Source organism: Sus scrofa, chromosome X (genome assembly GCF_054392235.1).
Source record: "Sus scrofa isolate SSC_HxYL_T2T_F1_AM1 chromosome X, Sscrofa_HxYL_maternal_Yorkshire_Landrace_v2.0, whole genome shotgun sequence".
NCBI classification, from domain to species: domain Eukaryota; kingdom Metazoa; phylum Chordata; class Mammalia; order Artiodactyla; family Suidae; genus Sus; species Sus scrofa.
Genome location: NC_139401.1, coordinates 46,798,146 through 46,935,075, shown reverse-complemented (window position 1 = coordinate 46,935,075; position 136,930 = coordinate 46,798,146). Strand labels below are relative to the sequence as shown.

At 52.8% G+C, this 136,930-nt stretch overlaps 7 protein-coding genes and 2 long non-coding RNA genes across 31 annotated transcripts in view; 4 read left to right on the top strand and 5 right to left on the bottom strand.

Moving 5' to 3' along the window:
* The window catches only part of CCDC22 (coiled-coil domain containing 22), an 18,528-nt gene extending 650 nt beyond the window's left edge, over positions 1-17,878 (bottom strand). Inside the window, exons 1-16 of one of the 2 annotated variants that reach the window (XM_003135083.6) lie at positions 17,726-17,878; positions 16,519-16,696; positions 8,479-8,611; positions 6,894-7,000; positions 6,668-6,734; positions 6,377-6,555; positions 3,732-3,926; positions 3,040-3,102; positions 2,826-2,945; positions 1,911-2,030; positions 1,674-1,790; positions 1,447-1,548; positions 1,263-1,370; positions 898-993; positions 619-678; positions 463-537 (exon numbers count right to left, since the gene is read on the bottom strand). In XM_003135083.6, coding sequence (XP_003135131.2) covers positions 463-537; positions 619-678; positions 898-993; positions 1,263-1,370; positions 1,447-1,548; positions 1,674-1,790; positions 1,911-2,030; positions 2,826-2,945; positions 3,040-3,102; positions 3,732-3,926; positions 6,377-6,555; positions 6,668-6,734; positions 6,894-7,000; positions 8,479-8,611; positions 16,519-16,696; positions 17,726-17,775 — 1,770 coding nt within the window. In that variant the 5' untranslated portion in view covers positions 17,776-17,878. Of the gene's footprint in view, positions 1-462; positions 538-618; positions 679-897; positions 994-1,262; positions 1,371-1,446; positions 1,549-1,673; positions 1,791-1,910; positions 2,031-2,825; positions 2,946-3,039; positions 3,103-3,731; positions 5,095-6,214; positions 6,556-6,667; positions 6,735-6,893; positions 7,001-8,478; positions 8,612-16,518; positions 16,697-17,725 lie in introns of those variants that run through there. The other variant, XR_014835380.1, reaches the window with a different exon arrangement.
* A 1,349-nt stretch (positions 17,879-19,227) lies between these two features.
* CACNA1F (calcium voltage-gated channel subunit alpha1 F) lies at positions 19,228-54,355 on the top strand. The gene is made up of 48 exons (XM_085006968.1): positions 19,228-19,252; positions 21,094-21,343; positions 21,720-21,825; positions 22,069-22,208; positions 22,447-22,589; positions 22,701-22,853; positions 23,766-23,962; positions 24,082-24,185; positions 25,434-25,591; positions 26,183-26,275; positions 26,382-26,475; positions 26,636-26,662; positions 26,827-26,987; positions 28,429-28,654; positions 29,616-29,823; positions 29,906-30,026; positions 30,143-30,224; positions 32,596-32,638; positions 33,098-33,149; positions 34,350-34,509; positions 34,679-34,808; positions 35,673-35,732; positions 35,891-35,997; positions 36,081-36,168; positions 36,624-36,731; positions 36,831-36,883; positions 38,607-38,753; positions 39,689-39,890; positions 39,983-40,141; positions 40,964-41,074; positions 41,306-41,389; positions 42,195-42,215; positions 42,415-42,543; positions 42,896-42,961; positions 43,226-43,317; positions 44,935-45,094; positions 45,326-45,453; positions 45,679-45,775; positions 45,963-46,065; positions 46,330-46,431; positions 46,621-46,751; positions 46,995-47,129; positions 47,899-48,068; positions 49,702-49,827; positions 49,928-50,055; positions 50,444-50,556; positions 51,159-51,356; positions 51,626-54,355. The coding sequence occupies exons 1-48, from the start codon at positions 19,228-19,230 to the stop codon at positions 51,854-51,856; spliced, it is 5,922 nt and encodes a 1,973-aa protein (XP_084863094.1). The 3' UTR covers positions 51,857-54,355.
* A 410-nt stretch (positions 54,356-54,765) lies between these two features.
* On the bottom strand, positions 54,766-71,546 carry LOC146394583 (uncharacterized). Of its 6 annotated transcripts, XR_014835375.1 has the most exons (5): positions 71,392-71,546; positions 64,049-64,288; positions 59,813-59,924; positions 55,624-59,354; positions 54,766-54,835 (listed from the first exon to the last, which is right to left on the bottom strand). It is a non-coding gene; the product is annotated as an uncharacterized LOC146394583 (long non-coding RNA). The 6 variants fall into 6 exon arrangements; XR_014835374.1 differs by having other exon boundaries at positions 54,766-59,354; XR_014835377.1 differs by having other exon boundaries at positions 54,766-59,354; positions 71,422-71,546.
* On the top strand, positions 56,448-71,022 carry SYP (synaptophysin). Of its 2 annotated transcripts, none has more exons than XM_003135078.6 (7): positions 56,448-56,568; positions 57,737-57,802; positions 58,950-59,074; positions 63,813-64,008; positions 64,722-64,913; positions 66,117-66,447; positions 69,352-71,022. In XM_003135078.6, exons 1-6 carry the CDS (start codon positions 56,533-56,535, stop codon positions 66,441-66,443), a joined length of 942 nt encoding a protein of 313 aa, XP_003135126.2. In that variant the 5' UTR covers positions 56,448-56,532; the 3' UTR covers positions 66,444-66,447; positions 69,352-71,022. The 2 variants fall into 2 exon arrangements, with proteins under 2 accessions (XP_003135126.2, XP_084864025.1); XM_085007899.1 differs by having other exon boundaries at positions 56,541-56,650.
* A 1,298-nt stretch (positions 71,547-72,844) lies between the features above and the next one.
* Positions 72,845-84,941, top strand: PRICKLE3 (prickle planar cell polarity protein 3). The gene is made up of 9 exons (XM_003135080.5): positions 72,845-72,981; positions 74,324-74,409; positions 75,474-75,657; positions 79,043-79,156; positions 80,046-80,183; positions 81,483-81,686; positions 81,786-81,972; positions 83,161-83,460; positions 84,075-84,941. Exons 1-9 carry the CDS (start codon positions 72,940-72,942, stop codon positions 84,686-84,688), a joined length of 1,869 nt encoding a protein of 622 aa, XP_003135128.1. The 5' UTR covers positions 72,845-72,939; the 3' UTR covers positions 84,689-84,941.
* On the bottom strand, positions 84,894-87,839 carry PLP2 (proteolipid protein 2). Its single transcript, NM_001244435.1, has 5 exons — positions 87,578-87,839; positions 86,336-86,488; positions 86,146-86,241; positions 85,518-85,608; positions 84,894-85,293 (listed from the first exon to the last, which is right to left on the bottom strand). The coding sequence occupies exons 1-5, from the start codon at positions 87,671-87,673 to the stop codon at positions 85,271-85,273; spliced, it is 459 nt and encodes a 152-aa protein (NP_001231364.1). The 5' UTR covers positions 87,674-87,839; the 3' UTR covers positions 84,894-85,270.
* A 3,738-nt stretch (positions 87,840-91,577) lies between these two features.
* MAGIX (MAGI family member, X-linked) lies at positions 91,578-96,489 on the bottom strand. Of its 11 annotated transcripts, none has more exons than XM_013986138.3 (6): positions 96,265-96,489; positions 95,159-95,262; positions 94,124-94,206; positions 93,811-94,047; positions 93,533-93,704; positions 91,578-92,107 (listed from the first exon to the last, which is right to left on the bottom strand). In XM_013986138.3, the coding sequence occupies exons 1-6, from the start codon at positions 96,393-96,395 to the stop codon at positions 91,800-91,802; spliced, it is 1,035 nt and encodes a 344-aa protein (XP_013841592.1). In that variant the 5' UTR covers positions 96,396-96,489; the 3' UTR covers positions 91,578-91,799. The 11 variants fall into 11 exon arrangements, with proteins under 11 accessions (XP_013841592.1, XP_084864018.1, XP_084864020.1 ...); XM_085007892.1 differs by having other exon boundaries at positions 95,116-95,262; positions 96,185-96,350; XM_085007894.1 differs by having other exon boundaries at positions 96,185-96,350.
* Positions 96,490-101,652: 5,163 nt separating this feature from the next.
* On the bottom strand, positions 101,653-112,324 carry LOC146394582 (uncharacterized). Of its 3 annotated transcripts, none has more exons than XR_014835371.1 (3): positions 111,007-112,324; positions 109,861-110,049; positions 101,653-102,232 (listed from the first exon to the last, which is right to left on the bottom strand). It is a non-coding gene; the product is annotated as an uncharacterized LOC146394582 (long non-coding RNA). The 3 variants fall into 3 exon arrangements; XR_014835372.1 differs by having other exon boundaries at positions 111,018-112,324; XR_014835373.1 differs by having other exon boundaries at positions 111,052-112,324.
* A 4,524-nt stretch (positions 112,325-116,848) lies between these two features.
* Positions 116,849-125,954, top strand: GPKOW (G-patch domain and KOW motifs). Of its 4 annotated transcripts, none has more exons than XM_021080011.2 (11): positions 116,849-117,023; positions 117,797-117,951; positions 118,051-118,181; positions 120,062-120,171; positions 121,701-121,914; positions 122,810-122,942; positions 123,680-123,806; positions 124,021-124,144; positions 124,238-124,307; positions 125,410-125,495; positions 125,589-125,954. In XM_021080011.2, exons 1-11 carry the CDS (start codon positions 116,863-116,865, stop codon positions 125,721-125,723), a joined length of 1,446 nt encoding a protein of 481 aa, XP_020935670.1. In that variant the 5' UTR covers positions 116,849-116,862; the 3' UTR covers positions 125,724-125,954. The 4 variants fall into 4 exon arrangements, with proteins under 4 accessions (XP_020935670.1, XP_084864015.1, XP_084864017.1 ...); XM_085007889.1 differs by having other exon boundaries at positions 123,680-123,827; XM_085007891.1 differs by lacking the exon at positions 118,051-118,181.
* Positions 125,955-136,930: the final 10,976 nt, after the last annotated feature.

Sequence of the window (136,930 nt, the reverse complement as noted above, 5' to 3'; positions counted from 1 at the left end):
CCAGGCTAGGGGTTGAATCGGAGCTGTAGCCGCCGGCCTATGCCACAGCCACAGCCACGCAGGATCCGAGCCGTATCTGCGACCTACACCACAGCTCACGGCAACGCCGGCTCCTTAACCTACCGAACAAGGCCAGGGATCGAACCCGCAACCTCATGGTTCCTAGTCGGATTCATTAACCGCTGAGCCATGACAGGAACTCCCACCCACCACCTTCTTAAACTGGAGCCTCTGCCCATGGCCCTGGGAGGCAAGCAGGAGGACCCTCGGGGCGGAAGGGGAGGGATCAGAGGAGGCCGCTGGGCTGTCATCGGTCACACATGCAGCTACTAACAGGCAGGGCTGAGACTCCAGCTGCAGGCTGTGCCTGGTTCCACAGCCTCTCGGTATAAACCAAGGAGCTGTCCCCTGGCCCGCCTTGGTGAGCCCCACCCCCGTCCCGCACCACGCCCCCAGCCTCACCTGCTCCTCAAGGTCCCGAACCTCCCGCATGATGGTGCCCGTGTCCTCGATGGTCTGGATGAGCTGGCTGCAGTTCTGGGGACGGCAGGAACAGAAGGCTTGCACCTCAACTCGGCCCCTCCCCGAGCCAGCCCCCAGGCACGCGTCTCCCCTCACCTCATGCAAAGCAGCTAGATACTTGTAGGCCTTCCGAACAGCGTCGTCCTTTTTAGCATCCTGATCAGAGAGAGAGAGGACCTCAAAGGTGTCAGGGGGCTACTCCCGCCCCGCCCCAACCCTCTGCCTCCCTCCAGGCCCCCACAAGGCCACCCTCTCCCACTTGGCCGATTGCATACTCCACAGGGCAAAGCCAGGCCCCAGCCATCAGTGGTACCTATGAGGCTTACACAGGGCCCAGCCCCCCGCCCCCAGCCCCCAGCCCAGCCTGCCTCGCACCTTGAACACGAGCTCATCGGTCACTGCAAACGTCCGGTCCAGCTTCCCTGACAGGGAGTTGATTTCCTTCTGAAGCTCCTTCGTGTCAGACAAGATCTGGCAAAGAACGGGGTAGCCGTGAGCTGGTGTCTGGGGCGGGGGTGGGGGCGGGGGCCGGCGGGCAGCCGGCTGAGGGCATCCCTGATGGAGCTATCACATCCAGACAGGGTTCGGAGTGGCTGGAGGGGACAGGGTGGGGCTGTTCTGTGTCTGGCAGCTCTGCCTTTCGCAGGGTGTGAGGCCCCTGTGTGGCCCAGCGACACACATCCGCCACTTGGGGGCACGGCTGCCCATGGGACCCACCCTGCACAGCCACGATGGCGCACCTTCGTGATCTCTTCCTTCTGTTTGCGGATGTTGCCCACGATCTCCAAGATGCGCTGGGTGTAGGCCGGCCGGGACACGTCTCTGGGCAGGGTCACGAGCTCTGACATCTAGGCAGAGACACACAAGCGCGCCCCTAGGACCCACCTCTCCCCCCGTGCCGCCCCCACCGTGCAAGGACCTTACCAGCTGCTTGTAGACCTCCTCCTTCCGGCGGGCCTCTTCAGCAGCTGCCCGAACACTCTGGTGCAGCTCCTGGATCTCTGCCAGCCGTCGAGAAGATTCCAGCTGCCCAGGGCCCCGTGGGTAGAGGGCAGTGAGGCAGAGCACTGGAGGGGCCCCTCGGGAGGGCCCGAACCTGCCCCCACCCAGAGCCCTGGAGAGTCCACCCCCACCCTCACCCTGCTACCTACCTCTCTGCAGTCCTGGAGCTTTCGGAGGTGGCGGTACTCGGCAAGGAGCGGGACCCGGTGCTTTTCCCACTGACCCGCCAAGTGGATGACCCGCTGGGCACTGCTCTCTACCACGAGCTGGGGTGGGAGTGGTGTGGGGTGGAGTGGAGTGGGGGGGGGGAAATGGCAGCTACGTGTCACACAGGCTGGGCCCATCCAACCCCCAGCCTCCCAGCCCCACCTCAGCGCCGGCCCCACCTGCAGCTTGGCGAGGTTGGCAGCCCCGTCGGGCAGCAGCTCCACCGCCCGGCTCTTCAGGCGCAGGGCCTGCTCACGCTCCGCTGTGCTGAGCTCGCTCTGCCGACACTCGGTCTCCACCTGGCACCCCAGGACCACCCCCCCACACGCACACTCCCAGTCAGTGGGGGAGCCCTGCCACACGGCACAGCCCCCCAGCCCCCACTGGGCCTGGAAAGCTGTGGCCTAGCCCAAGCCCTCACATAGCTCTTTAGCCTCTACTGGGCCCTCGAACCCCACCAGATAGCGACAGAGACCTATCAGCAGTGACAGGCAGACACAGGCCCCTCTGACCCCTCCACTTCCACAATGACAGCACCCCCCACACACACACACAAGAGCCCTGATGAGCCACACAGGCCTCTGCCCATGCAGACCCATCATGTCCCCACTGACACCCACAAGGCACCTATAACCCCTATATACACACCCCCCTTTTTGTCTTTTTGCCTTTTCTAGGGCCGCTCCCGCGGCATATGAAGGTTCCCAGGCTAGGGGTTGAATCAGAGCTGTAGCCACCGGCCTACGCCACAGCCACAGCAATGCGGGATCCGAGCCACACCTGCAACCTACACCACAGCTCATGGCAATGCCAGATCCTTCACCCGCTGAGCAAGGCCAAGGATCGAACCCGCAGCCTCATGGTTCCTAGTCGGATTCATTAACCACTGAGCCACGATGGGAACTCCTACACCCCCACCCCTTTCGCTCCCACTGGTTCTCCTGAACCTTCAGGAGCCCCACAGGTCGCCAGTGTCTCCCGTGAACTCTTCTGACACCTGCAGACCTCTCCAGAGTACTTCTCAGTCCCCTCAAGTCCCTCTAAGCCCGCCCTGTGACCCCTGACTCTGGCGGGCAGCCCCTGACCAACCCCACCTGCACCAGGCTGATGCCCAGCGTCTTCATGTTGGCTTCAACCTCTTCGATGTTGCGGTTCACACCCTCTAGCTGCTCCCGAAGAGACTCCAGCTCCTGCTCCTGAGCTGCCCACGTGTCCTGGGAGGCACAGGCCCATTGGGGTGATGGTGTCAGGCCCCATCGACAGCCCACGGCCCCGGACACCCCCGCCCGCCAGCACTGCTTGGCCCACCTGTTCAGGCCGCCGGGAGGTGGTCGGCACATCTGACACCTGGGCTGCCTGGGCCTCGGGCTCCTGGGGCGTGAGAAAGGGGCATCCTGGCTGTTGGGGTAGGCCCTGCTCCCAGAGCCCAGCTTCGGCACCCCCCACACCCCACGCAAGCACCCTCGTAGCCCTGTACCCAGGTCCGATACTATGGTGCCCCCGACGATGGAGAGCATGTGAGTGCGTGACAATCGAGGCGCTCCCCGTGAGCTCGGATTGGAGTGTTTGCTCATAAAGAAACCCCCCTGATCCTGACACAGCTCCTGCCTGCCGGCCCATGCGAAGGACGCGACGAGGGCCCCTCTGGGTGACCATCCAAGGAGAGGAAATACGTCCAGAGCAAAGTGCCTGGGGAAAGCTGGGGTTTGCACAAAGAGCACCCCTACACCCTTACATGGTTCCAGCCGCTCTACCCTTTCTCCACGGAAGTTCCCAGGAAGCCAGAGGACCCCTGCCACCACCGCCCCACCCTGGCCAGGTACCCGCTCCTAGTGGGGAGAGGGCATGCCTGGTGGGAACATGCATGGGACCCAGTGTGGATAAAGTGTGTCTGTACATAGAGCAAGGACCCTATGTGGATAAAGGGCGGGTGTCTGTACATAAAGCAACCCCGCCTTGGCCCCCATCAGCGTGCCCCGGGCCCACTTGGGCCCACCCACCAGATGGAAGGTGAACTTCTCTGAGTGTGTGAAGCGGGAGCCCTTGGGAGTCCCAGTCCTGGTCCCAGCACCCCAGGCCTGCAGCAGCTCTCCCAGGTCGCGGGCTTGTGGGGGAGGCCCTAGTCGGCCCCAGGTCTGGCGCAGATGCTCGGCCAGGTGCTTCTGCAGCCGCTGCCGGTGAGCCCGTGTATCCTCCTGGAAACAGTGGAAGGGTGTGGAGGCCTGCTGGGCACCCAAGGCCCTGCCTCACCAGGGAGCCACCGGACGGGGTGCTACCGACAAGTCACGCCCACTCCCAATGGGCCCCCCCAGGGGGCCCGTGCCCGCACTCCTGGCCCACGGGCCTGGGAGCTCCCTGAGGACAGGGTCTGCTCTTCTTCGGCCCCACTCCTCTCCATCCACTTGCTCCCCGCACCGGAGGAGGCTGTGAGAAGGAAGAGAAGTACGCTGGCAGCCCCCCAAATGAGAGACTGACACGGAAAGGCTATGTGGGGACAGAGCAGAGACCAAGTCAGAGGTGCTGGGCAGATAAGGGGGCAGAGGCAGAGGGGAACTGAGAGAGAGTGTCATGAGAACAGAGGCAGCTTTGACACAAATGGTGGAATCTGATCACGAGCTCAGTGTTGGATGCAATTCAGAGGTCACTGCTAATTTTGTTAGGTGATGGACTTCGCTTCATGGCTCAGAGGTTAATGAACCCGACTAGAATCCATGAGGAGGCGAATTTGATCCCAGGCCTTGCTCAGTGGGTGAAGGATCCGGTGTTGCCGTGAGCTGTGGTGTAGGTCACAGATGTGGCTTGGATCTGGTGCTGCTATGGCTGTGGCGTAGGCTGGCAGCCGTGGCTCCAATGTGGCCTGGAGACTGGGAACTTCCATATGCCTCAGGTGCGGCCCTATCAAAAAAGCATGAAAAAAAAAAAAAAAGGAATGCCCTTATGCATGAAGAAGTGTATGCTTAAGTATTTAAAGGTAAAAGGACAGGATGTCTGGGATTTGCTTTAAAATCATACAGAAAAAAAAAATCAAGAGAAGACATGAAGAAAAATGGGCAAAATGCTTATAGTTGAAGGTAGATGACAGGGACTGATGATAGTCTCTCTACTTCCGTGTTTGAAATTCCTTTCAGTTTGGAATTCTCTTGTGGCACAGCGGGATGGGGATCCGGCTTTGTCACTGCTGTGGCGCGGGTTCGATCCCTGGCCCAGGAACTCCTGCATGCCATGGGCGAGGTGGCCCAAAAAAAAAGAAGAAAGAAAGAAAAAGGAAAAGAAAGAAACTCCTGTCAGTTTAGGAGCTCCCGTCGTGGCGCAGCAGAAACAAATCCGACTAGGAACCATGAGGTTGCGGGTTCGATCCCTGGCCTCGCTCCGTGGGTTAAGGATCCGGCGTTGCCGTGAGCTGTGGTGTAGGTCATAGACGCAGCTCAGATCCTGCGTTGCTGTGGCTGTGGTGTAGGCTGGCCGCTGTAGCTCCGATTAGACCCCTAGCCTGGGAACCTCCATATGCCGTGGGTGAGCCCTTTAAAAAAAGGAAACTCCTATAAGTTTAAAAATGAGAGAAAAAGATAAAGACAGGACAAATGACACTGGGGGACTCAGAAGGAGTCAGTTTCAGAGGTGGACAGAGGGGAGAGGGAGGTAGATACAGAGGTAAGACAGAGGCAGAGACAGAAATGAGGAAAATAGTACAGAAATGAGGAAAGGAGGCGTTCCCGCTTTGGTGCAACGGGATCAGTGGCGGCATCAGTGGTGGCATCGTGGGAGCACTGGGATGTGGGTTCAGTCCCCAGCCCGGCACAGTGGGTTAAGGATCCGGCGTTGCCGCAGCTGCAGCTTGGCCAAAAAAAAAAAAAAAAGGAAAAAGGAAAAAGAAAAGAAATGAGAGGCGCGAGGAGAGAGAGAAAGACAGGCAGCAAAATCACAGGAAGAGAAAGACAATTGACTAGAAGAGACAGAGCAGAGATCTAGAGGCTGTGATGGCAGAGACAGAGAAAGAGGGAGTCAATCAGGGGCAGGAAAAAGACAGTAGAAACGGGGAGAAAGGGAGCAGATCCTGTTGGTTCTGGCGGCCCATGCACATCCTTTGGTGGAACTTCACCCTGAGAAAAGAGCAGTATCACCCTCCGTGTCTCAGGGCAGGAAGCCGAGGCTCCGAGGGGCCATACTGACTTGTGCGTGGACCATGGTCTTTTTTTTTTTTTTTTTTTGCTTTTTAGAGCCACACCCTGGGCATACGGAGGTTCCCAGGTTAGGGGTCGAATCAGAGCTGTAGCTGCCAGCCTACACCACAGCCACAGGAACAAAGGATCTGAGCCACGTCTGTGACCTACACCACAGCTCACAGTGACGCCAGATCTTTAACCCACGGAGCGAGGCCAGGGATCGAACCTGCGTCCTCATGGATGCTAGTCAGGTCCGCTAACTGCTGAGCCGCGACGGGGACTCCAGTCACGGTCTTTCTGACTCCAGTGTTCTTTCAGGCCGGGAGCAGGGAAGTTGCACACAGGGAGGAGAGGATGGAAGAGAGGGACAAAGTGGGGGTGGGGGTGGAACGAGAGGGGCAGGGGACGAACGAACAGGACAGGAAATGGGAGCTGTGGTGAGCCAGGGCCTCATCAGCAGGGGGCCAAGTACTGGGGGGTACCTGGGCGGGGAGGCGGGATGCCCGGTGGACCCAGTCCTCGTCCCCGGGGCGGTCCCGGCCCGTTTGCTGGCAGAGCTGGACAGCATGGTGTTCGAGGAGGGAGGCTGCCCTCGCGGCAGGCTGGGGCACCTGGGTGGGAGCTGGGAGCAGCAGAGGACTCGCCTGGAACTCCTGAGGTTCTGGAGGCAGCAACAGAGTCAAGCCAGCCCTCCTGTCTCACTATGTAGTCAGGGCCACCTCCACCCCTTCCCTCCCCTGCCCCCCAGCCCCTCTCCACAGCCTCACACTCACCTGCCCTGGAGCTCAAATCAGGCATGGCCAGCCTGCTGGCATGGAAAGGCTTCTGAGGGGCTGAGCCCTGGTAGGAGAGCAGAATCAGAGCCTCGAGGATGAATTGTGATGGGGTGGGGGTAGAGAGCACCAGTGGGAAGGGGCCAAAAACCTGACGCCCACATGAGGACAAGGCAGGCAAGGTGGGGGACTAGCAATATCGACGTGAGTTGGGGAGGGGTCCCACCTGGAGGTGCTGAAGCTTAGGAGTGCGAAGGAGGGGTGGGACCCAGGGCAGGGCCAGCTGGTCCCGGATTTGGCTCCCGATGGCCCGGAGGAGGATAGCTGAGTCACCTGAGGGAGTGGGGAGGGAGGGTCAATCAGATGACAATGCCACAACTCCAAAAATGCACACCTTGGAGTTCCCGTCGTGGCTCAGTAGTTAACGAATTCAACTAGGAACCATGAGGTTGCGGGTTCGATCCCTGGCCTTGCTCCATGGGTTAAGGATCCGGCGTTGCCATGAGCTGTGGTGTAGGTTGCAGACGCGGCTCGGATCCCACGTTGCTGTGGCTCTGGCGTAGGCCGGCGGCTACAGCTCCGATTCGACCCCTAGCCTGGGAACCTCCATATGCCGCAGGAGCGGCCCAAGAAATGGCAAAAAAGACCAAAAAAAAAAAATGCACACCCTAGGGGCAGCCTGACTTCCTGCCCCATCATTCTCGCATTTAGTCATTCAACAAACGTTTACTGAGCACCTACTCTGTACCAGTCCCCATTCCAGACCCTCGGGCGACCTCAGCAAACAGATGGATAAATAGCCTCCTGCCCTCACGGGGCAGCAGGGCGGTAGAGAAAAGCAGGACCAAGGTCATAAGGACAATGGAAAAAACCTGTCCAGTGGTGATCAGCAAAGGAGGATAAGGACCCTTGAGAGGAACATAAAATTTGAAACAAGGCAGTCCTGGAGTTCCCATTATGGCGCAGTGGTTAACGAATCCAACCAGGAACCATGAGGTTGCGGGTTCGATCCCTGGCCTTGCTCAGTGGGTTAAGGATCCGGCATTGCAGTGAGCTGTGGTGTAGATTGCAGACGAGGCTCGGATCCCATGTTGCTGTGGCTCTGGCGTAGGCCAGCGGCAACAGCTCCAATTAGACCCCTAGCCTGGGATCCTCCATATGCCACAGGAAGTGGCCCTAGAAAAGGCAAAAAAAAAAAAAAAAAAAAAAAAAAAAACCCAAAAAACAAAAAACAAGACAATCCTGGGAAGGTGTCCCTGAGGTGACATGTGAACAGGCACCTCCAAGAGCTCAGAGAGGGAACCATGAATCTATCTGGGGGCAGCATCAGCGAGAAGAGGCAAAGGCCCTGAGGCTGGGTGGCCTGGCTGGCTGAGGAGCATCAAGGAGGCCCGTGTGGGAGTTCCCACTGTGGCGCAATGAGATCAGCCGCGTCTCTGGAGCGCTGGAACACAGGTTCGATCCCCGGTCGGCATGGTGGGGGCACAGGTGGGTTAAGGAGCCGGTGTTGCCATAGCTGCGGCGTAGGTCCCGACTGTGGCTCAGATCTGATCCCTGGCCCAGGAACTCCAGATGCCACAGGGCAGCCAAAAAAAAAAGGAGGCTGGTGTGGGTTAGAATGGGGGTGGGCAGGGCAGGAGGAAGTGAGGCACCTCCTTACCTGGGTCAGCTCAAGCCCCGGTCCCCTTCCCCTCTGCCTTGCATCCTCTCTCCCAGGCCTCCCTCCTAGCTCTCACAGTCCACCCCCACCAGCTAACCTTTTCACCCCTTTCACCCCTCTCAGCCCCCACCACACCCCAGGCACCCCATACCTGCAGGCTGGTCTGCATCCTCAGAGGCATCAGTGGGCAGACGCTCAGCCAAGAAGAGAAGCAGGTCCCGGAGGTCAGGCTCACTGGGGTAGAGGAAGTTCTGATAGCCAAGCTCCAAGGGATAGCCCAGGTCCTGGGGGTTGGGGAGGGCGACCCCAATCAGTCTGGCAGGCAGGAGCCTCCTGCCCTGGGAGCCCAGGCCCTAGACCACAAATGTTCCCACTCGCTCCCCAACCACCACCCTCTGAACTTCCCCTTGGCTCCCTAAGCCCTCCAGAGGGTTAAGATGAAAGCTCTGGCCTTTCTAAAGGTGACTCAAAATCCAGAGGCCGTAAAAGAAAAGATGGGTATTTCTTTTTTTTCTTTTTTCTTTCTTTTTTTTTTTTTTTTTTTTGGCTTTTTAGGGCCGCATCCATGGCACGTGGAAGTTCCCAGGCTAGAGGTCGAATCAGAGCTGCAGCTGGCCGCCTACGCCACAGCCACAAGGGATGCGAGCAGTGTCTGTGACCTATGCCACAGCTCATGGCAACGCAACACCAGATCCTTAACCCACTGAGCAGGGCCAGGGATCTAACCCGCACCTTCATGGACATGAGGTGGGTTCATTACCGCAAAGCCACAGTGGGAACTCCAAGATGGGGATTTCTGAATATATGAAAAAAGATTTTTAAAGAAAAAAAATGCAATGAGCAAAGTTAAAAAGAATAATCACAAGCTGGGAAAAAAAGTATTTGTCATAAGCAAAGAGCAAATCTACCTAGTTTATAAAGAGTGCCTAGGGACTTCTCTTGTGGTGCAGTGGGTTAAGGATCCGCCATTGTCCGAGGGTTCGATCCCTGGCCGAGGAATTTACACATGTTGTGGGCATGGCCAAAAAAAAGAGTGCCTAAAACTACACAGGCAAAAAGAGCAGCAGTGTAACAGAAAAGGAGGCAGAAGATAGGAACAGACAGTTCCCAGAAAAAGAATGCAAAACGGGCTTAAACATATGTGAATATGTCCAACCTGGCTTACAAGAGAGACTGGCATTGAAAGCACAATTGAGAGACCCCCACGGGAGCCTCCCGGATCTGATCCCGGACAACGTGATGTTTCGTTCTGAGGTCCACTCAGGGAGGGAGATAAGATCGCTGAGGCAGAGTTCCTGTCCCAGACCTGAATCCAGCCATGAGAGAACAATCAGACCAATTCAGACTGCAGGGCTGTTCCAGGAAACAACAGGCTGCACTGCTTCAAAAACATGTGTCCTCGTGAAAAGAAACAAAGAAGCAAAAACTAAAGAGGACTGTTCGATACAGAAGATTAGAGATGTAACAGTGAAATAAAATGCATGAGCCTTGATTGGACGCTATAGCTGAAAAAAACCCCAGCTATAATGGATATTTCTGTAAGAATGGAGGAAATTTGACTGCTCCAGATCCTGGATACTATTACTCTAGCAATATTCAATTTCATGCATGTGATCCCAGTATGGGGTACTGTGGATATTCTGGCCAGTGTCGTTTTACTTAGGAGAAGTGCGCTGAAAGTTTTCTGAACTGAGTGTCATGATGTCTGCCACTTTCAAATGGTTCAGCAAAAATGTGTGTGTGTGTGTGTGTGTGTGTGTGTGTGTGTGTGTGTGTGTGTATCTATACATAGACAGAAAAGAATGGAGCAAAATGTTAACAACATAGAAAGCTAGGAGAAGGGTGTTATTGTTCTATTTTCATGTCTTCTTACATTTGAAAGGTTTTCTAAGGACAAAGCTAAGAAAACTATACGGACATCTTCTGACAATACCCTCCGGGCACCAGGTTGTGGAGGAAAACAGGCACCCTCTCATCCACTGCTGTTAGGAATGTAAAACTTAATCCCATGGATGGCGACGTCGCAAAATCTAACAAAATGACATAGGCATGTACACTTCCACCTACCGAGCCTACTTCTAGGAGTTTACCAGGAAGATATGCCTGCACCAATTCAAGAATATATATGCATTATTTTCAGTACGGCATTACTTGCAAAATATTGGAAACTCCCTAAATGTCCAAGTATAGGACAGTGGTTGAATATCAACTACAATGAACTATTCTGCAGCTGCAAAAAGGAAAAAATGATTAAGATCTTTATTGTCTGATAGGAAATGATTTCCAGGATATGTTGAAAGGGGGGGAAGAGGGAAGGAACTACGTATATGCTTTTTTATTTTTTCAGGGCTGCACCTGCAGCACATGGAGGTTCCCAGGCTTGGGGTCAAATCGGAGCTGTAGATTTTGGCCTATGTCACAGCCACAGCAACGCAGGATCCGAGCTGTGTCTGCAGCCTACACCACAGCTCATGGTAACACCGGATCCTTAACCCACTGAGTGAGGCCAGGGATCAAACCCGTGTCCTCATGGATGCTTGCCGGGTTTATTTCCGCTGTGCCAAAATGGGAACTCCCTATATGCTCTCTTCTGTGTAAGAAAGTGGGAAAATAAGGGGAGTTCCCGTCGTGGCGCAGTGGTTAACGAATCCGACTAGGAACCATGAGGTTGCAGGTTCGGTCCCTGCCCTTGCTCAGTGGGTTAACGATCCGGCGTTGCCGGGAGCTGTGGTGTAGGTTGCAGACGTGGCTTGGATCCCACGTTGCTGTGGCTCTGGCGTAGGCCGGTGGCTATAGCTCCGATTGGACCCCTAGCCTGGAAACCTCCATATGCCGAGGGAGCGGCCCAAGAAATAGCAAAAAGACAAAAAAAAAAAAAAAAGTGGGAAAATAAGATTATGTATTTATATTTGCTTATATCTTCATTTCTTAAAAACTGAATACACAAGAAACTAATCTAAGTGATCCCCTTGCAGCAGAAGGGTAAGGAGGTAAATGGTTTGGAGTGCAAGTGAGAATTCTCAAGGTATCGTGTTACTTCTGTCACACCTTGGCGATTTCTTTCACCCTTTCAGTAGTTAACCATCTTTTACCTAGTTAAAAATTCTTGTCTTTTTTTTTTTTTTCAGGGCCACACCTGCGGCATATGGAGATTCCCAGACTAGGGGTTGAATTGGAGCTACAGCTGCTGGCCTATGCCACAGCCACAGCAACACGAGATCCGAGCCGTGTGGGCGACCTACAGCACAGCTCACGGCAACGCCAGATCCTTAACCCACTGAGCAAGGCCAGGGATCGAACCCACAACCTCATGGTCACTAGTCGGGTTTGTTAACCATTGAGCCATGATGGGAACTTCTACCTAGTTAAAAATTCTTTATATTAAAATGTCCCTATTCAGGAGTTCCTGCTGTCGAGCAACGAGATCTGCAGCATCTCTGGAGCACTGGGATTCAGGTTCGATCCCCGGCTTGGCACAGTGGGTTAAGGATCCAGCATTGCTGCAGCTGCAGCATAGGCTGCAACTGTGGCTTGAATCTGATCCCCAGCCCAGAAACTCCAGATGCTGTGGGGCAGCCAAAAAAAGAAAAAAGAAAGAAGAAAAAAAAGGAAAATTTCCCTATTCAAATTATTGCTGGGTTTTTTGTCTCCAGACTGGACCCTGACTGATAAAAATGACCTATGCAAACCAGTAAACAACATTTTTCCGAGAGACTACAGGCTTTGGAGTCAAAAAAATCGGTATCAAAATCCAGACTGCGAGTTCCTGTCGTGGCTCAGCGGTTAACGAATCTGACTTGAGGAACCATGAGGTTGCAGGTTCAATCCCTGGACTCACTCAGTGGGTTAAGGATCCGGTGTTGCCGTGAGCTGTGGCGTAGGTCGAAGATGCGGCTCAGACCCCACGTTGCTGTGGTTCTGGCATAGGCCAGCGGCTACAGCTCTGATTAGACCCCTAGCCTGGGAACCCCCATATGCCACAGGTGTGGCCCTAGAAAAGACAAAAAAAAAAGAAAAAAAAGAAATCCAGCCTGCTACTTAACTGTTATTTAATCACCCAGAAGCTGCCCAGAAGCTCAGCTTCCTAGCTAGGAGGTGGGGCTGATAGTATTTTCCCTGTGTGGATGCTTTAAGGGATAAAAGGGCCCATTAAGGTTCTGGTCTGGAGCTGCATGGATTCTGAAAGTAGACTTCCTGGATTCAAATCACTTATATATGGAATTTTAAAAAAGGATACAAATGAACTTATTTGCAGAACAGAAACAGACAGATGGGGGGCCATGGGGAGGGAGGGGTGGACTGAGGGTTTTTTTGTTTGTTTGTTTTGTTTTGTTTTGTCTTTTTGCTATCTCTTGGGCCGCTCCCGCGGCATATGGAGGTTCCCAGGCTAGGGGTCCAATCGGAGCTGTAGCCACCGGCCTACGCCAGAGCCACAGCAACGCAGGATCTGAGCTGCGTCTGCAACCTACACCACAGCTCCCGGCAACGCCGGATCGTTAACCCACGGAGCAAGGGCAGGGACCGAACCTGCAACCTCATGGTTCCTAGTCGGATTCGTTAACCACTGCGCCACGACGGGAACTCCCTGGACTGAGGTTTTTTGATGGAAATGTTCTAAAATTAGGTTGTGATGATGGTTGCACAATTATAAATATAATAAAATTCATTGAATTATTTTTTTTAAATCAAGCATTAAAAAAAAAAATCTGGAGTTTCTGTTGTAGCTCAGTGGGTAAAGAACCTGACTACTATCCATGAGGATCTGGGTTTGATCCCCGGCCCCACTTAGTGGGTTAAGAATGTGGCTTTGCCTCAAGTTGTGATGCAGGTCGCAGATGCGGCTCAGATCCCGTGTGGGCTGTGGCTGTGGCTGTGGCTGTGGGTGGCATCTACAAATCAGATTGGACCCCTAGCCTGGGAAGCTCCATATGCCACAGGTGTGGCCCTAAAAAAAAAAAAAAAAAAAAAATTTCAGGAGTTCTTGTTATGGTGCAGCGGAAACGAATCCGACTAGGAACCATGAGGCTGCAGGTTGGATCTCTGGCCTCGCTCAGCAGGTTAAGGATCCTGTGTTGCCGTGAGCTGTGGTGTAGGTCACAGATTCGGCTTGGATCTGGTGTTGCTGTGGCTGTGGTGGAGGCTGGTGGCTACAGCTCCGATTAGACCCCTAGCCTGGGAACCTCCATATTCCACGGATGCGGCCCTAAAAAGACAAAAAAAAAAAAAAAAAAAAAGACCAAAAAAATCCAATTTTTGCTCTTTACCTACTACTGTGGGCCCTCAAGCAAATCACTTAACCTCTCTGCCCTTCATTTTCCTCATCTGAGAAAAAGGATAACAACAGCGCCTACTTCAGAAAGTTGTCATGAGAATTCAGCGAGCTAATGCCCTGTTACCACAATGCCCAGCACGGAGCACGCCCTCAGAAAACATCATTAGACACACATCTGCGTGTTTGATCATGACGTAAGATTTGTTTATTTCAGAGTGTCATAAGTCACAAAAGTGTGAAAACCACTGGCTTTTAAACTACTTTGCTATGGGTTTTTTCCGACACCTGCAATCAGAGTTGTGACTGATACAGAAACTCATTCCAGGAGTGGCATGTGTGAAATGACAGACGTCAAAATACGGAGGTGGCTGAGTCGCAAAAAATGGTGCCGCCAGGAGTAGGGCCCATGTAGAGGCAGACACCAGAAGGCGGCAGTGCTGAGCTGAGGTGGGGTACAAGGGCAGCACCCAGCTGGGTTAAGGGAGACCTCTTCGGAGTTTCCGTTGTGGCTCAGCAGAAATGAATCTGACTAGGAACCCTGAGGTTGCAGGTTCGATCCCTGGCCTCACTCAGTGGGTTAAGTATCTGGCATTGCAGTGAGGTCACAGACATAGCTCGGATCCAGTGTTGCTGTGGCTGTGGTGTAGGACAGCAGCTGTAGCTCCGATTGGACCCCTAGCCTGGGAACCCTCCATATGCTACTGAGAGACCTGTTCTACCTGCTTAGAACAAACCAAGGCTCTGGGACCAGAAAGTCCTTTTTTTTTTTTTTTTTTTTTTGTCTTTTTTAGGGCCGCACCCGCAGCATATGGAAGTTCTCAGGCTAGGGGTCTAATAAGAGCTATAGCTGCCGGCGTACACCACAGCCACAATAACGCAGGATCTGAGACACATCTGTGAACTACACCACAGCTCACAACAACGCCGGATCCTTAATGCACTGAGTGAGGCCAGGGATGGAACCCGCATCCTCATGGATACTAGTCGGGTTTGTTAACCACTGAGCCACAACGGGAACTCCCAGAAAGTCTTACTCACTGAGAAAGCCATACTCTCTGCCCTTGGCTAAAGTTTGTGTGAGCAAAAGTAGGTCACCACCCAATCCACTGGGCAACAGCACTGAGAGAAAGAGGAACTGAGAACTGGGGGAAGCCTGACCCCTCGGCCCCCCACTGAATACCTCCCACTGTGCACCCTCCTTGCCAAACAGAGGACTCCCCTGCATAAAGTGTCATCCTTGAGAAGACAGCCTCGGGCCAGGGGACAGACTGTCTGCCTCGAGGGCTACCAAGAGCCCCGGACAGAAGAACCTGAGAACTCCTGAGAGCTAGGTGAACCTGGATGGGTGAGGCAGAGTCTGAGGCCTATTTCTAAGAGATAGAAACTGGACAAGCAAGCTACACATTCAAGAAACCTGCCCCCTGGGGATAAGCAGAAGGGTTCACTGCAGTTTCTCTCTTGTCCCTCTACCACCATGTATTGAATATGTTGGCCATGCTGACATCCATTACGTAGCCAGAGGTTGCAGGAATGTAAGCAATGGTAAGCAATGTAAGCAATTAATCCAATGATATTAATACCATTTGCACAAAGCTTATTATATCCAGTTTTCCACGTATGAACTATTTTTTTTTTTTTTTGGCCACACCATGGCATGTGGAAGTTCTGGGGCCAGGGATCAATCCCACACCACAGCAGCAACCCGAGCTACAGCAGTGACAATGCTGGATCCTTAACATGCTGAGCCACCAGGAAACTCCCTATGAACTCATTTTGGGTTTTTTTGTTTTTTGTTTTTGGTTTGGTTTTGTTTTTTTGGTGTTTTTTTTTTGTCTTTTTGCCTTTTCTAGGTCCGCTCCTGCAGCATATGGAGGTTCCCAGGCCAGGGGTCGAATCAGAGCTATAGCCGCCGGCCTACACCACAGCCACAGCAACGCTGGATCCAAGCCGTGTCTGTGACCTACACCACAGCTCACGGCAACACTGGATCCTTAACCCACTGAGCAAGGCCAGGGATCGAACCCGAAACCTCACAGTTCCCAGTCGGGTTCGTTAACCACTGAGCCACGACGGGAACTCCGAACTCATTTTGAATCCTCATAGCAACCCTATGTGGTAGATACAACCCATTTTCCACGTGAGAAAACTGAGGCCCAAAGAGGTTAAGAGACTAGCCTAAAGTCCCAGAGCTAGTGAGCCAGGAGCAATGACATTTACCCAGAGCCTTTGGATACAGTAACTGGACACAAGTCTGTACTGGGGAGGTGTAAGTGCTTCACCAGAAGGCACTTATCTATGACAGAGACAATATAGGAATTATCCCCATGAGAGGCAGGCTGAGTGTGGCTGCCACAGGGCAGAGTGAAGTTTTAGTGCAGAGACACTGCTTTTTAGTTAACCAGCGTATTTTCCCTTGTGTAACCCTCCTTCCCCCGACTCCATGTGATCCTGAAGGAGCAGCCAATCCCAGTGCCCTATAGGGATGACCATGTGATCCAGGTTGGCCAATCAGAGCACAGATGGTTAATTTCAGCCTGAGCATGTGAGCCAAACAGGGCCTTTTCAGGAACTGGGAAATGGAATATTGTATGGGGAAAAGTTCTTGGTGCTAAACTCAAGACACAGGAGCCAGAGGCAGCCCGGGCACAAACTGGATCAACTCATTTAGTGCTCATAACAACCCTACTTTTATCATCTCAGTGTCACAGATGAGGAGGCTGAGGCCCACAAGGGTTAGGGTCTTACAGTTAGCCAGGGTCTGAACTACTCAAGCAGTTTTACCAGTCAGCAGTCTTAACCACTAATGAACATTAAGCCACAAGGGAAGCTGGCAGAGAGGAAAGGCAAGAGTTTCAAAGGAGCTTGGTGACTCTGAAGGAGGAAGGAAGAGGCTGTGTGTATTGAAAGGAAGGCACTCACCATGCAGGCCTGAGCCAAGCTCATGGCCAGACGGAACCGGGCAGACATGGCAAGAGGCAGCAGGGGGCTGAGGCCGGAGCCCACAGCAGGGTTGATTACACGCAGGCAGCGGACCACAGCTTCTACAACCAGCTCAGTGGTGAAGGCTCGCAGGGTCTGCACATCTGGAGGAACTGCCCTGAAGAAGAAGGGGGCAGGCTCAATGAGGGGGAGCAGCCAGGAAACAGGGATGAGGCTGGAAGCCCTAGTTACTGGGATGTGGGTGGGGAGGACGGCCACAGTTCAGACAGGTCATGGGTGCTGCTGGCTGACTTCCATTGGGCAAACTAAGACCTGGCGGAATCCTCAGGTCCTAAGACCTTGGTGTAGAATGGTGGATGGAAGGGATCTGAGTTCAAAAGAAAATCTCAACTTTCCCTATGCCTAAAAGCCCCAAAATTCTGGAGTCCAGGAAGGGCTAGGAGCCCAGGTGGAATGGTCTCTGGTTTTCTGCAGCCCCAGAGATCATGTTTCCTGCAGGTCAGTGGTCCCTAGATATTGAGCTGCTAGGGTTTTGAGACTAGATGCTGGGAGGCTGGGGTTTTCAGGAGTTCCAAATGTCAGAGTCCCTGGATCGCAAGAACACCTAGTTCAAGCAATCCAGAAATTAGGCTCCTAGATGTTGGAGTCCTTATGTGTTGGGGTAACCAAGCATTAAGACCACCAGATTTCAGAGTCCTGGGAATTTAAAAGCCCCAGGTATTGGGAAATAGGGTTCGAAGGTTCCTAAGCAGCCAGTGCCAGGGGTTTTTGGAGTCCCTGAGTGCCAGGGTCCCAAAGGTTTTAAGTTCCCTGGTTATCAGGTTACAGGTATCTTAGAATCTCCAGGTAACAGGGTCCCAGGGTATTGACGTCAAATCCACAGGTCTCAGAACCCCAGGTCTTAAGGTTCCAAGGTTTTAAAGTGTCTAGGTCCTGGAGTTTGGGGTTTCCCAAGTGTCAGGGTCAAAGGGTTTGGGAGGCCGTGTGTGTGTGTGTGTGTGTGTGTGTGTGCGCGCGCGCGCGCGCGCGCGTTTGTGTGTGTAAAGAGAAGGGAGGATCCTAGGGTTCTGGAAGTTGGAGCCCTGAATGTCAAGGTCCGGGGTTTTAATGTTCCCGGGTGACTGGGTCCGGAGTTTTGGAGTCCCGGATGCGGGCATTCCGGGGTGGGCGGGGGCTGTGTCCTTACGTGCCGGCCTGGCGCAGGGAATGGATGAGGATTCGGTCCGCCTCCTCCATGGTGGAGCCGTGTTCGAGTCCGAGGCTGGGTCCAGGGCCGGGTCCGAGCAGGATAGGCGCAGCTGTGGAAAGCCCGCTCCGAGCTCGCAGTTCAAGGAGTGTCACGGGCTGCGCGGGGACAGCCGGGAAATGTAGTTCCGAGAGAGAGAGTTCGGCGCAAGCCGGATGCCTGTCGCCTCGGTGTGAATGGGCGCGCGCAGGCTTGAGACGCGCAATGGCTGCTGGGAGTTGTAGGGTTTGTTGGGGTTTTTTTTTGGTTGTTTTTTTGTTTTTTGTTTTTTTACCCGCAGCGCAGTGCGCTCTTCCAAGTGAGCAACGGACTCTACCGCGCGCGCGCGCGCGTGTGCGAGAAGAGGGAAGGGGCGGGACAGAGGGTGGTTTCTCGACTCATTCATTTCAGGCGTCATTCAACTCCCAGATTGCAAAAAGAAACAAGTCAGGGGCAGGGGCTTTCGCACAAAGCGACTAGGATTTGAGTCTCAGCTCTGCAACTTGCTAAATGTGCCACTGTGAGCAGGTTACATAACTTCCCTGTGTCTTAGTTTCCTCGCCTGTAAAATGGAACTATTAATAGTACCTGCTTCCTAGGATTAAAACAATTAATTCGTCTAAAGCACTGTTGTACTATGTGCCTGATACATAAGACAATAAAAAGTATTATGTGAGTTACAGTTACTAGTATTCACGCATTCAATAAATGCTTTATTTTAATGTTATACACATGTGTACACTCCAAAAAATAATTACATAGTAAACATCCACGTAACCACCGTTCATTAAAAAGACCACCCACGGAGTTCCCACTGTGGCTCAGCAATAAGGAACACGACTAGTATCCATGAGGATGCTGGTTTGATCCCTGGCCTTGCTCAGTGGGTTAAGGATCCAGCGTTGCCGTGAGCTATGGTGTAGGTTGCAGACGCAGCTTGGATCCTTCGTTGCTGTGGCATAGGCCAGCAGCTACAGTTCAGATTTGACCCCTAGCATGGGAACCTCCCTATGCTGCGGGTGCCGCCCTAAAAAGCAAAACAAAAACAAAAAACAATATCGACTATTTCAATTATGTATTAGTAAATTTAAAGTATCTCCCCATTTATTTAGTTCCCCTTTAATCACTTGATAATATTTGATCATTTTTTTCTCATGGAGATTTTCCACATGTTACATTAGGTCTATTCGTACATACTTCAAATTCCAGATACTGCTGGGAAATGATTATCATTTTTTTTATTTTAGTTTCTGACACTGGTACTGGAATATATATTGTAAAAAAAAAAATTTAAATCGGTGCCTTTTCTATCGCCAGGATCTGGACCACAAGTGTCGCATCTTCATTCCTGCTCACCCTCCCATGGGACCCTGTTATGGCCCCGCCCTGTGACCTTAATCCCTCCAAAGCTGGGGGAAGAGAGGGGGGCCGTGTGCAGATGGCTCTTCAACCTTGAAAGGAGGATGTCGGCATCTGAAGGCGGGAAAGGTGAGAGCAGCCTTCCACCCCTGCAGACCCTTGGAACCAGCCTGGGCTCTGCTCCATCCTCAGCCCCTCTGACCCACCCACTACCCAGAAGGACACCCCACCCCTGGAGAGCCTTTAGGGGAACAGAACTACATCACCCTGTTCCCATCCCAGCCAGCCCCAAAGACAGCCTTAGATCCCAACTGAAATCCAACTCCAATCCTGGCCCTGATCCCCTGTCCCAGTGCCCACCCCAATTTCAACACCAGTGCCAACCCCTAAGCTTAATCCTAACACAGACTTTACCTACTAGAGGACAACCCCTGGTAGACTCCAAACCCCCACATGGATTCAGACCTTACCATGAGCTCTAAAGTAACTGAAACTCAACCCCAACCCCTGGATATCAAAGTGGGTCTCTGACTTTCCGGAAAGACTGCAGACCCATTTTTAAGGACCAGAGAGAGAGAATACACACTTAATGGTAGTAGTTAGTAAGTCACGAAGGCTTAGAGTCAGAGGCTGCCTGGGTTGGACTCCCAATTCAGCTGCTTCATCAAATCACTTAACCTCTCTTTCTGCATCAATTTCCTACCAGCAAAATGGGAATAATTCCATGTCTCAGACATTCTTTAAATGCTGAGCTCATTTAATTCTCACAACAACCCTGTAGGCACTCTTTTTGTCATCTCATTATACAGATAAGGAAATTGAAGCTCAGAGAGGTTACATAATTTGCTCAAGGCCACACACAGCTACCAAGAAGAGCCAGGATTTAAACTCAGACAGCTTTGTTTCCTCCAAAGCTGGGCATCTTTTTTTTTTTTTTTTTTTTCGGTCTTTTTAGGGTCGTACCCACAGCATATGGAGGTTCCCAGGCTAGGGGTCAAATGGGAGCTGCAGCTGCCAGTCTACACCACACTTCACAGCAAAGCCAGATCCTTAACCCACTGAATGGATCGAACCTGTGTCCTCATGTTTACTAGTCAGATTCATTTCCGATGTGCCACAACAGGAACTCCCAAAGCTGGGTGTCTCAACCAGGCCAACCCACTGCCTCTCAGAGCCTGAAACAAGTCCATGGGAATTGGGAAGGGCTTTATCAGAAGACCCCAATGGACAACTCAGATCCCACTCAAACTCAATTTAAACCCTAATCTTTGATCCCAATTCTTCTTTTTGTTTGTTTTGTTTTTGTCTTTTTGCCTTTTCCAGGGCCACTCCCGCGGCACATGGAGGTTCCCAGGCTAGGGGTCTAATCAGAGCTGTAGCCACCGGCCTATGCCAGAGCCACAGCAACGCAGGATCTGAGCCGCGTCTGCGACCTACACCACAGCTCCCGGCAACGCCGGATCCTTAACCCACTGAGCGAGGCCAGGGATCGAACCCACAACCTCATGGTTCCTAGTCGGATTTGTTAACCACTGTGCAACGATGGGAACTCCTTGATCCCAATTCTAATCCCAACTCATTCAAATATCCAGTCCTAACCCTAAATCCTATCTCCGGCACAGTGCACTCCCACCTGTAATTAAACCCCACCCCAAATCTACCACTCAAATGTAACCCTAAATTTGCTTCCAGCTGTAAATTTAATCCTACCCCATGCCAGCTTAAGCTCTACCCCCCCACATCTAACACCAAACCCTACTTCAATTAGAAACAAAATCTTGCCCTCGCTCTCCTATAAATTCTAACTCTACACTCAATCCATTCCAATACCAACTCTTCTTCCCCAATCCTTAACTCAAGTACCCTCAGCTCTCCCTAATTTTACATTCTCCTCTCTCCTTCCCTCAGACAGAGGATCAGGATCAGGTTTGTCCCCCACTGCCCACCTCCGACTTGGTTTTTTCACACAGATACCACCCCAGAGCCCAGTCCAGCCAATGGGACAGGCCCTGGGCCCGAATGGGGGCTATGCCCTGGGCCCCCGGCAACAGGTGGTGAAATTGGTGGAGCATCCGGCCCGGGGACCCCTAAGCGAAGAACTCAGCACAGTAAGCACAAGACAGTGGCAGTAGCCAGTGCCCAGCGGTCACCCCGGGCACTCTTCTGCCTCACCCTGGCTAACCCCCTGAGGCGCTCCTGCATCAGCATCGTGGAATGGAAGCATCCTGGAAGGCTAGGGGCAGGGCTCATGGGTGAAGGTCGCCCAGGGTACCAAGAGGCAAGGATTGTGCCAGGGCTGAAATGGAAGAGGGCTGAGGTCACCGGGGATCAAGGGTCAAGAAATGGATCAAGAGGAAGTTGAGAACAGTGGTGGTCACGATGGGGGTCGGGGTGGGGGTGGACTAAATCTCAGCAAGAGTTGAGGATGGCTAAGCTTTCCAGGGGGGTCAGAGTCAAGGCCTTGGCCAGGACAAGGGCTGGGAATGTCAGGGTTGGGCACCTTAAGGTCAAGGGTCAGCATTGAGTGGGGAGGGCCCCAAGGGAATGTGGGGTTCTGAGGCCACTCTGCCTGGGTCCTTGACTGTGCCCACCTGAGACCCTTCGACATCCTCATCCTGCTGACCATCTTTGCCAACTGCGTGGCCCTGGGGGTCTATATCCCCTTCCCAGAGGACGACTCCAACACTGCCAACCACAACCTGGTGAGACATGTAGGGGGGCACGCGGGGGGCGGGGCGGGGGGGAGAGACCTCTTGCCCTCAGCTAGATACAGACCCACGAGAGAGGCCCCTCAAGCCTTCCAGGCAGGCTCTGCCCCTCTCTTAACCCAGAAGACCCTCTCCTGCCCAGCCCCGCTCCGCTACCGTCCCCTTCCCCTACCCACGTCAAACCTCGCTCCCTGGTAATTTCCCCATCTCCCGCCCCGCCCCCGGCTCCGCCCCCAGGAGCAGGTAGAGTACGTGTTCTTGGTGATTTTCACGGTGGAGACCGTGCTCAAGATCGTGGCCTACGGGCTGGTGCTCCACCCCAGCGCCTACATCCGCAACGGCTGGAACCTGCTCGACTTCATCATCGTCGTGGTGGGGTGCGCATCTGCGGGGGGCACCCCCACCCCAGGCCCGCGCGATTCGGGGCTCAGGGAAGCGCCTGCTTCAGACTGCCCCCCCTTGCCAGGCAGCCAGAATCAGGAATGGGAACATATTTTAAGCCAGTTGCCCTTCCAGTTACAGGAACTTGTACTTGTCCAAGAGGGGAAGGGGGTGGGGGGCGGGGGGGGTCCCAAGGCCTGACCGCCGCCTCTTTGTCCCTTGCTGCCCCATCAGGCTGTTCAGCGTGCTGCTGGAGCAGGGGTCCGGACGCCCGGGGGATGCCCCGCATACCGGAGGGAAGCCGGGGGGCTTCGATGTGAAGGCGTTGCGGGCGTTTCGGGTGCTGCGGCCACTGAGGCTGGTGTCTGGGGTCCCGAGTGAGTGGCACGCCGCCCCCTCCCCGTCCCGGGCTCGGAGGTGATGGACAGGATCCGGAGCGTAGCTGGGCTGGTCCCTCCCCTACTTTGCTCACTCCTCACTCCCCACAGGCCTGCACATAGTGCTCAATTCTATCATGAAGGCGCTGGTGCCCCTGCTGCACATCGCACTTCTCGTGCTCTTCGTCATTATCATTTATGCCATCATTGGACTCGAGCTGTTCCTCGGACGCATGCATAAGACGTGCTACTTCCTGGGATCTGGTCAGCAAGCCCACCCGTTCTGGGACAGGCCACGCCCCCTCCACTGACACCTAAGCCCCACCCTCTTCTCCCGGAAACACTCTCCAATGCACAAGACTCCGCCCCCAGGGTCAGGCTCTTCCCCCGACAAACAAGCCCCTCCCCCCTCTTCAAGACTCCGCCCTCCAATCCCAGACCACAACCCCCTCCCCTAACGAATAGCTCCGCCCTATCTCAAGATTCCATCCCCTGGTCAAGGCCCTGTCCCACACCTAAGGCGCCATCTTTCAGGACTGGTCCCATATAGTCAGGCCTTTTTCATCCAGACCCCAACCCAAGCCTTGCCTCCAACGCTTTTTTTTTTTTTTTTTTTGTCTTTTTGCCTTTTCAGGGCCACTCCCGTGGCACATGGAGGTTCCCAGGCCAGGGGTCGAATTGGAGCTATAGCCACTGGCCTACACCAGAGCCACAGCAACGTGGGATCCGAGCCGAGTCTGCGACCTACACCACAGCTCACGGCAATGCCAGATCCCTAACCCACTGAGCAAGGCCAGGGATCGAACCTGCAACCTCATGATTCCTAGTCGGATTCGTTAACCACTGAGCCACGACGGGAACTCCATACCCCCAACCCTTTTTTTTTAAGAGACCCTCTCAAATTCACAAAGCTCCTCTCCCAGGCTCACGCTTCATGGTTATTCCCAAGATTCTGCCCTGAGATTTACAATCCCACACCCCAGATCCCTGTGGTTGAGACTCACAGCTTCCCAGGTGGTTCAGAATCTTGACCCAGCAGAGTCAAGGGCTAAGGGTTGTCTTTGATTTAGAAGAATCAAGAACCCTGAGCCCAGCTTCCCAGGTGGGTGGGCCTCCAAGGCGGCAACGACCATGGGTGGGCGTGCTTGGCGTTCCACAGTTCTAGTCTTCCTACAGACGTAGAGGCGGAGGAGGACCCCTCGCCCTGTGCATCGTCGGGATCAGGGCGAGCCTGCACGCTGAACCAGACCGAGTGCCGTGGACGCTGGGCAGGGCCCAACGGAGGCATCACCAACTTCGACAACTTCTTCTTCGCCATGCTGACGGTCTTCCAGTGCATCACCATGGAAGGCTGGACCGACGTGCTCTACTGGGTGAGGTGGACAGCGGGCATGCAGTCCTTTCCTCCTGCACCTGCCTTTCCTCCGCTCGCTCAGGAAGGAGTATCTGCAGTACCCTGAAGGATACATGCCCCCCACCTCTCTCTCCCTAGATGCAGGATGCCATGGGGTATGAGCTGCCCTGGGTATATTTCGTGAGTCTCGTCATCTTTGGATCCTTTTTCGTCCTCAACCTTGTGCTTGGCGTCCTGAGTGGGTGAGGAACCTGGACACCTACCCTGCCTTCCTGCCCCTCGGCCCCTATATTTTGTTCCTGGCAAACTGCTAGGCATCCTTCAAAACCCGTCTAAAATACCCCTTCATTCATCCAATCAACACTGAGCATCTGCTATGTATGAGGCACGGGGTGTTTTGTTTTGTTTTGAGGGATGCACCCTAGGCACATGGAGGTTTCCAGGCTATGGGTCCAGTCGGAGGTGTAGCCGCCGGCCTACACCACAGCCACAGCAAGGTGGGATCCAAGCCACATCCACGACAGCTCATGGCAACACTGGATCCTTAAGCCACTGAGTGAGGCCAGGGATTGAACCTGCATCCTCATGGATGCTAGTGAGATTTGTTTCCGCTGAGCCACAACGGGGATTCCGTGAGACACTGTTTTAGAAGTGGAGCGCGAGACACAAATTTCTGCTTTTGTGGAGTTCCTGCTGTGGTGCAGTGGGTTAAGAATCTGACTGCAGCAGCTTAGGCTGCTGCAGAGGTACGGGTTTTATTCCCTAGCCCAGCACAATGGGTTAAAGGATCTAGCATTGCCACAGCTGTTGCTGGGGCTTGGATTCAATCCCTAGCCTGGGAACTTCTATTGGCAAAGAAAAAAAAAGAAGAGGAAACTCTGCCTTCCTGGATGTTACATTCCGGTGGGGAGAGAAAGACAATAGCAAGATATACAATAAATGTGTGTGTGTGTGTGTGTGTGTGTGTGTGTGTGTGTGTACCTACAAGTATGGTACACACACATACCTGTAGTACCTTACATGGAATGTGTGCTATGGAAAGAAAGAAAGAGGGGAAGTTCCCATTGTGGCTCACTGGTTAACAAACCCAGCTAGCATCCACGAGGATGAGGGTTCGATCCCTGCCCTGGCTCTTTGGCTTAAGCATCCAGCTTTGTGTGATCTGTGGTGTAGGTCGCAGGTGCGACTTGGATCTGGCGTTGCTGTGGCTGTGGTGTAGGCCAGAGGCTACAGCTCCAATTGGACCGGCTAGCCTGGGAACTTCCATATGCCTCAGGAGCGGCCCTAAAAAGACAAAAGAACAAACAAAACAAAACAAAACAAAACAAAAGAATAATGTTCCAAGCAAAGGGAGCAGCAGCCATGGAGAAGGCTCCAGAGCTAGAACGTGCTTAGCATATTCAAAGAACAGCAAGGGGGTGAGTGTGGCTGGGATGGTGAAGGCAAGGGGCCAGGATGCTTCCCCCACCTAACCCTCTATCCTTCCTCAGGGAGTTCTCCAAGGAGCGAGAGAAGGCAAAAGCACGAGGGGACTTCCAGAAGCTTCGGGAGAAGCAGCAGCTGGAGGAGGACCTGCGGGGCTACCTGGACTGGATCACACAGGCGGAGGAGCTGGATGTGGACGATCCCTCAGCTGATGGCAACTTTGGTTCTGTGGCTGAAGAGGGCCGGGCCGGCCACCGTAGGCAATCCCAACCTGGCCCATTCCCTGCTCCATGCAAGCCTCAGATGTGGGCTGCCCTCCTGAGATCCAGCCCCATCCTGCAGCAAGCTCTAGGCCCAGCCTCCAGTTATGGCCTGGGACACACAACCCAGACCAGGATACCCTTCCCAGACTGTACCCGGAAAAACTCTAAATAACAACCCCCGCCCCGGAGTTCCCATGGTGGCTCAGCAGTAATGAACCTGAATAGTACCATGAGGACACAGGTTCGGTCCCTGGCCTCGCTCAGTGGGTTCAGGCTCCAGCATTGCTGTGAGCTGTGGTGTAGGTCGCCGATGCGGCTCGGATCCCGCATTGCTGTGGCTGTGGTGTAGGCCGGCAGCTACAGCTCCGATTGGAGCCCTCGCCTGGGAACTTCCATTTACTGCAGGCGCAGCCCTAAAAAGCAAGACCAAAAGAAAAACCCAAATAACCCCTCCCCCCCCGACACACACCCCCCGCCCCCCCCCCACACACACGCAGGGCTCTAACTTTACCCCAAGCTGTGCTCCACAACCACCCTCCCTGTCCCCACAGGGCCCCAACTGGCAGAGCTGATCAGTAGGAGACGAGGACGGCTGCGTTGGTTCAGTCACTCCACCCGCTCCACACACTCCACCAGCAGCCACGGTGGGGGTCCAGCCCAGTTGAGGAGGGGGTGGGATGCAGAGGAGAACACCAAAGGCAGAAGCCTGGGGTCTTCATGCGCTGACCTCTCTTCCCGCCCTGCCCACAGCCAGCCTCCCAGCCAGTGACACTGGTTCGATGGCAGAGACCCCAGGGGATGAAGAAGAGGAAGAGGGGCCTCTGGCCAGCTGTACACGCTGCCTGTGAGGGGCCCCCAGCCCTTGACTCCTGACCCAGCCCAGAAGCCAGTCCAGACCCTGATCCCAGTCCTTCCTTTAGCCTCAAACCTTGACCTCAGCCCTGACCTCCAACCCCAGCCGCTGAGTGCCCCTCAGCCCCACCTCCCATGCCCCTCTTTTCCAGGAACAAGATCATGAAAACCAGGGTCTGGTGAGTTGGGGAATGTGTGTGATTCCTGGAGCCCATGACGTCATGAGCCCCCCACCTCCAACCCCCACCCCCATGACCACCGAGCTCCCCCACCTGAGCCCCGCCCCCGACCCAGGGCAGGCTTAGATAGGGGATCTCAGCCAGGGGGCTCCTCATCCCCGCAGTCGCCGCCTCCGCAGAGCCAACCGGGGCCTTCGGGCAAGCTGCCGGCGAGCTGTCAAGTCCACGGCCTGCTACTGGGCCGTGCTGCTGCTGGTCTTCCTCAACACGCTGACTATCGCCTCGGAGCACCACGGGCAGCCTGTATGGCTCACCCAGATCCAGGGTGCGTGCGCCCCCCCAGGCCCTAATTCTTTCCACTGCAGATGCTCCAATCCAGGATCTCTCAGGTGCCCCCCCCGCCCCGCCCCCCAGACCCCGCCCTCCCACCCGGGTAAATGCAGAAACCTGAGCCGGTCCCATCCTACCTTGTAGCTTACACTTAACACAGCTCTTGCCCCGTGTGCCTCAAGCTGTGTTCCGCCCTTTACATGTACTCACGTTCCCATCACTGCAGCTTTATGTGAATGAAGTCCAAAGGCTTAATTAGTGCCTGAGCACCAAGATGCTGAAGAGTTAAGTACCTAATCCCAGGGCTCAGTGAGTGGCAAACCCAAGCAGTCTGGCTCCAGAGTCCAGGCTCTTTTGTTTCTGTGTGTGTGTTTCTTTTTTCTTTTTTTAAGGGCCACACCCACGGGCATATGGAAGTTCCCAGGCGAGGGGTCCAATCGGAGCTACAGCTGCCAGCCTATACCACAGCCACAGCCACGCAAGATCTGAGCCTCATCTGAGACCTACACGGCAGCATCAGATCCTTGACCCACTAAGGGAGGCCAGGGATTGAACCCACATCCTCATGGATCCTAGTTGGGTTTGTTGCCGCTGAGCCACAACAGGAACTCCCCAGAGTCCAGGCTCTTAGCACCACACTGTCTGGACAAGTTAAAACCCTCTGTGCCTCAATTTCCCCATCTACAAAATGGGAGTAATAATGTTATGCACGTCACGGGGTGGTTGGGAGGATTAAATGAGTTAAGGTCAAAAATGCTTACAGCATTGCCCAGCCCACATAAAGCTAATACTTTATACATGTTACTGTTATTCATTTTAATCTTGACCCCCAGCCTGAATACTGAACACACTTCTAACCCTACCCTCAAACCAGCCCCGTTCCCAACTAAACCATGGGCTCTAACCCTCCCCTTGGAGTTTTTCTATATTCATAGAGGCTGGCCGAGGTCCGTCCTAGCTCTGCCTCTTGCCCCAGCTCGAAGCCTCTCAAAACCTCTCCCACTCGGACTTATCAACTCACCCGATCCCAGAGTTTCTGTCGTGGCTCAGCGGTAACAAATCCTAACGAATCTGACTAGTATCCATGAGATTGCGGGTTCGATCCCTGGCCTTGCTCCATGGGTTAAGGATCCGGCATTGCTGTGAGCTGTGGTGTAGGTTGCAGATGCGGCTCAGATCTGGCGTTGCTGTGGCTGTGGTGTAGGCCGGTGGCTGCATCTCCAATTCAACCCCTAGCCTGGGAATTTCCATATGCCGCAGGTGCGGCCCTAAAAAGCTCAAACAAACAAACCCTCACCTGATCCCTAATCCTAAACACATCACCAGCCTGTGCCTGACCCAATACTAGCTACTCCAGATCATCCCATGGCCCCAAGCTCCCTCGTGTCACCACAGAAACTGGCTAGCCCAGTCACCCCCTGCCCCTCTCTCTGCAGAGTATGCCAACAAAGTGTTGCTCTGTCTATTCACTGTGGAGATGCTTCTCAAGCTCTATGGTCTGGGGCCCTCTGTCTATGTCTCCTCCTTCTTCAACCGCTTTGACTGCTTCGTGGTCTGTGGGGGCATCCTGGAGACCACCCTGGTGGAGGTGGGCGCCATGCAGCCCCTGGGCATCTCAGTGCTCCGATGTGTGCGTCTCCTCAGGATCTTCAAGGTCACCAGGTGTGTGTGTGTGTGTGTGTGTGTGTGTGTGTGTGTGTGATGGGGGAGAGGACTGGAGCCCCAAACACAGTCCCAGCAGCACCGCCCAAGCTCCAATGACGACTGTATCTGTATCACCATTCATTAATCAAATATCCATCGAGTGCCTACTGCATACAAGGCGCCCTTCTAAGCCCTAGGGTAACACCAGGAATCGAAGCAGACACACGTTCCTGCCTTTGTGCAAGTTAAAGTCCATTGGGGAGGGTGTCTACTCCACTTCCATCCCCTCCCTCCACCTCGGGTTCAGCCAGAACATTACTCCCAGTCCCATCTCCAAACTCAGCTCCACACTCATCTCCACCCCAAACCCCATCCCCCACCCCACCCGTAACCCCATCTCTAACGGCAAGCGCTTCTCATCCACAAGCCCAATTACACCCCTGACACCCACGGCCAAGCCCAGGCCTACCTCCAACCTCATTCCTAACTCCCAGCCCCAGCCCCATCACTAACCACAACGCGCACATCCCAAACCCATCACCATCAGCCTATCTCCAACGGCAAACTCGTCCCCAGTCCCTGTCTAGATCTCATCCCAATCCATCCTCTCCTCTATCTCCACCTTCAATCACAACTTTATCCCCGACTCAGTCATCTACACCTCCAAATATTCCCCGACCCTAGCCCCAGCTCCAATCCCTAACTCCAACCCCAGACCCAGGTCCCATCTGAAATCCAATTTTGGTTTCACCCATTTCCATACACCCTCCATACTAACCTCATCTCCCATGCACCTCTAACGCCAACCATAGTCCCAAACACAACCTCCCCCTTACTTCTTATTCTCACCTCGCCCCAGTGCTAACGTCCAAGTTCATCCCAACCCAACTCGCCCCAGTGCATCCCAAGCTGGAGTCCCGTCCTGGCTCCTGACTCACCATTGGACATGTCGACCCCTACCCTTCCATCTCTGCTGCAGGCACTGGGCATCTCTGAGCAATTTAGTGGCGTCCCTGCTCAATTCAATGAAATCCATTGCATCCTTGCTACTTCTCCTCTTCCTCTTTATCATCATCTTCTCCCTGCTTGGCATGCAGCTGTTTGGGGGCAAGTTCAACTTCGACCAGACCCACACCAAGAGAAGTACCTTTGACACCTTCCCCCAAGCCCTCCTCACTGTCTTTCAGGTGGGACCTGGCGATCATGGGACGGGTGGGGGTGGGGGTGCCCACGATTGCAGGGAGCTTCACGGTGACCTCCCACCCCCAGATCCTGACGGGTGAGGACTGGAATGTGGTCATGTATGATGGTATCATGGCCTATGGTGGCCCCTTCTTCCCTGGGATGCTGGTGTGTGTGTATTTCATCATCCTCTTCATCTGCGGCAACTGTATCCTTAGAGCCTTGGGAGGCTGGATCGTGGCAGGATTGAGGGAGGAGAAGGAGGACCAGGGAACTCCACAGGTAGGCTGTTTCTCCATCCTTTGTAGCCTGAGCTCACCACAGACATCCTGTTGAATGTGTTTCTTGCCATCGCTGTGGACAACCTTGCCAGCGGAGATGCAGGCACTGACAAGGACAAGGGCAGGTGAGATCTGGCTCTGCCTCCAGGACTCTCCCTGGGATCCCTGTCTGAGACCCCCCACACACACATCCCACATCCCCAGAGATGCCTTGGTCACCCTGGCAACCCACATCTGCAGATCCAACTCGCCCGTCCTCATTCATGTGACATGCATTTATTTATTTGTTTATTTGTCTTTTTGCCTTTTCTAGGGCCGCTCTTGTGGCATATGCAGGTTCCCAGGCTAGGGGTCAAATCAGAGCTGTAGCCACCAGCCTAAACCAGAGCCATAGCAACACGGGATCGGAGCCACATCTGCGACCTACACCACAGCTCACGGCAACACCAGATCCTTCACCCACTGAGCAAGGCCAGGGACCAAACCCACAACCTCATGGTTCCTAGTCGGATTCGTTAACCACTGCGCCACGACGGGAACTCTGTGACATGCATTTATTGAGCACCTATTTTTTACCAGGCCCTGCTCTAGATGCTGAGGAGACAGCAGGGGTCAAGGTAGAGAGAGTCCTTGACTTCGGGGAGCTGACATTCTAGTTGACGAAGGCAAGCAAAACACAAACAAATGAATACATAATAACATAATTTAATTAAATATGTTAATAATATGTAATGAAGGAAAAGAAAGCAGGATCAGAGACTAGAGAGAAATAAAGATTGCTGTTTTGGTTAGGTGATCAAGGAAGGCCTCTAAGAGGAGGTAACAGTTGAATAGAGAGACTTGATTGAAGTGGGAAAATGAGCCATGCAAATATCTGGAGAAAGGGTGTTCAAGGCAAGAAGACAGCAAGTGCAAAGGTCCTGAGGTGATAATACTCTTGGCACATTAAAAAAAAAAAAAACCTCCATGGGAGTTCCCATCATGGCTCAGTGGTAATGAACCTGACTAATATCCATGAGGATGCGGGTTCAATCCCTGGCCTCGCTCAGTGGGTTAAGGATCCAACGTGGCTGTGAGCTTTGGTGTAGGTTGCAGATGCGGCTCAGATCTAGCATGGCTGTGGCTGTGGTGGAGGCCTGTGGCTACAGCTCCAATTTGACCCCTAGCCTGGGAATCTCCATATGCCGCAGGTGCGGCCCTTAAAAGCAAAAAAAAAAAAAAAAAAAAAAAAAAAAAAACCACCAGCCAGATAACACAGATGCCATGGAGTGGCATGAGCAAGGAGAGTGGTAGGAGGTTAATATCAAATGGGGGAAATAGGGAAGCCAGGTCAAGGGCATCCTGGGCCATGGTGAGGACTTTGGGTTTTGCTCTGAGTGAGGGGGAGCCATGGGAGGGGTGTGAGCAGAGGAGGAATGTGCCAGACTTTGGATTTGTTTGTTTGTTTTGTCTCTTCAGGACCACACCCCCAGCATATGGAGGTTCCCAGGCTAGGGGCCCAAACAGAGCTGTAGCCGCTGGCCTATGCCAGAGCCAGAGCAATGTGGGGTCTGAGCTGCGTCTGCAGCCTACACCACAGCTCGGGGCAATGCCAGATCCTTAACCCACTGAGAGAGGCCAGGGTTCAAATCTGCATCCTCATGGATGCTAGTCGGGATCATTAACTTAAAGTTGAGCCACAAAGGGAACTCCCAGACTTAGGATTTAACAGGATTCCTCCTGCTGCTGCTGTAAGACTAGACTATGGGGATAAGGGAGGAAGCAAAGACGTCCTATGGGATCTAAGGAAGGTCTGTTCTGGAGTTCCCGTCGTGGCTCAGTGGTTAACGAACCCAACTAGGAACCATGGGGTTGCGGGTTCCATCCCTGGCCTTGCTCAGTGGGTGAAGGATCCGGCGTTGCCGTGAGCTGTGGTGTAGGTGGCAGACTCAGCTCAGATCCCACGTTGCTGTGGCTCTGGTGTAGGCCAGTGGTTACAGCTCCAATGAGACCCCTGGCCTGGGAACCTCCATGCGCGGGAGTGGACCTAGACAAGGCAAAAAGAGACCAAAAATAAAGTTTTAAAAATAAAATAAGGAGTTCCCGTCGTGGCGCAGTGGTTAACGAATCCGACTAGGAACCATGAGGTTGCGGGTTCGATCCCTGCCCTTGCTCAGTGGGTTAACGATCCGGCGTTGCCGTGAGCTGTGGTGTAGGTTGCAGACACGGCTCGGATCCCGCGTTGCTGTGGCTCTGGCGTAGGCCGGTGGCGACAGCTCCGATTCGACCCCTAGCCTGGGAACCTCCATATGCCGCGGGAGCGGCCCAAGAAATAGCAACAATAACAACAACAACAACAAAAAGACAAAAGACAAAAAAAAATAAAAATAAAAATAAAATAAAATAAGAAAGGTCTGTTCTGACTGCAGTGACACCACCCCCCCCCGCAATGCTCAGCCTCACCTATCTGCTTTGATGCTGAACAGTCACTACCCACCCCCCAATCTCCCCGCACAGGGAGAAGAGCACAGAGGAAACTCCAAAGGAGAATGGAGCATTGGTGAGTTAGGAGCCTGGGCGCCGTCTCCACCTCCCAATCCCTGTCGATGTGTGTGTGTCTTTTTTTTTTTTTTTTTTTTTGCCATTCTCTTGGGCCGCTCCTGCGGCATATGGAGGTTCCAAGGCCAGGGGTCTCATTGGAGCTGTAGCCACTGGCCTACACCAGAGCCACAGCAACGTGGGATCCGAGCCACATCTGCCACCTACACCACAGCTCACGGCAACGCCGGATCCTTCACCCACAGAGCAAGGCCAGGGATGGAACCCACAACCTCATGGTTCCTAGTCGGATTCGTTAACCACTGAGCCACAACAGGAACTCCATTGATGTGTGTGTGTCTTTAACCCCCATCCTCGAACTATTCATTCCTTCTTCATTGCGACCCTTCCATGCCTCTCCCATGTCCATCCCCTGGCGTCTCCTGAATGACTTCATTGACTGCCCTCTTCCTGTCCCCAGGTGCCTGGTGGGGAGAATGAGGAAGAGGAAGGTGCAAAGAATGAGGGAGCAGGCAAGTGGGCAGGGCCAGACAGAGGAAGTGTGGGACCTTGGGGACATCACCTAGGCAGAGCTCTTGACCCCTGAGACCCTCCAGTCTGGGGAGCAGCCTTCTCGGAGATCATCTTGAAAATAATGGGCTTGGTGTGTGGCCAGCAACATTTGTGACACTGAAATTAAAGAAGAGAAACAGATGTTGTGTTTTACTGCAGAGCTTCTCAGAGCCTTTAATTATAAAACAGTGTGTCAGGAATTCCAGTCATGGAGCAGCAGAAATGAATTCGACTAGGAACTATGAGGTTGCAGGTTTGATCCCTGGCCTCGCTCAGGGGGTTAAGGATCCAGCATTGCCATGAGCTGTGGTGTAGGTGGCAGATGCGGCTTGGATCTGGCGTTGCTGTGGCTGTGGTGTAGGCTGGTAGCTGTAGCTCCGAGTCGACCCCTGGCCTGGGAACCTCCATGTGCCGCAGGAATGGCCCTAAAAAGCAAAAAAATAAAAATAAAATAAATAAATAAAATAAATAAAATAGTGCATCAGAGTTCCCACTGTGGCCCAGGGAGCTAAGGATCCAGCATTGCTGCAGCTGTGGCCTAGGTCGCAGCTGCAGCTTGGATTTGATCCCTGGCCAGGGAACGTCCATATGCTGTGGGTGTGGCCAAAAAAAGAAAAAATAATAGATAAAATAATAAAATAGTGTATCTATGACTGTGAGGACGGCGGTGGTCATGCAACACACATTGATTGAGTCCCTACTGTGGCCCAGGCCCTGTTCTAGTGCTGAGGACACAACAGTGAGCAAAAGAGACTAAACTCTTCTCTGAGGAGCTGACATTCTAGAGGGAGATGAGAATTTACCATTTGACAAGCCCTGTTCTAGGGGCTTTATATGCATTTTCTTTTTTTTTTCCCCTTTGGTTTTTTTGCCATTATCTTGGGCTGCTCCCGTGGCCGATGTAGATTCCCAGGCTAGGGGTCTAATCGGAGCTGTTGCCGCCGTCCTATGCCACAGCCACAGCAACACGGGATCGGAGCCGCGTCTGTGACCTACACCACAGTTCCCGGCAACGCCGGATCCTTCACCCACTGAGCGAGTCCAGGAATCGAACCCGCCACCTCATGGTTCCTAGTCGGATTCATTAACCACTGAGCCACGACGGGAACTCCTATGCATTTTCTCAGTTACTTCTCCCTCTTTGGATCTACGGCTGCCAGGCATGGAGGAAGAGGAAGAAGAGGAGGAGGAGGAGGAGGAAGAGGAAGAGGAGGAAGGGGGTGCAGGACATGTGGAACTCCTGCAGGAAGTTGTACCCAAGGAGAAGGTGGTACCCATCCCTGAGGGCAGCGCCTTCTTCTGCCTCAGCCAAACCAACCCGTGAGTGCTGGGAATATGGGGGGGGGGGCGCATGAGGTGCTGGGGTCGGCGGGGAGATCCAGGGTGGGGGGCATGGCCTGATGCCACAGGGCCCATGATGTATCCTTGGGCTCCCTGGGTCCACTCTGTGGCCCCGAGTTCTGACCATGGCCCATTGTCCACTCCCCAGGCTGAGGAAGGCCTGCCACACCCTCATCCACCATCACGTCTTCACCAATCTCATCCTGGTGTTCATCATCCTCAGCAGTGTGTCCCTGGCCGCTGAGGACCCCATCCGAGCCCACTCTTTCCGCAACCATGTGAGTTTTGGGCTAGGGGCTTGGGGGACACTCCCAGGGGTGTCCGACTGGGCACAGGCTGGGCCAGGGTGGATGCAGGGAGAAGACCCCTAGTCGGGCAGAGAGAGAGAGGCGCGATAAGGGCAGCTGCTGCAGCGCAAGCCTTTACTGTGTGTGCAACACGCTTGGGGAGGTGGTCAGTATCTGGCCGAGGAGGAAGCTGTCTGTGCTCAGAGGTTGAACAGAGGAAGGATACCCATGTAGCTGGGTAAAGGCAGAGGAGCCCAAATCTCAAGCTTTGTCTTCCTTTCTTCTTCTTCTTCTTCTTCTTCTTCCTCCCCCCATCCCCTCCCCCTCCTCCCCCCTCCCTCTCCCCCTCCTCCCGTCCCCATTCTTCTTCTTCTTTTTCTTGTTCTTCTGCTTCTGCTCCAGCTCCTGCTCCTTCTTATTTTTTGCTTTCTTAAGGCTGCACCTGTGGCACATGGAAGTTTCCAGGCTAGGGGTCGAATCAGAGCTACAGCTGCCGGCCTACGCCACAGTTCCTAGCAACATGTGATCTGAGCCGCATCTGTGACCTACGCTGCGCTCACGGCAACACCAGATCCTTAACCCTCTGAGCAGGGCCAGGGATCGAACCCTCATCCTCATGGATACTAGTTGAGTTCGTAACCTGCTGAGCCACAGTGGGAACTCCTCAGGCTTTGTCCTTCTGATGGCCAAGGCTTTTTTGCCTTGTAGAGAAATCTTTGATGGTGATGAGAGAGAGAGAAAGAGAGACAGGGAGGGGAGGAGGGGGGGAAGAGAGGCGCAGCAAAACTTAGTGAGCCGTACCCACACCTAGGATCCCCCTCAGCCATGACTCGATGGCTCTTTCTCTTTCCCCAGATTCTGGGGTACTTCGATTATGCCTTCACCTCCATTTTCACTGTGGAGATTCTACTGAAGGTGACTAGTGGGCACCCCCCTCATCATACTCCCAGTTGTCCCAACCTACTCCCCACCCCGCTGCAGCCCACCTCTCCTGTATCCACCGCCAACTCCCCTCTCTATCCCTGGCTCTGGGATCTATCTCACCCGATGTCCTTCTCCCACCCCACCCCCAGATGACAGTGTTCGGGGCTTTCCTGCACCGTGGCTCCTTCTGCCGTAGCTGGTTCAATCTGTTGGATCTGCTAGTGGTCAGCGTGTCCCTCATCTCCTTTGGCATCCAGTGAGTGAGGCCCTGCCCACCCCATTCCTCCCAGAGCCAAAGCCAGGCCCCGGGCCATGGCCTGAGGACTGCCCCCTCCCCAGCTCCAGCGCCATCTCGGTGGTGAAGATTCTGCGAGTACTCCGAGTACTGCGGCCCCTCCGAGCCATCAACAGAGCCAAAGGACTCAAGGTAACCCCGCTCCACCCAAATCCTCAGGACCCAGACCCCGCCCCGCCCCGGGGGCCCGGATCCCAGATCAGATCGGCCACGTGCGGTGACGCATGACCGCAGAGCTTAGATCCAATATATAACCACATGGCCCCTGACCACTGGCCACGTGGCCTGATCCCGTGTTCCTTACAAGTGACCACACATTCTTTAGCAAAGGCCACACACTTGTGGGATCCACGTCACATGTGGCCACAGACCCCTGCCTGGCAAACACTTATTTCTGGTTGGTGCCCACACCCCTGCCCCATGACCACGTGTCCCTGACCACACATAGTCCCTCAGCCAAGACCACATATTCCCAATCCAAGTCCCTGAGCGCTCTCCCTGCCCAGAGTCCCTGCCCCGAGTCCCTGCCCCGGGGCCGCCATGGCCTGCGGGCGGTATCCAGGAGCCGTATGTGTGGGTGCCTGCAGCACGTGGTGCAGTGTGTGTTCGTAGCCATCAGGACCATCGGGAATATCATGATCGTGACCACACTCCTGCAATTCATGTTCGCCTGCATTGGCGTGCAGCTCTTCAAGGTAGGAGGAAACCCTGGCGGGAGGCCCAGGCATGAGTCAAGGCCGGGGTGGGGGCAGGGGGATGAACAGCGTGCTGCTTGACAAATATCCTTCCTGCAGGGGAAATTCTACAGTTGCACCGATGAGGCCAAACACACACCCCAAGAATGCAAGTGAGTGCCCGAAACCCCGCCCTCCACGGAGCCCAGGACCTCTCCCAAAAGTCCCAAGAGGCCCCTAGATGTCACCCAGGCCTCCAAAACCCCCTAGAGCTTTCGCCCAAGAACTGTAGAACCCCCTAGATTTTATCAAGCCCCGCCCCCCAAGACGCCAGAATTTCTCAAGTTCCCAAAATACACCCCCAGAACTCTCCCAAGAACTGCAAAGAACCTCAAATCTCATCAGTCCCTAATAGGTCCCCTGATACCTCCCCAAACCCCCTCTCTACACTCCAGACTCCCCAGAAATTCCCATCCCACCCACTAAGTCCCCAGCTTCCATCTTGAGATGCCTGTAGAGGGTAATAGTTAACTGAAATCAGATGTTCCTGGTTGAAATTCATCTCTCGAGACCAGAGATGTTTCACCTTGCTGAACCCCACTTTCCTCAGTTGATAAGTGGGTGGTGGAGTTCCTGTCACGGCACAGCGGAAACAATCCGACTAGGAACCACGAGGTTGCGGGTTCGATCCCTGGCCTCATTCAGTGGGTTAAGGATCTGACATTGCTGTGGCTGTGGTGTAGGCCAACAGCTGTAGCTCTGATTTGATCCCTAGCCTGGGAACTTCCACATACCTTGGGTGCGGCCCTAAAAAGACAAAAAGAAAAAAGGGGGTAAAAAGAGTGTGGACCTTGCAAAGTTGTTGGGAGGAGTAAATGAGTTACTACACGGAGCACATACTACAATGTAAAATTACTACCTATAAAGCCTAGCTCAGTGCCTGGCATATGCTTGGTGCTGGTAAATGTTGGCTTTTATTAGCATTACTTTTTCGGAAATGCCCATTGTGGCTCAGCAGTATGGAACCCAACTAGTATCGAAGAGGACACTGGTTTGGTCTCTGACCTCACTCAGTGGGTTAAGGATCCAGCGTTGCCGTGAGCCTTGCTATAGGTCACAGATCGGCTCGGATCTGGCATTGCTGTGGCTGTGGTATAGACCAGCAGCTATAGCTCTGATTCAACCCCTAGCCTGGGAACCTCCATGTGCCGAGGGTGTGGCCCAGAAAAACCAAATAATAGATAAATAAATAAATAAATAAATAAAGGCATTACGTTTTCCTGGAGGGCAATGATGATGCGGATGCTGATGCTAGCTAACATATATGGTACCAACAATGTGCCAGACACCATTCTCAATGACCGATAAAGTTGATCCTTATAGGAGTTCCCATCGTGGCTCAGCAGTTAACGAACCTGACTAGCACCATGAGGATGCGGGTTCAATCCCTGGCCTCACTCAGTGGGTTGAGGATCCGACTTTGCCGTGAGCTGTGGTGTAGGTAACAGACACGGCTCAAATCCCAAGTTTCTGTGGCTGTGGCCTTAGCCCAGAGGTTGCAGCTCCGATTGGACCCCTAGCCTGGGAACCTCCATATGCTGTGGGTGCGGCCCTAAAAAGACAAAAAGACAGAAAAAAATTCATCCCTATAACAAGGCAGGAAATGCATTCTGTCATTATCCTTATTTCATAAATGGAAAAAAAAAAAACCCTGAAGCACAAAGATTAAATGCCCAAGGTCACCCGGCCAGTAAATGGAAGGGCAGGATTGGAACCCAGGCTCTCTAGCTCCATCACGATGCCCTCCACCACTATGCCCATACCGGAGACAACCAGTCCCCTTTCCTCAGCTCCCCACCCCTCCTCACCCACCCCGCATGTCTGCAACATCCACAGGGGCTCCTTCCTGGTGTACCCCGATGGAGATGTGTCACGGCCCCTGGTCCGGGAGCGGCTCTGGGTCAACAGCGATTTCAACTTTGACAATGTCCTTTCAGCCATGATGGCCCTGTTCACGGTCTCCACCTTCGAAGGCTGGCCTGCGTGAGGGCAAGGGCCCCGGGGATGGGCAGGGGACTGGGCAGGAGTCGCTAGAGGATTGGTTTGGGTTATCCTGAGGATGGGTGGAAGGGTATCTTGGGATGTGACCAAGGTCTCTGGAGACTGGATAGGGGTCTCTGGGGACGGGTGGGTGTATCAGAGGACTAGGTGGGGATCTCTCCCAGAAGTTGGCTGGGGGTGCTTTGGTGACCTGGGTTGGGGAGCCTCCAAGAATTGGGTCGAGGTCTCTGAGGTAATAGATGGAAGTCTAGGAGTTCCCGTCGTGGCTCAGTGGTTAAGGAATCCGACTAGGAACCATGAGGTGGCGGGTTGGATCCCTGGCCTCGCTCAGTGGGTCAAGGATCCGGAGTTGCCGTGAGCTGTGGTGTAGGTCGCAAAAGCGGCTCGAATCTGGCATTTCTGTGGCTCTGGTGTAGGCTGGTGGCTACAGCTCTGATTTGACCCCTAGCCTGGGAACCTCCATATGCCACGGGTGTGGCCCTAAAAAGACAAAAAGACCAAAAAAAAAAAAAATAGATGGACGTCTAGGAGGACTGGGTGGAGGTCTCAGAGGAGATGGAGCTGGAGATTCAGGGATTTGCAGACGGCTGCCCACATCTTTGAGAGTACCAGCTGAAGACATTTGGGAGTGATGGAGCAAGGAATTCAAGTTGATGGGATGGGAGAGTTAGAGATCTCAGGGGACTTCCAGGGAGCTGCCTGGGAATTTCAGGATGGCTGGAGGAGAACAGAGGGTCTCTGGGAATGTAAGGGATTTGGAGGTCTTTGAGGGCCTGATGGGGATCTCTTGAGGTAGGTGTGGAGGTCTCAGGTGGATTTGGGGATCTTTGGGGAAAATTCTGGGGGTGTCTAAGATCTCTGGGGGCAGGTGTGAGAGGTCTGGAATACCCCCTCGCTTGCCCCCACTGGCTCCTCAGGCTGCTCTACAAGGCCATTGATGCACATGCAGAGGACAAGGGCCCCATCTACAACTACCACGTGGAGATCTCAGTGTTCTTCATTGTCTATATCATCATCATTGCCTTCTTCATGATGAACATCTTTGTGGGCTTCGTCATCATCACCTTCCGTGCCCAGGGCGAGCAGGAATACCAAGACTGTGAGCTAGACAAGAACCAGGTGACCCCTGAGCCCCGAAGCTCCAACCCCCACCCACCCACCCTCTTGCCTGGGGACCCCACCACTCACGCTTGCCTCGTACCCATATGCAGCGCCAATGCGTAGAGTATGCCCTCAAGGCCCAGCCACTCCGCCGCTACATCCCCAAGAACCCACATCAGTATCGCGTGTGGGCCTCTGTGAACTCTGCTGCCTTCGAGTATCTCATGTTCCTGCTCATCCTGCTCAACACGGTTGCTCTAGCCATGCAGGTCTGAACACCCCACCCTGACCCCTTTCGTACACCTGACCCTATTTTGTCCACACACCTCCTTGGGACCCATCAGGAATTCTTTAGGCTGCAAGTAACTAAACCACAACTGACATAGACGTAAGCGTTAAAGGCATCTGCCATATTTCTTTAAATCTAAGGCCAATAATCATAAGTTGCCTCCTGATTTCAGAGATGGAAGAATATGAAAAAAATCAGCAGGGGGCAGTCGTAAATTGCCACTGACTGTGAGATGCACCTCAATTTCAGAGATTCTAAAATGTGAAAATATGTGCATCCTGGAGTCAATGACATATGATAGTTACCTCATATAACAAGCAGTACAGAGGTAGGTTATTTGCTCATTGCTCATCAGGGATCTTGGATCTGTCTTTCTGCTCCACTATTCTTAGCAAGTTGGCTTCATTCGCATGATTGTTGCTTCATGGTCACAAAGTGGCTGCCACAGCTCCAGGCATCAAAACCACATTCAAGGCAGGAAAAAAGGAGGGAAGGCTACACCAAGGGACTTTCTTTGTTTGAGCCTTTTATTGGAAACCAAAAATATTTTTCACAGAAGCTGCCCAAGGAGCAGCAGACTTATGTTTCTGCCTCATTGGTCAGTACTAGCTGCAAGGAAAATTAGGAACTCAAGAACTGGGCTTTTAAATATCCATAATGGGAGACAGAGAGTGTGAGAGGTTGGGCCAACTCATAATGCTATCACATGCTCAGACTCACCTCAGTCCAAGCTAGAGAATCTTTGGTGGGGAGGGGTCGCCTCAGCTTCAGGACATTCCCCACACCTGAGTTTCTCCCCCAGCACTATGAGCAGACTGCTCCCTTCAACTATGCCATGGACATCCTCAACATGGTCTTCACTGGCCTCTTCACTGTTGAGATGGTGCTCAAAATCATCGCCTTCAAACCCAAGGTACCTCTCCAGCCTGGGACCTATTCCTTAGGGTGGAGCTCATTGCAGAGTTTGGGGGCGGGAACAGCAACCAGGAAATCATGGGAGAGGAGAGGGACCTTCAGGATGCAGCCCTATCCTGTGGTCTGAGCCAGGCCCTGCCTCCCCAGTGGTCCCCACCCCAACTCCTGGACCCATAGCCTAGCTTGCTAGCTCTGAGAAGACAGGGCACTCCTTTCCTCCCATTTACAGCATTACTTTACTGATGCCTGGAACACATTTGATGCTCTTATCGTGGTGGGCAGCGTAGTGGACATTGCTGTTACTGAAGTCAACGTAAGAACTGGCCTCTTCACTAACCCACTCTCCCTCTAACCACCTTCCCCCACCTCAGCCCCAGGGATTTCTTTCACACATGTAGGTGGTTCCCACTCACATCCACCCCACTCCTGGAGACTCAGAGCTCCTTCCTCTAACTCTATCCCTTCTGAGTCTCTGTTGGGTTCAGCCAAAGCCCCCTTCTACCAGTTCCCCCTCATTCATTTGCAAGGTATCCTCTGGCTCCACCATCTCCTAAAATGACTCTCCTATTATTTCTTATCATTTCCTTCATTGCCTCTTCATCCTCCTCCATGGGCCCCATCATCTATACCAACTGCTCCTTTGGCTCCATCACCTCTTCTGACTCCTTCATTGGCTTTGGTTCCTCCACCGACACCATCGTCTCCAACCCTGGGTCTTCATCAACACTGACTGCACCGTTGACTCCATCATCTCCTTCATTGGGTACTACATGTTCTCAATGGACAATGCTGCTGGTTCCATATCTCCATCAATGGCTTCTCCATTTGGTCCTCCATCGGTTCTCTCATCTTCACGAAACCACTGGCTCCATCATTTCCTCCACTGACTCCAATATCTCTCCTCCATCATCTCCTGTGCCCTCTCCTCTCCCTATGACTCTCATTACCAACATTTGCCTCATCTATCCTGATCCATACCCTTCCTCATCATCCCTTGGATGATAACTCTACCATTCACTGTCCCCCTCCATCTGCTCCATCGTTCCTCCCCTTGTTCATTTGGGCCTGTGATCTCATCAACTCTTCCATCACTTCTGTTTTGGCAATATCCCCCTCAGAACGGTGGCCACCTTGGCGAGGTAGCCCCCTCACCTTACAACAGGGACTCTCTGCTTCTTTCCTCCCCTACCCCCCTTTCCTTTCTTCCTTAGAAATGCTCCCTGACCACCCTGGGGCCTGGGTTCTGAGGGATTTGGGGGCAGTGGGGGGGGGTACAAAGCATGAGACAGGGAAGTGGCTGGGAGCAAATGTGGACTGAGCATACCCACCCAACCCCAGAGTTCTGAGGATAGTTCCCGCATTTCCATCACCTTCTTTCGCCTCTTCCGAGTCATGCGGCTGGTCAAGCTTCTCAGTAAGGGGGAAGGGATTCGCACGTTACTCTGGACATTCATCAAGTCCTTTCAGGTAAACCCCCCTCTACTCCTTTGTCCACCCCTCACCCCCACCTCATACCTCTTAGTGTCTCCTTCTACCACCCCCAGAACTACATCTTCCAGCATGCCATACCCATCCACATCTTATCATTTCCAGTTTTCTCTCGTTTCTGGGCTTTCAATTCCCAACATGTCTTGGCCTTGTTGACCTTACTCTATTGTATATAATACTATGCCCACGTTTGGGAGAACTTGGCAAGTCATGGGCACTTTGGGAATGGACCACAGCTCTTCACCGGCCCAGGCTTGAGAGAGCAGTGCATTCTGGGGCTGACAGTTCTCTGCCTGGACCTGAATATCTATCCTCCTCTCCACCCCCATAGGCCTTGCCCTATGTGGCTCTTCTCATCGCAATGATATTCTTCATTTATGCAGTCATTGGGATGCAGGCAAGTAGGGACCCTAGGGAGCATCCCTCAGGCCCTCCTCTGCTGAATGGGGTTAGGTAGGAAATGCACCCAAAGTAGAGGTGGAAAGACAGACACTCAGACAAGCTGGATGACCCTGAGTCAGTCCATACGTCTGTGAAATGGGGTCAGCCATGCCTACCTGTCAGTGTTGTGAGGCTCCTCTGGGTGATAGATGTTATGAAATGGGGAGGAACCTGGAGAGGCACAGGTTCACCCCTCTGACACAGCTCCATGTGCCCACAGATGTTCGGCAAAGTGGCTCTTCAGGATGGCACACAAATCAACCGAAACAACAATTTCCAGACCTTTCCACAGGCTGTTCTGCTTTTGTTCAGGTGACCTATGTCCTTCTCCCCTGCTACTTCGATCCCCAGCATGCTCTTGGGTGCCCACACATCCTCTCTGTGTTCCACAGTGCCTGAGCTGAGGAAATAATAGGGCAGCGTGGGGCTCTAGGGAGTTCCCACCATGGCTCAGTGGGTTACTAACCTGACAAGTATCCATGGGGCTGGTGACATTATGGGGGCTGGTGAGGGTGACGAGATGACCTGCTTCTTGCCAGGGGCTTCACCCAGCAAAGATAGCATTTCAATATTTTAAAAGCTGGTATATAGAGCTCCTGTCCTGGCTTAGTGGTTAAGAACCCGACTAGTATCCATGAGGGTGTGGGTTTGATCCCTGGCCTTGCTCAGTGGGTTAAGGATCCAGCATTGCCGTGAGCTGTGGTGTAGGCTGGCAGCTGCAGCTCCGATTCGACTCCTAGCCTGGGAACTTCCAAATGCCATGGGTTTGGCCCTAAAAAAAAAAAAAAAGCATGCAGTGCCATATTGCCTGAGACATTTTCTGGCTGTGTTCTTTCAGAATATTCTATCCTTGGAGTTCCCATCATGGCTCAGTGGTTAACAAATCCGACTAGGAATCATGAGGTGGCGGGTTCGATCCCTGACCTGGCTCAGTGGGTTAAGGATCCGGCATTGCCGTGAGCTGTGGTGTAGGTCGCAGACGCGGCTCAGATCCCGAATGGCTGTGGCTGTGGTGTAGGCCGGTGGCTACAGCTCCGATTGGACTCCTAGCCTGGGAACCTCCATATGCCGTGGGTAGAGCCCTGGAAAAAGACCCCAAAAAAAGAGAAAAAGACAAAAGAATATTCTATCTTCAGCCATCCTTTTTCTGGCTGCAAGATGTATCCCTTTCATAGGGCTCAACATCCCATCTATAAAACTCAAACATTACTATCATCAACACGGTCATACCAGCTTTTTTTTTTTTTTTTTTGTCTTTTGTCTTTTGTCTTTTTAGGCCCACACCCGTGGCATATGGAGGCTCCCAGGCTAGGGGTCCAATCAGAGCTATAGCCACTGGCCTATGCCACAGCCACAGCCACGTGGGATCCAGGTCACGTCCATGACCTACACCACAGCTCACGGCAATGCCAGATCCTTAACCCACTGAGCGAGGCCAGGGATCGAACACACATCCTCATGGATGCTAGTTGCGTTTGTTAACCACTGAGCCACGACAGAAATTCCACATGCCAGCTTTTAAAATATTGAAATGTGGAGTTCTTATCATGGCTTAGTGGTTAACAAATCTGACCAGGACCCATGAGGTTTCGGGTTCAATTCCTGGCCTCTCTCAGTGGGTTAAGGATCCGGCATTGCCATGATCTGTGGTATAGGTCGTAGACGCAGCTCAGATCCCGTGTGGCTGTGGCTGTGGTGTAGGCCAGCGGCTACAGCTCCGATTAGACCCCTAGCCTGGGAACCTCCATGTGCTGCAGGTGCGGCCCTAGAAAAAGACAAAAAAAAAAAAAAAATCTTGAAATGCTATCTTTGCCAGGTGTAGCCCCTGGCAAGAAGCAGGTCATCTCCTCACCCTCCCAGCCCCCATAATGTCCTTTGTCATGACTTTATAGCCTCCACTCCACGATGGCACCCCTGTATGACCCCTAGGTGTGCTACTGGTGAGGCATGGCAGGAGATAATGCTTGCCAGCCTTCCTGGGAGCCGGTGTGACCCCGAATCTGACTATGGCCCTGGTGAGGAGTTTAGCTGTGGTAGCAATTTTGCCATCGCCTATTTTATCAGCTTCTTCATGCTCTGTGCCTTCCTGGTAAGGACCATTTCCCCGCAACCACCCCCACTGCCCTGGGGGCTGGCCCTTTGGGGTCTGGGGATGAGGGCAGGGCCCCAGATCTTCAGAGTGGTTGACAGGGCTGGCCTGATGACCAGATCAAACCAGGGACTTGGGACTCGGTGCCCATATAAGCTTCCTTCGTCCTCCTACCAACCCCCACACCCTGCTGTGCCCTTCGCCTAACCTCCCCTACTTGCTGGCCCACAGATCATAAACCTCTTTGTGGCTGTGATTATGGACAACTTTGATTATCTGACCAGAGACTGGTCCATCCTGGGCCCCCATCACCTTGATGAATTCAAGAGGATCTGGTCTGAATATGACCCTGGGGCCAAGTACGCCCTCTAACCCCATCCCTGGGATTCCAGAGGATCGTGCATTGCCTCACATGGTCCTCTAACCCCAGAACCTGACCCGTGCCTCTCGTTACCCAGTCAGTAGATGCCCTTCCCTGGCAGGCTCTGGGGGTGTTGGAGGGGGAAGGGAGGGATGATCTGGTAGGGCCTTGAGAAAGGACTCGAGGGGGTACCTCCAACCCAGTCCACCCCCACCTTCCCCAGAGGCCGCATCAAACACCTGGATGTGGTTGCCCTGCTGAGACGCATCCAACCCCCACTGGGATTCGGGAAGCTATGCCCACACCGAGTGGCCTGCAAGGTCTGTGCACCTGCCCACCACCGCCTCTGAAAGGACGTGGGCAGGAACCAGCGGGGGTGGGCAGGAACCTTGCCTTGGGTGGGGAGGGGTGTTTGGTGGCAATCCTCAAAGGTTTCTGCCCTTGGGCATTCGTGCCTGCATCCCCAGCCTTTGCCCAAAGTGGGTCTTCTGTCCCCGATGTGCGCAGAGACTCGTGGCGATGAACATGCCTCTCAACTCAGATGGGACAGTTACATTCAACGCCACACTCTTTGCCCTGGTTCGGACATCCCTGAAGATCAAGACCGAAGGTGTGCGGGGGAGGAGGGGGAGGGGCCGGAGTGGGACGTCCCTGGGGAAAATGCCAGGAGCAAATCAACTAAGGGATGGGTCCCACTCCTGGCTCTGGACCCCAACCTAGGTGACTTTGTCTTCTCCAGGCTTGTTTTCCCATCGGTCCAGTGGGGCCGGTGTGTGGCTGCGGTAGAAGCTTGGTAAGCCCCCTCCGACAGTGAGGGCGTGACCGTGAAGGGCTCTTCCCATTGGCTCATGCCTTACATCCTCTCCCAATGCAGGGAACCTGGAGCAAGCCAATCAGGAGCTGCGGATTGTCATCAAAAAGATCTGGAAGCGGATGAAGCAAAAGCTGCTCGATGAGGTCATCCCGCCGGCTGACGGTGAGCTAGCCCCACCCCAGGTCCTTAAGCCCGCCTCTGAATGTCGATGATTGCTCACCATTGCCAAACCAGCACGAGCTGGAGAGGGAGGGGAGCGGGGAGGCGGAGTCCGTGCCGAGGGTTGGGTGGGGGAGAGGGGGGGAAGCCAAGGACTCCTGAGTGACCTTGCCTCCTCTCCCTTGCCCCCAGAGGAGGAGGTTACCGTGGGCAAATTCTACGCCACATTCCTGATCCAGGACTATTTCCGCAAATTCCGGCGGAGGAAAGAAAAGGGGCTGCTAGGCACGGAGGCCCCCCCAAGCACGTCCTCTGCCCTTCAGGTCCTGGGAGCAGGGCCTGGGATGGGTGGGGGGTATGTGGGAGCGCTGTGGCTGAGGCTGACTGCCTGCTCGAGCTCATGGAGCCCATGTCACAGATGAGGAAACTGAGGCCGCAGGACCCACCAGAGGGTCAGGGGTGGCTGTGGGGCGCCTTCCACCACCCCACACTCCTACTCAGGGCCAGAAAAGTTTTAGACCCTGAGATGCCCGCTCCCCCGTTTTTCCACCCCCGCCTCCCCACAGGCTGGTCTGAGGAGCCTGCAAGACCTGGGTCCTGAGATCCGGCAGGCCCTCACTTGTGACACAGATGAGGAGGAGGGGGAAGAGGGACGGGAAGGAGAGGAGGAGGAAGAGGAGAAGGACCCAGAAACGTACAAAGTAAGGACAATAAGCTTTCACTCGCCCAGGAACTCTTTTTTTTTTTTTTTTTTTTTTTTTTGTATTTTTGCCTTTTCTAGGGCCACTCCCATGGCATATGGAGGTTCCCAGGCTAAGGGTCTAATCCGAGCTGTAGCCGCCAGCCTACACCACAGCCACAGCACCGCCAGATCTGAGCTGTGTCTGCAACCTACACCACAGCTCAAGGCAACGCCGGATCCTTAACCCGCTGAGCAAGGCTAGGGAGCGAACCCACAACCTCATGGTTCCTAGTTGGATTCGTTAACCACTGAGCTATGACGGGAACTCCTCCCCAAGGAACTTTTGATTGTAAAATAGCCCCCCTCAACTCCCAAGCGACTTCCATACTGCCCCTGCAAGTGGGTTTTTGGTTGGTTGGTGGCTTTTTAAGGCCACACTCGTAGCATATGGAAGTTCCCAGGCTAGAGGTCCAATCCGTGCTACAGCTGCTGGGATTCGAGCCGCGTCTGCGACATACACCACAGCTCATGGCAACGCCAGATCCTTAACCCACTGAGTGAGGCTAGGGATCCAACCTGCGTTCTCATGGATCCCTGTTGGGCTTGTTACTGCTGAGCACAACAGGAACTCCAACAAACAAGTGTTTGTTGGGCACCTCCCCCCCCCCCCCCCCCGTTGGAGGGTAAGGCCCAGAGTCAGCCCCTGGGGAGCTCACTGGAGACACACCATTTGACCAAGTGACTTAGATATAACCTGGATGCAAAGCTCAGCCCTGTGATTTCCACAGGCCTCCGTGGGCTCCCAGCCCCCATCCCGCCGGAGCTCTGTGATTTCTGTGTCTCTGCCTGCCGGGGACAAACCTCCAGATTCACTCTCCCTTGGACCCAGTGATGATGATGGGGGGGCTCTCAACTCCAGACAGCCCAGTGTGCCCCAGGCTGGGTCCCATGCCCACAGGTATGGCCGATGGTCTGGGGGAAAACAGGGATGCGGGTACTTCAGGGGGCGGTTGGGGGAGCATAAGAGGGCCTTCAAAATTTGGGAAGGATGGAGGGGGTTCAAGGGCTCGGGTGGGAACAGAGAATAATAAGAGATTGATATGAGAAAGGCAGTGCAAAGCTTAATGCAAAAAAAAAGCACATGAGGATGGAGTTGTGGCACAGCGGAAACGAATCCGACTAGGAACCTTGAGGTTGCGGGTTCGACCCCTGGCCTCGCTCAGTGAATTAAGGATCCGGCATTGCTGTGAGCTGTGGTGTAGGTTGCAGATGCAGCTGGATCTGGTGTTGCTATGGCTGTGGCTGTGGCTGGCAGCTGTAGCTCCGATTCGACCCCTAGCCTGGGAACCTCCATATGCTACTGGTGCGGCCCTAAAAGGCGAAAAAGAAAAAGAAAGCACATGATGGAGTTCCCAGGTGGCCTAGCGGTTAAAGACCCAGCGTTGTCACTGCTGTAGCTCAGATTACAGCTGTGACTCAGATTTGATCCCTGGCCCAGGAACTAACACAGGCTGCAGGTGCGGCAAACACACACACACACACAATGTGGAGGTAAATGGGGGGGGGTAAGTTCATTTTTTTTTTGTCTTTTGTCTTTTTAGGGCTGAACCCCCAGCATATGGAGGTTCCCAGGCTAGGGATCGAATCAGAGCTGTAGCCACCAACCTACATCACAGCCACAGCAATGCAGGATCAGAGCCGCATCTGCAACCTACACCACAGCTCACGGCAACACCGAATCCTTAACCCACTGAGCGAGGCCAGGGATCAAACCTGCCACCTCATGGTTCCTAGTTGGATTCATTAACCACTGAGCCACGACAGGAACTCCAAGTTCATTTTTAAAAAATTTTTAATATTTTAATTTTTTTGGCCACGCCTGCAGCATGTGGAAGTTCCTGGGCCAGAGGACGAACCCTTGCCACAACAGTGACCTGAGCCCCTACAGTGACAATGCCAGATCCTTAACCTTTGCACCCCAAGGGAACTCCGGGGGGGGTTAAGTTCAAATCCCAGCTCTGCCATTTTCTAGGTGACCTCGGGCTGGTCACTTAGTTTCCATGGTCCTCAATTTCCTCACCAGTGAAAGGGTGATGGGAAGATGAAATGAAGTCACACCTAGCTTTTACAGCCAACCCCCTCACCACCACCACCCAACACACTCTCAGTTTCTGTGTCTCCTCAACAGGCCAACTTTGATTTTTTTTAAAACTTTGGGTGCTTCCAATGAGACAAACACATATTAAGAGAAAGCCCATGTAGGAGTTCCCTTGTGGCGAAGGGGGTTAAGGACCCAGCATTGACACTGGCAGCGGCTCCAGCCACTGCCATGGTGCAGGTTCCACCCCTGACCCGGGAACTTCCACAAGCTGCAGGTGTGGCCAAAAACTAATAATAATAAAGCCCATGTCTGCTTTAGAATGATAACAGGTTATTTTTGTTATCTGAATTTTCCCAATTAAAAAAAAAAAAAACACTTAAAGCCCAGTGTTTCTGTTGAAGGTGGAGCATGGGATGAGAGGTAACCGGGGGTGCAGGGCCATATACTGGGGGGGGGATCTGGTCTACCTAACTTGCCCCACTTTCCCCAGGAGAAGCTCTGGGGTTCTCATTTTCACCATTCCGGAAGAGGAAAGTTCTCAGCCCAAAGGAAGCAAAGGGCAGGAGAAACAGGATGAACAAGAGGAAGTCCCCAGCCAGCACTCTGGCCACGACACGTAGGATGAGCCCATGAACCATGTGCGGGAGGGGAGGACTGATGGCATCCCACTGTGCATGCCCAGGTCTGAGCTCACCCCAGCCCTCCCTTCCGAACAGCCTCTCGTACCTAGATGAGCAGGCAGGGACTCCCCCACGCCCCATCCTTGTGCCACCTCACAGACCCCAGAGATACATGGATGGGCACCAAGCACCACGACGTCGTCTATTACCCCCAACACCGGCAGGTAAGAGTGGGCATGGGGAGTTCCCCTTCGTGGCTCAGTGGTTAACGAGTCTGACTAGGAACCATGAGGTTGCGGATACAATCCCTGGCCTTGCTCAGTGGGTTAAGGATCTGGCGTTGCCGTGAGCTGTGGTGTAGATTGCAGATGCGGCTTGGATCCCGCGTTGCTGTGACTGTGGTGTAGGCCAGCCGCTGTAGCTCTGATTTGACTCCTAGCCTGGGGACCTCCATATGCTGCGAGTGCAGCCCTAGAAATGGCAAAAAGACAAAAAAAAAAAAAGAGTGGGCATGGGTCCTGGGGACCCCCCCACCCCACCCCGCAACCAAGGGCCATCAGGGCAGAGGGCTTGGGAGGCACTGACATTTGTCTTTGTCCCCGGTGCCCCAAGGTCGAAAGCCTTCCTTCACCATCCAGTGTCTGCGGCGACAGGGCAGCTGTGAGGATTTACCCATCCCGGGCACCTATTATCGTGGGCGCAACTCGGGGCCCAGCAGGGCACAGGTGAGGTGGGAAAGGGGGGCTGAGGCCTGGAGGGGCGAGGGCAGCTTAGGCTGAATTTATCAAATACACTACAAGTCTGGCTTTTCTGAAAAAGGGGCACATAGGCATTCACACAATCATCACTGGACCTGTGACGTGGGTACTGTTATTAGCCCCAGTTGACAGATGAGGAAACTGAGACCCAGAGAGGCTTACCCAAGATCACGCAGCTAGTAAGTGGCAGAGATGAGATTTAAACGCAGGCCTTCTCAGAGTTCCCGCTATGGCCACGTCTTAGGAGCGCTGGGACACAAGGTCAATCCCTGGCCCAGCACAGTGGGTTAAGGATCTGATGTTGCCACAGCGGTGGCTCAGGTCTCACCTTTGGCTCAGATCTGATCCCTGGCCTGGGAGCTCCATATGCTGCGGGGCAGCCAAAAAAGAAAAAATAAATAAACCCAGATCTTCTCTGCTCTGAAATAAACTCAAGTCTGATTTATACCCATTGGACTTAATTATAGGTGTGTTTGGGGGAGGGGTAAGAGGGAGACAGGGGAGTGAGTCCTGGATCCTCATACCTGACCCTTTCAATCACTATGTCCCTGATGTTTATTTTGGTCCAGGGCTCCTGGGCCACCCCTCCTCAGCGGGGCCGGCTTCTATATGCCCCACTGTTATTGGTGGAGGAGGGTGCAGCCGGAGAAGGATACCTCGGCAAATCCAGTGGTCCACTTCGCACTTTCACCTGTCTGCCCGTGCCTGGAACCCACCCGGACCCCGGCCATGGCAAAAGGGGCAGCGCTGACAGCCTGGTGGAGGCCGTAAGTCCAGAGAGGGAGGGGGCAGGAGGGATGGGAGAGAAAGCGGGGAGAGGGGAGCTTGGGAAGGCAGGGAAAGGGGTCTCCAGTCTGTGCTGCACGCATAGCCATCACTTTGCTCGGCGACTTCTGCTCAGCATGATGTGTGCTTCCACTGACCTCCCTGCATGTCCTCATGGGTTCATCATTCATCCACACGGACCCCTGTTCACATGCTGCAGCAACTCCATGCTGGGCCCTCTGTCAACATTGACCTCCTCTGTGCCCCCCAGGTGCTCATCTCCGAGGGACTGGGCCTCTTTGCCCGCGACCCACGTTTCGTGGCTCTGGCCAAGCAGGAGATTGCAGATGCATGTCGCCTGACACTGGACGAGATGGACAGTGCTGCCAGTGACCTGCTGGCACAGGGGACCAGCTCCCTTTATAGTGATGAGGAGTCCATCCTCTCCCGCTTTGATGAGGAGGACCTGGGAGACGAGATGGCCTGTGTCCATGCCCTCTGAATTCCCACCTCTCCCCTACTGCTCAGTAAACCTCCAACCCTCCTTCCTTGGAAGGAGACAGGCATGGACCACACCCCTGGAGACAGGCATGGACCACCCAGCAGCCCCGATCCATCCACCCATCCATCCATCCATCCATCCCCTGTTTCAGCCCTGAGCCACTGCCCACACATGGGTATTTCCAGAAACCAGGACAGCCAGGCCTGATTATTCAGCGTCAGGGAAGGAGGGAGGAGGAGGAGGAGGAGGAAGAGACAGCAGCCAAAAAAAAGCTGGAGACAGAGTGGAGGTGGTGGGGGAAGGGAGGGTACTGGACAGAGATGAAAGACCGTGGAGAGAGAGGATGCGTGGGGGCTTGGATAGGGGCTTGGGGGAAAGGCAGAGATTCCACTTAGGGGTCAGGCAGATCAGACTGAGGCAGGGCAGATGGCTGGAAGGGAAAGGACAAGGAAACCTCCAGGAGAATCTTGCCAGTAGAAAGGCCTGGAGGTTAGAATTAGTCTGGCATGTGATGTGTCTTAAGCAGAGAGGTCCTCTGACAGCTTCAGGAATGTCAGGGAGGCTACGAAGGGATCACCCTGTCTCCTACCTCCCTGCTTCTGCCTGACAAAAAGGAAATCTGAATCTGTGGGTAGACGACATGGGTGACAGCAAAGGGCAAGGCTCTTAGCCTGTAGGAACCCACTCAGGGCCCAGCTGGCTCTCCGAAGACCAACTACCCCAGCCCCGAGACCCCAGAGATCCTCTTTCTGTTTCTTGCCCCACCTTAGTCATCACCCAACCTTTGGGATCTCATTCATTTAGTGCAAGTTTTTCAAGCATTTATTTTTACTTTATTTTATTTTATTTTATTTTTATTTTATTTTATTTGTCTTTTTAGGGCCATCCCCTCAGCATATGGAGGTTCCCTGGCTAGCGGCTGAATTGGAGCCACAGCTGCTGGCCCTTGCCGCAGCCACAGAAATGTGGGATCTGAGCTTCATCTGCAACCTACACCAGAGCTCATGGCAACGCTGGATCCTTAACCCACTGAGCGAGGCCAGGGATTGAACCTGCTTCCTCATGGATCCCAGTCGGGTTCGTTACCACTGAGCCACGACAGGAACTCCAGGCATTTATTTTGTGCCAGGCGCTATTCTGGCTTTCCCTCCGCACAAATGGAGCTGGCTTAGACATGTGATAGGGCTTGTCCAAAGTGGTAGTCAGGGGAGTTCCTGTTGTGGCTCAGCAGGTTATGAACCCACCTAGGATCCATGAGGATGCAAGTTTGATCCCTGGCCTCGCTCTGTGGGTTAAGGATCCGGCGTTGCCGTGTGCTGCTGGTGGAGGTTGTGGTGTAGGCTGGCAGCTGCAGCTCCGGTTCAACCCCTAGCCTAGGAACTTCCACATGCCACGGGTGTGGCCTTAAAAAGACAAAAATAAAAAAATAAATAAAAAGAAGAAGTGGTGGCCATCCCCACTCCAAAGGAATTGGAAGTAGTGTTGGAAGTGGCACCGGATGGGGCCCTCCCTGGGGAGGATCTGACCTAAGGTCTCCTCCCAGCTCTCCGAGCCGGGGTTTCTCACTGGTAACAATGGGTATCAATCGAGCCAGGGCTGAAATTTGAGGGAAGCCAGAATTGGAGACTAGGACTCGGAATATATAGAGTTGTGCTGGGTCTGGAAACAAAGGCTCGGAGTGGTTGGGCTGGTGTACAGGGGAAAGTAAGTCATGGGCATGGAAACAAGAGCAAAAAAAGGAGATTGTTGAGGGATAGGGTGGGACAAGCCACCTGAGGCCAGAGGATGTGGACCCTTGAATGCCAGGCTCCGACCCCTGGAATTTTTCCTGAAAGCAGTAGGGAAGCCACGGGAGGGATTTGAGCAGGGTGGTGACATAGTTAACTCTGAATTTTAAATAGACGCTCTGACGGCTGTGCTGAAAACAGAAGGGAGGGGAAGAGACTGGAGGTGCTAAAATTGGCAGGAATGATGGTCGCCTTAGCCAGGGGAGGTGGCAGAGGAGATGGTGAGAAGTGAGTAGATTCCGGAGATGTGTAGAAGATAAAATGAACCATGTATTGTGCCCGGTGCTAAATGTATTACAGTGATATCATGTTTCATCAGCGCAACAATCCTGTAAGTACCATTTTCAAGTATCTTACCTGTCCCAAGTCACACAGGAACAAATATTAGAGGTAGGATTCACATTCAAGCAACTGAATGTCAAAACCCATGCTCTTCCCCCAAAAGGGCAATAACTGGAAAGTACCCATTACATATTTGTGTGAATTTGAGTGTGTGTTTTTAAAAAATAGACATACAATATATAAAATAGATAATCAACAAGGGCCTACTGTATAGCACAGGGAACTCTACTCAATATTCTGTAACAATCTATATGGGGAAAAATCTGAAAAAAAGAACAGGTATATGTATAACTGAATCACTTTGCTGTACACCTGAAACTAACGCAACATTGTAAATCAACTACCATTAAAATTTTTTAAAAATGGGTAATACATTCAGATGGTTCAAAATTCAAAGGTACAAAGGTATATAAAGGCAAAGTTTCCATCTGGAGGCAACCAGTGTTATCAGATATCTTTTATACACGTATAGGATGCTGTTCTGATGTTAGCACAGTGGCTGCAAGTCACAGGTGCCAGAGCCAGACTTCCTGGTTTCAAATCCTAGTTCTGCCACGTACCAGCTGTGCAAATCCTAGTTCAACCACTTACCAGCTGTGTGACCTCAGGAAAATTCCTTCACCTCTCTGCACCTTAGTTTACTCAGCAGTAAAATGAAGATAGTAGTAGTACCTGATCATAGGGTCATTGTGAGGATTTAAATGAGTAGTATATGTGAAGCTCATAGAATAGCCACAATTTAAAATGGCAGCTATTCTCTCTATAATTATAATTCTTCCCTTCTCTTTTTTTTTTTTTTTTTTTTTTGTCTTTTTTAGGGCCACACCCACGGCACATGGAAGTTCCCAGGCTAGGGGTCGAATCAGAGCTGTAGCTGCCAGCCTACACCACAGTCACAGCAACACAGTATCCCAGCCGCGTCTGCACCCTACACCACACCTCAGAGCAACACAGGATCCTTAACCCACTGAGCAAGGCCAGGGATCGAATCTGCAACCCCATGGTTACCAGTCAGGTTCGTCAACCACTGAGCCACAGCAGGAACCCCCTTCTCTTTGTATACAATTCCCAGAGAGTTAAATAAGTTTGCATGTCTTACTCAACTATCTTGGTAGTAATTACACAGCTCCATATTATTAGTAATGACAGCTACATAGCAGTCCATTCTGAGGCTCTGAGATTGTTTTTAAACAGGCCACCAGTAATGAGCACTTAAGGAGTGTCCATACAGCACACAGCGTATTATCTTATACATAACTCTTTTAGCACATGTATGAATTTATCTGTAAGATAAATCCATAGAAGTGTAAATGCTGAGCCACATATATGTATTTTTTAGTTTGCTATATTTTGCCAAATTACCCTCTATAAACGTTCTACCAATTTAACTTCCACTGGCAATTTATGAGAATGCCTGTTTCTGGAGTTCCCGTCGTGGCGCAGTGGTTAACGAATCCGACTAGGAACCATGAGGTTGCGGGTTGGTCCTTGCCTTTGCTCAGTGGGTTAACGATCTGGCGTTGCCATGAGCTGTGATGTAGGTTGCAGACGTGGCTCGGATCCCGAGTTGCTGTGGCTCTGGCGTAGGCCAGTGGCTACAGCTCCGATTCGACCCCTAGCCTGGGAAACTCCATATGCCGCGGGAGCAGCCCAAAGAAATGGCAAAAAGACAAAAAAAAAAAAAAAGAATGCCTGTTTCTGGCCAACTTGCTACTATGGAGCATTACCAAACTTTTTTTATATTCATCACCCTCAAAGGTGAAAAACAGTGTCTTAGATTTTATAGGCATTTCTTTTAGCATGAGTGAGGTTGAGCATCTTAAATTCCAATTGTGTTTATCTGCTGGATTTTGCAACACGGCAACTGCCATTGACCTTGGTGGGTCTTAGTAGCATGAAGGAGGGGTAGTCCAATTAAGAGAGGACTGAGGAATGAACAGGATACAAAGTGCAGAGTCGGAAAAGGCAACACTTTTACTAAGGAAGAGAGAAACAGAGGAGATGGTTGGAGGGGGAGGGTTTTTTCTAACTGTGCTTAAAATGCAGACGAGAAGAAACCCTCAGGATCCTGACCTATGTTTAAATTGCAGGGACTTTGGGCACTGCCGATAACCTGCTGAGCGACCTTGTACACGTCGCTTAACCTCTCTGGGGACTCATTTTCCTTACCTGTAAAAATGAGGCCAATAGTCCCTACCACATAGGGCTGTCCTAAAGATTAAATAAGTGAATACGGTCAACAAATTAAGTAAAGGGTCTGGCAAACTGTCTTACTGGAGGGCCGAACGGTGCACCTCGCCCCAGATCTCTAGCTGTGTTTTCAAAGATAATGATGGGGGACCATTCTCACGGTTCCAGGCTCCGGGCTGGAATGGCGGCAGGGAGATTTAGGGACCGTTGTTGTGCGCAGGCGCGCGCGGAGAGAGAGAAGGGGGCGCGGGAGGCGGAGCTACGGCCGCCTGGGCTGTTCCGACGATCGCGCACCGCCCCCCCCCGCGCCCCGCGCCCGCCCTTGCTGGCAGGCGCCTCCCGCCCCCCGCATTGCTGATGCTGCTGCTGGCCGACATGGACGTGGTGAATCAGGTACGCGTTCCAGCACCGCGGACAGAGCCCGCCGCTGCCCGGCCTCCTCGCCCGGTCGCAGCGAATCCGCGGACTCTAAGAGGTGGTGGCCAGAATCCAAGCAGCGGACCACTGGTCCCTGGCTCTGGGGATGGGGTCTGCGGCAGGCGAGGGGAAGAAGGGGGAGGTGGAGAAAAGAAGGGGTGCGCCCTTTGCCGCAGCGAGGGCCGACCTCACTGCCGCAGCGGGGGCCGCCAGAAGCCAGTTCCTTACAGGAGACCGGGAAGGAGAGGGGTCTGGGAGCTAGGGTATAGGCAAGGAGGGAGGGGAGGGGAGGGTGGAAGAAAGATGGGGGGTGCTGCGGATGAGCTAGGAAATAGAGCGACAGAAGGCGTGGGGGCGGGGATGGAAGCGAGGGCTGACACCTGCCCCTTCTAAACAGAGACGGTACCCTGGTGGACGACCACCTCGTCCCCCAGAGCAGACCAAGGGGGAAGACGATTGGTTTCGCTTCTCCGAAACCCCTATTCTCCCTTCCCCCGGCACGTATGCAGTGAAGCCATGTCCCAGCCCTCCTCCTCCTTAATCGGTCCAGACCCTCTCTGCCATTGCACTCTTCTTCACCACCTCAGAACCTCGCCCATCTCTAACCAGGACTAACCCCTCCCACCTTCATCACCTCAGACACCCCGCGACCATCATCTGACTCACCTTTACCGCTGCAGACCCCTCCCCCACCCTAGCCAACCCGACTCCCTCCCTGGTGTGACTCACCTTCGCCACCCAAGACCCCCCTCCCCCACCCTAGTGAACCCCAAATCCTTCCTCACTTTCTCCACCCAATCCCTTTCACCATCTGTCTCACCTTTACCGTTTCGGACCTTCTCCCCTTCCCTAACTAGTCCTGACTCCATCCTCACCTTTTTCACCCCTGACCCCCTCTGCCGTTTATCTCACCAACCCCCCAGACCTCCCCACCAGCCCTGAATCCTAGGGAATCTTCTCTCAGAGACCCTGAGCTCACACCTTCCCCAAAGTGTCACTTTCTCCTTTTCACCTCCTCTCCCAACGTCACTCCGTCCCCGAGGTCATATGCCTTATCCCCAGGGGTCATTGCCTGGTGGCCTTGCCCCTCACCTCCTTCTCCATCCCAAACAACCCCACCCCTCCCCACCGTTTGTCTCTTCAGCTGGTGGCCGGGGGTCAGTTCCGGGTGGTCAAGGAGCCCCTCGGCTTCGTGAAGGTGCTGCAATGGGTGAGTGTGGCCTGGGCTGTAGGGAGAAAGAGGGAGGTAGTGGGGTCTGGAAGAGCAGGGGTGGAGAAGGGATGGGGAGGGGGAATGGGGGGGCTGAAGGGGGATGGGGAAATTGGGTTCCAAGGTGAAGTCCCAGAGGGTTGGGACCAGAGAATGGACAGGCTGTGCTGTGATATAACATAAGGCCAAGGGTACCCCCATTGTGAAGCGGAAGACTGTGGCGTCCTACTTCCTCCTCTCCGGAGGTGAGAAAGGGGCAGGGGAGATGGAGCCCGAAGGTGGTTGCTGTAGGGAGAGATGCAAAACCAGAGAAGCCCAGAGACAGTAAAGGAGACAGGGAGGATGGGAGAACAGAAATGATGGCGACAGAGATAGAAATACCAAGAAAAAAAGAGATACAGAGATGAGAGAGAGACAAACAGAAAGAGACAAAGAAAAGGGAGACAGAGAAGGATGCACAGAGAAAAGAAGAAGCCAAGAGAAACCAGACCTAGGAAGAGAGGAAGAGACATGGGGTGAGGGAGAGCGAAAGAAGAGACCCTCCAGGAAAAGAGAAACCGATAAACACAAAGAGGCAGGAGGGAGGGAGAGAGCGCGCACCATAGAGAGAATGAGTCAGAGACAGACCAGGGAGATAGAGAGAGACCAAGAAACGGAAAGACAGACAGACAGACACGCGCACATTCAGACAGAGAGAAGAGGCAGAAAGAGACAGACTTAGCTACCAGAGAGGCAGAGACAAGCAGAGATACAGAGAGACGAGAGACATCTGAGAAAGACACAGACACATCAAGAAACAGAGCCAGAGATACCGAAAGAAATAGAGACACAGAGAATAGCAGAGATAGGTAGAAAACAGATAGAGATACAGAGGCAGACAGAGGAGCCGAGAGACCAAGGCAGAAGAAAGGGGTCAGGGCATTGAGAGGCAAGAGACCAAGAGAGACACCAGGAGAAAGACTGGAAGAGGTAGCCACACCCCTCTAATCAGCTTGTCCTTGGGACTGAGGAGCCCTGATTAGGGGATGGGGGTGGGGACGAGTCCATCTGCTGCTGCCTATGCTGGGCCCCCATCTGTCCAGAGGAGGGCATCCCTGTCCGGGTGCACACAGGCTCACCATGGTCATCCCCGTCCCTGCTGCCCAAGGTCTTTGCCATCTTCGCCTTTGCCACATGCGGCAGTTACAGTGGGGAGTTCCAGCTGAGTGTGGAATGTGCCAACAAGACCAAGAGTGACCTCAACATCAAGGTCGAATTCGAGTACCCCTTCAGGTGTGCGCCCCCCCCCCCCGCCCTAACCCACCCCTGGGATCCTGACAGACTGGGGGGGGAGCGTAAGTGGGGGAGGGGGGGACCCGCCAGCACCTTCTCCCCAGGGGCTCCTGACCAGCCCCCACCGCAGGAGACCACACCCACTCAGTTCACTGCACATGCACTGAGCACCTACCTTGTGCCTGGCACTGCTCTGGACATTTAGAATATGTGGCGACCAAGACAGGCATAGGCTCTTGCCCTCTGGGGCTATGTTCTAGTGAAGGGGAGGGGCAGGAGACTGGCAATAAACAAGATTCAAAATTTTAAACACACACACAAGGAGATATATATATATATACTTAACACAGTAGGTGCTCAATTAATGGTAACTAATATCATTACTTAAATACCATTCATTCATTCCATACACATTTTTTGAGAACCTATTATATGTCAGGTATTGCTCAAAGTGCTAGGGATATAACAGTGAACAAAACAGACCAAGCTCCTTACTCTCCTGGAGCCAGCATGATAACAAATAAACAAACTGCAGGTTAGGAGAAATCCAAGCAGGGGCTCCTCATGCGGGGTTTTATGATGGGGAAAAATGAGGGGTGCTGCTTAGCTCTAAGGAAGGATGAAACCCAATCCAGCACTTCTGAGAGTTCTCAAGCTCAGACCAGACCCTGGATGCTAGGTATTTGAGAGTGAGCACAAGCAGGCAAGGTCATTGCCCTCATGCAGATAGACGCATACCTCCTAGGAGTGGGGAGACAGAGATCCACAGATACAATTTCATCAGAGGCTCCTGAGGCGCTTCCACTACTAGGACAAATTGCATAACTGCTCTGGGTCTCATTGTCCTCATCTGTAAGAGGGGATAATAACCACTTTACAGGAGTTCCCGTCGTGGTGCAGTGGTTAACGAATCTGAATCCGACTAGGAACCATGAGGTTGTGGGTTCAATCCCTGGCCTTGCTCAGTGGGTTGGGGATCCAGCATTGCCCTGAACTGTGGTGTAGGTTGCAGATGCAGCTCAGATCCCACGTTGCTGTGGCTCTGGTATAGGCCGGTGGCTACAGCTGCGATTCGACCCCTAGCCTGGGAACCTCCATATGCCACAGGAGCGGCCCTAGAAAAGGCAAAAAAACAAAAAAAAAAACAAAAAAAAACAAAAAAAAACACTTTACAGACTTATGATACATAGTAAATGAATTAATACTTGTAAAATGCTTAGCACAGTGTCAGGCCCACAATATGTGCTCCATAAACATTTGTTAATATATAAGAAAAATAAATACGTTTAAGGGACTCAGGGAAGAGGTCAGCGATTGAACTGGAAAGTAGGGATTTTTTTTTTGTCTTTTTAGGGCCACACCCTCGGCTTATGCAAGTTCCCAGGCTAGGGGTCTAATCGGAGCTGTAGCTCCTTAACCCACTGAGTGAGGCCAGGGATCGAACCCGCTTCCTCATGGATACTAGTCAGGTTCATTACCACTGAACTAGGATGGGAACTCCCGAAAGAAGGGATTTTTGAGCACTAGGTGTAAATATAGGATGAGAAGGAAGACTGAAGAGAGGAAAAGCCAGCACAGGCCCTGAGCAATAACGAAAAAAAAAGGGGGGTACCAGAGTTCCCACTGTGGCTCGGTGGGTTAAGGGCCTGGCATTGCCACAGCTGTGGCATAGGTCACAGTTCTGGCTCAGATTCCATCCCTGGTCCAGGAACTTCCATATGCTGTGGGTGCAGCTGAAAAATATTTATTTATTTTATTTATTTATTATTTATTTATTTATTTATTTTGCTTTTTAGGGCCACACCCACGGCATATGAAGGCTCCCAAGCTAGGGGTCTAATCGGAGCTACAGCTGCCGGCCTTCACCACAGCCACAGCAATGCCAGATCCTTAACCCACTGAGCAAGGCCAGGGATTGAACTCGCAACTTCATGGTTCCCAGACAGATTTGTTTCTGCTGCACCATGATGGGAACTCCTGCAAAACCAAAAAGAAAGAAAGACAGAAAAAAGGGTGCCAAGGAGGCGTGGTCTGAGAGGCTGAGGGGCTTGTGGCAACGGGGGATCCACAGGTTCACAGAAGCCAAGAGAGATTAGGAAAGGAGCAGGCGTTGAAGCATGGGATAATGCCAAGAGCAGGCCCTTTGGGGACCCAGAAGACTACAGAAATCTGTGGACCCCCCCCCAATCCAACACCTCCCAAGCCTGGGACCTCAGGTCCTGAGGATCTTCCCTTTACCCACGAGTCTCCCAGAAAAAAAATACTTTGCCCTCTGTCCCCATGACTAACCCTACCACTGCCTCAATAATCCCCCCAAAGGCCCCTTATTCCCCCTAGAAACTTGGAAACTCAAACCCAGATCCAACTCCTAGCACCACCATTTAGCAGCCATATAGCCCTGGGCAAGTAACATAACCTTGCTGAGCCTGGTTTGTGCATCTATAAAACAGGTATAGGAATGCCTGCTTTTTGTGGGGGAGGGTCATTAAATGAGGCAGTTGTGTGAAATGCTTAGAGGTCATCAATAAGTGGAAGCCCTGGAGTTCCCATCGTGGCTCAGTGGCTAACAAACCCCGACTAGTATCCATGAGGATGAGGGTTCGATCCCCGGCCTGGCTCAGTGGGTGAAGGATCCGGCGTTGCCGTGAGCTGTAGTGTAGGTCACAGATGCGGCTCCGATCTGGCGTTGCTGTGGCCGTGGCGTAGGCCGGCAGCTGTAGCTCCGATTGGACCCCCAGCCTGGGAACCTCCATATGCCATGGGTGCAGCCCTAAAAAGACAAAAGACCAAAAAAAATAAATAAATAAGTGCAAGCCCTTCCCTTAGGCCCTTTGCTACACAAGGGCCCTTGGCCCCATTTGCTCATCTCAGGATCCTGCCTCTCCTCCCCTCGCTGACCTGAGGCCAGAGCTCTGGGACCTCACCCTAGTCTTTGTCGCCTCTCACACCCTCCTTTATTTTATTTTTTTTAATTTTTATTTATTTATTTATTTTCCTTTTTAGGGCTGCACCTGCAGCATATGGAAGTTCCCAGGCTAGGAGTCCAATCGGAGCTGCAGCTGCTGGCCTACGCCACAGCCACAGTCATGCCAGATCCAAGCTGCATCTGCGACCCACACCACAGCTCATGGCAACGCCGGATCCTTAACCCACCGAGCAAGGCCAGGGATCGAACCCACAACCTCATAGATACTAGTTAGATTGATTCTTAGCCTGCTGAGCCACGACGGAGTTCCCTCCCTGCACACACTCCTGATGACCCCTCTTCCATCACACCATAGGAAAGGCCTTAGCCCCAGATGCTTCTCAATCTGCCTGCCCACCCCCCACCCACACCTCACATACATGCACCCTGTTCCAGCATCCCTTCTACCTGCCTGTCTTTCTGTCTGTCTGTCTCCTCCTATTTTGTAGTCTCTGGGCCTTCCTCTGCTAAGTACACATTTGTCTTTCTCTTGGGGACCTGAAGGGAAGTGGGAAGAAGAGTCAATGTGGGAAAAACACGGGGTTCAGATCCCAACTCTGTCATTCCCGTGCCAGCTGTGTGACTCTAGGCAAGTTAGTGCATCTCTCAGAGCCTCTGTCTCTGTCTACTTTTTTTTTTCTTTTTTCCTTTTCTAGGGCCGCTCCCGCAGCATGTGGAGGTTCCCAGGCCAGGGGTCTAATTGGAGCTGTAGCCGCTGCCCTATGCCAGAGCCACAACAACTTGGGATCTAAGCCACCTCTGCAACCTACCCCACAGCTCACGGCAACGCTGGATCCTTAACCCACTGAGCAAGGCCAGGGATCGAACCCACAACCTCATGGTTCCTAGTCGGATTCGTTAACCACTGAGCCACGACGGGAACTCCTCCTGTCTCTGTCTACTTCATTTAATAAACATGTATTGAGCGCCTACTTTGTGGCAGCACTGTTCCAGGCCTTAAGGGGACCACCGGCAATGAAACAAAGGAAAAAGCCCTACCCTCCTGTAGTTATGGCAACAGTCAAGCAAAAAAGTAAAATACATGGTATGTCAGATGGGGGTGTCACAGCTATAGTGAAAAATGGAGCAAAGAAAGGGAATAAAGAGTGCTGGGAGGGAATGGTTAGATTTAATTTGAATGACTGAGATCAGGGAAGGCCTCACGGAGAAGGTGACAAACTTGAAAAAGATCAAGTGGGGAGTTCCCGTTATGGCTTGGGGGTTAAGGACCTGACGTTGTCTCTGTGAGGATGCGGGTTTGATTCCTGGCCTTGCTCAATGGGTTAAGGATCCTGCGTCACCTTAAGCTATGGCATCGGTTGTAGATGAGGCTTGGATCCTGTGTTGCCGTGGCTGTGGTGCAGGCTGGCAGCTGCAGCTCCAATTCGACCCCAGGCCCGGGAACTTCCATATGCCTCGGGTGCAGCTGTAAAAAGAAAAAGAAAAAAAAGATCAAGTGGGTAAGCCACGAAGATATCTAGGAGACTTAGCATTCCAGTGCAAAGATTCTAGTATGGGAGGGTGCCTGGTATGTTCTATGAATAACAAAGGGGCCAAAGCATCCAGGCTGGAGTGAGGGATGGATAACACCTATTTCACCAGGATGCTGTCCGCAATCAATAAGATGTGACTGGTACACAGTAGGTGCTCGTGCGTGATTATTCCCTCCTATTCCTGGGACCTTGTCAGAATCTGGGGGACCCGTGGCTGGGCAATCGGGAGGCGCAGGGAGTTCTTAGGGCCTGGGCCACACCCACCCACCTTTCTCTGCAGGCTGCACGAAGTGTACTTTGAGGCACCCACCTGCCAAGCGGGCACTAAAAAAGTCTTCCTTGTGGGGAACTACTCCTCATCGGCTGAATTCTTTGTCACCGTGGCCGTCTTTGCCTTCCTCTACTCCATGGGGGCTCTGGCTACCTACATCTTCCTGCAGAACAAGTACCGAGAGAACAACAAAGGGCCCATGCTGGTGAGCTCCCGCCACCCCACCCCACCCCCCAGCCACTCACCTGCATGCAGGGGCCAGGGGCCCTGGATCCTCGGGGACACGGCCATGTTCAGAGGCCACGCCAAATCCCAGACAGGCCCACATGCAATTGGCGCTGATAACCACACACGTTCCTGCTGCTGCTGCTGCTGCTGCTATAAGCATCACAGACACCAAATCGTAGAGTGACAGGGACACGTCTGCAGCCCACGCAGAATCCCAGACACCTGGAAACTTGCCACCTCTCACAAAACCACACAGTCTAGATGAAAGAAAGGAGCACACAGAGGTTCGTTGTGACAGTCAGGCTTGTCATCATGCCACACAGACACACTGATTCCTACACAGCTGTATTCATTCAGCCCCATCTCAGACACAAAATGACACAAATTCCCACATTGAGATGAAAGTGGAAAGACGCACTGCATTCCACGGATTCCACAACCATCCCATAGAATCCTCCTCTACCCACCCACACCACATGCCGCAATCACACTCCCACATCCTCTGTGTCACACACACAAGGCTAGGAGGGCCACCTTCAAGTGAGTGTTGAGGGCTTCAAGAGCTCGAAAGACAGGGGAGAGACAAGCTTCTTTGGGGGGATCCCTCCTCCCAAGAAAGCCTGTGATCTGAGGAGGCCCCACAGCCCGGCAGGAAGCAGCCCACTCACGGTGCTCCCCTACCCATCCTAGGACTTTCTGGCCACCGCAGTGTTCGCCTTCATGTGGCTGGTTAGCTCATCAGCCTGGGCCAAGGGGCTGTCAGATGTGAAGATGGCCACGGACCCAGAGAACATTATCAATGAGATGGATGTCTGCCACCAGCCTGGGAATACCTGCAAGGAGCTGAGGGACCCTGTGACCTCTGGCCTCAACACCTCGGTGGTAAGCCCTAGGAAGCTGGCCTGACCAGCTGGGGAGGGTGGCTGGGAAACTTAAGTCTGACATGGGGAGTGGTGGAGAGAGAGAACGAGGGAAAAATTCAGAGGAAATTCAAGAGGACCCCCTGGAGGAGGCATGCCAACAAGAGACTTGAAGGATGAGATAGCAACTGCAACCCCTGTGACACCAGACTGTCCCCGAGAGGGGAACGTGAGATCGTCTGTCCAATTAGGTGTGGGAGACCTGGATCCTAGGCCCAGCCTAGTCATGCAGAATCGCTGGCGACTCAGTAAGTACCCTCTTGGGACCTGTTTCCTCATAAGCAAAATGAAAGCATTTAACTTGAAATGTTGCCCATCTGGACGCCCCCTACTGGCCAGAATCAGATAAGCTCAAATCCCAGCTCTGCCACTTGCAAGCTCTGTGACCTAAAGCTAATTACTCAGCCTGTCAGGCCTCAATTTGAGCATATAACTTGAAAATAAGAGGTCCTGCTCCGAAGTTGAGTATTTCACGAATAACATACAAAGCGCTTAAAAAAGGGCCTGGCACATGGTAAGTGGAATACAAGATGCTAGGATTCCAACTCCTTTTTTTTTTTTTTTTTTTTTGGTCAGTTGTTGGCTGTGAGATCTTGTGCAGCTTAGCCTCTCTGGGCCTCAGTTTCCTCAGCTGTAAAGTGGAAATATTACTTCCCGTCACCAAATTGAATTACGTTGTATATATCTATACAAATTCCATATATTTGTTTTAATATAAAAGTATATAATTATATACTTTATACATGTGTATTTATATATTTGTATATACATATGTGCATATGTGCATTTAGTAGTGGCATATCTACATATTTAATAAAAATGTGTGCTTAACATTTTACTATATATTACAATTTAGGATTCGTTTACCATATTTTATACATATATAAACTATATATATGCAAATATATAAACACATAAGTAATACTGATATATCTCGACATCTCTGGGAAGCTGAATTCTAACACGCCACGCACCCCACTCCCCGCCAAGGTGATTTTCTTCTGCACATAGACATTCATGCGCTGGGACTCAGAGGGTCTAGGGTTTCAGAAACCACTACCCTCTGGGAACCTGCAAATCCAAGCCTGACGCAAGCGGCCTCGACGTCCCCCGGGGCCGGCAGGGCAATGGGTGCAGGACGACAGCCGAGCTTTGCTTCCCACAGGTGTTCGGCTTCCTGAACCTGGTGCTCTGGGTCGGCAACCTGTGGTTCGTGTTCAAGGAGACAGGCTGGGCTGCCCCATTCCTGCGCGCTCCTCCCGGCGCCCCCGAGAAGCAACCGGCGCCCGGTGATGCCTACGGCGAGGCAGGCTACGGGCAGGGCCCGGGCGGCTATGGGCCCCAGGACTCCTACGGGCCCCAGGGCGGCTATCAGCCTGACTACGGGCAGCCAGCCAGCGGCGGTGGCGGTGGCTACGGGCCTCAGGGCGACTACGGGCAGCAAGGCTACGGCCCTCAGGGTGCGCCCACCTCCTTCTCCAATCAGATGTAGTCTGGTGAGTGACGGGCGGGCGGTGCGGCCAAGGACGGCTCATGAAAGTAGACGGGCGGGTCAATGAACCAATGAGAGTCAAGATTAAATGGTACGTAGGACACTGACCGGACAAATAAGGATGGGAGTTTGAAGGAGCCAATGGAGAGGCGGAGCTACATGCTAAGGGCGGAAAAACTAGCCAATGATGGAGAGTAGGAGAGTGGTGCTTGAAAATGGGCAGAATGAAGAGCCAATGGGAGAGAGGTAGAAGGGCTGCTTTGAGGGAAGGGAGTTGAGAGCGAAGCGAGTAGAACAACCGTGGAGTAGAGGGAGTAGCAGAAGGACTTGAGTGGTGGGGGATCGGTCGGGCGCAGGAACCTAGGAAGGAAGAGGAGGCGGGGGTGTCTTAGCCAATATGTTAGGATAAAGCCAACACAGTGAGGATCATGAAGGTCACACAAACTCACCAATTCGGAAAGAGGTGATAGATCCGCCACCTCTTCGCAACCCTGGAGATGAGGGAGGTGGCATGGAATTTCAAAGAGGGAAAGGGGCGGGGCAGAGTGAGGGCTTCTGGTTGGGCCTCAAAAGAGAAGTGAGATTTTCCGCACATTTGAGATGGGAAGATGGGGAGAAGCAGGTGGAGGACTTGAGATGGGAAAGGCAAGGAGGTGGCTACACGTGAGTGGATGTAGCTTCCGGCACTTGGCCAGGATGGAAAGGGCAGGGAGGAGTGTATTAGGCATCTCAGATCTAATTCATTAAAAAATCCTGTTGGCTCTACCTTGAAAATATACCCATAATTTTCCCACTGTGCCCTTGGACCTCCACCCCTATTCCCGATATATTCTACTCACAGCGTGGGGAGCAATCCTGTTAAATCCTAAATCAAGCCATGACCTTTCTATGCACAGAGCTCAGATGGGGACTCCATCTCACTCTGATTAAAAGCCAAAGCCTTCATTATGGCCCACCCCTCACTTCTCTGACCTTTCACCTCCAACTGCTACCCCCACCCCATAGACACACACCCTATTCCAGCCATACTGGCTACCTCGATGTGCCAGGCACAGCTCAACTGCACAGTCTTGGAACTTGCTTTCCCTCTGGAGTGTCACACCCACACACACTGATTACCTTTCCTGGCCAGCTCCTTACAAGTCCCCTTTCTTCCTTTTTTTTGGGGGGGGGGAACACCCACAACAATGCCAGATCCTTAACCCGCTGAGCCACCAGGGAACTTCTTCACTAGTCTACTTTTCTTTTTCTTTTTCTTTTTTTTTTTTTTGTCTTTTTGCCTTTTCCAGGGCCGCTTCCGTGGCATAGGGAGGTTCCCAGGCTAGGGGTCTAATTGGAGCTGTAGCCACTGGCCTACGCCAGAGCCACAGCAACACAGGATCCAAGCCACGTCTGTGACCCATACCACAGCTCATGGCAACGCCGGATCCTTAACCCACTGAGCAAGGCGAGGGATCGAACCCACAACCTCATGGTTCCTGGTCGGATTTGCTAACCACTGCACCACGACGGGAACTCCTTGTTTTTCCATTTTACTTATTATCACCATACATCATACTAGATATCTCACTTATACATCAAGGTCATTGAAATCTGTCTCCCCTGCTGCAGTGTAAGCTTCACAAAAATGAGGATCGTTGCTTTGCTCAATATAGTTTATCACCAATGAGAACAGTGCCTGTTAACAGACTTTACTGGGTTGTTGGAGGGGGGATCATAATTTCTTTGGTACATAGTCTAGTGAGGGCAAGGTATATCTTCCCAGTAGGGGCAGCTGGGATGAAGCTGACCCCAAGACTCTAAGTAAAGGAAGAAGGAAGGAAGAAAAGACATGGCAGGTGAAGGGTAAAGCCTGGGCAGAGGCATAGCAGCCCAGCCCTTCCCCGAAGGCACCCCTTATGTCTGAACTCCCTCTCTCTCTCTCTCCTTTTTTTTTTTTTTTTTTGCTTTTTTTGCTTTTTTTAGGGCCACACATGCAGCATATGGAGGTTCCCAGGCTAGGGGTCAAATTGGAGATGGGGCTTCTAACCTATGCCACAGCCATAGCAACGCCGGATCCTTAACCGACTGAGCGAGGCCAGAGATCAAACCCACATCTTCATGGATACTGGTTGGGTTTGTAACCCATTGAGCTAAAATGGGAACTCCCCTCTCCTATTTTTTTTTAATTAAAAAAAAATGGGTTTGTAACCCATTGAGCTAAAATGGGAACTCCCCTCTCCTATTATTATTATTATTATTATTTTGTCTTTTTGCTATTTCTTGGGCTGCTCCCGCGGCATATGGAGGTTCCCAGGCTAGGGGTCGAATCGGAGCTGTAGCCGCCGGCCTACACCACAGCCACAGCAACGTGGGATCGGAGCTGCGTCTGCGACCTACACCACAGCTCACGGCAACGCCGGATCGTTAACCCACTGAGCAAGGGCAGGGACCGAACCCGCAACCTCATGGTTCCTAGTCGGATTTGTTAACCACTGCGCCACGACGGGAATTCCCTCCTATTTTTTTTTTAATTAAAAAAAAATGGGAGGGGGGAGTTCCCGTCGCGGCACAGCGGATATGAATCTGACTAGGAACCATGAGGTTGCAGGTTCGGTCCCTGGCCTTGCTCAGGCTGTTAAGGATCCGGCGTTGCCGTGAGCTGTGGTATAGGTCGCAGACGCGGCTCGGATCCTGCGTTGCTGTGGCTGCGTCATAGCTCTGATTCGACCCCTAGCCTGGGAACCTCCATATGCCATGGGTGTGGCCCTAAAAAGAAAAAGAAAAAAATTTGGCCACACCTGTGGCATGTGGAAGTTCCTGGACCAGGGATCAAACCCTCATCACAGTAGTGACAACACCAGACCCTTAACCTGCTAGGCCACCAGGGAACTCCTCCCTCTTCTTTTTGTGTCTTTTGTCTCCACAGGACAGTGCAGCCCGAGAGGATCCCATGGGTAGGCAAGAGCTCAGGAGAAAGCCTGCCCCCCTTCCCACTCCTACACCCCAGGTCTCCATCCCTCAAGCCAGGAGACCCTTAACTGTCTTTGCTGTTTATATATATATATATTATATATAAATATCTATTTATCTGTCTGAGCCCTGCCCCCACTCCGCTCTCCTCATGCAATAGGGGCCCGATCTTGAGTGGGCCCCTCTCTTACCCCTACCCCTTCCCCTTCATCCATTGGCCCCTCTCTGTCCCCTGGCCCTGTGCCCTGGAGTAGGGGGACTCTGAAAGGGGGACAGGGAGGAGACCGAAGGCTGTGTCAGGAGGGTGGGTGCAACTTCAGACTCTCTCCCCCTCTCCCTCGCCTCTACCCAACTGGCCTTGATTCTTCCAGCAATGCCTGAACAAGGGCCATTAGGGAAAATTCAACCCTGAGAGGGGGAGAGAGAAAGAGACTAGGGGAGCTTGGGACCCGAGGTGGTCTTGGCGAGGAGCTCTGGAGTGGAGGAGACCAGTAAGCAGGAGGAGCATTGGGTTCCAGACATACTGGAGCTGGAGTCTCAAGAAGAGGGGTACTCTGGAGCATTCTAGACTGGGGCTTGGAAGGAAGCTTGGAAAGAGTGTGGTTCGAGAAGGGGTGGAGCCCTGAGGGAGGCAGCAGGGGGGCCCAGAGTGGGCGGAGGTTGGAGTATGACAGGGTCCTAGGGAAGGAGTGATTTGGGACCTGGGGACTGGGTTTTCAAAAAACACTGAGGGTCTGGTGCTAGAAGGGGGGGGGCTTGAACTGTATAGTGGAGTGAGACTCCAGAGTGGGCAGGTTTTGCATTGGGACCAGAATCTATGGAAGAGGTGTGGCCTGGAACATTCGGGAGACCGAATGTGATTCTGAAGGGGGCAGAGATCTTGGGCAAGGCAAGAAGAGCGACTCAGGAATGGGTCAAAGTTGGCATGAGGTCGGAGTCCGGGTTCTAGAAAGTTCGGGGCTTGGAGTGGGACACGCCTGGGGGTTTCAAAGGAGGCAGCCCCACCCCAGCAATGGAGCAGTGAAGACAAGGTGTTAGAGTGAGTGGGTTCGGCAGTGGGAAGGGCGGGGCGAGAGGCTTGGCTAGGGGCTGCGACAGCATGGGTCTTGTTAAGGGTGGTGGTGGGGGGACGACAAGGCTGGGGATTGAGGTGGCTGGGGACTGAGGTGACCTGGGAAGAGCTGAGAGGTAAGGTTCGGAGGGTGAAAGGTGGGATCCAGAGAGAGGCAATTCCCCCCCCCCCCCCCCCCGTACCCTTGTCCACCCTGCGATGCGACAGCTAGGTAATCAGAGGACAGAGGCAAAGGGTCTGTGGGGCCGACCTCCCCCCTCTCCCCTTCCCTTGTCTCCTCCCTCTCTCCCTCCACACCCCCATCCGTTTCGGGGTGGTTGGAAACCCGGTCTGGAGCCCCCGTCCTGCACCCTCTGCTGTGTCTGTGATGTCGGTAGTGCCTGTGATTGTGTGTTGCCATTTTGTCTGGCTGTGGCCCCGCCCCCCGTCCCTCCAGGCCACACCCCCCCTTTCCCTTGCCCTTCGGTATTGTTTGAAGACTCCCTCCCCGAGGAAGAACAAATACGATTACTTCTCCTCCCCTAAATAAAGTCCTCAACCACCTAGTGCACACGGCTCTGACTTCTCAGTGCGTCTTTTTTGTTGGGGGATGGAGGTGAAGGGAAAGATTAGGAAGAGGAGACAAGAGGAAGCTCCGCCCCCGACCTGCTGTACACCGTTGGAGTCACCCCGCTGGTTTTGGCCCCTCCAACAGTGTTTTGTGCAGCCCCATCCTCTGTGAAGCCGCCTCCGCTGATCATTCTAAATCACACTCTGAGTAGCCCTGCCCACTGCCCCACTACGGGCCGCGGAATACCCACTCTTTCTAGGATTCGGTTCTAATTCTGGTCCCTTAGCCTTAACCCCTTTCCAGCCCCTGTGAGCCCTGTCCTTGAATCCCCAAAGGATTCAAATAGGAACCACATGGCTCACAGAGAGACTTACCCCTAGCCACCCTCCTCGCATTCTTCATACCCTGGCATCGCTCCATTTCCTTGCCGCCACTCAAGCTGGAGAACCAGGAGGCCGACTAGGCTGCAGGGTCGGGAGGCAGGAAGCCAAGGTGACTCGTTAGTTCTTTCGTTCATTCCCTGTAATCTGTCCTGGGCTCCTCCCTGGAGCTGGGACGTGACCAAGATTGCGTCAGGGGGAGGATGTGTGTGTGTGGGGGGGGGAGTGAGGTCCCTGGCCCCCACGCTGAAAGGCCTGGCTGACCGCCAGCACCGCGGTGCCTAATTAGAGACTCCAGCCAGGCACCGGAGTTCTGACTGTGGACGGAGGACCCCTCCTCCCAGGCTGAGGCATTGAGAGCACGAAGGAGAGACTCCTAGCCCTAGGAAAGAGCTCAGGGAAAGAATAACTGGCGAGCGAAAAGCAAGAGCAGGGCAAGGAAAGCTTTAAAATCTATTTTTCAGGACTTAGGGGGCACCACAGCTGGGCCTGTAAAGATGGGGAGCAAGCAGGGAAGAGGGGGGCCTCAGCACCTGGCCAGTAACTTTAACCCACTTCCCATAAATCTCAAATAACCCTGGCTCTAAAAGGGGATAGGAGGAGTTCCCGTCCTAGCGCAGCGGAAACGAACCCGACTAGGAACCATGAGGTTGCGGGTTCGATCCCTGACCTCGCTCAGTGGGTTAAGGATCCGGCGTTGCCGTGAGCTGTGGTGTAGGTTGAAGACGCGGCTTGGGTCCTGCGTGGCTGTGGCTGTGGCTGTGGCATAGGCCGGTGGCTACAGCTCCGATTAGACCCCTAGCCTGGGAACCTCCATATGCCAAAGGTGCGGCCCTGAAAGGACAAAAAAGGCAAAAAACAAAAAAAAGAAAAAGAAAGAAAGAAAAGCGTTTCCTTTTAAAAAAATTGAAAAAAAAAATAAAATAAAAGGGGATAGGAGTTGGGGCGTGGTGGGGATGGTGGTGGTATAAGACCTAGCTCTCTGACGGGGGCGAGGGAGAGTCAGCAGGGGCTGCCATGGGGTTGAGGACCATTCTTGCCACATTCATCCAAGAGAAAGAGATTCTCAGAACATTACCAATGGGAAGGGAGCCACGAGGTGCTTTAACCCATCCCCCGGATAAACATCCAAAATAAATCCACTCCAAACATCAATACAAATACCCAAGTACCGTAGCGTACACCCCATGGAGTCAGATCGCCACTTCCAAGTCCTCAGGCCCTAGAATGTATGAGACACCATGTGGCACCTTGGGGTTCTGGAGGCCTTGCCTTCAGAGACCCAGCTCCCGCCGGGGCAGGAGGGCAGAAGAGCTTGCGCGCACCGCGCTCCCGGGCTGCGAGCCCCTCGCCTCTAGGCAGAGGGCGCCTCGGCCCGGGAGAGACTGCGAGGCCCAGGGGCGGACCCTACTGGGCGCGCTCCTCCCACGCCGGTGTCAGGTTTACGGAACAGCGAGCTCCCCTGCCCGACGCGCGGTGGCCAGACGGCCACAAGGATTCCATTCGCCTGGCCCGGCCGGCTTGACCCTGCCCGGACGCGCCATGTTCGCGCGTGGGTCCCGGAGGCGCCGCTCTGGGCGCGCGGTGAGCGAAATTATGGGGTCGGGGTAAACTGAGGCTCAGGAGCCGGAGCAGGGGATAGGGAGAGCGAGGAGGTGCTCCACAGAGGATCCGGGAATCCCCAGCCCCAGGATTCCTGACCAGAGGGCCTGGAAGCGTGTGGATGAAGGAAGGAAATCTGGTGGCCCTTGCTGCCTTATCACCTCTGCGCTCACCTTTATCAGCACTCCAGGGACCTCCCCTCTGGAGTGAATTATAGGACGGGATTCTGAGAACCAGAAGACTGTGTCCTGGAGCCCTGCACTCCTGGGGTGCCCAAATACCAAGAGAGTCCGGTAGTTTGGATTGGGGGCAAGAGGGCTGCCAGGCCTCCGCTTGAATGAAGCAGGGGAGCTTTTTTCTTTCTTTCTTTCTTTTTCTTTTTAGGGCCGCACCCGAGGTATATGGAAGTTCCCAGGATGGGGGTCAAATCCAAGCTACGGCTGCTGGCCTACACCACAGCCACAGCCACGCCAGATCTGAGCCGCCTCTGCGACCTGCACCACGACTCATGGCAACGCCAGATCCTTAACCCACTGAGTGAGGCCAGGGATGGAACCCGAGTCCTCATGGATCCTGGTCGGGTTCGTTACCACTGAGCCACAACGGGAACTCTAAGGCAAGGAGCTTTTGACTTCCTAGATAGGTGGGCTTCTCTTTTTTCCTTTGGAGGGGCTGTCTGGGTGGGCTCTGGGTTTTGGTGGTCCAGAGAAGGAGTGAATAGCCCTCAGATCCAAGAGAGAAGACTTTTTGGGGTGTGGGTTTCTGAATGGCTCAGGGGCCTCCTGAGATCCTAGAGGAGCGTTTCGGGTCCTTAGATATGAAAGGGTGAAGGTGGGATTTGGGGGAGGGGGTCTTGAGCTTCTGAAAGGAGGGGCAGGATTTGTGTACTTATCCCAAGTAAGGACAGGGTCTGAGACTCCTACTCTGTGGAATTGGAGTGCTGCTGGCTTCATAGGTGGAGAAGGGGCCCAGAAGAGGCCAGGGAGGAGACACCCCAGATTAGGTACTCTGTGCTGGTGGGGAGAGTACTCTGAGTTCTGGGGGAGGTGTCAGGCTGGGTGAGGGGCGTCCTAGGCTGGCCTGGGGAGGGGAATTCCCTGAAAGGGGGGCATATAGAGAGGTGGCCTCAGCTCCCCCGCCTCCGCCTCGGTTGTGTCCCCCCTCCCCCGCGCTCTGGGCGCTGTCCCAGCCTGCCCGGCGTTGCCCTGGTGGGACAGGCCCCGGCGTGCTGCTGCTGGCCTTGGAGTGGAGAGGCGGGCGTTGACTTCCCTCTCCCTCCCCCGCGCACCTCGCCGGATCCTGCTTGTGCCTCCGCCCACTACAGCCTCCAGAGGCCGAGGACCCGGACCGCGGCCAGCCCTGCAACTCCTGCAGGGAGCAGTGTCCCGGCTTCCTGCTGCACGGTTGGAGGTAGGTGACTCTCCCAGGGCCTTGCCTTCGTCAGGGTCCTACCCTCAGGGGAACCTCCAGAGTAAGTCAAGCCACGCCCCCAGGCTTGAGCCGGGTCTGGCAAGAAAGCTCGGATTCAGAGCCCCTCCCCTGACTCCTTCCCAATTGTCCAGTTCCCAGGAGAGCTCCGCCCCCTCTACCGTCCCGCCCTCAGAAGTGTTCTCCCCTGGCTTCCGAGTCCCATCTCTAGGGAGCTTGTCTGTCCCGGGCTCTGAGCACCGCCTACTGACCCCCACCCCCTTTCTTGGGCTCAGAACTCCTCCCCTAGATGCAGGGTCCTATCCTCTTCGTGGAACCCTGTACTCAAAACGTTTCGTGGGAGTTCCCGTCGTGGCTCAGTGGTTAACGAATCCGACTAGGAACCATGAGGTTGCGGGTTCGATCCCTGGCCTTGCTCAGTGGGTTAAGGATCTGGCGTTGCTGTGGCTCTGGTATAGGCCGGCGGCTACAGCTCCGATTCGACCCCTAGCCTGGGAACCTCCATATGCCTCGGAGTGGCCCCAGAAAAGGTAAAAAGACAAAAAAAAAAAAAGTTTTGTAAAATAGCACAGGCAGAGCCGTACCCACAGGCTCAGAGCCCCAGCCGCCCACAGGTTCGGAGCCTCTGTGCTAGCCGGAGTCCGCCCCTAGGGAAAGTTAGCCCCACAGTGTCCAAAATCCTGAGGGGAAGCCCTTGGACTTATAACTCTATTCTCAGACTCAGAGCCCTGCCCCTCCTCAGGCCGGCTGCCCGGAGAGTCTGACCTAAGTCACAGATGGCCTTGAGGTCCCCACCCCACGCCGCCGTGGTCTTCACGTCCTAGGCCCAAAGCCCCACCCTCCAGCCCACAGCCACGCCCCCAGATTTCCGCTCCGCCCCTCACAGCCCCCGCCCACTCCCAAACTGCGATCTGGCTCACAGCCTCACCTCCGCTCAGCACCATCTCTCGGGCCCTGTCCCTGCTCCTCAGTTGGACTGCTTGGAATGCCAAGGGGGTCCAAGTGGGCTATCCCTTAGTAATTGACCCCCTTCGTGGACCGCTCAGAAAGATCTGCCAGCACTGCAAATGCCCGCGAGAGGAGCACGCCGTGCACGCAGTGCCTGTGGACCTGGAACGCATCATGTGCCGGCTAATCTCAGACTTCCAGCGCCACTCCATCTCTGACGACGACTCCGGCTGTGCCTCAGAGGAGTACGCCTGGGTGCCGCCTGGTCTCAAGCCTGAGCAGGTGACCAGACCCCACTAGCCACTCTTGCTCACTAGTGGGTGCACACGCGCGCACGCACACACACACACACACACACACACCACTCAGGTGGGAAGTCATTTCCAGGGAAATGCTAGGGTGTGTGGTTAGACTTCAAAGACCCTCTGATCCCTCTGTGATCTAGGAGGGGTTGCCCAGCTCCCCACAACTCGCAAGGAACCCTTATCCATCACTGAGCCAGTTTCTTGGGGCCTGTTCACTCCACTCCTCCCCTTACCTCAGGTGCGTCAGACACCCAGACAGTGAGAACACAGCAGTGAACAAAACACACAAAAATATGTCTGCGCACATGGACGTTATATTCCCCAAGGGAGCAAGAGCCAATAAGCAAACCTGTAAAAATAGGTCAGATGGTGTAAGGGCTATGGAATAAAAAGAGCAGAGAAGTGGGGGAAAGAGAGAGGTTAGAACTGTAAATAGGGGAGCTCTCACTGAGGTACAACAGGATTGGCAGCTTCTTGGGAGCTGTGGGATTTGGGTTTTAATTCCCAGCCTGGCACAGTGGGTTAAGGATCCAGCGTTGCCGCAGCTGTGGCTTAGGTCAAGGCTGCAGTTCAGATCTAATCCCTGGCCCGGGAGCTCCATATGCCCTGGGGCTGCCAAAAATGGGGAAAAAAATTGTGAATAGGGTGCCCAGCTCAGCCTCTGATATTTGAGCTTCCTGAAGGTGAGGATGTGAGCCACACAGATATCCAAGCTTAGAACCATCCAGGCTAGGGGGAGAGCTAATGCAAAGGCCATGAGGCAGGAGTGTGCTTGGCATGTGTGAGAAACAGTGAGGAGACCAGTGTATCTGGAACACAGTGAGCAATGTGGGGAGTGGTTGGACGTGAGGTCAGAGAGATGACAGGGGCCTTGGGGAGAAATTTGACTTCTATTCTGGATGAGGGAGGAGGCACAAATATTCTGGATGAGGGAGGAGGCACAAATGGCTTGTGAGCAGAGAAGGTATGTAATTTGTCTTAGGATTTCACAGGATCCCTCTGTCTGCTGAGTATAAAATGGACTATCGGAGTGAGTGACAGCAGGGGACCAGTGAGAGAGAGGCTACTGCAGTAGTCCAGATGATTGATGCGGGTACTGGCAGTGGAAGCAGCGAGCTGTGATCAGATTCTGTTTTGTCTGGTTTTTTTTTTGTTTGTTTGTTTGTTTTAGGGCCGCACCTCTGGCATATGGAAATTTCCAGGCTAGGGGTTGAATCAGAGCTGCAGCTGCTGGCCACAGCCACAGCCACAGCAACACAGGATCCAAGCTGCATCTGAGCTCTACACCACAGCTCACAGCAATGCTGGATCTTTAAGGCACTGAGAGAGGCCAGGGATCAAACCCAGGTCCTCGTGGATACACCCACAGTATATAGAAACTCTTAGGCTAGGGGTCGAATTGGAGCTGTAGCTGCCGGCCTACACCACAGCCACAGAAACACAGGATCCGAGCCGTGTCTGCGACCTACACCACAGCTCATGGCAATGTCGGATCCTTAACCCCCCAAGCAAGGCCAGGGATCGAACCTGCATCCTCATGGATACTAGCTGGATTCATTACCACTGAGTCACAATGGGAACACCTGGTTGTACTGAAAGTAGAGCTGAGAGGATTTGCTTGTGGGTGTGTGAGAAGGGTGTGGGGGGGTCAAAGATAACTTCGGGGATTGACTGATGCCAGCAGGCCAAAGCAGGAGCAAGTTTGAAGGTTAAGTGCATAAATCTGGTTTGGGCTATCTAGAGTTTGAGATGTGGGTTGGACATCTGAGTGGTCACATTGTCTGGAACTCAAGTAGGAGGTCACAGGGCTGGAGGTATGTGCTGGAGAGACATTAGCCACGAGAAGGTATTTATAGCCATGAAGCTGGATGCGATTCCCAAGGGAATGAAGGTAGACAGTGGCAAGAGGACCAGGGACTGAGCCTGGGGACCCTCCCACCTTTAGGGGTCGGCTGGTTGAGGAGGAACCAAAAGAGGGGCAGAGAAGAGGCAGTCAATGAGGTAGAAGGAAATGAAGCCAGGAGCATGTGGTGGTCTGGAAGCTCAAGGAACAGTGTTTCCAGGAAGAGTGAGGGGATGAACTGCGTCCAGTGCTACTAGCAAGTCAAGTTGGATGAAGACTGGAGTTCTGGTCGTGGCTCAGTGGTTAACAAATCTGACTAAGAACGATGAGGTTGAGGGTTCGATCCCTGGCCTTGCTCAGTGGGTTGGGGATCCAGCATTGCCATGAGCTGTGGTGTGGGTTGCAGACGTGGCTCAGATCCCGCGTTGCTATGGCTCTGGGGTAGGCCAGCCGCTGCAGCTCCGATTCGACCCCTGGCCTGGAACCTCCATGTGCCACAGGAAGCAGCCCTAGAAAATGGCAAAAAGACAAAAAAAAAAAAAAAAGTTAGATGAAGACTGAGACCTGAACAATGAGTTTAGCCATGTGGATGTCACTGCTGCCTGTGACAGGAACAGCTTGGGGCGGGGCAGGGATGAAAGAGCAGGGAGGCCTGACTGGAATGGGGTCTGGAGACCAAGTGGAGACAGCAAGGGCACACGACTCTTTTGAGAAATTTTGCCGGAAAGGGGAATAGAAAAGAGGAGCCGGAGTTCCCATCATGGCGCGGCAGAAACAAATCCAACTAGGGACCATGAGTTTTCAGGTTCGATTCCTGGCCTCACTCAGTGGGTTAAGGATCCGGCGTTGCCATGAGCTGTGGTATAGGTTGCAGACACGGCTCGGATCCCGCGTTGCTGTGGCTGTGGGGTAGGCCGAAGCAATAGCTTCGATTAGACCCCTAGCCTGGGAACCTCCATATGCTGTGGGTGCAACCCTAAAAAGCGAAAAAAAAAGGTATTTCTACAATTTATGTCAAAAAGTGTTCTGCCTAGGTTTTCAAAACCATCCGAAAAGATATATGGAGCTCCCATCGTGGTACAGTGGAAACGAATCCGACTAGGAACCATGAGGTTGTAGGTTTGATCCCTGGCCTTGCTCAGTGAGTTAAGGATCCGGTGTTGCTGTGAGCTGTGGTGTAGGTCACAAACTCGGCTCGGGTCTGGTGTTGCTGTGGCTCTGGCATAGGCCAGAGTCTACAGCTCCGATTAGACCCCTAGCCTGGGAACCTCCATATGCTGTGGTTGCGGCCCTAAAAAGACAAAAAAAGAAAGAAAAGTCGCCAGAGGGAAACGTGGGGTCACGGCATGAGGGAACCCTCAGCATTTGGCGGGGGGAGGTGGCAGAAATGGCCTGGGGTCATTTTAAATTCCCTCCTGATGACTTTCATTTTCTCAGAGAAGTAGGGACCCCCCAATCCCTCTGCATCTTGTCTCACCCCTAGTCTCAATTGTTTTCTTCCATTTCCATGTCCTCCCAGGTGTACCAATTTTTCAGCTGCCTCCCAGAGGACAAGGTCCCCTATGTCAACAGTCCTGGGGAGAAATACAGGATCAAGCAGCTGTTGCACCAGCTGCCCCCACACGACAGTGAGGTGAGGAGAGAGGAGCTGGGAAGGGCAGACCCAGTAGAGGGGCGCAGCCTGGATAGATGCTGGGCAGCTGGAACGAAAGGAGCAGGGGCAGGAGTTCCTGTTGTGGCTCAGTGGAAATGAATCTAACTAGGAACCATGAGGTTGCAGGTTCAATCCCTGGCCTTGCTCAGGGGGTTAAGGATCCGGCGTCGCCATGAGCTGTGGTGTAGGTTGCAGACGTGGCTTGGATCTGGCGCGTTGCTGTGGCTGTGGTGTAGGCTAGCAGCTGTAGCTACGATTCTACCCCTAGCCTGGGGATCTCCATATGCCTTGGGGGTGGCCCTAAAAAGGAAAAAAAAAAAAAGGTAAGGGGCAGAGGAGGAAAGGTGAGCTGATCTGAGGCGACCAGTGTGGACAGCCAATCAGGGGATATTCCTTGGCAAAACCGCAGCTGGGTCTTGGGAGATAGGTTAAAGGGTGGGGGGAGTATTTCAGACAGGAAGCACCATCTTGAATAAGGGAAGGGCTTACAAGGAAACTTATTGGGAGTTACCGTCATGGCTTAGCAAAAACGAATCTGACTGGGAACCATGAGGTTGCGGGTTCGATCCCTGGCCTCACTTAGTGGGTTAAAGATCCGGCGTTGCCGTGAGCTGTGTTGTAGGTCGCAGACGAGGCTTGGATCCTGCGTTGCTGTGGCTCTGGTGTCGGCCGGTGGCTACAGCTCCGATTAGACCCCTAGCCTGGGAACCTTCATATGCTGCGGGAGCAGCCCTAGAAATGGCCAAAAAGAAAAAAAAAATTACAAGGAAACTTATTTGAGCGTGGATGAAATTGGGAAGAGGGTCCTGGGGGTGGGGGAGGTGGGGGCAGGCATCAGGGAGGAGCCTGGAAGACCGCACTACCCCAGGTACAGTACTGCACAGCCTTGGAAGAGGAGGAGAAGAAAGAGCTCCGAGCCTTCAGCCAGCAGCGGAAGCGGGAGAATCTGGGACGTGGTACTGTTCGCATCTTCCCCGTGACCATCACTGGGGCCATCTGCGAGGAGGTGAGCCATGGAGGGCCTCAGGGAAGGGGGCAGTGCCTTTGCTCTAAGCCCTGGGGGGCAGGGTCCGTCTCTACAGCCCCTGGAAGGTGAGGCCTGTCGCTTGAGCCCTGGTGGTCTGTCTAGTGTCTTTCCCTTGTGTTTTATTATTAGGTGGGACCTTCTCTAAGGCCTCCCTGGCCAGCGAGGTCTGTCTCTAGGGCCCCCCTGGTGGACGGGGGTGGCGGGGGGGGTGCCCTTAGATCCCACTGTTAGGTTTGGTCTACCTGTAAAGAGGCCCTAGTAGGAATTCCCGTTGTGGCACAGTGTAAACGAATCCGCTAGTAACCATGAGGTTTTAGGTTCAATCCCTGGTCTTGCTCAGTGGGTTTAGAATCTGGCATTGCCGTGAGCTGTGGTGTAGGTCACAGATGCTGCACAGCTCAGATCCCACCCCACATTGCTGTGGCTGTGGTGCAGGCTGGCAGCTGTAGCTCTGATTGGCTCCCTAGCCTGGGAACCTCCATATGCCACGGTGCAGCCCCAAAAGGCAAAAAAAAAGAAAAAAAAAATAGAGGCCCTAGTAGATCTTATCTATTAGTTTCCTCCCTTTCAGGCCGTGCATATGGTGTGTGGGCTATCTGGTCCTCTTTTGATCCAGACTTGTCTTTAAGAACCAGCCCACAGGAGTTCCCGTTGTGGCACAGTGGAAACGAATCCGAATAGGAACCGTGAAGTTGCAGATTGGGGGTTGATCCTTGGCCTTGATCATTGGGGTAGGGATCTGGCGTTGCTGTGGCTGTGGCCTATGCCGGCAGCTGCAGCTCCGATTCAACCCCTAGCCTGGGAACTTCCATATGCCATAGGTGTGGCCTTTAAAAAAAAAAAAAAAAAAGCCAAGGCACAGTGACAGGGCCTGTCTCGAGAGCTGGGTCATGGTTGGGATTTGTCTGTAAGCCCCAAACCCTGTGGGCGGAGCCAGACTTTAGATCTTACTGTTATGTGAGGTCTCTTATTAAACTCCCCCAACTGGGCCTGGCCTGTCTCTATGTCCCCAACGCCTTAAAGGCAAGACTTTCCTTTAAGGCCATTCAGGAGGAATAGGGCCTGTCTCTGTGGTTTCCAGGAACAGGGTGACTTTCTAGGGACTTTCTCCCAACCCCACCCCTGGTCATGTAGGCAGGGCCTTGTCTCAACGTCACCCCCAGAATGGGGTTGGTCACAGAGGCCATGGGGAAAGGCCTCAGTGTGACACGCTATGGCTGACCCCCATCCATCTGATCATCTTGGTAATGGTGACGGCGTCCATCTGTCATTTGGCAGTGCGGGAAGCAGATTGGAGGCGGGGACATCGCTGTGTTTGCCAGCCGTGCCGGCCTGGGTGCCTGCTGGCACCCCCAGTGCTTCGTGTGCTCCACGTGCCGGGAGCTGCTGGTGGACCTCATCTACTTCTACCACGCCGGCAAGGTCTACTGTGGTCGCCACCATGCCGAACGCCTGCGCCCCCGCTGCCAAGCCTGTGATGAGGTTCGTGCCTCTCCCTCCTCTCCCGGGGGTGCGAATGGAGTGGGGGGCAAGGCCAGGGGTGGGCCCTTCTGATGGCCACTGATGGCCTCTGTCCCCCAGATCATCTTCTCTCCTGAGTGCACGGAGGCTGAGGGCCGGCATTGGCACATGGGTCACTTCTGCTGCTTCGAGTGTGAAGCGTCGCTAGGAGGCCAGCGCTATGTCATGCGTCAGAGCCGCCCCCACTGCTGCGCCTGCTACGAGGCCCGCCACGCGGAGTATTGTGATGGCTGTGGGGAGCACATTGGTGGGTGAACATGGGTCTGGAGGGGGGATGGATAGACAGCTGGATCACAGCCCCACCCCCAGGATTCCTCCTATCTTCCAGGCCCCATCTCTCGTTAGACCCCATATTTTAAGTCTAGCCCCAGAACCACAGCCCTATACCCTTCACTGCGACCCCATTACCAATGTCCCCCTTCATGCCATAACTTCTTTTTTTTTTTTTTTTTTTTTTGTCTTTTTGTTGTTGTTATTATTGTTGTTGCTATTTCTTGGGCCGCTCCCTCGGCATTATTGTTGTTGTTGTTGCTATTTCTTGGGCCGCTCCCGCGGCATATGGAGGTTCCCAGGCTAGGGGTTGAATCGGAGCTGTAGCCACCGGCCGACGCCAGAGCCACAGCAACGCGGGATCCGAGCCGCGTCTGCAACCTACACCACAGCTCACGGCAACGCCGGATCGTTAACCCACTGAGCAAGGCCAGGGACCGAACCCGCAACCTCATGGTTCCTAGTCGGATTCGTTAACCACTGCGCCACGACGGGAACTCCCATGCCATAACTTCTAAATGCCACCTACCCAACACTAGGCACCACTAGACATCTAGGCCCACCTCCAGAGTGCCCTCTAATTCCTAGCCCCCCAAAGCTACCCTCCTACCCTCTCAGCCTAGCCCCTACTCCAAGCTATGCCTTATTCTCTAAGACCCTCCTCCATCAGCCTAGGTAAACCCTACCTTCTAACCCAGGCCCTACCCTCTAAAACCCATTCCCTTCCCATCAATGCCATGCCCTTCCTACTATGCCCTGCCACTGCCACCCGGGCCTGTTCTTCAGGCCCACCTTCCACTCTCCTTCCACCTCTTATATGTCAAAGCCTGACCCACATCTTAGAGTCCAGGGCCCCACCCCCACACTGGAAGCCTCCCCCCACCCCCCGCCCCGGGTGGGGGAAGAAAGGGAGGCAAGAGAGACGTTTATCAGCCAGTTTCCAGGAGGGAAGGAGGATGAGGAACCCTGGGGTGAGAACAAAACCTTGAGTTTTCTGCTTTCTCCAGAGAAGGGACCCATTCTGGAGAGGCGGGGAGAGAGGGCATCTCTGGGTACCCTGCCTCCGATTTCCTGCCTCTTCCCAAGAAGGGCCCCCATTCAGGAGGAGTTGGGACTGTGCCTGGGGGCTCTGCCTCAGTTTTCTTCCTCGTGTCCATCCCGGCAGGCCTAGACCAGGGCCAGATGGCTTATGAGGGCCAGCACTGGCATGCCTCAGACCGCTGCTTCTGCTGTAGTCGCTGTGGGCGAGCCCTCCTGGGCCGCCCATTCCTGCCGCGTCGTGGTCTCATCTTCTGCTCTCGAGCCTGCAGCCTGGGGTCTGAGCCCACAGCTCCCGGGCCCGGCCGCCGCAGCTGGAGCGCAGGCACCGTCTCCACACCTCTCGCGGCCTCCACAGCCTCCTTCTCTGCTGTGGAGGGGGCCTCTGAGACCACCACCAAAGGCACCAGCACTGAGCCAGCGTCTGGTGAGCTAATCCTCGAACCATGCCCAGCCATTCCAGTGCCCCCGACTCAACCCTGTCCCCTCCCCTTGACTCCTTCGGGTCCTTCACCTGCAGCATCCCTGGCCCCGCCCCCACCTCAGCCCTGACTCCGCCCCCAAACCATTCCAGGCTTGGTCTCCGTCCCAGACGACACCCCTACGCGAACCCTGGTTCCGCCCCATTTCTGTACAGGGCCCTTCCCCTACCTCCACTTGTCCCAGCTTGAGCCCAAGTTCCACCTCCTTTCCTCCAAATCTTTGACCCCCTCGCCCTCCGCCCCCATTCCATCCCAAACCACGTCGGCGCCAGCCTTGGCCACGCCCCTTCCACCAGACGTCACGCCCCCACCCCTGCCACACCCCATTCACCCATCCAGCCCTGCTCCTCCCGCTTTCAACCACCTCCTCCTCCCCACCCAGAGCCTGCCCCGGGCCTCAGAATTCCCGGACTCTCCCCGCTGCCCTGCTCCGACGCCGGCCCCCGCTTTCCCAGTCCTGATGGGGGAAAGGAGAGAGAAGGCCCTTCCAAAGGCTTCCCCTGGGCGTCGGGGGTAGGGGGGGAGATACAGGGAGTCCCTCCATCTCTCTCTTTTCCAGCTGCAGGCCCGGAGGAGCCCGCCCGCTTTCTGAGAGGGGCCCCCCACCGCCACTCCATGCCCGAACTGGGGCTCCGCAGTGCCCCCGAACCACCCTCAGGGCCTCCCGGCCAGCCAGACCCGCATCCGGAAGATGGAGCCTTCGGTCGCCAGAGCGCCCCGCGCGTCAGCTTCCGCGACCCTCTGGTGTCTGACGGAGGCCCACGGCGGACCCTGAGTGCGCCCCCAGCCCAGCGCCGCAGGCCGCGCAGTCCCCCGCCCAGGGCCCCCACCCGCCGCCGCCACCGCCGCCACCACCACCATCATCATCACCACCACCACCATCACCATCACCGCCGCCACTCGAGCAGACGTCGCCACCATCAATGTGACTCAGGATCAGGGTCAGACTCAGGCTCTTGCTCCAGCTCGTCCACCAGCCCCAGTTCCGAGTCCTCAGAGGACGACGGCTTCTTCCTGGGGGAACGCATCCCGCTGCCCCCACACCTGTGCCGGTCTGTGCCTGCTCGGGACACTGCAGCTGAGACCCCCAACTCCCCATCTCCACAGCTCCCCGGGACCTCGCGCCCAGGGATGTCTCGCCAGGCCAGGGACAAGAACTGCATCGTAGCTTGAAGGAGAGACAGTCCAGGGGGGTCTCCATTCTCAAGTCAGTGTCGATGACGACCCCCCCCCAACTTCAGTCATAAATCCCCTTCCTTCCTCCCTCCTGTTTGTATTACTGAAGTAATTTAATATTTGTTGTAAAACAGACCTGGCTTCTTTACTTCCTTGCTCCAGCCTAATTTTCCCCCCTTCCTGATGATGCTTGAGATTTATCTACGTTTGATCAAAGGCTTAATTTATTCATTCTCATATGTTCTAACAATCTGGTTATTATGTATTTATTCCTCCATGGAACCCCTCCCACCCAACACACACAGAAAAGGTTATTTGGAGAGGGTCACAACCTGGGGCCTGGAGTCTGAAATCTGTGGCTTTAGGTGGGGGCATTGTCCAGGCAGAACTAGCGTCTCTGGATACTGCAGAAGGAAGGTGGACCTAGGCGGACCCATAAGGGTGGCCACGCCCAGGAGGGTTGATTGGCAGGCTGGAAGGCATGGTCTCCCGGTAAAGGCACTTTCAGTAGGGGCGGGAAGGAGTTATTGCGATGGAGGTGTTATTTGCAGGTTGCTGAGACACGCGAAGGGAGTTCACCTACACGGGGCCATCTGCAGGGTCTACAAATGAGGAGAAGAGAGAAACAGCATTGGCAGGTTCCTGTTACAGATTTTAAGACGCCCATTTTACCGATAAGTATACTGAAGCTTATGGTACTTTTTGGCACTAAAGCCTTGAGTACCAAGAAGGGACAGAGTTCGCATTCGTGCTCTTGGAAGACCTCTTGCTTTCTCAGTCCCCTTAACCACACCGCCCCCCCCCCCCAACACACCCACACACTTACCAGTAGGGGCTGCTGTATGTCTTTGCTGCCTCAAGGGGAAAGTAATGTAGGCATCGTAGCCAAACAAGCATGCAGCCAGTAGGCCCAGTACCTGGAGAGGGTGATGAGAAGGAGGTGGGTTGGATTAGGGCAGGTCACACTCCTCATTCTTTTACTTCCTTGTACCTACCACCTTCAATGACTACCCCACGCAGGGATGATGACTAAAGCCCCAGGTTGAGAAGTCAGAGAGCCCCAGGGAAAGGCCAGAGATGAGTCTCTACCCCCACCCTCCCCCTTCCTAGTACCTCTCAACACAGTGCAGCCACAGAGTGGCCCCATATATAGGCGGCCCCATTCATACTGTACACGGAGACAAAGCTCTAGCAGATGGTAGTCTAGTGTATTGACAAAGGGGCCGTCTCATTGTGCTTCCCACACAAGTCCCTGTGTTGGACAAATTGTGGCCCTTTATTGCCAATGACACTTGGGGGAGGAAAACCAGGACCTGAGTCAGCCTTTTCTGCAGGAGGCCCTGAGGACAGGTGTGACCTCCTGTGGGTCACACACTTTCTGACAGAAGCAGAGACACAAATGGCCCCGGGAGCCTCAAACCCCTCTCCCAGTGCTTCAGAGCCACAGCCTTTACCCCTGCGGCAATTTTGGAGCTGTGTCCTCCCTCCACGAGCACAAGGATGGAGGTGATCAGGTAGAGGATGGCTGCTATGAGGGTTCGGAAGAAATCCTGTGAAGGGCAGGGAGAAGAGGAAAGTCAGCATTCAAAATCCCCCCCCTCCCCAAGCCCCTCCCTAGCCTGGTCATTGTGGCCCCTTTCTCACACTCCAAGGCCAGTTGATGATTTGTATCTTGGTGTGCAGGTCACACATGTAGATGACAAAGAAGACAGCAGCAAAGATCATCTCTATCACCGACAGGAAAGAGAATCCTGACGTCGCGGCACTGAAGCAGATCAGAATCACCAGGCACACTACCTGGAAAGATAGGCGAAAGGGGGCTTCGATCGATCGACTCCAAGGGCTGAGGGCGTGGGTTTAAATTGGGGGTGGGGAGGGTCTCAAACTCAGATGCCCACCAGGACTGGGAAGATGACCAATAGCTAAACACTTAATGTGTGCATACTGTGTTTGGGATATTGTTCTAAGAGCTGTACAGGTATTAATTCCCTCAATCATCGCAACAACCTAATGAGCCAGGTACTATTATTAATACCTTTATGTCATAGATGAGAAAAGAGAGGAACAGAGAGACACGAGGTAACTTATCCAGGGTCACCTAGCTAGGGAGGGGTAGGGTTGGGTGCCTCAGTTTCCCCTCTTTTCCCTTCTAGGATAGCCCAAGGGGAGTGGTGCCTTCAGGTGGTTTTTGTGAGCGCTGCTGGCGCCAGCTTCAGGGCTTTGACGGGGCGGGACGTGCGGTTCCCCGGGCAACCCCTTTGGGAATCGGTGCGAGTGACACCGGAGGGGCAGGGCTCTGTTAAAGGCGCCGCACCTCTTTTACGAGCGACTCAAAGGAGGCACCCCCTTTGCCGGGGGTGGGAAACCGAGGCTCCCGAGCGGCCCCAATAGCTAAGGACCTCCCGCCCCGTCACAGAGGAGCGAGGAAGAACTGGGGTAGGACGGGTGGCCCTGCCCCGCGGGACAAGCGCGCGCGGGGGCCCCACCCCAACAGGTCCCGCCCCTGGGCGCTCTGCCAGCCCGCCCGCCACTGCCCAGGCCGCGCCACGCCCTGCCACGGGAGGATCCCCCACCACCCAGCCCCGGGAACCCCTTCTATGAGTCCACTAATGAATCTACGGGGTCTCCTTCCGCGGGGTCGCCCGTATGCCCTGTGGGCCTCGTGCCTGACTCCATGGGCCAGCAGCTGCCGACCACCTTCTCCAAACCTCACTGACTCGCCCTGCATGTGCCCCTGGTTTCGGGCCTCCGTCACCGACCCACCCACCCCGCGCCCCACTGCCGATCACCCGCGGCCGCGAGCCTGCCTCCCCCGGGGCTGCCCCAGTCCGCGTGATCCAGCCACTCCACCCGCCTTTGCCCACCAGCCAGTCCCAGGACACTTACAATCTCAGCCAACAGGACAAATCCCTTTCGGGTGCGCGAGAAGTTGGTGCAGGCGGCCCAGCAGCCCGGGGCCGAGAGGCGCTCGGAATCCGCCATGGCGTGGACCTGAGTCCCGAAGGGCGCCGAGGAGCTGCTCGCTTGCTTGCGGGTTCGAGGACGCTGCACACCCAACCGTCTTCCCCGCCGTCTGGCCGGGAAGGGGGCCCCGGGGCGAAGGAGGGAGTGAATCACCGCGCGGAGCAGAAGCGGGCGGGGCCGGAGCGGGCTGGGCCAGGTGGCTGCCGCCCCGGAAGCCCCTCGCCCCGCCCGCCAAGGATTCTCCTTGCCCAGCGCACAGCGCACAGCGCCCCCCACCCCGCCCCGGGGCGCCCCATCTCGGGCGGCGGGGGGGGGAACTACCAGCTTCTGAGGCTCGGCAGTTCCTCGTAACGTGTGTTGAAAGGAGACGACCCTTCCCGTTTTTAGAATACAAATGTGCCTGGGGCTGCCTCAACTCAGAAATGTTTTGGCTTTGGGGAGGGAGTGCCTCAGTTTCCTTAGCTGGAAAAAGGGCCAAAGCCAGGGTTAAATTCAGGTCCGTTTTCAGAATTCAGCATATTTCGGGGTTTAGAGAGTTTTCCCAGTGCATATAAGATATATGACTTTTCTCAGCGGTGTCTGAGACTGCCCGGTTAAAAACTAACAAACAAACACGTTATTTCCTCATGGAATGGTGTGGCCGTTCACAGCAAGTGGGATAAGCCAGGACCAAAAATCACTCCTGGTTAAGTCAAGTTTTGTAACCAAATGAACCAAATGGTGCCCAACTTTGTGGGAAAACTGTGGGTCTCTGGAGTTTTTTTGGATTTTGGAATTGTGGACAAAAGGTCATAGACGGTGGAATAAACCTCTTAGTAGCAATGGGAATGGGACCTCGCCAGTGCACAGACCCGAGACAGAGAGAGAACAGAGCCTGTGGAGCATCACGCTGCTGAGTAGATGAGGGTGGACTTTTTTAATAGTGTCAGAGCCCAAGATATGATTCTCTGTTCTGCAATTCTGGGGAGGTCTTGGCCCTAAGTGCTGAGCTTCTGTTTCCTGCTTCTAAGTAAAGGGTCTGTCAGCCCAGTCCCAGATGAAGAATGGGGAAGGAGGACAGGCTTATTTATTGCTGGGAGCTTGGCAAGATGAGGGCAAGGCTCTTGGGTGCCAGGCTCGGTGAACAGGCTGATGACATTTGAAGAGCGTGTTATCCTGAGCGAGTAATTTCTCCTGACTCAGCCTCAATTTCTGCATCTGCGACATGCACCTGGTCACGGGCATCAGGATCTCCCCCAAGATGTGCTGAGGGGCACACCCTCCAGAGTGGGTGTTGCTTTCATTCTCATCTCATTGGAAGGCCAGGATGGTTCAACCAAGGCCGGTCTGCTTTCCGTCCCCAACCCGGAGTCCCACACAACCACAGAAGGGGCTCCCCTCTTTCAGCCCAGGTTGCCTGAAGAGTGATTGGATAGTGGAAGGCATGAAGCACACTTCCCAGAGCCAACTGTGTGCTTTCCAACTCTTTGAGGACGTGCCTGAGTTTCTAGAACAGAACAAACCCTGCTCTGCATCAGGGCCTTTGAACTTGCTGTCCCCACAGCTGTCAATATCCTTTTCCCAGCCCTTCAGACACCTAGCTTCTTCTTCTTTTTTTTTTTTTTTTTTTGGTCTTTTTAGGGCCGCACCCACAGCATATGGAGGTCCCAGGCTAGGGGTCCAATCAGAGCTATGGCTGCCGGCCTACACCACAGCCACAGCAATGAGAGATCTGAGCCACACCTGCGACCTACACCACAGCTCACAGCAATGCCGGATCCTTAACCCACTGAGCAAGCCAGGGATTGAACCTGCATCCTCATGGTTCCTAGTCGATTCGTTTCTGCTGAGCCACGACAGGAACTCCCCAGACATGTGGCTTCTGATCATTCAGGTCCCAGCTCAGATATTGTGTCTTCAAAGAGGCCAGCAGCCACCATCATTACCTCTCCCACCATAACCTTTGGCTTTCTTCACAATTCTCGCTTCTCTCTGAAATGATCTTTTATTTATTCTTGTCTTTTCTTTTCTGACATCTGTCTACCCCTCCCCCACTACATCATCTGCATAAGGATAAAAACCTTTGCTTCATTTCTACAGCATCTCACCACTGCCTCTGAATGCAAGGTAAACAGTTGGGGCTCAATTAATACTTGTTGAATGCAGGTGAGATTAAGAGGACAGGCTTGGGAATCAGGCAAGATTAAATCTTGCTTCCATCCCCAACTTCCTCAGGCTATTTATACTCACTGGGCCTTACTTCTGTCTTCTGTGAAATGGACATATCAGGATTGTTGAGTTGGTGTGTAACTAACTAGATGGGAAAATAGGGAACTATATCTGATCACTTGTGAAGGAACATGTGAGAAAAAATATATGTATAACGGGGTCACTTTACAGCAAAAATTGACAGAACACTGTAAATCAACTACAATAAAAAAATTTTTTAGGAGTTCCCGTTGTGGTGCAGTGGTTAACGAATCCGACTAAGAACCATGAGGTGGCGGGTTCGATCCCTGGCTTGCTCAGTGGGTTAAACGGTCCGGCGTTGCCGTGAGCTGTGGTGTAGATCGCAGACACGGCTCGGATCTGGCATTGCTGTGGCTCTGGCATAGGCTGGCAGCTATAGCTCCGATTAGACCCCTAGCCTGGGAACCTCCATATGCTGCGGGAGCGGCCCTAATAAAGGCAAAAAGACAAAAAAAAAAAATTAAGAAAAAAAGAAAAGAAAACCAGATCGTGCTGGTAAAGCCTGTAGCCCAGATAAGGCTAAGTAAATGATGGCTGGGGTTACTATTATTTTAGTCTCCTGGGTGTGACTGTGTTTATAGGACTGGGGCTCTAGAGCCCTTGCCTGAATTCCCTAGAGCCACACCTCTACCAGGCTCTGAGTCAGGGTCAGCTAGAAGCCCGGGCACACTCCCCCACAATGGCTACAGCGCTAATTATTTAAGATTTCACCTCTTCACCTGGCGCCAAGCCTGGCTTTACAATCCTTCTCTGTTCCCCAGAGCCGCCATGGACACTCACGATCTGGTCCTTTCATTTCTCTTCCCCACCTCTCCAGCCCCTCCCCAAAGGGGTAAGAGCTGCCCATTCCCTCCAGACCACAGCTTCCTTCTTCGGGGGGATGAGACCAGGTGTTCAGGATGTGGTGACATCGGAGGTGACCAGACATTTCTAGCTTCGGTCAGCGCCCGCTTTGGGACTACATGGATTGGAGTCTGGCTGGTCATATAAGCCTTGACTTTGGGGCTCTGTTCCCAGGGTAGAGGAGACTCTGGCCTCTCCCGGGACCGGGAACGCCCAGCGTGTGTCTTGTGCACACAAGCCCAGCTGCCTTTCGTCACCATCTATGGAAGAGGGGGGGCGCGGCCCAAAGGTTTTAACAGCCTTTTTTAGCCCGGCCCGCTGACTCACACCTTCTGGCTCCACCCCGATGGGGGCTCCAGGGCCCCAGCTCGTGCCCTGGGGGTGGCAGTCTACAGGCTAGGGAAAGCTGGCCGACCAAGGGGGAAGTGAGAGACCGCAGACGCTCAGCGAAAGAAGCAGCCCTGGTTCTAATCTTGCAATTTCAGCCCCCGCTGGGGATCTGGACGATTCTCGACTGGGCTCTGGGTATACTGGTGCACTTCCGACACAATAGGCCCCACTTCTGCATTCTCCACGCCGTGCACAATAATTAACTGTGAGCCCTACACACCTCCAAAAAAGTGAAATGAATGAATGGGGAGAGAAGCAGGAGTTGGCCAAGGGGAACGGAGTGGGCAGAAAGCATGCCAGCAGAAGCAAAGAAGTCTCTTAATGGCAAGAAAGAAACAGTACGAAGTAAGCTTGTCAACAGCTGCTAGAAGAGGCCCTCCTGGAGACCAGATCGACCCACCCCCTTTACGGGTTGGACTTGGGAGCCCCACCCGGCCTACAGCACCTGGAAAGTCAGGACTGGACCGAACCATTTTATTATCTCCCCCCCCCCAATCTAGAAGTGCAGGGCGAGCCGGTCCAGGAGGGCCATACCACTGACGCCGCGAGGGGAGCCCGGGCTGGTCGACTGAGCTGCTGGAAGACCAGACCAACTGGAAGCTCTCCGCGCAATGCTAATAGGCATGGGCAGAGCGCGCTACATCCGGGATGGGCACTACCAAGTAAGCCGTCTGATGCACGCTCAGTGCCTCCGCCTTCCGGCTGCCATCTCAAGGGCGAACTGCGCTGCCCCCGGGACCCCTAGGGCCCGCGAGAGCCGTTCCTCGCTCGGCACCAGCCAGGGTCCGGGGGAATCTGGGGTTTGGTCTTCTGGGTCCTCCGTGCAGCGCTCAAGCGGAGGATCCGCGGGGCCGTCGGCTGCTCCTGCTGGGCTAAGCTCCGCGCTGCCCCGGGTTTGGGGAGTCGTACGGGGTCGAGGGTGCTGAAGCGGGGAAGTGCTGGCGCTGCGAGACCTCATCACCTCTGGTCTCCCAGGATCTGGGCTGAGATCTGAGGATGGCAAGACTGTGGTTTAGACTGGGCGATAGGGTGGGAGATGAAGATGGGGCCCCTTAGCTGAGAGTGGCTGGAAAACTCTAAGAGCTGCGGGAGACCGAGATCCTGGTACTAAGAGAAACCTCCAGTCGAGGCACGGATGTGCTTTTCAGGAACCGGGGCCACCCAAGACCTCACACTTTCTTTCCTGAAATTCTTCCCCTCCTGGATCCAGAACACTCCCATCAGAAATCAATTCCCACACAGTCCAAAGGAAATCAACCCCCTCCCATCTAGGATCCCAGATTCTAACCTTGCTCATCCACCCTTCCTCGACTACCAACGCTTCCCCTGATGGACCCTTTGTCTTTTGGGACTAGACCCCCCCCTACCTTCTGGAGCCCCGTTCCATCCCCTCTCCTCTAAGACTCACAATGCCTTCCCATCTGAGGACCACAACCTTTCTTGCTGAACACCCACTTTTCTTTTTCTTTCTTTCCTTCTTTCTTTCTTTCTTTCTTTCTTTTTTTTTTTTTTTTTTTTTTTTTTTTTTGTCTTTTTGCTATTTCTTGGGCCGCTCCTGCAGCATATGGAGGTTCCCCCGGCTAGGGGTTCAATCGGAGCTGTAGCCACCGGCCTACGCCAGAGCCACAGCAACGCGGGATCCGAGCCGCGTCTGCGACCTACACCACAGCTCAGGGCAATGCCGGATCGTTAACCCACTGAGCAAGGTCAGGGACCGAACCCGCAACCTCATGGTTCCTAGTCGGATTCGTTAACCACTGCGCCACGATGGGAACTCCTCTTTCTTTCTTTCTTCCTTTCTCTCTTTCTTTCTTTCTTTCTTTCTTTCTTTCTTTCTTTCTTTCTTTCTTTCTTTCTTTCTTTCTTTCTTTCTTTTTTCCTTTTTTTTCTTTTTTCTTTTTTGGTCTTTTTAGGGCCGCACCCAGGGCATATGGAGGTTCCCAGGCTAGGGGTCTAATTGGCGCTACAATTGCCAGCCTACGTCACAGCCACAGCAATGCCAGATCTGAGCTGCGTCTGCGAACTTGAGCTGCACAGCTCATGGCTACACTGGATCCTTAACCCACTGAGTGAGGCCAGGGATCGAACCCGAAACCTCACGGGTCCTAGTCGGATTCGTTTCCGCTGCGCCATGATGGGAACTCCTGAACGCCCACTTTTACCCCAAACCCCTTCCTTCCTCTTCCCTCCAGGTACTTCAAAAGCCTCCCCTCCGAAATCCATCCTTTTTCCTATCGTGGGACCCCACTCTTTCTGCCCCCCACTTTGAGACTATCATGACCCTCACAGACACCAAGCCCCCAATCTTCCCCACTGAGGATGCCAAACCCTTCTTGCTCAGGACCCCAGCCTCTCCACCCTGGAACCCTTTTCTTCCCCTCACAGATCCCTGACCCCTCTCCCCTGGAAACCCACCATCTTCTTTCCGGGACCCTCCCACGCCCTCAGGCTTGCCGGGGTGGGTCTTAGGAGGCCTGCTTAGCACCAGACAGAGCCGCGGGCCGCTTGCACGAATCCTCTCCACGACCTGGGCATGGGTGAGCCCCTGCGTTGACTCTCCATTGATGTGGAGCACGAGGTCGCCAGGCTGCAAGAGTGCAAGGCAAGAAACGTTCTAGGAAAGTCAAAATAGAGAGCACACCGACAAAGGGTGAGGGCTGGCACTCTTGAATGGAGGGTGCCTCATTGTTCACCTGCAAGCGACCACAGCGCTGTGCTGGCCCATCCTTCAGCAGCCCGCGCACTGCCAGTGGAGCGTCCCCGCCTGTGTCTCGGCCTCCACTTAATGTGAGGCCAAAGCCCATGGAACTGCGAATCAGTTCCACACAGAACCGACCAGAGGCCTGGAGCGGCTTCGAAGCACCACGTGTCTTACTCTGGGTCACTTGGGGTGGCGCCGTACGCGTACCCAAAGTCTCTGACCGACGATGCTACAGTAAGGACACAAGTGTACATACATTGCCAGTCTCTAGGTAGGTGGCTTGGATTAAGGGGAAGAGGTGGTACCTGGGGCCGATGTGCCATGAAAGTGGCATTAGGAAGGCGACTGTCCGTGACCTCTATGTCCGCCGAATCCAGCACGCTAATGGCTGGGGAATGAAAGAGGCAGTCGGAGGAGTACTATAAGGAAACCATCTAGGAAGTGCCCCGTAAGTTAATATTCTAGCCTCTTTGTCTCTGGGATGTACAGATTTGCTCATGCATTTAACTAGGCTCCGCTCACACGAATAACTATCCTGATATCGCATTGTTGTTGTTGTTGTTGTTTTCCGTTTTGGCTGTGCCTGCAGCAAGTGGAAATTCCCTGGCCAGGGATCCAACTCTAACCACATCACCGACCTGAGCCACTGCAGTGACAGCTTTGGATCCTTAATCGGGTCTGACACGAGGGGACTCCTGGATCCCGCCTTTATAAATAATAACCCTGGGACTGGCTATTTGAATAATTTTCCAGACCTTCCTACCACCCTAATAAAACCCAGATCCTGCCCCTCAAATTAAACCCTTAGACCCACCCTACAGGGTGCTACTCCACGATTTAGTTGCTGAAGATTTCAGGCCACGCTCTCTAGTTAGCCTATAAACCTCAACCCATTGCTGACTTTTCCAGCCACAGCCCCTTCACCCGCTTATAAGCTCCAGTCCCTTGACTAACCTTACGGTCCCGCCCCTTAGCTGAATGCCCGCCCCAACCCTCTCTAGGCCCCGCCTCCTAGGAAATGCCACTCGAAATCCCTCTGACAATGGTAAAGTTCAGCCCTGCACCCACACTGATCGTGCAACGTTCACCCACTGCAATAACCCACCTCTGTGTCACCTCCCAGAGGAATATTATAGGCTAAATCCCAGACCCCTCAACACCGCCGAGCCTCGTCCTCCCAACTCACACTCACTCGCTGGCCCCACCCAGGGCAGTAACTAACAATCCCAGGCCCGCCCCCCCAGAACCCGGCTCCGCTCCGACCACGCCCTCTGGACGCCCCGCCCCTGTCACGCACCCTCCTTGGGGCGCAGGCGCAAAGTGGCGCCCGCCCTGCGTACCAGCGCCGCCACGTCCGCCGCAGCTCGGGCCGCCAGGGGGCGCGCGTCCAGCCGCGCCAGCCGCTCCCGGGCGCTGGGGCCCGCGCGCGGAGGAAGGCCACCGCCTGGCGAACGGAAAGGGCAGATCAACGCCCACCTTCAGTCTCAGCGAGCCCCCACGCCCCCCGATGACCGAAGACCTAGAGTGGCCATCAAGATCCCGGAGACCCGGGACCACTCTTCCACAGTTGCGAAGGTCACCGACTGTCCCTCGCTTGCCCGTGGACCCCGCCTGCCCCCAAGATATCTCTGGACTTAGCTGTTTAACCCCAGTATTCCCGGACCCCTCCGAACACCCTGTGGGCATCTCTGGAGGTGTCCTACTGCCCCCTCCCCCAACTGCCGCCAGAATCCCAGATCCCAAACTCTTCCCCGCCAGCATCGAGAAGGATCCCGACTCTCCCAGAGGTCCCGACAGAACACGGTCCGGCCCCCTGTGGCCCCGGCACCCCCGGTTCCCCTCTAGATAGCCTAGGTACCCCTGCCGGCCCACGTAGCCCCGGATTGCCCCTTCCCATATCCTCGCAGGGCCCTGCCTAACCCCCCGGAGGCCACCACAGACCCTGCCCGAGTGCCCAGGTGTGTCCAGTGACCCCGGGCAGACCCCCTCCTGCACCTCTCCCCGGACCCTCCTGAGAGCCCCCGGGTCTGGTGCACCGCTTCGCAGCGCGGGTGCGGGTAGGGGGCCCAGAGCCCAGCCCGGGTCGCTGGGGCCCTGCCCTCTATCGCCGCCGCCGCCGCCACGGCCGCCGCCGCCCCTTGGGCGCCAGGGCTGCCTTGTTTACCACCTGCCAGAAGGAAAAGGTGACGAGCAGACAGGCGGGGCGAGGGCTGGCAGGGACGCGTCCACTCGCTCCCGTTCGCCCCGTACCTCCTCCGCTCCCCCTAGGGTCTGTGGCGCCCCCCGCGCGCGGCTCCATGACCTGTGCTCGGCCCGCTGGACGCACGGACGCCAGTGGCGTGTTGGGAGCGCCTGGGCGAGCTCACCTGGCCGCCTGCCCGGGCCTGGACGCGGCTGAGGCCGGCCGGTCCCGTGCTCAGGCGCCCCAAGCAGCGCGGTGACCTACCTGGCGGCCCGCAAGGAGGCCTGGCCCAGGGAGGGAGCCCGCGCGAGCCCTTGGCCTCGCTCTGCCGCAGGCGCTGCCTCTCTTTCCCAGCACCGTGGGAAACCTCTTTTCCACCCCGGGGATGTCGTCATTCCACGTGGGAGAGGGGGACGTCGAGGCCCAGAGACGTTCAGGGCCCCTCCTGCGCTCTGACAACTGGAAACTGGATGCGGACCCCGAACCCACGTTACCCAGGGTATTCTGCAGCCTCCAGCAGAGCTTTGCACATCGTAGGCACTCAGTAAATTGGCGGGGAATGTGGGGCTGGGGGGGAGGGTGACCTCGGAGGCTTGGGGGGCCACGGGAGGGAGGCGTCAGGGCCCTGAGCATGATAGGGTTGGGGGATTCCAAAGGTAGGGAAGGGTGGGTCTCCTGGAGAGTGGAGGGACAGTAGGGGGCTGGACTCGAGGAGGCTTTCAAGGCACGTGGGTGGAGGGGACCCCAGGCAATGAGAGGGGAGAGAGGAGGCCCGTCCTAGGTCTGAAAGGGGGTGGGGGTGAGGGGCTCTGGAGACAAAGGCCCCGAGGGGGGAATGCTTGGGCACAGTGGTCCTGTAGTGGAAGCAGGAAGGAGGAATGGGGAGCAGGGAGAGAAGGCCTGTGGCCACCACTTTGTGGAGGAAGAAGCTGAGGGCGGGAGGGACCCAGGGCCCCTCCTCAGCCAAGGGCAGTGTGGGTCTCAGGCCCTTCACCCCCGACAGTCCCTTGGCCCAGTTACTATGTCACCATGGGCTGTGGACGGGCACACTGTGTCCTGGTGTCCATCCTGGCTGGCTGGGCCACCTCTCGCTCCCTCCTTTCAGGGTCCTGGCGGTCCTTGTCGGTGACATGGCTGAATGGTCCCTGCTTTCATTCTTCCTTCGACCCCATGCGCCTCCCATCTCGGACCTGCCCTTGTCTGAGGGGGACACACTGGACCCCCTTCACTGCTCTGCCCTGTTCTTGTGACCCCATGGGGCTTTCGAAGTTCCCCAGCTATGCCCACTGTCATTCCACCTCCCTGCCTTTGCCCATGCTCTTCCCTCTTCCTAGCAGACCCTTCACAGCCTTTTTTCCACCTGTCAGGTGACTCTATTATCAAGGCCCAGTTCAAAGGCTCCAGCCCTCCATTCTTCCATTTGAAACAAACACATGTTCCTCTGCAGACCATGAATGATTTTCTATGTAGACTTGGAAACCAAAGTGCCTCTGTTGGAGTTCCCATTGTGGCTCAGCGTTAACAAACCCAACTAGTACCCATTATGATGTGGGTTCAATCCCTGACCTCGTGCGTGAGTTAAGGATCCGGAGTTGCTGTGGCTGTGGTGTAGGCCGGCGTCTACAGCTCTGATTCAACCCCTAGCCTGGGACCTTGCATATGGCCCTTAAAAAAAAAAAAAAAAAAAAGGGGAGTTCCCATCGTGGCGCAGTGGTTAACGAATCCGACTAGGAACCATGAGGTTGCGGGTTCGGTCCCTGCCCTTGCTCAGTGGGTTAACGATCCGGCGTTGCCGTGAGCTGTGGTGTAGGTTGCAGGTGTGGCTGGGATCCCGAGTTGCTGTGGCTCTAGCGTAGGTTGGTGGCTACAGCTCCGATTGGACCCCTAGCCTGGGAACCTCCATATGCCGCGGGAGCGGCCCAAGAAATAGCAACAACAACAACAAAAGACAAAAGACAAAAAAAAAAAAAAAAAGACAAAGTGCTTCTGTCTGTGGGGAAGAATCCAGCCTAATTTCTCCCCCCCCCCCTTTTTTTGTCTTTTTGCCATTTCTTGGGTCACTCCCGCGGCATATGGAGGCTCCCAGGCCAGGGGTCCATTCGGAGCTGTAGCCACCAGCCTACGCCAGAGCCACAGCAACGCAGGATCCGAGCTGGGTCTGCGATCTACACCACAGCTCACGGCAATGCCGGATCCTTAACCCACTGAGCGAGGCCAGGGATTGAACCCGCAACCTCATGGTTCCTAGTCGGATTCGTTAACCACTGAGCCACGACAGGAACTCCCTAATTTCTTTTCCTGAATCTTCCCAAGAGAACCAGGTTGAGGAGAAAAACCAAGGCTGAACCCTGGGCATCCATGTCCTTCCATCCACTGGGGAGCCTTGCCACTCTCTCCTCCAGGGCCCAGTCCTTTACCCCTCCCCCTGGTGACCTCCCCAATCCTACAGGGATGTGCCAGTCACCAGGATCACTGCCCTCTCTGGCCATCTGCCTGCCTGAACCAGGATCTGCCCTGGTCTACTTGGCCATCCCTGAGGGTCGAGTGATGTGTGAACTCCCAGGAGTCCACCGCAGAAGATGGCTGCATCTGCGTTCCTCTTTGGAGAAGTCAGGATGCTGCTTTCTTTGTCGAATGCTGTGTACACCTCTTCTGAATGGCTTACAGAATGAGAAATAGCCAGCGCAAGGCATACCTATTATCCCAGTTTTATAAAATAGGAAATGGAAGCCCAGAGAGTATAAGTAACTTTCCCTCGGCCTGATCCTGTTCTTTTTTTTTTTTCCCTTGGCCATCCCCAGGCATATGGAGCTCCCAGGCCAGGGATCAGAGCCGAGATCCCAGCCACAGCTGGGAACCAAGCCACAGCTGCAGCAATGCTGGATCCCCAACCCACGGTGCCCAGCCAGGGATCGAACCCGCATCCCAGGGCTCCCCAGACACTGCTGATCCCCTTTTGCCACAGCGAAAGCTCCTGCCTAACCCTGTTGTTATGGAGACCAAGCACTGGAGATGGCGATGGTAGCTTCCAATCTGGGTTTCAAGGCTTTGGGATCCAGTGGTTGTGGTGGAGGGGTGCTTAAAGAGTGAGGAATGGGTGCTTGAGGTTCCATAGATCACTTAATGGGAGAGCCTTGCAGAGAAGTATTATCAAAAGTTCAGGATGGGAGTTCCTGTTATGGCTCAGTGGTTAACAAATCTGACTAGGAACCATGAGGTTGTGGGTTCGATCCCTGGCCTTGCTCATTGGGTTGGGGACCTGGTGTTACCGTGAGCTGTGGCATGGGTCGCAGACGCGGCTCGGATCTGGCGTTGCTGTGGCTCTGGTGTAGGCCGGCAGCTGTGGCTCCGATGGGACCCCTGGCCTGGGAACCTTCATATGCCGTGGGTGCAGATGTGTCCCTAGAAAAGGACAAAAAAAAAGTTCAGGATGGGTGGATGGTGAGGGGCGGGCTCTAAGTATCCCACAGCCAAGATGCTTGAGAAATGGGACAAGGAATTTGCCAACTGGATGGAGGTTCATGGGTTTGGAGATGGGGAATTGTCTGAGGCTGGGAGATGCTCGTTCTTAGGGGAGTTTGCAAGGTATGAAAGGTCCAAGGATGGCCTTGGATGAACTGTAGGGACATTACCCTGGATGGGAGATCCCTCAGAGCTGATACCAGCAGCGCCACGAATCTGGGGATTAGAGGCCAGGACTGGAGTTGAGGGAGCCGTGCTCAGGTCACCAAGGCAGCTGGCAGGGTTGGGGGCTCCAGACAAAAGGCAGACCTACAGAAAGAGGAATCCTAACTACTGCTTTGTCTGGTGCCTCAGTGTACCCTTCTTGGAAGTGGCGGTAATGAGACGTGCATGGTAAAATTGCCTAGGGATTAAGAATAAAGCTTCCAAACCACCTGCATTATGCCCAGCCAAGCTCTTTGGCAGCAGCTCTGGAATATTATCTTTAATCAATATTGATTACAATCAGACTGGATAAGGCCAAACCTCCTCTTAGTCCTGCTCCATTGTGGATATATTTTTTAATTTATTTTTTATTTTTTTGCATTTTAGGGCCACACCCTTGGTCCTACCTATCAACTACCTTGGTATGGTAGTTCTCAGGCTAGGGGTTGAATCGGAGCTGCAGCTGCCAGCCTATAGCTACCACAGCTGCAGCAATGCAGGATCCAAGATGCATCTGCAAACTACACCACAGCTCAATGCCAGATCCTTAACTCACTGAGCAAGGCCAGGGATTGAACCCGCATCCTCATGGATACTAGTCGTCAGGTTCATTACTGCTGAGCCACCACAGCAACTCCCCATTGTGTGTTTAAATGAGTGCCCCTCTTAGCTTCATCCATTCATCAAAAAAGCCTTTTGCCTTTTTGATTGGTTGGTTGATGGATTGATTGATTTTGGCTGCCCCATGGCATGTGGAGTACCCCAGACAGAGATTGAATCTGAGCTGGATTTGCAACCTAAGTCACAGCTGTGCCAACACCGGATCCTTAACCCACTTGGCCAGACCAGGGATTGAACCTGCATCCCTGCCTCTGCAGAGATACAGTCATCAATCCCCTTATGCCACAGTGGAAACTCCAGTCTTCTGCCCCTTTAGTATCACCTCATTCATGGATTTAACTCAGTCCCCCTCACAATCCCACGCAGTTCTTTTTTATTTGTTTGTTTGTTTTATTTGTTTTTGCTTTTTAGGGCCACACCTGCAGCATATGGAAGTTTCCAGGCTAGGGGTAAAATCAGAGCTGCAGCTGCCAGCCTGCACCACAGCCACAGCAACTTGTGATCCAAGTTGCATCTTCAACCTACACCACAGCTCACGGCAATGCCTGATGCCCTGACCTGCTGAGCAAGACCAGGGATCGAACCCGCATCCTCATGACTACTAGTTGGGCCACCAAAGGAACTCCCTACACAGTTCTTATTAATTTAATAAAAAACTTTCCTTTTAAGGGATTGAGGTTGGAGTCCCCGTTGTGGCTCAGTGGTTAATGAATCCGACTAGGAACCATGAGGTTGTGGGTTCGATCCCTGGCCTCGCTCAGTGGGTTAAGGATCCAGCATTGCCGTGAGCTGTGGGGTAGGTCACAGACGTGGCTTGGATCCCGCGTTGCTGTGGCTGTGGTGTAGGCCGGTGGCTACAGCTCCGATTGGATCCCTAGCCTGGGAACCTCCATATACCATGGGAGTGGCCCTAGAAAAGGCAAAAAGACCAAACAAAACAAAACAAAACAAACCAAAAAACCCCACCAAAAACAAATTAAGGGATTGAAGTTAATAGACATCAAATTTGATACGTTTTTTCTTGTTTGTTTTGTTTTGGTCTTTTTACCATTTCTCGGGCCACTCCCGCGGCATATGGAGGTTCCCAGGGCTAGGGGTCTAATACGAGCTATAGCCACTGGGGGGAGGGGGGGACACAGCCACAGCAACTCTGGATCCGAGCCGAGTCTGCAACCTACACCACAGGTCACGGTGGATCCTTAACCCACTAAGCGAGGCCAGGGATGGAACCTGCAACCTCATGGTTCCTAGTCGGATTCGTTAACCACTGAGCCATGAAGGGAACTCCTTGATAGATTTTGAAGTTGTTACCAAACCAAGTTCATTTGCTTAACACAGCAAGCCAAACGCTGAGACACAGAGATCTGCAGCAGAAAAAGTGTTTATTCACCATCTTCCCAAGGGGAGCTTGAGATACTTATGGGATAAAGAAGCAGGTTGGTCCTAGGCCTGGGAAAGATGTTTGGAGGTAGGGGAAAGATGAGATAATTGGGGTTCTGTGCAGGCGTTCATGGGATCTGTGTTAAAAAGTGGAGGTGCTTAGTGCTATCTGAGGATGGAGTTTATTTATTTATTTTTGCTTTTTAGGACCGCACCCGAGGCATATGGAGTTTCCCAGGCAAGGGGTCCAATGTGGAGCTGCAGTCTCTGGCCTACACCACAGCCAGATCCAAGCCGCATCCGCTAACCTACACCACAGCTCACGGCAACACCGGATCCTTAATCCCTTGAGCAAGGCCAGGGATCGAACTTGAGTCCTCTTGGATGCTAATCAGATTTGTTAACCGCTGAGGCACGACGGGAACACCCGAGGATGGAGTTTTTGACATCAGTCCTCTGATGTCAAAAGGTGATTCGTCGAACACCTGTGCAGGCCTAGTCTTGGAGTTGGTGCTCCCAACAAGTCTTAGCTGGCTCAAACTGGACAAGAGCTGACTCCAAATTCCTGAAAAAAAAAAAATTAAGCTCTCGTTACTATAGCAATCCATATGTAGAAGTGTTATCTAGAGGAGGTGAGGTGATTGAGTCACAAAATAATTGAGTTCCCGTTGTTGCAGTGGGTTAAGAGCTGACATAATGTCTGTGAGGATGCAGGTTCGATCCCTGGCCTCACTCAGTGGATTAAGTAACCAGCATTGCCACAAGCTGCAGTGAAGCTCGCAGATGTGGCTCGAATCTGTCGTTGCTGTGGCTGTGGCATAGGCTGGCAGCTGTAGCTCTGATTCGACCTCTGGCCTGGGAACTTCCAAATGCCACAGGCGCAGCCCTAAAAAAAGAAAAAAAATTTTTTTTTAAATAATTAAGATGATCTTGGAGTTCCCATCGTGGCGCAGTGGTTAACGAATCTGACTAGGAACCATGAGGTTACGGGTTCGATCCCTGGCCTTGCTCAGTGGGTTAAGGATCCAGCATTGCCGTGAGCTGTGGTGTAGGTCACAGATGCAGCTTGGATCCCGCGTTGCTGTGGCTCTGGCATAGGCCGGTGGCTACAGCTCCTATTAGACCCCTAGCCTGGGAATCTCCATATGCCGCAGCTGCGGCCCTAGAAAAGGCAAAAAGACCAAAATAATAATAATAATAATTAAGATGATCTTGATCAGTGAAGGCAGGTTACAAGCAGAGGAGTTTTTAACAAGCCGTTCCCTTACCTCCTGTTCTGTAAGATAAGCTCAAGCATTTGTCAGTCACCAGTTTCTGTTAACCCTATGGGGCACAGTTTCAAACTGGTTACACCTGTGAGACTACCAATACTATCATGGTAATGGACATAGACAGTTCCTGTTGTGACACAGCCAAAACAAATCTGAGTGGTATGCACGAGGATGTGGATTCGATCCCTGCCTTTCTCAGTGGGTCAAGGATCCTACATTGCCACGAGCTGTGGTGTAGGTTGCAGATGCAGATGTGGCTCGGATCCTGCCTGCATTGCTGTGGCGGTGGTGTAGGCTGGCAGTTGCAGCTCTGATTCGACCCCTAGTCTGGGAATTTCCATGTGCTGTGGGTGTTGCCCTAAAAAGACCAAAAAGAAGTCTGCTATGGACGGATGGGTGTCTCCCCCAAATTCATATAGTGAAGCCTTAACTACCCATGTGACTGTATCTGAAGAAGGAATGTTTAGGAGGAAAATAATGATAAATGATATCATGAGAGTGGAATCCTAATACGATAGGATGTGGCCTGATAAGAAAAAGAATACCTCTTTCTCCCTCTCTCTTCCATTTGAGGACACAGTGAAACTGGCCATTTGCAAGTTAGGAAAGAAGCGCTTACCAGGATCAAATTGACCAGCACCTTGGTCTTCGACTTACCTGCTTCCTTCAGAACTGTGAGAAATAAATCTCTTTTTTTTTTTCTCTTCTTTCCTTCCCTTCTTTGTTTTTGTTTTGGTTTTGGTCTTTTTGCCATTTCTAGGGCCGCTCCCGCAGCACATGGAGGTTCCCAGGCTAGGGGTCTAATCAGAGCTGTAGCCACTGGCCTACGCCAGAGGCACAGCAACACCAGATCCGAGCCGCATTTGCAACCTACACCACAGCTCACGGCAAGCCAGATCCTTAGTCCACTGAGCAAGGCCAGGGATCATACCCACAACCTCATGGTTCCTAGTCAGATTCATTAACCACTGAGCCATGACGGGAACTTCTCCCAAACTGTTTTCTAAAGATGCTATTTACCATTTAACATTTCTATTAAAAGTTTATAAGGAGTTCCCATCATGGCTCAGCAGAAATGAATTTGACTAGTTTCCATGAAGACACAGGTTTGATCCCTGGCCTTGCTCAGTGGGTGAAGGATCCGGCATTGACTTGAGCTGTGGTGTGAGTTGCAGATGCCGCTCGGATCTGGTGTTACTGTGCCTGGGGTGTAGACCAGCACCTACAGCTCCCATTTGACCCCTGGCCTGGTATTTTGCATATGCCACAGGTGTGGCTCTAAAACGATGGAAAAAAAAAAAACAGGATATGAGAGGAGTTCCCTGGTGTCTCAGTGGGTGAAGGATCTGGTGTTATCACTGCTGTGGCTCTGGTTACTGCTGTGGTATGGATTCGATACCCAGGCTGGGAACTTCCACATGCCACAGGTGTGGCCAAAAACAAAACAAAACCTAGAAAAAAAGGTGAATCTTGTAGTATATAAATTACAAATTAGGAGTTCCCATTGTGGCTCAGTAGGTTAAGAACCTGACTAGTATCCCTGAGGATGTGGGTTCGATCCCCGGCCATGCTCAGTGGGTTAAGGATCCAGCGTTGCCACAAGCTTCGGTGTAGATTGTACATGTGGCTCAGACCTTTCGTTGCTCTGGCTGTGGTGTAGGCCAACAGCAGCAGCTCTGATTCCACCCCTAGCCTGGGACCGTCTATATTGCACAGGGGTGGCCCTTAAAAAAAAAGGGAAAAAATATAAATTAAAAATTTAAATGAGGAGTTCCCGTCGTGGCGCAGTGGTTAACGAATCCGACTAGGAACCATGAGGTTGCGGGTTCGGTCCCTGCCCCTGCTCAGTGGGTTAACGATCCGGCGTTGCCGTGAGCTGTGGTGTAGGTTGCAGATGTGGCTCGGATCCCGCGTTGCTGTGGCTCTGGCGTAGGCCGGTGGCTACAGCTCCGATTCGACCCCTAGCCTGGGAACCTCCATATGCCGCGGGAGCGGCCCAAGAAATACCAACAACAACAACAACAACAACAACAACAAAAGACAAAAAAAATTTAAATGAGAAATTAAAAACAAACAGTATATGAGAGTTCCGTTTCTTCTACATCTTCACCAAGAGTTGGTATGGTCAGATTTTTTAACTTTAGCCATTCGAATATATTTATAGTGGTTCTTCATCATGATTTTAACTTGCATTACCCAAATGACTAATATAATTGGGCACTGTTTACATGCTTATTTGCCCTGTGTATATGTTCTTTGGTAAAATTTGTGTTCAAATCTTTTGCCTGTCTTTTTTTTTTTTTCGGAGGCGGGGGTTGTTTTATTATTAAGTTTTGAGCATTCTGTATATATTATGTATATAAATTCTCTATCAGATAAGTGATTTGCATTGTCTTTTTTTATATAATGATTTTTATTTTTTCCATTATAGCTGCTCTACAGTGTTCCGTCAATTTTCTACTGCACAGCAAGGTGACCCAGTCACACATACATGTATACATTCTTTTTTCTCACATTATCATGCTCCATCACAAGTGACCAGACATAGTTCCCAGAGCTATACAGCAGGATCCCATTGGTTATCCATTCCAAAGGTAATAGTTTGCATCTATTAACCCCAAATTCCCAGTCCCTACCAGTCCCTCCCCCTCCCTCTTGGCAACCACAAGTCTCTTCTCCAATGCATTGTCTTTTGAAGAGAAAAATTTTTGAATTTTGATCAAGTCCAACTTATCCATTTGTTCCTTTATGGATTGTGCATTCGATGTAGATTCTATCTAAGCGATCTTTGCCTAACCCAAGATGACAAAATTTTCTCCCATGCCTGCTTCTGTAAGTTTTATAGTTTTAGCTTTTAAATTGTAGTCTATGAGCTATTTTGGATTAAATCATTTTTTTTTCTTTTTATGGCCACACCTGTGGCATGTAGAAACTCCTGGGCCAGAGGTCAAATTGGATCTGCAGCTGCGGCCTAGGCCACAGTCACAGCAAAACCGGATATGAGCTGGATATCCAGATCCTGAGTGAGGCCAGGGATGGAACCCGCATCCTCACAGAGACAGGATCAGGTCCTTAACCAGCTGAGCCACAAAAGGAACTCCAATTTGGCAGCCCTTAATGAATGAAGGATTTTTAGTAGCATAGGAAAATATTTATTACGTAATGTTTGGGGGGAGTTGTTTGTTTTTTGTACTTTTTTGCTTTTTATAGCTGCACCCTCAGCATATGGAAGTTCCCAAGTTAGGGGTTGAATCAGAGCTGCAGCTGGTGCCTATGCCACAGCAACATGGGATGCAAGCCAAGCTTACGAGCTACACCACATCTCACAGCAACGCCAGATCCCCGACCCACTGAGCAAGGGCAAGGATTGCACCCGAGTCCTCATGGATACTAGTTGTATTAGTTTCTGCTGAACCACAATAGGAACTCCCTTATTACACAATATTAAGAAAACAAAGCAGGTTAAAAAGTTGTATATATCATTTAACTTCACCTTTGTAACCATAAAAGAATGTATTTTTTAAAAGACTGAAAGCAAAACATAAAACTTTCATCCTCAGGAGTTCTCGTCGTGGCTCAGTGGTTAAAGAATCCGATTAGGAACCATGAGGTTGCAGGTTCCGTCCCTGGCACTTGCTCTGTGGGTTAAGGATCTGGTGTTGCCGTGAGCTGTGGTGTAGGTTGCAGATGTGGCTCGGATCCTGCGTTGCTGTGGCTCTGGCGTAGGCCGGTGGCTACAGCTCCGATTCAACCCCAGCCTGGGAACCACCATATACCATGGGAGTGGCCCTAGAAAAGGCAAAAAGACAAAAAATAAAAATAAAGATAAAAATAAAAATAAAAAAATAAAAAATAAAATGCTCATCCTCCAGATGAAAGGATTATAGATGACAGTATTGAGTCTTGTGACCCCTGCACATGATATATTTCCCATTTATTAAGGCATTTTATTTTATTTTTCCTTTTTTGGCCACACTCTCAACATATTGGAAATTCCCCAGCCAGGGAAGAGAATCTGAGCTGCATCTTGCATCTGAGCTGCATTGTGCATTTGAGCTTCATCTTGTATCCACAGAAGCAGCAAGACCGGATTCTTTAACCCACTGTGCCAGGTTGGGATCCAACAACAATACCACAGAGACAAGCCAGATCATTAACCCACTGCGCCACAGCAGACACTCTACGGCCTTTTAAAATTTCTTTTGGCAGTGTTCCCTCAGTGGCACAATGGGATCAGCAGCCTCTTGGGAGTACTGGGATGCAGGTTCTATCTCCAGCCTGGCACAGTGAGTTAATGCTCAGATCTGATTTCATGGAGCATACCAAAGGCCTCTGGTTGGCCAAAAAAAGGAAAGAAAAAAATTGCAATATTTTGCGGTTTTCCGTGTATGGGTCTCGCACATTATTGTCATCTTTTTCCCTAAATATTTCCTTTTTTTTAGGTCCCCACCCACAGCATATGGAAGTTCCCAGGCTAGGGGTCAAATCAGAGCTACAGCTGCCGGTCTACACTACAGCCACAACAACGCCACATCCAGATCTGAACCAATTTTGCAACTTACACCGAAGCTTGCAGTCAGTGCTGATTCTTTTTTTTTTCTTTCCTTCTTTTTTTCTTTTTTTGTCTTTTTGTCTTTTCTAGGGCCGCACCCACGGCATATGGAGGTTCCCAGGCTAGGGATCGAATCGGAGTTGTAGCCGCTGGACTACACCACAGCCACAGCAATGCGGAATCCAAGCTGCGTCTGCCACCTACACCACAGCTCACAGCAACGCTGGATCCTTAACCCACTGAGCGAGGCCAGGGATCGAACCCCTATCCTCATGGACACTGGCCAGGTTCTTTACCCACTGAGCCATAAGAGGAACTCCTAATTGTTGTTTATTGATCTTGTATCCTGCAACCTTGATACACTACTTTTTGGTGCTATTAGATCTCTAGAGATCCTATCTAATCTACATGAATGATCATGTCTGAAATAAAGGTAGTTTTAATTCTTTCTTTCCTATCTGTATGTTTTTCTTTTTTCTTTCTTTCTTTCTTTCTTTCTTTTTTTTTTTTTTTTTTTTTTTTTTTTTTTGTTGCACCCACAGGGCGTATGGAAGTTTCCCAGCCAGGGATGGAACCTGTACCACAGCAGCAACCTAAGCCACTGCAGTGACAATGCCAAATCTTTAACCTGCTTCACCACAAGAGAAATCTGGTATGTCTTTTTTTTTTTTTTGTAATGGCCCCATCCACGGCATATAGACATTCCCAGGCTAGGCATTGAATCTGAGGCTCAGATGCGAACACAGCTACAGCAATGCCAGATTCTTTAACCAACTGCTCTGGGCTAGGGGTCAAACCCGCACCTACGCAGTGACCCAAGCCACTGAAGTCAGATTCTTTTTTTGTTTGTTTGTCTTTTTTGGGCCATACCCGTGGCATATGGGTAAGGGTCGAGTTGCAGCTGTAGCCACCGGCCTACGCCACAGCCACAGCAACACGAGATCCCAGCCACATCTTCGACCTACACCACAGCTCACCAGATCCTTAACCCACTGAGCAAGGCCAGGGATCGAATCTACCTCCTCATGGATACAAGTCAGGTTCATTTCCACTGAGCCACGACGAGAACTCCTGAAGTCAGATTCTTAACCCCCTGCACTACAGCAGGACCTCCCGTTTTTCTCTTTCAAAAAGAACACCTGGAGTTCCCGTCGTGGCGCAGTGGTTAACGAATCCGACTAGGAAACATGAGGTTGCGGGTTCGGTCCCTGCCCTTGCTCAGTGGGTTAAACGATCCGGCGTTGCCGTGAGCTGTGGTGTAGGTTGCAGATGCGGCTCGGATCCCGTGTTGCTGTGGCTCTGGCGTAGGCCAGTGGCTACAGCTCCGATTGGACCCCTAGCCTGGGAACCTCCATATGCCACGGGAGCGGCCCAAGAAATAGCTAAAAAGACAAAAAAAAAAAAAAAAAAAAAGAACACCTAATTTCTTCTTGACAATTCTGTCTATCTAATCCATGCCCAGGCCCACACTCTTTTTTATTACTATGTTGTTGTAGCATATTATAGTATTTTGAAACCTATGTCTTCTCTGTTTCTGAGGCCAGACCCAACCCATAACATTTGTGAAGCAAAGGGTTAAAATACAAATGGAGGACCCACAGAAGGCTAAATGTTTAAAAGTAATAAATTGGAGTTCCCGTCTCGGCTCAGCGGAAACGAACCTGACTAGCATCCATGAGGACACAGGGTCCATCCCTGGCCTCACTCAGTGGGTTAAGGATCCAGCATTGCTGTGAGCTGTGGTGTAGGCTGCAAATGTGGCTTGAATCCCGCATACTGTTGCTCTGGTGTAGGCTGGGGGGTACAGCTCCAATTCAACCCCTAGCCTGGGAATCTCCATATGCCGCTGGTGCGACCCTAGAAAAGGCAAAAAGACCAAAAAAAAAAAAAAAAAGAAGGCCTCAATAAATGAGAAATATATCATATTCAAGGGTCTTAAGACTCAATACTATTAAGATGCCAATTATTCCCAAATTAATCTATAGATTAATACTGGATCCAAGAGAAATCACTGCACTTTTTTTTTTTCTTGGTCTTTTTGCACTTTTTTTTTTAGGGCTTCACCCATGGCATATGTAAGTTCCCCGGCTAGGAGTCTAATCAGAGTTAAAGCTGCTGGGCTACACCACAGCCACAGCAATGCAGGATCCGAGTCGCGCTTGTGACCTACACCACAGCTCACGGCAACTCCAAATCCTTAACTCACGGAGCCAGGCCAGGGATCAAACCTGCAATCTCATAGTTCCTAGTCAGTTTCATTTCTGCTATGCCATAACAGGAACTTCCTGCACTTTTTTTTTTTTTTTGACAAACAGATTCTAAAATTCACATGGAGTAGTTCTCTTTGTGGTTCAGCAGTAACGAACCCACCTAGCATCCATGAGGACGAAGGTTTGATCCCTGGTCCCGCTCAGTGGGTTGAGGATCCAATGTCTCCTGCCATGAGCTGTGGTGTAGTTTGCAGATGTGGCTCATATCTGGCATTGCTGTGGCTGTGGTGTAGGCCTGCAGCTGCAGCTCTAATTTGACTCCATCTTGGGAACATTCAGGGGTGGGGCCCTTAAAAAATAAAATAAGTAAAATAAATTTCATATGGAAATGCAAAGAAGAAAACTATGTTGTAAAAGAAGACAGTGAAGAGTAATTAAAATACCTGACTTCAATATATACTATAGAGCCACAGTAATCATGACAGTGTAATAATCATAGAGGCTGTGAAGGGTCTGCTAGGAAGAGGGAAGAGCATGGGCAAAGGCAGGGAGGTGGAATGACAGTGGGCATAGCTGGGGAACTTCGAAAGCCCCATGGGGTCACAAGAACAGGGCAGAGCAGTGAAGGGGGTCCAGTGTGTCCCCCTCAGACAAGGGCAGGTCCGAGATGGGAGGCGCATGGGGTCGAAGGAAGAATGAAAGCAGGGACCATTCAGCCATGTCACCGACAAGGACCGCCAGGACCCTGAAAGGAGGGAGCGAGAGGTGGCCCAGCCAGCCAGGATGGACACCAGGACACAGTGTGCCCGTCCACAGCCCATGGTGACATAGTAACTGGGCCAAGGGACTGTCGGGGGTGAAGGGCCTGAGACCCACACTGCCCTTGGCTGAGGAGGGGCCCTGGGTCCCTCCCGCCCTCAGCTTCTTCCTCCACAAAGTGGTGGCCACAGGCCTTCTCTCCCTGCTCCCCATTCCTCCTTCCTGCTTCCACTACAGGACCACTGTGCCCAAGCATTCCCCCCTCGGGGCCTTTGTCTCCAGAGCCCCTCACCCCCACCCCCTTTCAGACCTAGGACGGGCCTCCTCTCTCCCCTCTCATTGCCTGGGGTCCCCTCCACCCACGTGCCTTGAAAGCCTCCTCGAGTCCAGCCCCCTACTGTCCCTCCACTCTCCAGGAGACCCACCCTTCCCTACCTTTGGAATCCCCCAACCCTATCATGCTCAGGGCCCTGACGCCTCCCTCCCGTGGCCCCCCAAGCCTCCGAGGTCACCCTCCCCCCCAGCCCCACATTCCCCGCCAATTTACTGAGTGCCTACGATGTGCAAAGCTCTGCTGGAGGCTGCAGAATACCCTGGGTAACGTGGGTTCGGGGTCCGCATCCAGTTTCCAGTTGTCAGAGCGCAGGAGGGGCCCTGAACGTCTCTGGGCCTCGACGTCCCCCTCTCCCACGTGGAATGACGACATCCCCGGGGTGGAAAAGAGGTTTCCCACGGTGCTGGGAAAGAGAGGCAGCGCCTGCGGCAGAGCGAGGCCAAGGGCTCGCGCGGGCTCCCTCCCTGGGCCAGGCCTCCTTGCGGGCCGCCAGGTAGGTCACCGCGCTGCTTGGGGCGCCTGAGCACGGGACCGGCCGGCCTCAGCCGCGTCCAGGCCCGGGCAGGCGGCCAGGTGAGCTCGCCCAGGCGCTCCCAACACGCCACTGGCGTCCGTGCGTCCAGCGGGCCGAGCACAGGTCATGGAGCCGCGCGCGGGGGGCGCCACAGACCCTAGGGGGAGCGGAGGAGGTACGGGGCGAACGGGAGCGAGTGGACGCGTCCCTGCCAGCCCTCGCCCCGCCTGTCTGCTCGTCACCTTTTCCTTCTGGCAGGTGGTAAACAAGGCAGCCCTGGCGCCCAAGGGGCGGCGGCGGCCGTGGCGGCGGCGGCGGCGATAGAGGGCAGGGCCCCAGCGACCCGGGCTGGGCTCTGGGCCCCCTACCCGCACCCGCGCTGCGAAGCGGTGCACCAGACCCGGGGGCTCTCAGGAGGGTCCGGGGAGAGGTGCAGGAGGGGGTCTGCCCGGGGTCACTGGACACACCTGGGCACTCGGGCAGGGTCTGTGGTGGCCTCCGGGGGGTTAGGCAGGGCCCTGCGAGGATATGGGAAGGGGCAATCCGGGGCTACGTGGGCCGGCAGGGGTACCTAGGCTATCTAGAGGGGAACCGGGGGTGCCGGGGCCACAGGGGGCCGGACCGTGTTCTGTCGGGACCTCTGGGAGAGTCGGGATCCTTCTCGATGCTGGCGGGGAAGAGTTTGGGATCTGGGATTCTGGCGGCAGTTGGGGGAGGGGGCAGTAGGACACCTCCAGAGATGCCCACAGGGTGTTCGGAGGGGTCCGGGAATACTGGGGTTAAACAGCTAAGTCCAGAGATATCTTGGGGGCAGGCGGGGTCCACGGGCAAGCGAGGGACAGTCGGTGACCTTCGCAACTGTGGAAGAGTGGTCCCGGGTCTCCGGGATCTTGATGGCCACTCTAGGTCTTCGGTCATCGGGGGGCGTGGGGGCTCGCTGAGACTGAAGGTGGGCGTTGATCTGCCCTTTCCGTTCGCCAGGCGGTGGCCTTCCTCCGCGCGCGGGCCCCAGCGCCCGGGAGCGGCTGGCGCGGCTGGACGCGCGCCCCCTGGCGGCCCGAGCTGCGGCGGACGTGGCGGCGCTGGTACGCAGGGCGGGCGCCACTTTGCGCCTGCGCCCCAAGGAGGGTGCGTGACAGGGGCGGGGCGTCCAGAGGGCGTGGTCGGAGCGGAGCCGGGTTCTGGGGGGGCGGGCCTGGGATTGTTAGTTACTGCCCTGGGTGGGGCCAGCGAGTGAGTGTGAGTTGGGAGGACGAGGCTCGGCGGTGTTGAGGGGTCTGGGATTTAGCCTATAATATTCCTCTGGGAGGTGACACAGAGGACGGCTATTGGATCTGGCGTTGCTGTGGCTGTAGGGTAGACCCGCAGTTGTAGCTCCGATTTGACCCCTAATCTGGGAACTTCCATATGCCTCCGGTGCGGCCTTAAAAAGCTAAATAAATAAATAGAGAATATTATTAATTTCCCAGATATCCCCTACCTACACTTCAAACTGATTTTTCTTTTCCACCTTTTTTTTTTTTTTCTTTTACGGCCACACCCAGGGCATATGGTATGGAGGTTTCCAGGCTAGGGGTAGAATCAGAGCTGTAGCTGCTGGCCTATGCCACAGCCACAGCAACGCCAGATAGGAGCCGCATCTGCGACCTACACCACAGCTCATGGCAACGCTGGATCCTTAACCCACTGAGCAAGGCTAGGGATGGAACCTGTGTCCTCATGGATGTTAGTCAGATTCATTTCCACCAAGCCAGGATGGGAACTCCTGATTTTTCTATTTAATGAAATATTGTAACTATTGTTCCCTGTTGAGCCATGAAGAATTTTAAAACATCTGTAATCAAAGTATAACAGTTCCCTCGTGGCTCAAGGTACCTGACTGGTATCCATGAGGATGTGGGTTCGATCCCTGGCCTCGCTCACTGGGTTAAGGATCCGGAGTTGTTGTGAGCTCTGGTGCAGGTCACAGCCGTGGCTGGCATCCTGGGTTGCTGTGGCTGTGGCATAGGCCGGCAGCTTCAGGTCCAGTTCGACCCCTAGCCTAGGAACTTCCATATGCCGTGAGTGCAGCCCTAAAAAAAAAACCAAAAACACCCAAAGTATAACTAACATTCACTCATTATCATACAGAACATCCTGCCCCAATTTTCCATTCTTTCCTTCAGATCCATTCTTTGAAATGGAGTTATCGCATCAGGGAAGAGATATATATTATTATACTGCCCCCGATAAACTTTCAGTCAATTTATGCCCTTATCAGCAGTGTATGAGTGTGCCCATTTTTTTCTTATTCTTTTTCTTTTGGGGCTGCACTGGCAGCATGAGGAAATTCCCAGGACAGGGACTGAACCCAAAGTATAGCAGCGACCCAAGCTGGTGCAGTGACAACACCAGATCTTTAACCTGCTCGGCAGCAGGACAATTCCCCCATTTTCTTCCATCTTTAATAACTTTGGGCATCATCCATAGTACTTACTATTTTAGATCTCGGCCCAGTTAGGCTCTCTGGACCAAAGTTCTCTTATCTGTAAAATGGATTTTAAAATAGCCCCTACCTGCAGTTCCCATCCTGGTGCAGCGGTAATGAATCCGACTAGGAACGATGAGGTTGCGGGTTCAATCCCTGGCCTCCCTCAGTGGGTTAAGGTTCCAGCGTTGCTGTGAGCTATGGTGTAGGTCGCAGACATGGCTCTGATCTGGCGTTGCTGTGGCTGTGGTGTAGGCCAGCAGCTGTAGCTCCGATTGGACCCCTAGCCTTGGAACCTCCATGTGCGGCGGGTGCAGCCCTCAAAGGACAAAAGACAAAAAAAAAAAATAGTTCCTACCTTACAGAATCCTTTGGAGAACGAAAGGAATGCTTAGATGTGCAACTGGCATAGAGAACATACCATAGAAGTGTTTGCACTTTTTTGCTTGGGGTCTTTACCCATGAGTTAAATGAAGAACATTTCATTATTTATTTATTTGCATTGCTTTCATTATTAGTGAGGTTGAGAATTTTCACACGTGCTTCATGTCTATTTGTACTTCCCATTTTGTGGACCACCTAATTATATTCTTGCCCATTTTTCAGTTGGGGGGGATGCTTGCCTTTTATAGTATATTGAGCACATTGTCCCTATAGCTTTCATATATATTAACTTTTTTCCCCCTTTTTGATGGGCCACACTTGCAGCATATGGAAGTTACCAGGCTAGGGGTCGAATCAGAGTTGCAGCTTCCGCCCTTCACCACAGCCCAGTAATGTGGGATCTGAGCCACATTTGGGACCCACACCACAGCTCATGGCAACTGAGTGGGGCCAGGGATCAAACCTGCAACCTCATGGATACTAGTCGGGTTCATTACCACTGAGCCACGGGAAGTCACTATATATATTACTTTTTTAAAACCCAGATTTTGGGGTGTTCCCACTATGGTACAGTGAGTTAAGAATACAACTGCAGGGGAGTTCCTATTGTGGCTCAATGGGTTAAGGACCTGACATAGTGTCCATGAGTATGTGTGTTTGATCCCTGGCCTTGCTCAGTGGGTTAAGGATCGGGCATTACTACAAGGTGCAGCATAGGTCACAGATGTGGCCCGGATACCATGTTGCTGTGGCTGTGGCATAGGCCAGCAGCTGCAGCTCTAGTTTGACTCCTAGCCTGGGACCCTCGGGTCGCTGCTTCAGGAAATGGGTATCATTTCAGCCATGGCGGTTTGCCTTCCAGGCAATACTTACATCATTAGTAATAGGACAATGTCATGAATCCTGTTACGATAAGAAGGGCACATTACATTTCTGGCATTTTTTTTTATCTTCTTAGGGCCACACCCATGGCATATGGAGATTCCCAGGCTAGGGGTCAAATCAGAGCTGTAGCCGCTGGCCTAGGTCACAGCCACAGCAACATTGGATCCAAGCCGAGTCTGCAACCTATACCACAGCTCATGGCAACACTGGATCCCTAACCCACTAAGCAAGGCCAGGGATCGAACTTGAGTCCTCGTGGACACTAATCAGATTCATTTCCACTGAGCCACAACGGGAACTGCCACATTTGTGGCTTTCTTGCCCATAACCCATAACCTCAGCCTAATCGTGAGAAATCATCAGACAAGCCCAAACTGAAGGATATTCTACAAAATAACTGAACCGTAGTTTTCAAAAATGTAAGGTCAGAGTTCCCTAGAGGCTCAATGGTTTAAGGATCCCACGTTGCCACTGCTGTTGCTCGGTCACTGTAGTGGTGAGGGTTCAGTCCCTGGCCTGGGAACTTCTATTTGCCAGGGGCGCCACACCAGTCAAAAAAAAAAAAAATGAAGGTCATGAAAGACAAAGAAGGGAGTTCCCGCCCTGGCACGGTGGGTTAAGAATCTGAATGTAGCAGTTCAAGTTGCTTCAGAGGTGTGGGTTCAATCTCAGGCTCAGTTCGCTGCTGCAGCTCCAGGAACTTCCATATGCCACCGGTGCGGCAAAGAAGAAATATGTGTTTAGGGACTCTCTGTACTGTTTTAAAAAACATTTTTTTTGGAGTTCCTGTCGTGGTGAAGTGGTTAACGAATCTGACTAGTGAACCATGAGGTTTCGGGTTCCATCACTGGCCTTGCTCAGTGGGTTAAGGATCCAGCATTGCCGTGAGCTGTGGTGTAGGTTGCAGACGTGGCTCTGATCTGGCGTTGCTGTGGCTGTGGCATAGGCTGGCGCTTACAGCTCCTAGAAAAGACAAAAAAACAAAACTTTTTTTTTTTTGTCTTTTGTCCTTTTAGGGCCGCACCTGCGGCATATGGAGGTTCCCAGGCTAGGGGTCCAGCTGTAAGCCACAGCTACAGCAATGCGGGATTCAAGCCTGCCTCTTCGCATGGATACTAATCGGTTTCCTTAACGCTGCCACCACGGGAACTCCTCTTTTTTCTTCCTTCCTCTCTTCCTTTTTCTTTCTTTCTTTCTATACCTCTTTTTGCTTTACAGCCGCACTTGGAGCATATGCAAGTTCCCAGGGTAGGGGTCTAATCAGAGCTGCAGCTGCCGGCTTAGGCCACAGCCACAGCAACGCCAGGTCCGAGCTGCATCTGCGACCTACACCACAGCTCACGGCCACTGCCGGATCCTTAATCCACTGAGCAGGTCCAGGGATCAAACCCTCATCCTCATGTATACTAGTGGGATTCTTAACCTGCTGAGCAACAACCGGAACTCCCAGGGTTGTTGGTTTTTTTTTTTTTTCTTTTCTTTTGTTAATAACTTATTTCACGTACCCTTCCCACATCAGTGGGACACAGTAACGTGCGCACAGTAGGCGTTGAGACCCCTACACGAAGGAACTGGCAAGAATAAACTCAGCTTCTACTGCACCTCAAGAACTACATTTCCCTCTATGCTTGGCGTCGGGCGTTCCTGTGAGGTGAAAAGAGCGGCAATTACTTCCTATGGCCCCTATCCTCTTTTGCCTTCCTGTGCCGCAGTGTTTCATAGGAAAGGTAGTTCTAGCAATCGTGGTCAGGTCCGCGGCAAAGTGAGAGCAAACTAAACTTCCCAGCAGGCAGTGCGCCGACCTGGGAAGCGGAGCAAGATGGCGGACGCCAAAGATGGTGTTTTGCGGCCGGCGGGATCCTCCACCGCCCCAGTTTCATTCAGCTTCAGTCGGACGTCCAACCGGAAACGCTTGGCAGGAGACGCGGCTCCGGAGGAGAAGGATTTCTTGAAGACCGTTGAAGGGAGGGAGCTGCAGAGGTGAAGCGCTGGGTCTTTCATTCCTTGGAAACCGGTGCAGTGGGTGCCTGCGGGAGGTTGGAATCTGAGTTGATTGTGTTGGTGACAGCGGCATGGAAAGCCTGAGGCAGAGCCTGAGGGAATTCGTGGAGGCGTGGAGGCGTGAAGGCGGGAGTTAGTAGCAGATGTGGGGAAGTAGGATCTGTTGGCCGTGGGGTTCGAGAGGAGAGGATGTATTCCTGAGAGCGAGTGTCTTTAGGACTTGGGGGCCCTGAGCAACTTACGTTCTAAAAGAAGGAAAGGAGGGGAGAACGACAGGACCCCTAATGTCCCAGTTGAGGCGGCGGGGCTTCTCCGATATGCGGAACAGGATGGTGGGGCAGATTCAGATTGAGGGAGACCATCATCAGCTTAATTCAGAAAAGAGAATTGTGAGGGAGGTGGAATCAACCCTCCACGAGGCTAGTGTGGAGTGTGGAGCTGGGGAGAGGGTCTGGGCTGAAGATGATGATTTGCAGGTCATTGTGGAAGCCATGGAAATGGGCCTTAGGATGAACAGAATGTCCAGAACTGAGTGCTGGTCCCTGGAAGGCACTGATATTTAAGAGTTGGGAGTGGGGGAAAGAATCCAAAGAAGGCACCACCAAAGGTTTTAACAGGAGAGCCAGAAGGGAGAAGGTCTATGGGGCTAGGGGGTGAGTTCGGCTCTTCTGTTTCCTCTGAATGAAGGGGTGTGGCTCAGAACCCACTGATCATGCTCCTCTCCCAACTCTACTCCTCTGTGTCCACATCAGTGTGAAGCCTTCAGAAGCCCCCACGGAGCTTGTCATCCCTTTGATCAAGAATGGCCACCGCAGGCAGCCAACCACCCAGGCCCCTGGGCCATCCACACTTCCTGAGGTCTTGGCGGATGGGATGCTGTCCCAGGCTGTGAAGGAGATCATCGAGGGTGAGCGATTCCGCCTTTGCCTTCTCCTCCTGAAGGAAGAAGGGGAGGGAAATGGAAGGATAGGGTGGGACCTCATTGCTCCCTCCCATTCTTCCTCAGAATCCAAGAAGTCCCTGGAGGAGAGAGAGAATGCGGGTGTCGACCCCACGCTCGCTATCCCCATGATCCAGAAAGGATGCACCCCAGCGCATCCTGGGCAAGGGGCAGACAGCGAACCCCGGGCTGAGACAGTGAGCTGGCCCCTCGACTCCCTCCTTCCCCAGTCTCTCATTGCCCTGTCTGCCAGGCTCGCCTCCCTGCCCCCAGCAGGAAAAGTCTGTGTGTGTGTACAAGAGGCCTGCCTCTCCCTTCCTCCTTCCATCCTTTTTGGAAGCATTAACAGATGAATCCAGATACTCAGGTTTGAAAAAGGACTTGGATCCTGGGATTATATCTAAAGGAGATGAGGAGCAGAGGGAACAGGAAATGTAAAGATGCTGAGGGTGGACTCCGCCTGAAGTGTTTGAGGGACGCCAAGGAGACCAAAGGAGCTGGAGTGGAATGAGTGAGGGGGGTAGGGTAGCAGAGGAGGTCAGAAGTGGGCCATGGGGAGGACTTCCGCTTTAACTCTTGAGTGGGATGCAAGCCATGGGAGGGCTCTGGAGCAGAGAAGGGACAAGGCTTGCGGTTTGACCGTCTCTCTCGCTGCTGTGAATAGAGCAGCCTAGTTAGCGGAGGTGGGGGCAAGGAGACCAGCAGTCCAGGCTAGAGGTGACGGAGACTCAGGCCAGAGTGGTAGGAGTGAGGCCAGGAAGGACAAGGTAGGGTTTAGAGAGAGAGGGAAGAGCACGGTGAGTGCTCTTAATGGCAGCAATGACCCGGACAGTAGCCTGGTGGCAGGCAATCCACCATGCGTGTCCATCAGGGACAACGTGTGATGTGTCTGGAGGGCATATCAAGACTCAAGGGAATGGTGATGGCAGGTAACAGCAGGAGAGGTGAGCAGTATGTCCACAGAAGTTGCCAAGTCTGTCTTTCTTCCCATGGACCCTACTCGTCACCTCTTCATTCATCATTTTTCTGCCATGCTTCTTTGGGTCCTAGCTCTCCTACAGCCCCAGAGCACCTTCTCTTTCGATTGAACTGTGCTCATCAGCCTCAGACATCCTCTGGTTCCTTTCATTAAAAAAAAAAAAAAAAGAAGACCTTCATTCTCAAAGCTGTTCCAGCTTTGGCCTCCTTTCTCTAATTTTCCCTTCTTAGAGCCTTCCACATCTCAACTGATCACAGTTTCGTCCGTCCCTCCTCTCACTTCGTCCAAAACCGTTAGAGTCACCCTTGACTTCCTGCATTATTTCCGTACCTCATATACAATCTTATTGGCAAAACCCTGCCATCTCCCTTTTCAAAATACATCAAGAACCTGACCCCTTCTCACCATCACCCCTACCACCACTTTGGTCTGAGCCACCTGCTCATCCAGACTGTTGCAGTCGCTTCCTCACTGGTCCCCTTGTGGCTGCCACCCTACTGGGGCTCCCACCCAGCTCTCCTGATGAATCTCTTACTACCCCTCTCTGCCTCCACATCTGTTTCAGTCAGATTGACTTTTCCTGATCCTCTTCACACATAGCAGATCTTGACCTGCCTCAGGGCCTTTGCTCTTACTGCTCTTTCTGGAGTGATCACATCGTATGCTCCGGGCTCCCTCTGTCATCTCCTTCTGGTTTCAGCTCAAATATCAACTCAGTGACACTCCCATCTCTATCCCTCTGCATCCCCTTAATGTGCTAAATTTTTTTCATGTGACTTAGCATGTTTTATATATTTCATTTATTGTGTCTCCACTAGAACATAAGCCATACAAGGGAAGGCGTTTCATCTTTTTTTTCACCGTGTTATCCTTGGCACCTAGAACAGTAGCTGGCGCAGAATAGGGGCTTTATAACTATTTTCCCAGGGACTGAACAGGGAGAAGTAAAATGAGGGATGGCAAGAAGAAATCAGAAGTCAACCTTTGAGCTAACTGGAAAAGATGCCTCGAGGGTCACCCAGTGAGTGATAGCAAGTACACTTCAGAGGGCCCACTGTAAGCCAATCCTGACTGTCCTTCCTCTGCCTAAACCCATAGGTGCCGGAGGAGGCTGATTACGAGGCAGTCCCTGTGGAGGCCTATGGGCTGGCCATGCTGCGGGGCATGGGCTGGAAACCCGGCGAGGGCATTGGCCGCACCTTCAATCAGTGAGTTCTAGGGTAGGGGCAGGGGGACAACAGACAGGAACAGACCCCCATGGTTACCGCCCACCCAGAACCATCCAGGCAGGGAGAGGGTACATGACCAACCTAAGTATTTCAGCAGCCCCCTTCCACTACTGTTTCAACCTCCTATTTGCCCTTCAGAACTCCTCAATGAGGAATTCCCACTGTGGTGCAATGGGATCAGTGGCTTCTTGGGAGCGCTGGGACATGGATTCAATCTCCAGCCAGGCACAGTGGGTGGGAGACCCACTATTGCTGCAGCTGTGGTGTGGGTCGAGACTGCAGCTGGGATCTGATCCCTGGCCCAGGTGCCCTATATGCCATGGGCTGGCCAAAAAGGGAAAGAAAAGGAACCCCCCCCCCCATAATAAGATGCCATTATCTAAAGATTGCCTCTCTGGGGAGTTCCTGCTGTAGCTCAGCAGTAATGAACCTGACTAGTAGCCGTGAGGATGCAGATTTGATCCCTGGCCTTGCTCAGTGGGTTAAGGCTTCAGCATTGCCGTGAGCTGTGGTGTAGGTCACAGACGCAGCTCGGATCCTGTGTTGCTGTGGCTGTGGTGTAGGCCGGCAGCTGTAGCTCTGATTTGACCCCTAGCCTGGGAACTTCCATATGCCGCAGGTGTGTCCTTTAAAAAAAAAATTAAAATTAATAAAGAAAGAAAGATTGCCTCTCTGGGCATCAGCTTTCTCATCTGAAAAATGGGGATAATAACAGGACTGGAGTGCCTGGGTCTGTTGTTAGAGTTAAGTGAAATTATATATGTAAAGCAGTTAGGGTAGGCCCTGGGCCCAGATAAGCATCGACTAAACATTTGCTATTATCATTATCACATGGACTTAGGACCCCTTCTCAGCAGTTGTAAACCCCAAAGAGTTCTGAAAAACAAACTTTTTTTTTTTCATAGAACATTTGGCAGCCAAAGGTGACCTGGATTGACAGTTGAGCATTTTATGCTCTACTCCTGCTTGGTGTGAATAACCATGTGATTTTCCCTGTAGAAACATTACTGTATTTGGTTATTGGGATCTGCCACAGATTCCTCTGTAGCTACTTTGTAATAGCATGTTTTTAGGTTGAACCAAATGAAATTGCCATTTCTGTAGGTCAGGAATAGTCCTAATGTGAGATTAGGAAGGATGTTCTTTTCTTTTTAAATCTTTCTAGGGCTGCGCCTGTGGCATATGGAGGTTCCCAGTCTTGGGGTCGAATCGGAGTTATAGCTGCTGGCCAGCTAGGATCCGAACCACATCTGCGACCTACACCACAGCTCACAGAAATGCGGGATCCTTAACCCAACTGAGCGAGGCCAGGGATCGAACCTGTGTCCTCATGGATGCTCGTCGGATTTCGTTTCTGCTGAGCCAAGACAGGAACTCCAGGAAGGATGTTCTTGAACATGCTGATAGGGTGGGACTTGGGCAGTGGTCGAGGGTAGGGGTGGGAAACAGGGCATTGAAGACTGATGCATCTCCCCCTCCAACAAGCCCATATTCTGTGCTCCCTGCAGAGTGGTGAAGCCCCGTGTCAACTCACTGAGGCCCAAGGGGTTAGGGCTGGGTGCCAACCTGACTGAGGTCCAGGCCCTGGCCCCCTCCAGCCCCCACCGCCTGCCAAGGCCAGATGAGGAACGAGAGAAAGATAAGGAAGACCAGCCTCGAGGACTGGTGCCTGGAGGAGCTGTGGTGGTTCTTTCTGGCCCTCATCGAGGCCTTTATGGAAAGGTAAAGAACCTGCGTTCCCACTGTGGCTCAGCAGGTTAAGAACCGGACATAGTGTCCGTGACGATGGGGGTGCAATCGCAGCCTCACTCAGTGGGTCAAAGATCCAGCATTGCCCCACGCTGCAGTGTAGGTCACAGACGTGGCTCGGATCTGGCGTGGCTGTGGCTGTGGCAAAGGCCGGCAGCTACAGCTCCAATTGGACCCCTAGCCTGGGAACTTCCATATGCCGCGGGTGGGGCATTAAAAAGAAAAAAGGTAAGGAACCAAGATGTGCGTGGAGCCCAAGACAGGCAGAGGAAAGACTTTTGTGACCATCAGCGGGAGGAAGAATTGGGTTTAGGGTAGAAAGGCCGGAAGTCCTTGTCTTTCAGGCCTGCCTGATCCTCCTCCTCACTCAGTTACTCAGGACTGCTCGCTGGGCCATTCTGAGCCTCAGTTTCTAGCTAAAACGGAGAGGGAGTTTCCATCGTGGCGCAGTGGAAACGAATCCAACTGGGAACCATGAGGAACCATGAGGTTGCGGGTTCAATCCCTGGCCTTGCTCAGTGGGGTCAGGATCCGGCATTGCTGTGGCTGTGGTGTAGGCCGGCAGCTACAGCTCCCGTTAGACCCCTAGGCTAGGAACCTCCATATGCCACGGGTGTGGCCCTAAAAAGACAAAAAAGACAAAACAAACAAACAAAGAAAAACAGTCAATTGCTAACTAAAACGGAGAGAATGCCATCCATCACAAGTCCCTGAGGATTAGCTACTTAAAATATATCCACGCTTCACGGTCTGCTGGGGGAGACACAGGGGTCAGGCCTCTTGGAGGTTAAGGGTAGACAGCTTGGTCCTAGGAACGTGGGCCAAGACCACTCAACCCCTGCCTCGCTTCTCTCCCGCAACACTTTAGATAGAAGGCCTTGATCCTGACAATGTTCGGGCCATGGTCCGCCTGGCTGTGGGGAGCCGCATGGTGACTGTTAGTGAGTACTGCCTGCGGCCTGTCTCCCAGCAGGAGTTTGACAAGAACTCCTTGGATCTTGGTGAGTGAGCCTCTTACTCAGTGGGGCGGGGGAGCTGGAGAAGCCTTCCGGCAGTGGGGGAGTGGTAAGGCCTGTCTTGGGGGTGGAGATGATATCTGCAGAGGGCCCAGGGACAGTGGTCTCCTGAGCAAGGGTGAGAGATCCGAGGTCAGAGATCATCAGCCCAGAGATCCGAGGTGAGACTGAACACAGTGGCTTATTCAATGTGATTGAAGAGAGAGGTTGATCTAGTAACCCTGGGTCTTTAGCCTCTTTCTTTCTTTCTTTTTTTTTTTTCCCCTTAGCTTCTTTCTGAGGAGGAAGGAACAGGTGTGGAAACCAATTCCTACCCTTGGGAGGTCTTTGTCTCTTTGGGGTGGTGAACCTCTCTTTTGCTGGAGATTGAGAGCATCTAGGACTAGGGCCCAGCGGGCAGGAAGGCATTCCAGGCCTGGCGGCAGGGTGGGTCAGCTGGGCACATTGGGAGAGGGGTGCCGAACAGCTCTCCAGGACTCCCTCTTCCACTCCCAGCAGGTGGCTCAGAGACGCGCTTTCAGGCTTAGCTGGGGTGGTTGAGGAAAGCTTCCCGAAAGACGCGGGGACTGTTCAGAGGAAGGGGAGAGCATTGTGATAACCCAGGCGAAGGCTTTGGGGTGAGAGAGGGCACTTTGGCTGGAAGCTGAGGCGTGGCCTAGAAGGACAGCGAGGGAGACACACGAGGCTCTTTCCTGGTTCTCCTCCCACACCCCTTTGAACAGGCCAGGTGAGCCAAACTTCCCCGGAGCGGCAGAACGGAACAGCTTCCTCCTGGAAGGCCCTGCGGGATCAGGACCTCCACGTCCGGCGGGAGGACTCAGAGAGGAAGCGGAAACACCTTCCAGACCGGTGGGACCCTGCGTATCTCGGGTGGGAGCCGGGGGCAGGGCTATGGGGAGGCTCCAGCAGTCAGAGAAGGCTTCCAGGGCAAGGCAAGGCAGATGTCTGGAAGGAACTAGCAACGGCATCATGGGTGGGTTTCATAGCATCGGCAAAGGTGGGGCAACTGGAACATCCGTGCCTCTGGTGGAGAGCTAAGTCTGGTGTTGGCCCCTCCCCACAGACCAGATGGGCCTGCAGCCAAGAGTGAGAAAGCAGCCCCCAGGAGCCAGCACTGGCTGCACAGGGACCTGCGCGTGCGGTTTGTGGACAAGCAGCACAAGGGTGGCCAGTATTACAATACCAAGGTGGGAGCCCCGCACCTGCGTCTGCTTCCTCCTCCAGGGACTCGGCCCCCTTAGCTGTCTGACTTCCTCATGTATCCCCGACCCTCTCCCCAGATGACAATTGAAGATGTCCTGAGCCCAGATACCTGTGTGTGTCGGACAGATGAGGGCCAGGTCCTAGAAGGTGAGTTTTAGGGATGGCCATTGGGTCATTATCATCCTGGAGGCTGATTCAGAGGGCCATCTTAGGCAAGCGTGGCCCTGGCAAAGGCTGGGAGGTTGGGCAGAGTTTGTTTTGTTTTGTTTTGGTCTTTTTAGGGCCGCACCTGTGGTATATGGAGCTTCCAGGCTAGGGGTCAAATTGGACCTATAGCTGCCAGCCTACATCACAGCCACAGCAACACGGGAACCGAGCTGCGTCTGTGCCCTACGCCACAGCTCGTGGCAATGCTGCATCCCCAACTCACTGAGCGAGGCCAGGGATTGAACCCGAGTCCTCATGGATACTAGTCGGGTTTGTTAACCACTGAGCCACAACGGGAACTGCCACAGTTCGTTTTTGTTTTTTTTTTTTTTTTTTTTTTTTTGCAAGCCTCAGCATCCTCTAACACAACCCTAGATGCTTCTGTGATGGTGACTATCTGAGCCCCACTTTCCCCGTCGGTAATATTAACATGGAGATAACCTGTTTCTCCCTCTTGTGCCGGTGCCTTGTCGGGAAATGTCTTGGGCTCCCCGTGCAGGGCAGGTCATACAATGTGCCCTCAATAAATGGTGTCTGTGATCACCCCCAACCATCATCATCAGAGATAAATTCTCCCTTTATTAGAACTATTGCCAGAATCTGCTCCTTAGGTTTTGTCACCTGTGAAATGAATGTGGGAGACTCCTATCTGTCGACAGGTACAGAGCGGCTCCAGGGAATACAGGAAAGGCCCTTCTTTTTTTGGTTTTTTTTTTTTTTTTTTTTTTTTGGCTTTTTCTAGGGCCACTCTCACACCATATGGAGGTTCCAAGGCTAGGGGTCCAATCGGAGCAGTTGCTGCTGGCCAACGCCACAGCAACGCGGGATCCGAGCTTCGTCTGCAACCCACACAACAGCTCACGGCAACACCGGATCCTTCACCCACTGAGCAGGGCCAGGGATCGAACCCGCAACCTCACGGTTCCTAGTTGGATTCGTTAACCACTGTGCCACAACGGGAACTCCAAGAAAGGCCCTTCTGACAGGACCTTGGCTGGGCTGGCCCTTGCTGTGGGCTTCACTCCCCTCTCCTTGTCTGCAGGCCTGAGGGAAGACATGCTGGAGACCCTGGTCCCCAAGGTCGAGGGCCACCGGGTGATGGTGGTGCTGGGGCCACGGGCTGGAAGGGTGAGTCCCAGACCGGGGAATGGGGGTGGGGGTGTGCACGCAATGTCCCAGAGTCTGGGTTGGCCTTGCTGACCCCACCTGCCCCGACCCTAGGTGGGCCGTCTGCTGGAACGGGACAGAGAGCGGAGCCGGGCGCTGGTGCAGCTGCGGAGAGAAAATCAGGTGGTGGAGCTTCACTATGATGCCATCTGCCAGTATGTGGGCCCCAGCGACTCGGATGAAGACTGACCTGTGGACACACTCCCATCTGCTGGCTCTTACCAACCCCGTACAGTGTGAAAAGCCAGCTTTCGCGAAGGTGGGGAGGTCATGATTCAGCCCTCCACTTTCAGTGCAGCCCTGGGGCAGGGACAGGGCACAGCTGGATGGACCAGAAGGGAGACTAGAAACAAACCCAGTGTTTACCATAAGTTAGTATGTATATAATAAAAAAACAACTCAAAGACTTGGTAAAATGAACAGATCGAAAGTGGTATACTGAGCTATGAATGGAGATGTTAGCACCACTTTGCAGAGCAGCCAGGAATCCCAGGGTCCCCGTTTGTCCCAAAAGTCCCAAAACTTTGGTTTGAAGGTAAAAATGTTTTGTCTTGTCTCGGGTGGAATTTCTCTGGTTGCTCCAGGTAACTGGATTCTCAAAAAGGTTATTGTCAACCTTTGTCAGAGATTCCTTTTCCCTGTTAAATGGCCTAAGATACAAAATCAACAAGGGAAGAAAAAAAAAAATCAAAGGAAGGCAGAGCTTTAGGCACAGCTGTTTCTAAATCATCCTCAATCACTAAATCAATGACGTAATTAGTGGTATTTAAGCTAGATCTAGTTTCTGGTATAAGGTCCTCATGCTTCAGAACACAGGCCAGTGGTGGAGAAATTTTTTCTTTCTTTCACTTTTTGAGTCCATATTTGCTGCATATTGATGTTCCCAGGCTAAGGATCAAATCAGAGCTATAGCTGCCAGCCACAGCCACAGCCTTGTGGGATCCAAGTTGTGTCTCCTACCTACACCACAGCACACGGCAACGTCGGATTTTAACCCACTGAGCAAGGCCAGGGATCAAACCCGAGTCATCATGGATACTAGTTGGCTTTTTTTTTTTTTTTTTTTTGTCTTTTTGTCTTTTTGCCTTTTCTTGAGCCACTCCCGCAGCATATGGAGGTTCCCAGGCTAGGGGTCGAATCAGAGCTGTAGCCACCAGCCTACACCAGATTTGTTAACCACTGTGCCTAGTCGGGTTCTTAACTTGCTGAGCCACAACAGAAACTCCTTTTATTTATTTTGAGAATTTGAATGAATGCTTGCCCCTGGAGCAGGATAACAAAGGTAAGCTACTGTCCCTGCCAAGCAGAGGCCAACTGCCATTGTGAGCCAAAATGAGTAGGTATGGAAAGACACCGAGTTAGCCAGATCAATGGCCGTGTGCCCAGTAGGGTAAGGGATGATTAGAAAAACTTCCAGGAGTTCCCGTCGTGGCTCAGTGGTTAACAAATCCGACTAGGAACCATGAGGTTGCAGGTTTGATCCCTGGCCTTGCTCCGTGGATTAAGGATCTGGTGTTGCCATGAGTTGTGGTGTAGGTCACAGACGTGGCTCGGATTTGGCGTTGCTGTGGCCGTGGTGTAGGCCGGCAGCTGTAGCTCCGACTGGACCCCTAGCCTGGGAACCTCCATGTGCCATGGAAGCGGCCCAAGAAATGGCAAAAAAGACAAGAAAATAAAAAATAGAAAACCTGGAGTTCCCGTCGTGGCGCAGTGGTTAACGAATCCGACTAGGAACCATGAGGTTGCGGGTTCGGTCCCTGCCTTTGTTCAGTGGGTTAAGGATCCGGCGTTGCCGTGAGCTGTGGTGTAGGTCGCAGACGCGGCTCGGATCCCGCGTTGCTGTGGCTCTGGCGTAGGCCGGTGACTACAGCTCCGGTTCGACTCCTAGCCTGGGAACCTCCATATGCCGCAGGAGCGGCCCAAGAAATAGCAAAAAGACAAAAAAAAAAAAAAAAAAAAAAAATAGAAAACCTTCCAGTATAGTAACCTCAATAGGAAGGATGCTTGCAGAGACTGATTTACTTTTTTTTATCATCCCTAATTTATTCCAGAACTCATCTGTTTTCAAGATGAGCCAAACAGGAGTTCTCTGGTGGCTCAGCAGTTTAAGGATCCAGCATTGTCACTGCTGTGGCTCTGGTCGCTGCTGCTGGCCCTGGAACTTCCATATGCCATAGGCGTGGCCAAAGGAAAAAAAAAGATTAGCCAGATAGGGTTGTTAAGTCAGATACTGGAGGATGAACCCCCAACCCCAGTTCCTCCAGTTCTGGAATCATCATTCTGATTGCAGACTGAGTTGTATTTTTTTCTTCTTTTTTGGCTGCCTCTTGGCATATGGAGCTCCCAGGCCAGGGATCAGATCCAAGCTGCAATTGCGAACTAAGCCGCAGTTGTGGCAATGTTGAATCCTTAACCCACTGTGCCAGGTGGGGGATCCAACCTGCAACCCAGCACTCCCAGGATGTCATTGATCCCATTGTGCCACAGTGGGAACTCTGAGCTGTATTTTTTCTTTTTCTTTTTCTTTTTTTTTTTTTTTTTTTTTTGTCTTTTTTCTAGAGCTGCACTCCTGGCATATGGAGGTTCCCAGGCTAGGGGGTCCAGTTGGAGCTACGCCACAGCCACAGCAACGCCAGATCCGAGCCACGTCTGCGACCTACACCACAGCTCACGGCAACGCCGGATCCTTAACCCACTGAGCAAGGCCAGGGACCAAACCCGCAACCTCATGGTTCCTAGTCAGATTTGTTTCTGCCGCGCCATCACGGAAACTCCCGAGTTGTATTTTTAATCTTAGGAAGGATTGGACATTGTAGAGGTTCTCAATTTGGCAGGTCCAGGAGTCAGTTTCTTAACGCTCTTCTGTGCTTCACCCAGTCAAGAGGGTCTCCTCCTTTCTCCAAGTCATAATAAATCTGTCTTGGTAATGCCAGTCTGGTTTGAGAAGGATGTAAAACTCCCCAGGGAATGGCTCTGGTGCCCAGCACCTGCCCTGCAACATGGCATCACTTGGCAGTTTCAGACAATCCCCCTATCTTCTCCGTGTGCCATGACACTTGAAAGAGCTCTTTCATCAGATTCCAGGAGTTAATGTTTCTCCAGGAGCCGCCTTAGGAAATAGGACCTGAAGTTCTTTGTCTTTTTTTTTTTTTTTTTTTTTTTTTTTTTTTGCTATTTCTTGGGCCGCCCCTGTGGCATATGGAGATTCCCAGGCTAGGGGTCCAGTCGGAGCTGTAGCCACCAGCCTACACCAGAGCCACAGCAACGCGGGATCCGAGCCGCGTCTGCGACCTACACCACAGCTCACGGCAATGCCGGATCGTTAACCCACTGAGCAAGGTCAGGGACCGAACCCGCAACCTTATGGTTCCTAGTCGGATTCGTTAACCACTGCGCCACAACGGGAACTCCTGAAGTTCTTGAATATGGCCCTGCATCGGGAACACCTAGCCCTCAACAGAGCACCTAGTCCCCCAGGGCAGGTCATCAGGGCTTTTTGTGCTTCCCTAGAGAGGATGCCCTCACCCCTGATCCCTCAGCTTGAGGACAGGGCTCCTTGCATTCCAGGAAGCGTAGACACTATCAGGAAGATTTCCCAATCTGCCACTTGTTTGTTGTGCACAAAGACTTGGTTTTACAGACCTTCAGAGTCTGTGCAGTTTCCTTGGCTGCTGCGCTTGCTGCCAAGGTGGTCCCTTGGGCAGCAGTTACTGCAGCAACAGCTTCGTGAGCCTGTGAATTCTCCACAGACCCCTCACCGGCTGGGCGGGGGCGGTGACCTGTACAAGTTGTCCTGTCGAACTTCTTCCACATCAAAGGAACTGAGCAAGATGGGGGTGAAAAAGCATCTGCCTCTTCTGCCAACTCTCCAGAAGCATCCCTGGCAGGGCACTACCCCTGTGAAAAGACTTTCCAGACACTGAGCCAGGAATGTGTGGCTGCAGACCAGAAGCAGTTTCTTTGCCGTTCAGAGAAAAGTGAATTATTTAGGTGATTGGGATTATAGCATTGGGCTGAACTTGGTGGCAGATAAATACAGGTAGGCTTTCTTTCTTTCTGTCTTTCTTTTTCTTTCTTTCTTCCTTCCTTCCTTCCTTCTAGGGCTGCATCCATGGCATATGGAAGTTCCCAGGCTAGAGGTCTAAACGGAGCTGTAGCTGCCTGCCTACACCACAGCCACAGCAACACCTGATCAGAGCCGAGTCTGTGACCTGCACCACAGCACATGGCAGCACCAGATCCTTAACCCACTAGGTGAGGCCAAGGTCCGAACCCGCATCCTCATGGGTACTAGTCAGATTCATAACCTGCCGAGCCACAACGGGAACTCCTGCCCCTCATTTCTTTTCAACTTCTTTTTTTTTTTTTCTTTTTGGCCACACCTGCAGCATGTGGATGTTCCTGGGCCAGGGATCGAACTTGGGCTGCTACGATGACAGTGCTCGATCCTTTACCGATAGGCTACCAGAGAACTCCAGGCTCTCCCCATCGGATGTTGCTTCCTCAGCCAGGGATTGCTTCCCCTCCGCTGGGACCTCTTAACCTCTATGTTTAAGGTAGCATGGAGGAAAGCTACGCACAGTGGACTGTGTCTTCACACCATTTCATTCAACAGGCATCTATTGAATGCCTACTGTATGCCACATACCGCTCTGCATGCTGGCATACAGTAAAGGGTAACTCGTTCGACAAATATTGAGTCCCTGCTCTATGCCAGCCATGATTCTAGCTACTGGAGATAAAACCATGGACAAAACAAAGCTCCTTGCCCTTGTGGAGCTGACACTCCAGTGGGGCTGAGAGACAATGAGCATAAGAAATAAATTATGTGGGATGTTAGAAGGTGCTAATAACCATGGTGGTGGGGGGAGTATAGCAGGGTAAAGGGGATCCAAATTGGGCAAGTGACAGTATTCATAGGATGGCCAGGGGAGTTCCCGTTGTGGTGCAGTGGAAACGAATCCAACTAGGAACCATGAGGTTGCAGGTTCGATCCCTGGCCTTGCTCAGTCCGTGAGCTGTGGTGTAGGTTGCAAACGCAGCTCGGATCCTGTGTTGCTGTGGCTCTGGTGTAGGCCAGCAGCTGTAGCTCTGATTAGACCCCTAGCCTGGGAACCTTCATATGCTAGGAGTGCGGCCCTAAAAAGACAAAAAAAAAAAAAAGGGATGGCCAGGGAAGGCTTTACTAGAAAGGTGACATTTGAGTAACGATGAGAAGGACAGGAGTTTCCTTGTGGCTCAGTGGTAATGAACCTGACTATCCATGAGAACGCAAGTTTGATCCCTGGCCTCGCTCAGTGAGTTAAGGATTCGGCATAGTAGGAGTGTAGGTCACAGACCCGGCTTGGATCCTGCGTTGCTGTGGCTGTGGTGTAGGCCGGCAGCTGTAGTTCCATTTCAACCCCTAGCCTGGGAATTTCCATATGCTGCAGGTGTGGCCCTAAAAAGCAAAAAAAAAAAAAAAAACCCAAAACAAGAGGAGTTCCTGTCATAGCTCAGTGGGTTAAGGACCTGACCTTGTCTCTGTGAGGATTCGGGTTGATCCCTGGCTTTCGCTCATTAAGGAGCCGGTGTTAAGGGTTCGGCATTGCTGCAAGCTGAGGTGTAGGTTGCAGATGCGACTCAAATCCAGTGTTGCCATGGCTCTGGCGACGCCTGCAACTGCAGTTCTAATTTGACCCCTGGCCTAGGAACTTGCATATGCCTCAGGTGTGTCCCTAAAAAGAAAGAAAGAAAAACAGCAAGACAACAATGAGAAACAATTACACACCTATGAGAATGGCAAAACCCCAACACACTGACATCACCACATGCTGGTAAGGACGTGGAGTGATAGGAACTCTCATTCATTGCTGATGGGAATGCAAAACGGTACAGCCACTTTGGAAGACAGTCTGGCCATTTTTTGTAAAACTAAACATACTCTTATCATATGATCTGGCAATCACACTCCTTAGTATTTACTCGAAGGAGCTGAAAAGTTATGTTCACACAAAAATCTGCACATGGATGTCTATAGCAGCTTTATTCATAATTGCTAAATCTTGAAAACAACCATGATGATCCTTCGGTAGATGAATGGATAAATAAACTGCGGTACACCCATTATAGAATATTATTCAGTGCTGAAAAGAAATGAGCTATTGGAGTTCCTGCCCTGGCTCAGCGGGTTAAGACACACATTTAGGTCTTTGGCCCATTTTGAATTAATTTTTGGAAGTGGTGGGAGGTATGGATCCAGGCTCATCCTTTTTTATTCTTATTGCTATAATTAATTTCTTTCTTTTCTTTTGTCTTTTTTTTTTTTTTTTTTTTTTTTTTTTTGTCTTTTTAGGGCCGCACCCACGACATATGGAGGTTCCCAGGCTAGGGGCGGAATTGGAGCTACAACTGCTGGCCACAGCCACAGCCACAGCAATGACGGATCTGAGCCACGTCTGCAATGTACACCACAGCTCACAACGCCAGGTCCTTAACCCATTGAGCAAGGCCAGGGATCGAACCTGCAACCTCATGGTTCCTAGTCAAATTTGTTTCCACTGCTCCACAATGGGAATTCCCATTTCTCCTTTTTTTTTTCCTATTTTTTCTTTTTATTTATCTATTTATCTTTATGGCTGCACCTGTGGCATATGGCAGTTCCCAGTCTAAGTGTCGAATCAGGATTGCAGCTGCCAGCCTACACCACAGCCACAGCAACACTGGATTCAAGCTGCATCTGCAACCTATACTTCAGCTTGCAGCAACTCCGGATCCTTAACCCACTGAACAAGCCAAGCATCCGGCCCACATCCTCATGGACACTGTGTCAGGTTCTTAACCCACTGAGCCAAAATGGGAACTCCTAGGCTCATTCTTTTGGGTATGGGTATCCAACTGTCCCAGCACTGTTTGTTGAAAAGGCTATCCTACTTCCACTGCATTGCTTTGTGCCTTTTTTCAAAAATCAGTTATGCACCACAATGGAAAGAAAAAACCAGTTGTCCACATAATTTTGAATTGATTTCTGGACTCTACTCTTCTATTGATATATTTGTCTATATACCAATATCATGCTGTATTAATAATAAGCTTTACAATGATTCTTAAAATCAGTTATGTTTAGCCCTGCAGTTTTGTTATTCTTTTGGAGAGTTGCTTTGGCTACTCTAGGTTTTTTACATTTCCATATGAATTTTATTTTTATTTTTGCTTTTTAGGGCCGCACCCGTGGCATATGGAAGTTCCCAGCCTAGAGGTCGAATTAGTGCTGCAGCTGCCGGCCTACACCACAGCCAAGCAATGCAGGATCTATGCTGCCTCTGTGACCTACACCACAGCTCATGGCAATGCCGGATCCTTGACCCACTGAGTGAGGCCAGGGATCGAAGCCGAATCCTCATGAATACAAATTGGATTCGTTTCTGCTGTGCCACAACGGGAACTCCTCCATATGTATTTTATTTTGTTTTTGGTCTTTTTGCCTTTTCTAGGGCGGCTCCTGCGGCATATGGAGGTTCCCAGGCTAGGGGTCTAATCGGAGCTGTAGCCGTGGGCCTACACCAGAGCCACAGCAACGCGGGATCCCAGTGGCAATCTGAGACCCACACCACAGCTCACAGCAACTCTGGATCCCTAACCCACTGAGCAAGGCCATAGATCGAACCCAAAACCTCATGGTTCCTAGTCAGATTCGTTTCCACTGTACCACAACCGGAACTCCCCCATGTGAATTTTAGAATCGGTCAGTTCCTACTACAAAAGAGCCTACTGGGATTGAATCACATCTACAGATCTATTTGGGAAGAATTAACATGTTAATTACATTTAGCCTTCCAACCCATGAACAAGGTCCATTTATATATGTCTCCATTAATTTCTGTCAGCAGTTTTTATAGCCTTCAGTGTATAAATTTTACACTGAAAAAAAGATAATTCTCTTGTCAGATTTCTAAGTATTTCGTTTTTCTTTATATTATTGTACATATTATTTTTAAATGATTTTTATCTTTTCCATTATAGCTGGTTTACAGTGTCATATTATCATTTAAATTTAAAATTTCCAATTGTTTATTGCTAATGTTTAGAAATATTTATTTGGGGTTTTTTGTTTTTTTATTTGTTTGTTTGCTTTTTTAGAGCCCAACCTATGGCATATGGAAGTTCCCAGGCTAGGGGTTGAATTGGAGCTGCAGCTGCTGACCTACACCACAGCCCATGGGTGTGCTGGATCCTTAACCCACTGAGTGGGGCCAAGAATCAAACCTGCATCCTTACAGGTACTGGTCTGTTTCGTTACTGCTGAGCCACGATGAGAACTCCCTACAGTTGATTTTTGGACATTGATCATATGTCCTGCAACCCTGCTAAACTAATTGTATTACCTTTTAAATTATTTATTTATTTATTTATACATTTTAGGGCCGCACTCTCGGCATATGGCAGTTCCCAGGCTAGGGGTTGAATCGGAGTTACAGCTGCTGGCCCACGCCAGAGGCACAGCAACATGGGGGATCCCAGCCACTTCTATGACCTACACCACAGTTCACAACACCAGATCCTTAACCCACTGAGCAAGGCCAGGGATCGAACCTGCATCCTCGTGGATACTAGTCAGGTTCATTTCCTCTGCGCCACAATGGAGACTCCCAAACTTGCTAAACTGACACTAGTTTTATTAGCTTTTTTATAGATTCCATTGGGTTTTCTACTAGATAATTATGTTTCTGTTTCCAATCTGAATACCTTTTTTTTTCTCACCTTTTATGCACTGACTAGAATCTTCAGTACAATATGAAATAGCAGTAGAGAGAGTAGATATCTGTCTTGGTTTTAGGGATTGCCACCAAGTACAATGTTGGCTGTAGGTTGCTTTTTTCACTCTCTCTCCAACACACTTGTAATTTATTAAACAATCATTTACTATCAAGCAGGTTCGACACAGGCTAATCATAAACCTGTTTGTAAATTTGGCAACATCCAAGCTTCCTGTCCTTCTAGGGACTCTGGCCATACCTTGAATCAAGGGTTCCCTTGAGGAGGTTGAGCCAATACTCCAGAGTTCCTGTTGTGGTTCAGCGGTAATGAACCTGACTAGTATCCATGAGGACAAGGGTTCGATCCCTGGCATCGCTTAGTGGGTTAAGGATCTGGCGTTGTCATGAGCTGTAGTGTAGGCTGGCAGCTGCAGCTCTGATTGGACCCCTAGCCTGGAACTTCTATGTGCTGGAGGTGCAGCCCTGAAAAGCAAAAAACAATACTCCAGGGGCAGAGTTCTGTCATGTTGTCGTATCAGGCAACCAGTGATTCTCAAAGTGTGGATCCTAGATCACTAGCAGCAGCAGCAGCACCTGGAAACAGGGTAGAAATGCAAATTCTCAGGCCCTTCCTAGACCTAACATATTTGACATTCAGGGTTGGGAACCAGCACTCTGTTATAATGAACCTCCCAGGGGCTTATGATGTAAGCACCAGTTATGAAGCGCTCTTCATGGAGTTCCCTTCATGGCTCAGCGGAAACGAATCTGACTAGTATCCCTGAGGATGCAGGTTGAATCCCTGGCCTTACTCAGTGGGTTAAGGATCCAGCATCACCGTAAGCTGTGGTGTAGATCACAGATGCAACTTGGATCTGGCGTTTCTGAGGCTCTGATTTGACCCCTAGCCTGGGGACCTCCAAGTGCTGCGGGTGCAGCCCTAAAAAAGCCAAAAAATAAAAATAAAATAAATAACTGCTCTTCAAAAGAAAATAGCAGGAGTTCCCGTCGTGGCGCAGTGGTTAACGAATCCGACTAGGAACCATGAGGTTGCGGGTTCGGTCCCTGCCCTTGCTCAGTGGGTTAACAATCTGGCGTTGCCGTGAGCTGTGGTGTAGGTCGCAGACGCGGCTCGGATCCCGCGTTGCTGTGGCTCTGGCGTAGGCTGGTGGCTACAGCTCCGATTAGACCCCTAGCCTGGGAAACTCCATATGCCGCAGAGCGGCCCAAGAAATAGCAAAAAAAAAGACAAAAAAAAAAAAAAAGAAAAGAAAATAGCGGAGGTGGGTCTGTTTCAGGGTCAAACTTTGGGCCTTGTCTCTAAGGACAAAGGCCATAGTCACAACTAGACTTTCATCCCTGTTAATGCAAAATGAAGAGGGCTTTTAACATTATAATGTTTAGCCAATCACCCTCTCCGTGCTTTTTTTGTTTTTTTTTTGGTTTGAGGAGCTTTTTATTTATTTTTTAATCTTAGTGTGGTAAGAACACTCACCATGAGATCTATGCTCTGAACAAATTTTTAAAATTTTTATTTCTTTTTTGTCTTTTTGTCTTTTTAGGGCCGCCCCCATGGCATATGGAGGTTCCCAGGCTAGGGGTTGAGTCAGAGCTGTGGCCGCCGGCCTACACCACAGCCCCAGCAACGCGGGATCCGAGCCATGTCTGCGACCCACACCACAGCTCACAGCAACACTGGACCCTTGACCCACTGAGCAAGGCCAGGGATCGAGCCCGCATCCTCAGGACACTATGTCAGGTTCTTAACCCACTGAGCCACACAGGAACTCCCATCTTAACCATCTTTAAGTGTAGACTTCAGTGTCATTAAGAACAGTGTCATTAAGAACATCACAACCATCCATCTCCACACCTCTTTTAATCTTGTAAAACTGAAATTCTGTAGCCACTGAACAATTACTCTCCCTTTGTTCCTATTCCCAGCCCTTGGCAACTATCTATTTCTTCTTGAGTTAGATTTGGCGATTTGTGTCTTTCAAAGAACTTGTACATTTTAACGAAGTTGTGGGATTTATTGGCATAAATTTCTTCATAATATTCCTTTATCCTTTTTAGTATCTGCAGAATCTGTAGTGATATTACCTCTCTCATTTCTCATATTGGTAAGTTGTATCTTCTCCCTTTTTTTTCCTTCTTTCTCTCTCTTTTTTTTAGGGTCACACACATGGCATATGGAAGTTCCCAGGCTAGGGGTCAAATCAGAGCTGTAGCTGCTAGCCTACACCACAGCTCACAGCAACACAGAATCCTTAACCCACTGAGAAAGGCCAGGGATCGAACCTGCGTCCTCATGGTTACTAGTCAGATTCATTTCCACTGAGCCACGACAGGAATCTTCTCTCTCTTTTTACCTCCCTTTTTGGCCACACCCGTGGCATGCAGAAGTTCCTGGGCCAGGCATCGAACCCATTCAACAGCAGAGACCTGAGCTGCTGCAGTGACAATACCAGGTCCTTAACCCACTGAGCCACGAGGGAACTCCTCCCATTTTTTTCTTATAAATCTTCATGTTTATGAGTTTTGTTAATCTCAATTAGCCAGTATTTTGTTTCATTAATTTTCTCCATTGGTTTTCTGTTTTCATTGATTTACACATTGATCTTTATATTTCCTTTCTTCTGCTTACCTTAGGTTTACCTT

Coding starts and splice junctions, on each gene's coding strand:
- CACNA1F (XM_085006968.1), top strand. CDS start 19,228: ATGTCGGCATCTGAAGGCGGGAAAG. Junction 19,253..21,093: donor GGCATCTGAAGGCGGGAAAG/GTGAGAGCAGCC, acceptor TTTTTCACACAG/ATACCACCCCAGAGCCCAGT. Junction 42,962..43,225: donor ATGCAGTCATTGGGATGCAG/GCAAGTAGGGAC, acceptor ATGTGCCCACAG/ATGTTCGGCAAAGTGGCTCT.
- SYP (XM_003135078.6), top strand. CDS start 56,533: ATGCTGCTGCTGGCCGACATGGACGTGGTGAATCAG. Junction 56,569..57,736: donor ACATGGACGTGGTGAATCAG/GTACGCGTTCCA, acceptor TTGTCTCTTCAG/CTGGTGGCCGGGGGTCAGTT. Junction 64,914..66,116: donor CTGGCCTCAACACCTCGGTG/GTAAGCCCTAGG, acceptor TGCTTCCCACAG/GTGTTCGGCTTCCTGAACCT.
- PRICKLE3 (XM_003135080.5), top strand. CDS start 72,940: ATGTTCGCGCGTGGGTCCCGGAGGCGCCGCTCTGGGCGCGCG. Junction 75,658..79,042: donor CTGGTCTCAAGCCTGAGCAG/GTGACCAGACCC, acceptor ATGTCCTCCCAG/GTGTACCAATTTTTCAGCTG. Junction 83,461..84,074: donor CAGCACTGAGCCAGCGTCTG/GTGAGCTAATCC, acceptor TCTCTTTTCCAG/CTGCAGGCCCGGAGGAGCCC.
- PLP2 (NM_001244435.1), bottom strand. CDS start 87,673: ATGGCGGATTCCGAGCGCCTCTCGGCCCCGGGCTGCTGGGCCGCCTGC. Junction 85,609..86,145: donor GCTCCAAAATTGCCGCAGGG/GTAAAGGCTGTG, acceptor CACCCTCTCCAG/GTACTGGGCCTACTGGCTGC. Junction 85,294..85,517: donor ACATACAGCAGCCCCTACTG/GTAAGTGTGTGG, acceptor CCTCATTTGTAG/ACCCTGCAGATGGCCCCGTG.
- MAGIX (XM_013986138.3), bottom strand. CDS start 96,395: ATGACGACATCCCCGGGGTGGAAAAGAGGTTTCCCACGGTGCTGGGAA. Junction 95,263..96,264: donor GCCTCCTTGCGGGCCGCCAG/GTAGGTCACCGC, acceptor TCCGTTCGCCAG/GCGGTGGCCTTCCTCCGCGC. Junction 94,048..94,123: donor TCATGGCACATCGGCCCCAG/GTACCACCTCTT, acceptor TCCTTACTGTAG/CATCGTCGGTCAGAGACTTT.
- GPKOW (XM_085007889.1), top strand. CDS start 116,863: ATGGCGGACGCCAAAGATGGTGTTTTGCGGCCGGCGGGATCCTCCACC. Junction 120,172..121,700: donor ATTGGCCGCACCTTCAATCA/GTGAGTTCTAGG, acceptor TGCTCCCTGCAG/AGTGGTGAAGCCCCGTGTCA. Junction 125,496..125,588: donor TGGGGCCACGGGCTGGAAGG/GTGAGTCCCAGA, acceptor CCCCGACCCTAG/GTGGGCCGTCTGCTGGAACG.